Source organism: Diadema antillarum, unplaced genomic scaffold (genome assembly GCF_040938485.1).
Source record: "Diadema antillarum isolate AM-2024a unplaced genomic scaffold, OU_Dant_1.0 scf00000001, whole genome shotgun sequence".
Lineage (NCBI taxonomy): Eukaryota > Metazoa > Echinodermata > Echinoidea > Diadematoida > Diadematidae > Diadema > Diadema antillarum.
The window spans coordinates 4,220,372-4,364,550 of record NW_027270890.1 but is presented as its reverse complement, the minus strand read 5'-3'; the positions used below and the strand labels follow the sequence as shown (position 1 = coordinate 4,364,550).

The following is a 144,179-nucleotide window of genomic DNA, read 5'->3' as shown; positions in this document are numbered from 1 at the left end:
TTTTCGTGACCTTTGTACCCCAGTGTCGCAACTCTATCTATCAACCCGCTCTGCCACAAATTGTCGGCTGCCCTCAACGAACCCGAATCGGTCTGTAGATGACAAAACAATGAATTTGCTGCACGCATCGCGCGACACTGAAGACACTGAAGGGAAAGTGCGTTGCACTGTGTGCTATCAAGTGACCTAGTTCTTCTCAGGTGATGTGATGGACAAAACTACGCTTTATCACGTGATCAGCTCTTGACCAATCCTATAGCAAGATTCTTAGTATGTGGAATATAAATAGCTATATAGTATATTACACAAATCATTTTATTACACATATTTATATAGATAGCTAATTATAGTATATTGCATGTGCACATATAATTTTGGTTGCTACAGCTGTACTTCCCGCACTCTACCGGCTCCATTGGGCCTGTAAAATTATTTTTAACGGTGATATTGCTAAATGAGAGGCAATAATGTCGTTCATTTCAACTCTCCAAGTTAATAGACCAGACAGGAACGGAAATGGTTATCATCTCATTATGCTTCCACCCCACCCCCGTCTGTATGTTTGTCTGTCTGTATCTCTCTCTCTCTCTCTCTCCCTCTCTTTGTCATTATGAATAATAATCATAAAAGCATATATCTCTCCAATATTTTGTGAGCTTAAAGTGAGGCAGTCCTCACGAATTTCAAAAAAAAAAATGTGTTGTTGGTACCTCCAATGAACTACTTTCACCAAAAACAAACTTTCAAATCATCAAATAAGCTCGTAAATTTTGATTGAAAAAGTGTGAATCTGCATGGTGAATATGCTAATGAGCAAGTCTTGGCGGAGAGTCAGACGTCACCGAGGCACAACTCTTCTCAGCCGTGTTCTGCTCGTCATGCGTACGCTCCCTAATTATTTATAGATACATGTTTACTATTTATTTTTATATCAATTACATATATAAATAAGCTTGAAATATCTTGTTTGAAATAATAAAACCACATATTGTCACATTTTATGACAAAATCAGATATGATCATTTTGAACACTTCAATTGGTTTTCTGAGGCACGGCTGTCAACTTAGTGAGTTGGGTATCAATGACGTTGCACCTTTGTGCAGGCTCTTACACGAGCGCTTGCAGGAATTATTTTTTTTTTAATTGCGTACAGAGACAGTGTTTGCTTTCCGCGTGTATAAATTAGTGAAAGGTTATATCTTTTACTCTTCTTAATCATCATACAGTGAAAATTCTCAGGACTGCCTCCCTTTAATTGGCTGCCTGTGCAACGCAGAGTGCATTATAAGATCTTACTGCTTACTTATAAGGTTCTCCATAACTTGTCTCCCGGCTACTTGTCTGCACTTATCAGTGTACGACAGCGGCGACCAACAATACTCGCCAAAAATGTAAGGGGGTAGAGCCTTCTCTTCTGTTGCACCACGTCTGTGGAACTCTCCACCAGTCCAGCTTCGGAATTGCAACAGCCTCAATACCTTCAAGTCTGAACTGAAGACTTATATTTTCCAGCAACTTTGTGAATGATGTGTGACATTTTGTGGGAGCTGGGCGCCTTTGAATGTTTCTACAGATAAATGGCGCTATATAAATGCTGTTTCATCATCATCATCATCATCATCATCATTAATGCGTGTGGCGAGGGAGTGAAGAGTGATAGGGTTATTTTTTTTATGTTCTTGCCACAGCACATTGCACATTGCCGTCCCACCCCCACCCCCCCCCCCCCCCCCCCCGGCCAGCCATACATCGACCAGACCATTTATTGAAATTACCCGCTGATGCGCAAGTGATCAAGGCACTTACCTTTATGACTGTTAACAATTCTAGCAATATACCAAATTGATATTGCCTTGTGAGAACGAGAGCTCGTTGTAATTTACGAGACACAAATACTAGAAAAAAGAATAACTAACGAAGAAAACAAATATATTATCAGCACGATTGATGGGGAAATTACATTTTCATGGCCAACCACATTAACTTGAATAATATCATACTCTGTTCTTTTATGCCTTCGCTAATCATCCTTTAGCAATTATGTATGTAAACGGTCATCGGCCTGTATCCGGGAGTCCCACTCCAGTGGATCCAGTTCAGTGAGGACGGAGGACAACGCCATCTTCCGGGACCAGAACATCTAGGTCCCTACAAAATGATACGACAATGGCTCACTACAACACAATAAGGAGAAATTTCTCAACCATTTATGCGCACAACAAGATTACCTACTTGAATGTAAATAAAGAGACATTATCCCTAACCTGAGGAAATCATGCGCGCTCAAGGGCTCACACCTGTTAATAAAATGGAATGTCCCAGACCCCTTCACAAATTCGTACCAAAGATACCAAAATAAATGAAGAAAAAAATTCATTAAAAGTCATTAATGCAGTTTTGCATAAAACTGAATAGTTGCAGATATTGAGTATATACGAATTCCTCTACAAACTGCATTTTGGTTTGAAGATGAAAGCTTTTCTCATGGAATTTGGAGGGACTATATTTCATTGGGTACGTGTACGGAAAATATGTGATTTTTTGAGTGACAACAACTCGTAGTTTGGCTTTGCGGATCCTTGGACAGAGTTTGAGCCGAAGAACCTGCCTTGAAAATTTCATGGATGACAGGGTATAGCTCACTTATCCAGGTTAGTGAAGATGAAACACCTCATTTCTCCCAGCTATATTTTACGAATTTTGAATTTTAACACACGTCTCTATGGGGATTTATTTACCCGTGTGAGCCCTCAACTGCGATGATGACACAACCAGCGAATGGCGGACTACATAACACTTTGGCTAGCATCCCGCCAACTTCTAGACATCGTCTCCTCAGAAATCACGCGGAAAATAACAAGCACTCAATCGAACATAGAAACGGCCAAAGCTGAACTCTTTCAAAATACAACCCCGAGAGTTTACCATGAAACACTCAACACAATCAATGGGAAATTAAATTAGCAAAGCAAAAACTACGAAGAAAAGATACAGAAAGAACGTAAACTGAAACGTGATGAAAAATTATGTGAGGAAATCAAGGCGTCAATCAAACACGACCAGAACTGTGGTCCACTGGACAGTCTACCTGCCAGCTCCTCTAAGCCAACACAACCCCGGAACAAACAGAGAAATAGGCGATACAATAAGAGAGCATATACGAAAAGAAGAAGAATCAGCAATCTAAGCAACACGACTGACTCCAACAATAATGAAACGAGTAGAGAAGGAGAAGAGTTGGGAAATGTGCCAATAATTGTCAATCTTTCTGATCATGTACTAAGCCCTGCAGAGGTCAGTATCCTTTCAAAAGGTCTTACCTTCCGCCCAACCCCTCCCAATATTGATCATTTGCAAGTACACACAGATATTCTTAACTTTGAAATTGAAAGTATTTTTCAGTGAAAATGATCAACCTTAAGATGAATCGGCTCTTGACCCCACGCCCTAAGTAGCAGCCACCAATGAAAATGCTGACAATTCCATTGTGTTAGAAACACAACGACGCTTCCGCTCCAATAGCAAGTGGAACCCACCTGTTCACAATGCACATTTACAGGTCTTTTTGGAAAACGTCAAGTGTGACATCGACAATGTGGTGCAAAGATACAATAACCGCACTGACAATCTCTCCCACCCAGAAAGACAAGCACTACAAAGCTTTTTTATGCAAAAATAGGGACATTGTAATAAAACCAGCGGACAAAGGCTCATCAACTGTTATAATGTCAACCGCTGACTGCATCGCTGAAGGCGAACGACAACTTTTAGATTCCAAAACTTACACACTACTAGACAAAGACCCCACACAAACTTATCCAGAACAAGTAAAGGAAGCCATTGAACCACTAGATATTGATCCCGAGGTCAAGAGGGTATTGACCCCACCTCACCCAACCTGCCCTAACATTTATTTCCTACCCAAAATCCACAAAGAGAACAACCCTGGGAGACCGATTATATCCGGATGCGCATGTCCAAATGTAGAAATATTCAGACTCGTCGATTTACACCTAAGACCGCTTGTTCAAAAATTGCCCTCTTTCAGTCAAGACACGACACACTTCATAAGAACATACAGGAAACTAGAGAGGGGCCGTCAAAGGCGGCAGACCCACGCCTTGTACAAAGTCGGGGTAAACATAATGTGCATTCGGTCATCTACCAGAATTCGGTCACTTAATTGCCAGTGTGCTTTATCACCAGCCAGTGAGTTCTACCAAAGATCGTACACTGAAGTGTGCGATCTTTGGCTCTACAGTCACATCACACGCAAATCACATCATTTCACATACGGTAGCACTCATTCACAACAGGAAAGTCCTTTAGTCTCCTCCAAAAATCCATCGAAAATCCCAAATACCACCGTCAAAAGTGCAGAATCAGAACTTTTCCAAGCGCTCGCGAATTAAGTCCAGTTTTAAGAGTATTGTCTACGCGACGGGTCGCCGAAAAAGCGCTAAAAATCGAGAATTTATACGCCGTTTTGTTGCGGGATATTTTGCTCATAGCAAGCCGAGAGTGTGATGATATCAAAGGTCGTATGAGTGTACGATCTTTGATGGTATCCACAAAAGCGCAAAAGAAAAACAAAATTTACGTGCTCCCTAGGCAATTACCCCTATGATTAGTGTCTACGGAAATTATTCATTGCAAGGGTTGAATGCGAATGTCTACTGCACCAGTATTCGGTCACCAACGAGCGCCGCAACGTCCCCGATGCAATTTTGCACCAACAGTGTAGAGCGCGATGCATTTTCAGCGGCCTTGCACACGCATTGACATTGAGCGCGCATATCGTGCAGTGTGACTGACTGAGCAAATGCTCCGCCAACGAAAAAACAATCAATGTTAATTTGAAAAATCATCAAAATACGGGCCAGTTTGTGACGACGGAGAACGAACTTTCATAAATCTAGAAGGACATAGTCCCTCAAATAGGCCTAAACGTAAATTTCGGAATTCTTACGAACATTTGAGCAGCGAAGTCCGATCGTTTGGGAGTTTATGTGTTCGTATGGTAGCGGAAAATCGCAAAGTGAGAAACGGGAAATTTTCGGAGTGGTCACTATACCATGGGGTCAAAACTTCAAGGTCACACAGAATTTGCAAGGGTCAACCGATTATCACCAAAATCTAATCGATTCTTTCCTGTCATTATCCAAACATTCCCTGAACATTTCGTGCAAATCCGTTTACCCGTTCTCTTGTTATCTTGTACACAAACAAACAAACAAACAAACAAACATACAAACAAACAAACAAACAAACAAACAAACAAACAAACAAACTAACATACGGAACCCTTTACATAACCCCCTGCCGATTACATCGGCGTGGGTAAACATACGGAACCCTTTACATAACCCCCTGCCGATTTTCATCGGCGTGGGTAACTAGCCACTGCACTGGGCAGCCCTGCGTGACTTATCACCAGCCTGTGAGTTCTACCAAAGATCGTACACTTTTAGTGTACGATCTTTTGTTCTAAAGTCACATCACACGCAAATCACATCATTTCACATACTAGAAGCTACTAGAACACTCATTCACAACACGAAAGTCCTTTAGTCTATTCCAAAAATCCATCGAAAACCCCAAATTCCACTGTCAAAAGTGCAGAATCGGAACTTTTCCAAGCGCGCGTTTTAAGAGTAACATGTTAGGGTCTACGGGTCGCTGAAATAACGCTAAAAATCGAGAAATACGCCGTTTTCTTGCGGGTTATATAGCAAGCCGAGAGTGTGATGGTATCAAACGTCGTATGAGTGTACGATCTTTGATGGCATCCACAAAAGCGAAAAAGAAAAACAAAATTTACGTACCCCCTGGGCAATTACCCCCCTACGGCAATTATTCAATGCAAGGGTTGAATGCAAATATCTACTGCACCAGTATCCGGTCACCAACGAGCGCCGCAACGTCCGCGATGCAATTTTGCGCCAACAGGGTAGAGCGCGATGCATTTTCACCGGCCTTGAACACGCATTGACAATGAGTGCGCATATCGTGCAGTGTGACTGGGACCGAGCAAAATTATTTCATGATTGAGGAATGCTCCTCCAACAAACAAACAAAAAAAGAACTAGAGAGGGGCCGTCAAAGGCGGCAGACCCACGCCTAAGTACAAAGTCGGGGTAAACATAATGTGCATTCGGTCATCTACCAGAATTCGGCCACTTAATTGCCAGTGTGCTTTATCACCAGCCAGTGAGTTCTACCAAAGATCGTACACTGAAGTGTACGATCTTTGGTTCTACAGTCACATCACACGCAAATCACATAATTACACATACGGTATTAACACTCATTCACGTACAGGAAAGTCCTTAAGTCTCCTCCAAAAATCCATCGAAAATCCCAAATTCCACCGTCAAAAGTGCAGAATCGGAACTTTTCCAAGCGCGCGCGAATTAAGTCCAGTTTTAAGAGTATTGCCTACGCGACGGGTCGCGGAAAAAGCGCTAAAAATCGAGAAATACGCCGTTTTCTTGCGGGATATTTTGATTATAGCAAGCCGAGAGTGTGATGATATCAAATGTCGTATGAGTGTACGATCTTTGATGGTATCCACAAAAGCAAAAAAGAAAAACAAAATTTACGTACCCCCTAGGCAATTACCCCTATGATTAGTGTCTACGGGAATTATTCAATGCAAGGGTTGAATGCAAATGTCTACTGCACCAGTATTCGGCCACCAACGAGCGCCGCAACGTCCCCGGTGCAATTTTGCACCAACAGTGCAGAGCGCGATGCATTTTCAGCGGCCTTGCACACGCATTGACATTGAGCACGCATATCGTGCAGTGTGACTGCGACCGAGCAAAATGCTCCTCCAACGAAAAAAACAATCAATGTTAATTTGAAAAATCATCAAATATCAAAGGTCGTATGAGTGTACGATCTTTGATGGTATCCACAAAAGCAAAAAAGAAAAACAAAATTTACGTACCCCCTAGGCAATTACCCCTATGATTAGTGTCTACGGGAATTATTCAATGCAAGGGTTGAATGCAAATGTCTACTGCACCAGTATTCGGCCACCAACGAGCGCCGCAACGTCCCCGGTGCAATTTTGCACCAACAGTGTAGAGCGCGATGCATTTTCAGCGGCCTTGCACACGCATTGACATTGAGCACGCATATCGTGCAGTGTGACTGCGACCGAGCAAAATGCTCCTCCAACGAAAAAAACAATCAATGTTAATTTGAAAAATCATCAAAATACGGGCCAGTTTGTGATGACGGAGAACGAACTTTCATAAATCTAGAAGGACATAGTCCCTCAAATAGGCCTAAACGTAAATTTCGGAATTCTTACGAACATTTGAGCAGCGAAGTCGGATCGTCGGGGAGTTTATGTCTTCGTATGGTAGCGGAAAATCGCAAAGTGAGAAACGGGAAATTTTCGGAATGGTCACTATACCATGGGGTCAAAACTTCAAGGTCACACAGAATTTGCAAGGGTCAACCGATTATCACCAAAATCTAATCGATTCTTTCCTGTCATTATCCAAACATTCCCTGAACATTTCGTGCAAATCCGTTTACCCGTTCTCTTGTTATCTTGTACACAAACAAACAAACAAACAAACAAACAAAAAAACAAACAAACAAACAAACAAACAAACAAACAAACATACGGAACCCTTTACATAACCCCCTGCCGATTTTCATCGGCGTGGGTAATCAATGTTAATTTGAAAAATCACCAAATACGGGACAGTTTGTGACGACGGAGAGCGAACCCCGAACTTTCATAAATCAAGAAGGACATAGTTCCTCAAATAAACGTAAATTTCGAAATTCTTACGAATGGTGTTGAGCAGCGAAGTTGGATCGTCTTACGAACAGAGTTGCATGCAGCGAAGTCGGATCGTTTGGGAGATACGCTTTTGTATATGGCGCGCCGATCGACCAACAACACTGTTTATCGGCGATAAACACTGTTTATCGAGCGATAAACTCTGTTTATCGAGCGATAAACTCTGTTTATCAAGATGAAGCTCTGTTTATCACACCTTTATCAACTGATAAACAGAATTTTTCTCGATAAACACCGTTTATCGGCGGTCGATAAACAGTGTTTATCACAAAAAAACTCTGTTTATCGGTCGATCGATAAACATAGTTTTTCGTCGATAAACACTGTTTATCACTTGGTCGATAAACATAGTTTTTCTTGATAAACACTTTATCACTTGGTCGATAAACATAGTTTTTCTCGATAAACACTGTTTATCACTTGATAAACAGTATTTTTCGTTCGATAAACACTGTTTATCGCCGATAAACAGTGTTTTTTCAGTGTTTATCGCCGATAAACAGTGTTTTTCGGCGATGAACAGTTAATCGGCATTATTGATCAAATGGCGCGCCATACTTGTATGGTAGCGGAAAATCGCAAAGAAACGGAAAATGTTCGGAGTGGTCACTATACCATGGGGTCAAAACTTCAAGGTCACACAGAATTTGCAAGGGTCAACCGATTATCACCAAAATCTAATCGATTCTTTCCTGTCATTATCCAAACATTCCCTGAACATTTCGTGCAAATCCGTTTACCCGTTCTCTTGTTATCTTGTACACAAACAAACAAACAAACAAACAAACAAACAAACAAATACGGAACCCTTTACATAACCCCCTGCCGATTACATCGGCGTGGGTAATAAACACCAAGCATGCCCCATTTTCTACGTAGCATTCTAGTGTCAGCCGACGTATGTAGTTTGTACACCAACATCCCTCACAATGAGGGTATCCTAGCAACAAAACGCGCCCTGGACAACCGCATCTACCCACATCCCCCAGCTGACCAACTCTTGCGCCTATTAGAGCTTGTACTTACTTTAACGTCCGCCGAGAGATTTGCGTGCGTGTGTGTGTGTGTGTGTATGTGTTACTCGCTTTTTGGCCACTACGGGCGTGCCTCATTTCGAAGGTGCTGAATCGGAATCTTGATGATGTAATACTTGAATATGATACTTTATGATTCTGACATATTGAAGATGGCTACAAAAATCTGAATTTCCATCTATGTCCGTTAAGACGGTATTCTCGCATCCTTAGGCCTTTTGAGAAGTCCAAAGATTGCCCTCTAATATCTCTACCTTAAACTGAAATCCAATCTATTTTTTTTTTCTTACAAATGATGAAGTTTTGAACATGAAGTATTCATGGTTTTACCCAACACCAATCTGTAGCAGCCTCGGAACATCGCACCACCTTTAAAGGAACAGTATAGTATTGGCTTTCATGAGAATTCAGCTTTACATAGACTTACTTAGACCCCACTTTATATGAAATGTAAAAAAGCATACAATTCTAAGAGGACGTAAAAGTTTATTTGATGAAAATCGGATTCAGTGAAACAACTGATATATAAAGTGAACAGTGAAACAGTGAAACAAGTGTGAAACAACTGATATGTATCTGTATATATCGTAAATGATTTTATATAACATTTGTATCTCAGGACCTTGATGAAAATCAGTACATTTGCTGATCATGTAATCCTGAATAAAGATGTTTTAATAAATAAATAAATAAACTAAAAAGAAATCAAACAAAACAATCCTAATAAAACGTGGGTGCCACCGTTTATTAGGATTGGTTTATATTGCACATCTCAGCCATTTCAACACCAGCTTACATCAAATAAACCTTGAATTCCTTTTAAAATTGTATATGCATTTTCAAATTTCATAAGAGATTTCTCATTGCTAAAAAAAAAATCACAAAAAAAAACGTTGGAAAAGCCAAGCCCCTTATCAACAGAAACTGTACTTTATCTTCGATGTCACACCCTGCATTATGTCATTGATAAAATAATCCTTTGGAATTTTCTTTTCTTTTCTCTTCTTTCGTGATCCATTCCAAGTAATCCAAAGATGTAGCGGGAAATTAGTATACAATATACATGATATATAGCACATACTACGATATTCTTCTCGCCACATAAGTGACGTTTAGGGTATCAAGCAAAAATGTATTTAGTCAAAGAGGCCCTGTCCAGTGGCGGATCCAGAGGGGGCGCATCGGGCGTCCCCCCCCCCCTCTTTATTTTTTATTAAAACAAAAGAAATAAAAACAAAACCAAAAATGGGGGCGCGTGCGTCCCCCTTTAAATTTTGAAAAGCCCCCCTCCCCCCTTTCCGGAATTCCTGGATCCGTCCCTGTTGTCGGTATTATTTTCTGAGTACCATGGAAGCAGATTTATTACATTGAAGAAAAAAAAATTGCTTTGAATAGCAAACTTACCGCAAAAAATGAACATCACTGTAAGTTTGTATACAAATCCTGTCATAGCTACTGATGAAATCCACGTATCTGGCGCAAAGTGAAGTTGTTTTCTCACACTCTGATAGAATTGTACAAGAAAAAAAAATAGGTGCATGAAACGAGTATCACACCTAGGGAGCAAACGAAGGAGGTTTGGTTCTGCTGCCGAGAGTTACCAAAATTATGACCAACAAGCGTAATGGAAAATTCCCACTATGATCTTAACTGTCATGTAACAATGAAAAGCTGTAAACCGCTCGCTTTACGACTGCGGGAACCTCTGTGTGAGTTGAGGACTATTATATGGATTTTTTTTTTTCATGTGTTCATGATGCGCGCGGGCGCGCGCGTGTGTGTGTGTGTGTGTGTCTACACGCCTTTGTTGAGGTACTGACGTGAAATAATAAATTGTACTTAAGTCAAGCCCGGTGTTAAATGTACACAAAAATCTCAATTAACATTCAAAAGTTGTGCCCCAAATCCCCTCTTTTTTCCTTCTTTTTTGTTTGGGATATTAGATTTTCTTACAATTCGACCATTATATCAGAAGGTCAATCAACATTTTAGATTTTATGGTTGTTGTTTTTTTTTTCTTCTATTTGCTAATTACTCCTAAATGTCTAGTTATCTTGTTGGGAGATTGCACAAAATATTATCGTGATATTATTTGGTAACCACTCCACTCACTGCCCTTTATTTTGTTATAGCAGGTGAGCAACATCAATGTTATAATAGGACCTAGTCTTTAATTAGTAATGTATATGTATGATACGAACAGATGAACAGACAGACGAACAGACAGACTGGTGGAAGAACGGAAAGATGGACGGATAGACAACCCCAAAACAGAACCGCTTCCATCCAGGCGTCGCTTTGTGGCGAAGGCTATGATACATAGTTTCATATAAGGTCTCAATTTAATGCTAAACCACTATTTTTCATACATAGTAAAATGCCCAAATGAGCATGTAGAAATATGTTAACCCGTGAAGTAAAACGAGTCAAGATAACTTATCATGTGAGAAAATTCGAAGATGCTGCAGGTAATATAGTAATATAGTAATCGATTGGTAATTCATGAATAAAAATACGTGATTCTTTAAATTTCTTTTTTTTTGGTAAATATCGGTTAATCTGTCTCATTAATATGAGGATGGTTTTGCTGAAAGAACAAATGAACATGAAACACATATGAAAGAAAATTATACCTAGTGTCGGTCTCGTGAACCTTCTTTGCCTAGTGTCGGTCTCGTAGGCTTTCTTTGCCTAGTGTCGGTCTCGTAAGCCTCTTTTGCGTACTGTCGGTCTTGTGACGAGCTTTCTTTGCCTAGTGTCGGTCTCGTAGGCTTTCTTTGCCTAGTGTCGGTCTTGTAGGCTTTCTTTGCTAGTGTCGGCCTCGTGGGCTTTCTTTAATTGCCTAGTGTCGGTCTCGTGAGCCTTCTTTGCCTAGTGTCGGCCTCGTGGGCTTTCTTTGCCTAGTGTCGGTCTCGTGAGCCTTCTTTGCCTAGTGTCGGTCTCGTGGGCTTTCTTTGCCTAGTGTCGGTCTCATGAGCCTTCTTTGCCTAGTGTCGGTCTCGCGAGTCTCTTTTGCGTACTGTCGGTCTCGTGAGCCTTTATTGCGTAGTGTCGGTCTCGTGGGCTTTCTTTACTTAGTGTTGGTCTCATGAGCCTTTTGTGCGTAATGTCGAACTCATGGGTTGTATGACTCGTGAGCCGTATAACTCGTGGGCTGTATGACTCTTGCAGAAGCGGATCTAGAGAGGGAGGTGGGGGGGTTGCAACCCCCCCCCCCCCACACACACACACACACACACGCACACACACCACCACCAAAAAAAAATCCGGGGACCATTTTTTTAATCTTATCTTTTTTTTAATAGTGGTGTTTTAGATGCAAGAAAACGCCATTTTCACACACAGATTTTCAAAAATTCTCCCTACTGTGGGAGGGGGGACACCCCCCTCCCACACCCTCCCCCCCCCCCCCCCACCCTCGCTCGCTACGCTCCCTTGCATACCGGCCCAACCCCCCCCCCCCCCTTTATAAAAAGCTAGATCCGTCCCTGTCTTGGACCTAATATTGATGTCGGTCTCGTTGACCGTATGACTTGTGGGTGTCGGTCTCGTGGGATGACCTCTCCTAATTGAAGTTTGTGAAGCTTTGAGTGTGGAGATGCTATAAATATCTTGATGCGGACTTGTCATATATTTCGAGCAGGGTCATGCTTTGCGATGCCTGAATACGTTGTCTCCTAAAGGGTAATCTTTTTTATTTTGTGTGTATGTATGCCCATGATTTCTTTTTTAACATGCTTCAACTATAAAACACTCATCAATCAATGCTTATTTACGTCGATGCGGGCAATATGTCATTCAGTTGCGACATCACTAGGCCTACTATTAGAATTTTCCTGAAGTACATGAATTAATGGCACACACACACACACACACACACACCTGTGGTATTATCACTTTATTCTTCCATATAGTCATTGCCTTGTACCATTGGGTGCATATGTGATATATTATTTCTAACACGATTAATTTGGATTCATGTTCCCCAGTTTATGGGACAGGCGATCTATAGTGAACAATAGCCTTGGGCATTCTTCTCACTTCCTACATGGCGACGTCCAATCAGAAATCTTGTCAGACAAAATAGTCACAAAGTAAGTGATGAATCAGCGCTCTATGCCAATGCTGATCGGGTGATGATTGTCAAATGTAAAGTCGATATGTGTGTGTTTGGTTTGGGGTGCGGGGGAGGTGTTTTGCATGCTTATTTCGTGGAGTTAGTTAAAGTAGTTCCATGCTTTTTCGTAGGCAGGTAGTATCAGTTACGAGAAAAAGGATTGTCAACGGCACACTTAAAAGTCACAGTGTATTAATAAATCAATTCACTGCCAAAAACAACCATAGCCATCTCTCTCATGTCTCGCAGCTCACGAGACTCTCACGTCTCGCAGCTCACGAGACAGTCAGAAGTGAAAGAACGAGAAAAGAAAACAATAACGAGCACTTGAAGGAGAAACGTTTATTTCATAAAAACCATTAGTTAATTCAAATTTCCATCTTAACGGAAGAAGCATAGACCTATTTGGTGACCACATTGTTATATTAGGTTAAATTTCAGTGATTAGTGTTAGTGCTATTCTGGCCATGCTCTGCGCATTAAACACATGGGACAAGTTCAAGACCAAAATTAGTACTGTGTGGAAATTCGACCACTAGATCATGTAGATGGCGATGTTATTATTTTTTCCGACACTACATTCGGGCCCCTTCGACACTGCTAGACTGTCGGGGTAGGTATCTCCGTCATAGTGGCTTGCTGAGTGGTGCCCTCTGTTATGGGTTCCTGTGTTGTTGCTATTACTGGATATATAGTGGTAGCTAGAGTAGCTTCCATGACGGTATCTGTTGTAGGACTGAAGGCGGTATATGTTGCAGGATTGGTAATGGTAGCTGTAGCAGGTTCGTTGGTGGTATCTGTTGTAGGGTTGATGGTGGTTGTAGTTGTTGCATTGGTGGTGGTATACGTGGTAGGATTGTTGATGGTAGCCGTAGCATGATAAATTGTGGTCTCTGTTGTAGGATTGGAGATCGTAGCTGATGTAGGATTCGTGGTGGTATCTCTTGTTGGTTCCATGGTGGTAGCCACAGTAGATGGTTTGGTGACAGTGGATTGACGTGTTGTTGTAGTTGATGCAGTAGTAACCACAGGACAGGGCGGTAGAGGGCGTGTTTCCTCGGACGAGCTGCTACTCGAGATACTTCCATCCCACTGACTTCGCCACTCAATCAGGAGCCGGAAATGGTCGGCGAGTCTACTGCTCCTTCCTGGAATATAAGACAGATCAGAGTTAAGTAATATTACTAAGTATTACATTCATTTTCATCGCAATATATTATACCGTATATTATGTTTTTGTGTTTACTTTTAGCCGTAAAGCGCAGATTTTGTATTTCAAAGACACATTTTCTTGAATTGCCCTCTTGCCGTCATCTTTCTTAAATTTCCAATCCTAGGCGATCGTTGTCGGGTTTTTGCTTTCTTTTTCGATCATTTAATATTATTTTCACCAAGAAAATATTACATGCACTTCTTATAGAAGGAAAAGAATAGCCTATGCGAAATCATGCTCAAAATACATGGGTAAAGGCTTTACAATTTGTGACGACCGAATCTCACGGATGATGTTAGATGGTTAGAACAAAATACATAATATTACTGTGGAATCATAAAAGTTTGCAAATAAAGTTGACAGACACTTACCCTCGACCATCGTTACAGCATGGAGGACACAAAGACCCAGGAGGACAAGAAATGGCACGACGGACAGCTTCATCTGAAGGAATGAATATGGACATACGTATACTCTTTAAACTCACATATCAATGTAGTTAAAACATATATGTTTAGCATCACTTATCATTTGAATCATTTGACTAGAAAACACAAGACAGCCGGAGATTGAATCCTTAATTGTTACATTACTTCTTAACAAATTTATTTGAGCGACGTTCACAGGCGTCTCTTTGCATCTGTGCGACGCTAGCTGTACGTCATTCAGTAAAGAGTCACATGTTCGATTCTAATTTAGGCAAAAGAAACCAGTCTTTGAGTGAATATCTACTAATAGGAAACATCTTGTTTTTAATACAGGGCTAAATGGATAAAGCGGATAACATGTTATGTTAAGGATAGAACGTGCTCATGAAAACAGTTCATTACGACCAAACAAAAATCGAAAGAAATAGTGTTGAATTAAGATGAATGATTTTCTGACTTTGGCACAGTAACAGCAGTCTCAATATAACTATGGAAATGGAATCGAGTTTACCAAGTACTATATATATATTACCGGAAAGGTTTCTGCACATAATCTGTCTATATTTCGTTTCGCAGAATGATGGGTTTATGCATTTTTGAAGTATCTGTGCAATATGTATTAATTTATATCTAAACTACTGAATAGTCAATCTCAAGAAGTATGCTATCGAATGTTGCGAAGGCTACAACAATACTTATCAATTTTAGGTATCAACCGTCCCCATCATAAGCACGTACCTTTGTTCTGAGGATAGCTTTCTCGATAGTAAGGAGATGCTTGGTGATTATGGAGCTGTGATATTTCACGAAATGACTCGATCAAGAGGATCGTGGCAATTTATGTACGTTGAAAACAAACGAAGCAATTCAATTTTCTGCTTTTCCCATCAAATTTTCGACAATGCAGTGAGTTACAGACAAACCCCTTAATACCTGGAGCCGTTCTGCATGTGGTGAACTACCAATGAAGTCCTCAATAGAGATTTGTCTTGCACGGACAAAAGAAAAAAAAAAACTTCCTTGTGGTGACGACGACACACTTTTTTTTTCCTTACCTTCTATATCATCATGGAATTCTTGATTCGGCAAGAAACTGACATAATTCGTATATTTCATAGCAATAATGACTTCCCCTTCAACAGGAAACGGAAGCAAGGAGTTTTCCACCATTCCGTCGCGTCGCAAGTAGTCTTCAGGGGCGGATCCAGGAATTCCGTAAAAAGGGGGCACCTTTACAACATTAAAGGGGCGCACGCACCCCTCCCCCATTTTTTTCTTTTTATTTCTTTTAACAAAAGAAAATAAAGGGGCGCGCGCCCGGTGCGCTCCCCCTGGATCCACCACTGGTCTTGAATTTACCCCCGTTTAACTCCACCTTGGCTGATCCACCGGGGACGCTTCGCTCTCTCGCTGAGCGCCATGAACACCGACCGTACCCCATGATAAGCAAAACCAGACACCTCTACTATCTGACTGTTGTCCCCACGAGATATGAAAATCATTTTATCCCATCAAGTTTAATTAAAAAAAAAGCACACAATCCTTTGTTCTGTTTTGTGACTAAATCTACAAACTCTTAAGACGCCACGTTCAATAACCTTTGTCCGAACCCGCCTTCCGAAATTGCAGGGCCCTGATGGGTATCGGCATTGCACCAACATCGCTCAGGATATGCTCACATTATGCTATGTGAAAGATTTAAGGGACACAAACCTCTTTAGGCGCTTCAAGTCTATTTCAACTCTTCCATACAACAGCCTGTGCTATTATTAAACATGACATACAGTAGTGTACTCTGACTGAAATAAGGACAGTGTTGAGATCATCATCACACGCACAACTAATGATTCATTCATCAGAATAAGAAACTGTGGAAGAGTGCTATGTAGACCACTTCGCAGATGGCAGTTTATTGTTCAGATAATTCCCAATTTAAACCACTGAAACAAACAAAAACATATAAAGCTATAGGTATCGCCACTTGCGTGTACAACTTGCTTCTATGTTGACAATGTCCCTCGAATGTTTACAATGTTCTCTCATTGCAAAGTATTGAGAAATATTTTAGGCGCTGTCCATGACTGCATGGTATGTGAATGTCCCATTATGCTGTTTTTCTCAATTGACTTTTGAATGCTCATGCGCAGAAAAATAACCCTTCGAATATTGGTCTATTGACATGTTCTCATTTGCATACATCGAAATTTATTCAGGAAAGCAAATATACATTTACTAAAAGCTGGTTCACGTTTGATACCGTAAAGGTGTCCTCTGATTATTCTCTTTCTTCTCTTTTATCTCCCACGTATTGTAGCTCCCAGAACTCACTCGATATCTTTTTGACGCTCTCTGCAGTACACACACACACACACACACATATATATATATATATATATATATATATATATATGAAGGGTTTGTTTGCAAAAACCGATAAGTCCATTTTTGAAGATTTTGAAGTACGATTTCTGTCATAAAGTACAAAATAATACCTTTTAAATGATATATTGGTCACTACATATAAAGGCATATTTTTGAAGTTATGGTCAAAAGAAGGAAAAATTTTCTTATCATTCTCTTTATTTTTCCTGACCTTTAATCGCAAATATCTCCATTTGGCAAATATGGACTTATCGGTTTTTGCAAACAAACTCTTCATATATATACATATATATATATACACTCACACTCACACTCACACTCACACACACACGCACACGTACACACACACACACACACACACACACACACACACACGCACGCACAGACACACACACCTGTCATGAGAGGGCAAACTGCATGCCGTTTCCTGTGTAGGCCTATATCACTCCCTCTCCATACATTCATGTGAACAAAAACAGTAAAAAAACACGACTGCAACAGTTAGTGATAAATTAGTGTAGAAAAACCGTGTTGATAAGTATAGTAAAGAGCATAACATATACACCAACGCTATTTCTACCGTTAGACGGAAATACCCAATAAGAGGCAGTTTGGGAAAATTTACATTTTAAAAAGATAAATAGTTTTATCTGACTGTCCAACAGCAACTCCTTTACGTTTTTCAGATGTATCTTTTAATGTTTGTGTGTGATTGTTTTTATTACATTTTTTCTTAAACTATGACAACATTACGTATCATTATTTCATTAAGTTTCATTCATTCATTAAGTTTACTATTTACAAAGAAAAAAGTTTTGTCACTAGTTTCTAAATTGTCATGAGACATATATTTGAAAGGCAGAAAACCTCCATTATCTGTGTTCCATTATTGAGCACACCAAAATAAACACATCATTGTTTAATTGCTTGTTTGTTTGTTTGTGGCATCGTAGTTAATATCCCCGTAATCATTGTTAATAGGGAGCTTTAGATTATAGACGCGCGGACGTTCAGAGGGAAAAAAACATGGTCTGAGCGTGCGCAGTAACTTGACGTGCGCTACTGCGCACGCTCAGACCATGTTTTTTTCTGTTTGAACGTCCGCGCGTCTAAAATCTAAAGCTCCCTATTGTTAATTGGGTGAATGGTACAATCCAAACACTGAGGGCATAGATACTACTCCCTCTACTGTCTACTTTGGAATAGTCTCAAGGCGTCAGGACCAGTGATGTTTAAGGTGTCATGATATTTGCTCCTGCAACAATTTTAGCTCCCAAATATCTGCACGCTGAGCAAAACATAAATTCTACTTATGAACATCACCCTAACCATAATCCTAATTCTCACACCAAGCTGAAAACCCTATCACAATACTAATCCTAAATCCTTGGAGAAAATAAGACCGGAGCAGGATTGTCGCAGGAGCAGAAATGTCGTCAGCACATAGAGATCAGTGGTCAGGATGATCATAATCAATTTGAAACAAAACTGTCGAAAATTTATAAGGCAAATCAATTACTTCCCCTTTCAGAAAGAAATAAACAACAACAAATTTTTAGATACCGGTACATTGTGATACCAATGCTGACTCACAACCACCTGCCAATGCGATCCGGACTACCACACCTGTATAATCACTAGTAGGTTTTCACATTCACAAGTCATTGCAGTAGATACAACACAATCTGCACACTACCGGACCCTATTAAAGACCACAGCACAAAGTGATTATGTTCACACGAAATGTATTAGTTTCTTATCACATGGAATAGTAACGGTTAGTACAAACTTACAAATCTTCGCACATCTACTCGTTCACATCAAAAGGACAGAAAAAGGCAGAGAGAATGAGACAGACAGATTTAGCGAAAACCTACATTGTTCTTTTGTATTGATCCGTGGTATTAAATAAAGGTATCCATGGGTAACGCATATCTTGATGGATATGACTTAATTTAGACAGCAGAGACACGTGTTGTTTCATGAATTTATCAGTCAATGTGTCCAATAAATATCAAGATATCCTGGCAACATTCACAGTGACAAGGGCTCTGCAAATGTTCAATGATAATTATTCATGCCAGGTAAAGAATACTCGTGACGTAGTACTGATGACTTGAAAACCGGCCACTGGAGGGCGCTGTTACGATTTCACGGGCACATATTGAGATCTCCGCCAGGCCGGCAGGTTGTGGTAGTGATAACCTGTTCGGTGGTAACCTCTGTTGTAGGATTAGTGGTAGTATCTGTTGTAGGTCCCATGGTGGTAGAATCTGTTGTAGGTCCCATGGTGGTAGCTGTTGTAGGATTAGTGGTGGTATCTGTTGTACTCTCCACGGTGGTAGCATCTGTTGTTGATTCCATGGTGGTAGCCACGGTAGTAGCTCTGGTTGTGGTGGCTGTGGTCTGACGTGTTGTTGTTGCTCTTATGGTAACCACAGGACGAGGTGGTACTACAGGCCGTGTTTCCTCGGACGAGCTGCTATCCGAGCTACTTTCATCCGAGTTACTTCGCCTCTCCCTAAGGAGTCGGAAATGTTCGGCGAGTCTACTTCTCCTTCCTGGAATATAAGACAGATCAGAGGAAAATTATTATGTTTTAATTTTGAAGAAAGGAATTATGCATAACCTACTTTGGGGATTAATTGCAAGTACTTCAAATCGTGTGTGGCACACCATGCTTTTATCATTGGCATCATAAAATTGCGAACTGTCACAATCTTCATATATCAAACATACACATTTCCGGTACTGTCTTTGCCGTCCTCACTCCTCTTGATTTGCCATTAAAGGACGAAGTTATAGTTTCTTTGATCATTTTTTTTTTCACCGTGAAGTTTAGATAGACAAACGGAAGGACTACGATAATAATTATTTCAAAATGATAAACATGCCTAAACAAAGCATACAGTGCACAGACTACAACATTGGAATTTCTGATCACTAATTTTCATAGACGGATTCTAATGGCCAAAATTGTTTGGCACTGCTGATGTTAATTGCTGGTAAACATTTCCTAATAAAGTTGACAGCGACTTACCCTCGACCATCGTGACGGTCTGGAGGACACAAAGACCCAGGAGGACAAGAAATGACATGACGGACAGCTTCATCTAAACAAACGAACAATTATAGATATTTTTTTTTACATTTGCAGTCACATATGGACGGAAGTATAGCAAGTATTAAAACCTTGCACAGCTGCATCTATTTGAAATGTTAGATCAAGAAATGCTGATTTGGATATAAACAAAATCATCAACAAACCGAATAAAATCAAAGCAGAAAACGGGGAAAATGTCAGACAAAACAAAACTGAAAGTTTCATATTTGCATCTGGGCGCAAGTCGGTGCCCCTAGAAGTCTTTCTAGTTGTATATAAGTTATGACGACACGGCAATTTCATTGTGCAACAGAACATGTTTTTCTATAATGCTTTCAATCAAAAGAACTCGATTTAGTAAAGATCTGTGTTCAGGTTAAAGGAACAGTTATTGTCGAATAACATCACTGCATCGAATTTTCATGAGTGATTGCAACACAAATTATTTCTTTGTATAAAATCACGAGAAAATAAAAATCAATTAAGCGGATTATCTTATTGGATGAAACTTGTATTACCGCTGGTTTTATCACTAGTGTTCTGTATTCATCAAAGCCCACGTGAAAAGAAGTTAAATTAAACTTTGAAAGGATCAGGCATAATTCATCATGTATGTTCGTCTTTTTAATGGAATGACACAATTTACTTGAATAGAATGATTAGTTCATAACTTCGTAAGACATTATGTAGACCGACAATAGATAATAAATTAATGATGACTAGATTACTTTCAGTACCAAAGAACATCATTTCACATCTGCTCTTCATTACACGGTTTAATTAAAGACCCCCCCCCCCCAAAAAAAAAAAAACAACAACAACAACAACAACAACAACAACAAACAAACAAACAAATAAATAAACAAACAAACAAACAAACGTCCGTACGCATTATATAATTGATACATACCTTCAATTGATGAATGATTCTCGAGTTTGTTAGCAAATGACTGAATGATTCCTTCCTCAGTAGATCTGGCACGGCTTGATGATCCGAACTACAATGCTTCATGAACTGACTCGATCAGGAGAAATCACTGATATTTAAGGGCGATCAAAATGAAACATCAATCAATTTTAGTCCACCGGAATTTGAACAATGCGGTCACCTAAAACCAAGGAAAACCCCTAATGGAGAGTCTATGGCACTGAAAGAGACAACTTCCGGTGTTATAGAGAGGAAATAGAAGCGTGAAATCAATGATGTACCCTCTGACTCGGCATAAAAGTTGATCTTATTTTGATCTAGTCTCAAGGTCTGTGTGATTATCTTTTCCACTGGTGACGGACAGGTGACGAAAGCAGGTGACTGTTTCCAAGATTCTATCCTGTCGCAGCAGAAGTCAGTTTCCGCAGACATCAGATTTATTTCCTTTTTTATTATTTGCGTTTGATATTTGTTTTAACGACAACTATGTGACTACTGGATGGTAACCTAAGCAGGCAAATTAAAGTGCAAGAAATATTCACCTCTGAACAAGTTAGGGTGGAATTCATAGATTCTTTAAAAGCAGTATGGTATAAACACTTCAGCTACCAATTGTACATTGTCCTTTTGCTTCCAGTCGTCCCTTATAACGTACCCCTGTTGCTCAGGTGGGTCCGGCTATCAGGTTGTCCCAAAATACTGCTAGGTTTAAAGTATTTTGCCTCGTTGAGTTCTCGGATGCATGTTTAAAAGTTTGTGTAGTGATTATTGTGACACTGCTATTGAGTCATCGTTTAAAATAATTTTGTTACTTTGTTTGGTGGGTGCAGTTAATGTGGTTAGCTGAATGATGTTGTGATTTGCTTGTGCATCCAATTCATGACGGAAACCAGGACTATTGGTGTTGTACACTGTAAAAACATCGGTGTTAGATTTAACACCACGGGTGTTAAATCGAACACCGATCAAACTTCAATAAAGGACCACACCCACAGGTGTTAAAAATGCACTGTGATGGTGTTGAAAAGTGTTCACCTGACACTTCGTGGTGTTAATTTGACACTGTACCTGGTGTTATTTTGACACTATACTGGTGTTAATTAAAAAATGACACCACATGGTGTTAATTTGATATTTGCTGGTGTTAATATCAATGGTTTAACACCCGTCCAGCTTCAATAAGGGACCACACCAGCTGGTGTTACTTTGGTGTAAATTTATTTTCACATTTTTTCAAAAATCTAGTATTTTAATGTAAAATTCTTGATCGTCTTGTTTGAATTAAAAATCAACAAGAAGTGCAGTTACTAAGAAACTCTTCAAAAAACAGTTTAAAATTTGGAAATGACACCCGTAGGTGTTAATGTAACACCATAAATGAGCACCGAAAATTTAACACCAGCTCGGTGTTCACTATTTAACACCGGACTTTTTGCAGTGTAGAGTTTAAGGGTTTAGAGTGACGATAATTCTCAAGAGGATACGATTTACATTTAACTTGATTAACTTACACATGTCTTGATATTTCTCCTTTGAATTGGAAACTGCGTCACACTAAAGGAGACCAGAGACACGCCCTGTCTATTATACGCCGAACATGATATATATATATATATATATATATATATATATATATATACATACATGTATATATATTATATATATACTTATATATATACATATATATGTACATATATACACATATATATGTATATATATAATATATATATGTATATATATATATAAATATGTATTCTATTTCGCTCAACGACATTTAAAAACGTTCTGACTTCATTGTTAATAAATTGAAAATAAAAAAGATGAGATTAAGATACGACCAGATAAAGACATCGTTTCACTTGATCTATGAATAATATGTTGCTGTGATTATTACTTCATTCATTGTTTGTTTGTTTGTTTGACTACAAAATTTCATTTCTACCTGCTTTACAGTTTGACTGTTATAGAATGTCCAAATTAAAAGTCAGTTAGTGTAATACCCCTTACAACACGTTTATCTTCCCGACTACTCTCTCCTAAGCATGAAAACAAATCAACACATGCATTCCCTCCCGCCGGCATCCTGCTTGCGAGAAACCCAAAGAAACAAATAAATACTCTTTAAGAGAAGAACAAGGGGTTTTGTTCTTGTGCATTTTTTTTTTAATATTCAATGCTGAATATGCTGAATGCAAAGGTGCAAACATGTAAACGCAAAGTTTTTCGAAATGGCTCACATCATTACAATATATTGACTTGCAGAGAATATATGTTTTAAGACTAGATCAGAAAAAGATATAGGATAAATACAAATATTAGCGTTTGTTTGTTTAATAGATACTTTATTTTCTGCAAATCAACAAATCAATCAGCAAATCAATATACATAAGGCACATGATCATGAACATGTGGGAAATATACAAAATAGATTCAAAACAGAGTCGTTTGACTTGCGTAAACAAAGATATAAAAGGTAATTAATGATTCAATATACAGTATGCATGTCTATGCAGCGGGGATTACAACAATTATAATTATGGAGCGATAATGCAGAGGGCCGCCATTGTAAGCATAGCTTGAAAAGATGGCCGGCCAGAGGAAAAGGTAGGGACGTATACTAGTTTCGTAATACTACAATACAATACAAATTCTGCTGCGAAGATAGCAGGGGAAAAACGTGATGGTGGTGGATGTGCGTGCAAGTGCTAGAAAGTGCAGAAGGGCAGATATGCTGGAATGTAGAATAATCGAATTGGTTTGCTGAAAGAGGGAACGGTATGCGATGTTGCTATTTAGGAGACCAACATTAATCATATGAATTATTTGTTTTTAATTTGTATTTGAAGTATACTGTAATAAAATGTGCTTCTTTAAGTTTGCTTTAAATGAAATCAAGGAGGCACACTGTTTCAACTCCTCGTTGTGATATAACCTCAGTAACAGATGAAAGAATCAAAATGCGAGTAACATCTAAGGTGAGCCGTGACGTGGGTGATTGTTGTGTGGTAGTACGCCAATAGAGGGCGCAGCCTGCGAATGTTCATGGTATCAACACGTTGTCGGATCCCCACGACACGGAGTACCGGTGGATATTTCAGTTGTCATGGCCATCGTTGCAGTGGTCTGCTGAGTGGTACCCTCTGTTGTGGGTTCTTGAGTGGTAGCTACAGTTGTAGGATTAGTGGTGGTATCTGTCGTTTGTTCCATTGTGGTAGCCATTGTGGTAGAAGCGGTTGTGACTGCAGTTGTTTGACGTGTTGTTGGTAGTGTAGTGATAACCACAGGTACAGGCTGTGCTTCCTCGGACGAGCTGCTATCCGAGCTACTTTCATCCGAGTTACTTCGCCTCTCTCTGAAGAGCCGGAAATGTTCGGCGAGTCTACTTCTCCTTCCTGGAATATATGACAGATCAGAGGAAGATTGTTGAATGTCCGCGTGAAGATTGAAAACCGACGAAAGCCCTTTACACCATGGCCAAGATTCTAATCACCTAATTGAACATTTTCAGTTTGTCTTTTGTGTAGACCTATAGGACCCTCACAGTACATAAAATCGTATGTGTTTCCACTTGCCACAATCAACTTTAGAAACAACTGCTAGTCACGCCTTTCTGTTGTTTTTATTTCTAAAATCTAGATTTTTTTTCCATTTTCATTTCAATCATTTATTGTCCATCAAGTGTAGTATCACGGATATTTGTTTTGTTCATATACTTTTTACAAAACAAAATATACAATACACAATTTCATAAACAACATTTAAATTAGGGCCTACAATATAAGACTTAAGAGAGGCGTATTTTTGCCAACATTAAAGAACATAAAAATATTTTATAACATATCTTATATCAATACTGATATTCAAACATTCAACATACTAATAGGCCTATACAAATATACAATATGGATGATGATAGAAATACAAACAAGCAAATATAGAGGAAAAGGTATAGCTTAGTAAATAAAAAATGGCTATCATCAGCACACAACACAGGCAAAAACAAAATCTTATTGACGACGTCAAAATGAACAAATTCTTTCAAATTTCTGATGTCCGAGGGATCGTATAGTTTTGGTTGAGACCTAATTTCAGGTTTCTAACATTTTTTGGGGGTGATATAATGAGAAACCTCTTGTGAAATATAAAAGAGCGTGTAGTTCCACGAGGAATCCAACGTTTATTTGATAAAAATTGGTTTTGAAATGGCTGAGATATCCAAAACAGAGCGATTCTAGTAAAGTGTGGGACCCACACTTACGATCGCTTTGTTTTACTTTGTTTTTGGATGTTTCAGTCATTCCAAACCCGATTTTCATCGAACAAACTTTGAATTCCTCCTAAAATGGTATGCACTGTACTATTTCGTAAGTGTTTTCTTGGTATCTTGCAAAAAGTTAAAAGCCCAATTTTCATCTCCGCCAATACTGTACCATCCCTTTAATGGGAAGAATTTCCAAATAAAGTTGAGGAAGACTTACCCTCGACCATCGTTACAGCATGGAGGACACAAAGACCCAGGAGGACAAGAAATGGCACGACGGACAGCTTCATCTGAACGGAGGAACATAAACACAGATATCTTACTTGTTTGCAGTAACTTATCCATGTTTACAGGTAACATACATGAAGATTGTTGATCACAAGGTATACAGGTATACATTAAAATAGTTTGTTAATAGGAAACATAAAATGAACTCAACCACCACCCCCCCCCCCCCACACACACACACAAACAAATAATGGAAACTAGGCAAAAAAAGAAAACTGCATGTAAAGCAATCAAAATTCTTGAAGTATCATAATTATGGCAAGCATAGACCTACATGTGTCATATCTCGAAGATTAAAGCTACTATGCAGTGTAGGCCTATAATGAACCTAAACATTTACATACTTATTTGCACGTATTTATACAAGCAATTAAAAGAGATGCCAAGGTTATCACGCACAGGTACATGTCGGAATTGGAAATAGGAGTTAAAGGGACATTCCAGACGATTTTCATTATTTCACCTCATGTAGTACAAAAATCGACAACTCCATGTATAGATTTGTTGAATTTATTGTGGTTCTTGAACAGAGAAGAAATACTTTGAAAAACCATATATACAAATTACACTGAACAAGGATGATGACATAGGAGGTTCACATATTTCAGAAATGTAGCAGTGTAATTCCATTACAATACCGCTTGCTTGCGAGTACACCTGTGTATAATCTATGCATGCCTTCTTCTTGTGTTCTGCTTCCTTGAGCCCCAACTCATGCATTCTTATGGTGACTCTGCATGCATGTCATCATCCTTGTTCATTGCAATTTGTTCTAAATTTTGAAAATATTCTCATTCCTCATCCCAATCAGAATAAATTCTGAAACTATGTACTCAGTAAAACTAATTTATGGTTGTTCAAATGTAGAAATCTGAAAATCATCCGGAGGTCTCCTTTAAGTAAGAAGAAGAAAGCTCAAGATACGAGTCAGTGCAAAGGAATTGTACTGTGTTTCCTGTCAATTAAAAAAATAATAATAAAAACTATAACCACGAGGACAAGAGTGAACATTTTTAAGACAAATCACACAACCTGCTCTTGAAAGTGAAAACGAATACAAAAACAATTTTTAAAGGAATAAGTCAGGTTAACAAACGTGACAAAAAAAAAACAAATTTCAAATCAGCTTGTTTCAATCAGCTATCCAGCAAGTAGCCTTAATAGAAAGGATGAATGCATAGGCTGTTTTCAAATTTATAAACTAAAACAAAAAAGCAAACAGCGATATACTCATTTGGAATAAAAAATACTTTTGTAAAGATTCAGTAATTCTTTGATGTGAGCAAACAGTACTGGGGAAATCTCCGAAGAGAAGAACAAATCTGGTTTATTGCCAATATTTTCTATTTTTTTTTAAATTCAAAATCACTATAATAGTTCTTTGAATCGCGTATTTTACTTGTGATTTGGTAAAGTATTTGCAAGAGTATTAGCATAAGTATTAGTATCAGTATCAGTGATACCAGATTCCTATTGATAACTTTCAGTAACCATTTCAATCAGCGTGCTATCAAAACCGTTGCCCTTTTCAGCTATGTTCCCATCAACAAAGAAGAAAACTGTGCAGTAAAGCGAATAACATACCTCCGCTATCTACAGATGTTTCGTCCTCTGTATGCTGTTAGCAGACGACTAAAACAATCAATGGATCTGGAACAACTTTGTGATATCCGAGCTGAAATGTGACTTTGACTAGAAGCAATTTATGAATAATGTTTATCTCAACGCTCGAAATAAATACCATCATTCATTTTTTTTTTGACCGGAATTTGGACAATGCGGTCAGCAAACGCAGAAAACCCAGATACGAGAATAGAGTGACCATGAGAAAGGACATTACTGATGAAATGATTACGATAGTTTCTTCTTTCTCTTTGTTTTTAAACCTCAGAACTACTAGTTTCATATAACTCGTTAGGCAATAAAACAAATAGATAACTTTGCTTTTATTCCAATGCCAGTGTAATTTCCTTTTCGATCGAAAACGGAAGCAAGACCGCTTTTCGAAATTCTCTTGGAATTGATCAAAACTAAAACACTATAAAACTATTTCGAAACAAATGAAGAGATATATTTCGCAATTAAGAAAAAAGAGATCATTTTTGTAAGATAAGTGATGTCATTAATTGGCTTCTTAGTGAGTTTACTGCACAAGATTTGGCTTTAATAGGTGTCATATTTAGTATCGTTGCCATGGTAATCGTTCTCGTCAAATTTCAGGGATGCTTCTTATCGTGTCTTATCATCGCTTTCTTTTTGTTTTGTTTTGCTAGTATGCTTGTTTTTTGGGGTGTTTTTTTTTTGGAAACTAGGTTATATGGTCAGGAAATGTGATGCTAATAATCTCCCAAGGATTGAAAATTGTATCATGCCTGCGTATTGTGTAAAGAGCGTGACAATGACATGTGCGTCATTTATTAATGATATACGTGGCAAGATAATCCATATTAAGTGTGAACATTCTATATATCTTATGATAATCACTTCGCCTCCTTCCTCTCCCGCACACACGCACAAACACATACACACACGCGCAAACACACATACACACACACACACACACACACACATGCCCTACACACAAAAAGGGCAAAGTGGAAACGCCTCCAGCTAAAGTATTTTACACGATAAGACTACAATAACACACACACACACACACACACACACACAGTATTACATAACATGATATAGCAGTCTTTAACCTTTAAATAATCTTTCGTTGATATGATCTCATGCAATTTAATTTTACGAATCATAACCGTTCATTTGGATGTATATAAAACAGATGATTCATCTGAAAACAAAATTTAGATATGTACATGTTTCCACCTATTGCTTGCAAAAAGAACAAAGATTACCTGTAACAAAGCCACCCTTCAAGAGATGCTCCTTAAAGGTCCTGTTTACCTTTGGGAATAGTGATTTTAAAGATGTTCAAGATATCACATTTGATGCATATGTGTAGGTCTGTTGTATTGCAAAAGATCCTACCATATACAACATTTTTACAAAAGAGCCTAAAATATGAGAAGATATCAGTATTTTTCTCATTAAACCATAACTGTAGACGGTTTAGTCTGGAAACATCTTTATTATAACTATTGTTCACATTTTGTGTATTTAACAATACTTAACATGAATATATGGATTCCAATTTATACAGTGGTTGTTTCTATCCCTAACTCACATTTTAGAACTATTTAAATGCACATATGCTGGGTTTTTGTTTCTTCTGCAAAAGGTAAATTATGCCTTTAATATAAAAAAGTAAAAACAAGAAATGGTAACTTATACTGAAGCTTTTAGGTTTCTTACTCAGACTTGAACTTTTTAGCCTTTTCAATATTTTCTTGAAGCATTTTACAACGAATTGGAAATGCTGTTGACCCTCATTCTCATAGGCTACTTGTAAAGTGCGTGATTTCTGTGAACATAATCATATCACAAAATTCTGCTAATGTTCATAAATTGTTCTCGATGGAATATTACAGATTCTAACCATTTCTCAAGAATATACATAATCATCATCAGAGGGAGATGTGTTAATTGACCAACTCCCAACTATATTTCCTACTTTTCAAAACAGTCTAGAAAATACGCCACACATTGACATTATCACTATATATTCTCCACAAAACAACCCCCTGAAAATAAGCAATGAATCGAATGCCTTCGTTATTAAAGCAATGACTATTATGACTTGTGTAAAACTTTCATCATATTAATCATCTTACCTTTCATATGATTGAAAATATTAATTATAAAAGATTATCTGGTTCTCCAAAATTAATCATTCCAGTGTTCCACGTCCATCAAGCTTGACTTTTTAGTGGAACACTCTTTTCCGTCGTTATGATTACTTACTTTTTTGTTACCATGACAAAGTGTGCATTGTTTCTTTTTTTAAATAAAATCATTCGTGCATATACTTTATATGCATTCGACGAACTGTATTATCAGATGAATGAAAGTCAAATTGACAATTTGTACCGCTTTGAATCATGTTTTCTTTTTCTTCTTTAATGAAAATAACTAAACTATTGAATGAATTGAATTGAATGATTTTTTTCAAATCTTACCATAAGTGTAACATATGTATTCTCCAGTTGAACCCCCCCCCCCATTAAAAACACACACATACACACACACACACACACACACACACACACACACACAGCAAATATTGGAACCACACTACGTCTCGCACTCAGACACGCACACTTTTATTGTTTTTCAATGATATTTTATTGATTTCATTCAAATTATTCATAAATCAAACCATTCTGGGTGTACCATGAACATAAAACGGTACGAATGCCATTCAAAACACAAATCCATTTATCAACTTATACTGCCAATCATCTCTCTTCAACATGACAACTCGATTATAAATCAATCCTACCGACCATTTCTTCACGAGAAAGTATTAACATGTACAAAAATATATATATATATTCTCTGACTATACTGAATCATGTTACTCACACTCACAAGGGTATATACATAAAAAAGCAACAAAAATACGTTATACAAAGCTAGAATGAAATCATCTCATTGAAAATCAAATCCCCATCCCCACCAACCCCGATTCACTGAAACCTACCCCACACCCACACCCACAACCACCAAACACATACACCCACAACCTCCACACACATACACACCAAACACCAACACACATACACACCAAACACCAACACACATACACACATACACCCCACGCACAAACACACCCGAAGCGATACCACCTTCTTTCCTAATGAAAACGACTTCCAAATGTTGATTGATACGTAAAACATACAAGCGTGTAATGGACCGTATGCAGAAAAGCATCGTCCGCCCGCACCCAAATACCGCTCCAAATTCACATTCAAATTCATCAAACAAAACTCATCAAACTCCTAACTGCTGATAAAATCCTATAACCTTTATGCCAAACAAGAATTTACCCCTCCCCGCACGCGGCCAATAACACATTATATTGCCTTCACCACTGATAACTACACTGTATTAAAAAAAGAAAAGAAAAACAAAACAATACTTAAGCTCTTGTTTCAGAAACATTTTCCCATTTCAGCAAATGTAATCCCAACTTATTTCTTTTTCAAGCAATTTCTTTTTCTTCATCCCGAAAATTTATTATTCTTTTACAAATTTCCTCAAAAGTAGGAATATTTCCCTCCGACCTAGATCTAAAAATAACATTTCGATTATTTCAAAATGAAAATTATTGTATTATAAAATTTTACTTTTGGATCCCTTCCCATAACGCCAAAATGAACATCTCTCCACTCTATATTTCGAAGATCTGCCATCTCAAAATCACTACTCGCTCTCGCACACACACACACACACACACATCTCTTATGATACATGACATTCAGTATCCTCCCCTCCCTCTCCTTGTATTGGCTGATAATGTTCCCATCCACACCAGTATCATTTAGCTAAGGTCAATACAGGGTATGATTTATATATCGCACGTCTGCCTCAAATACAATGAAAAGTTCAAGTCCAGAATGTTTGTGCACCATTATAAAGGAATACATAAGGTGTCATCACTTTGGGCCCCAACCCACTTTTTTTTTAAACCCGGAAGTACGTATGTGGCACTAAAAAGAAATAGATAGCGATCTTAAAGTGTGAGCGCGGTAAGGTTATGTTTTTCGGCTGAAGACCCCCCCCCCCCCCCCTTTTTTTTTTTTTGGGGGGGGGGGGGGGCTTGTCAAGTGGAGATGAGCTGAGGACCTTTTTTTCCTTTACTTGTTAGCTCATGAAACCCAGAAGTGGCCCCCTCACCCCCCCCCCCACCCCACTGTTGAAAACGCTCCACCGGCCCTGATTAGTACTGATGAGTAGAAATGGGCCAGTTGACGTTCACGGGCACTCCTGGCCCAAATCTCCCCTACACTGAATAGCAGATGGTATGATTGGTGGCTCCATGGTAGCTGTGGTAGGAATTGTCGTTGTAGCGGCAGTGGTCTGACGTGTTGTTGCAGTTATAGCCGCAGGTTGAGATACTGCTTCCCCAGACGAGCTGCCACTCGAACTCTCCGAGCTACTTCGCCTCACCCTCAGGAGCCGGAAATGGTCGGCGAGTCGACTGCTCCTTCCTGGTCCGCATATTACAGATCAGAGAGAAATTATTCAATCTCTATTCTCGTAAAGAAATTAAACCAAAACTTTACTCGTTACTAGTCAGCCTGTTATACTGCTCATCGACGAAAAAGTGTGTTACTTTCTGTATGACATGCATACGATTTTCATTTGTTTAAATTTGGTGCGTCATCACATTAACCATGTAAACTCGAAGACTGTATAAGGAGAAAAATGTACGTAAAGCCCATTTTGGAAATATACCCCTTTACTGTTTTCTAACTTTTCATTCTTTTTTTAAAATTTTCCATGCAAATCATAAAAGATAAATTTAAATCTTAGCATCTAACAAATTCAAATCTGTCTAAAACTACAAAATTATTTTCCCGACACTGTATGACTTTCCTGATGACTCATCACAAATACAGTAAGACCAGAAATAAATCGCATTTTTCTTTTTGCCGTCATCATTTCCTCTTTGTTTGTCATTCACAGACGATCGTGGGTTTACTTAAATTAAACAAACAGTGATAACATGAAGAATGACCTTAAGAAAACCATGTAGGCCCTATACATGAACTATGATTTAATCATGAAGCAGAAATAAACGGCAACGACATTTAAATATGTGATAACTAAATTTCATGAGCAATGTTTAGAGTGTAAAGTCCGTTTAGACATCTGGTATTTCCTGTGGAAAGTTTTTAATTATAGCTGACAAAGACTTACCCTCGACCAACATGACGTCGTGTAGGACACAAAGACCCAGGAGGACAAGAAATGACGCGACGGACAGCTTCATCTGTGTAGGGAATAAGCGTTAACGCACATAATAAAATTATCATACTCGTTTGCAGTCACATATCAATGTGGGAAACATTCATAACGATTTGTAACCATGGATATAAAAGTATTCATTTTAATCGTTTAGTTAACGATTATCTTCTGGCTTTATGAAAGAGCAAATAGTTTACCTCTCTTAGAAAGCAGGGCAATGGTACTATCCTTAAGATTATGTCCCAAACAAGGTTGAAGGAACGTGTACTTTTCGTTTTCAAAAAAGGGAATTCTCTTTATGTTTTGTTATCGTTGTCCTTTTGTGACATCGTCTTTATTTTGTAGTATCAAGAAAAACAGTGATGTACGTTTAATCACTCATTTACATGTTTCTATTTTCCCCTGTTCAAGCATCACTCAATATAACTTTGCTCAATTGACTTTGTATCATGTCTTGTATGGAAGGAACCAAATCACATCAAGATTATTGGAGTCTTGTTAATCAGAGATAGGGGCACCGAACTCTAAAAATGCATGATCTTTAAACAAACTGTCCGATTTTCCTCAAACTCCACTGACGTGTGTTACTAATGTTTCTGTATTCACTTGATTCACACGACATATATCATATTTGGGTTTCATTCTCCCATTGAAGATCAACTGGGTAATGCAAACCAGAAATCTATCGAATCATTAATTAATACCTTGGTCTCTTACGTCACCAAGATTATTTATAATTATCGTGCGATCGTGGCGATGTGCAAAAAAAAAACAGTAACGATATCTCGATGTAAAAGATATAATTGGAATGATAAGAAGTATTTCAAAAACAAAGAACACAAACTATACTTGCCAATAGTATAGCACGCATTGTGAGAATGGTTGAGATATTGCAAGGTCCCGTTTTATCAAAAGATATCATCGATTATAAATTTCTTTTCCACGCAGGCTGCCATAGACTTATAATCGAAATCAATATATAATCAATTATAACTCGTCATAAAACAGGGCTCAGGTCGGCAAACGAAATTACATAAACTTCAATTAAGTTTGCAGGTGACACACACACACACACACACACACACACACACACACAAAACTGAGGTTGATGCCTAAACTGTTCATTGACTTTATTACGGTTCTCATTATTGCTTTTTTTTTAATCCCAGTCAGAACACATTCAAACATATTCTCATTTATGTAAATTAGTGATTCTAGACTATTAGCAAGGGCACGATTACTAAGGAAGTTACTAAAGTTCGGTCCGAACTCATCTTGAAACATTAAGGTAACAAAAGAGAGAGTCTGTGTTAAATTGGGAACGGTTTTCCAGAAACACCGAGTGTGTTATCTTCTTTTTCCGATGTTATTTGAGATATGACCTTCAGAACTTTTTTGTGCAGTAAACTATAATTATGAAAATGGTGACTTTAAGGGCCATCTTATAGGAAGCATGCTATCAAATTTAACAAGGGAAACAACAGTCGTTATTGATTTTAATTATCAACCTTTCATTGGAAAGCAGTACGTACCTTTGTTAAGGAGGTAGCTTTCTCGATCGTACAGAGACAAGAGAAGACTTGATGGTTATAGTAGATCTGACACGACCTGTATCTCCTAGCTAGCTGTGATGTTGATCTTGGAGCTGAGATTTTTCACGTAATGACTCGATCAGAATTAATCATCGCATTTTAAGGTCACTGAAAATCAAATAACATTCACCCAGCATTCACCCAGAGGAATTTTGACATGACGATGAACTATCGAGGAAATTCCAAGCACGAGTCATCTGGAAATGACAAAGAAAGCTTCCGTCATAAAGGTGATGGCAGAACTTTTCCTTGTTGTCGTTGCCGTTGTGGTTATTAATGGTTTAGTGTCATGGATTGAATGTAATTCGTGATTCAGCTCAAAACTTATGTAACTATTTTTTTTTCGATGCCATGTGGGTTTCCTCTTCTACAACGGAAACTAGCGTCGGTTACCAAATTTCCCTCGCAGTGAGTTTGTTTGATTTTTGTTGCTGTGTTTTCCGAGATACCACCATCTGGTATTGCTATTGATTGCAATTTTGTTATTGTAAAAAGTTGACAAAATGACGTCAAATTTCCGAAAAGTTTGATGTGGCATCCACTTTTGGTCATTCCTCTTTAGGCCTACGTTGTAGTAAGTGATTAAATTTACTTTCAATATAAACAAGGAAGGTTGCCGTTGGTTGTGAAATGAGTGTTGTAAGCGATACTTTGATGAAATTAATCATTTGCTGAATAGAAAGTACACTGGGAACAATCTAGCCTGACTGAACAATCATCAATGTAAAGTTTGAAAAAGGTGTTTACTCTATACTGATAATTAAGTTATATTTTGGAGATTAAATGACACAAAACATTTACTCTTTTGACCCGTTTCTTACAAGATTCTAATCCTCCATAGACTTTGCACCAGTCACTTCCTTGTGTAGTTGGCTTTGAGGTGTAATGATAACACTAATACAATTGCATATCATGAGAAAAAAAAAGTCATAAAAGATAGTTTTAACGCTTCTTTACAAAAAAATAAAAAAATTCTATGTGAAAATACAGGATTCCAACTCTTCTATCTCTCCCTCCCTCCTCACACACACACACACACACACCCTCTACTATACTCGCCATGTTCCTTATATTCTTGCTGTCTTCTGTATGTTGGTTTGTATAGGTGTGTGTGTGTGTGTGTGTGTTTGTTTGTGTGTGTGTGTGTGTGTGTGTGTGTTTAGGGGGGATTGTGCCAATTGTCTTCTGATGATAGAGGTAAACCTGACATTTTCTGTTTATTTCTATTCGTTGTTAGTGAAAGTTTCAAACTGCTGTCATAATGATAACGAAATCCATCAAGATAACAACTGAAAAATAAATGAAATGACTTCCAAACAACAGTGGTATATAGAAAACATGGCTTTGGATACACTCACTTTCACCTGACCATTAACAAGAGTTGACACACATTGTCGACACAATATAGACACAACACCGACATACCAACAACACATTGTCGACACCATACCACATTGTCGACACCACATCATACCATTGACACATTGTCGACACCAGGCACATTGTCGACACCACACCATACCATTGACACATTGTCGACACCATACCATACCATTGACACATTGTCGACACCACACCATACCATTGACACATTGTCGACACCACACCATACCATTGACACATTGTCGACACCACACCATACCATTGACACATTGTCGACACCACACCATATCATTGACACATTGTCGACACCACACCATATCATTGACACATTGTCGACACCACACCATATCATTGACACATTGTCGACACCACACCATATCATTGACACATTGTCGACACCATATCACATCGTCGACACCGCACCATATCATTGACACATTGTCGACACAGTATAGACAATTTGACATACCATCAACACGGATTGACTTGTTGTCTACACAATAATTATGGACGGGGTATGGACAGCTTACAGCGTTTATTGTCGTTAACACTAAGATACTGACACTGCTATTGCCTAAGTCTGTGCCTGCGAGAGAGAATCCCATTATCAGCCCTATGTCTACGGGAACCTGGTGCCCCCTGTTTTAAAGCAATTTGAATTCGAGTAATCTCGGAAGCAACAGGTTAGATCGAGCACATCACGACAGTCGTGTGTGCGTTTGTGTAGAGATTGATTAACATGCTCCTTGCATACGCACTTAATGTGTCGTCCGTATCATGATATATCTGCAAGGACGTACTTCGATAAATCTAATTCATGATTTATATTTCCTCGACATAATTTTTTCTATCGTAAATGTATCAATCTACAATATTATCTTTGAGTCCAACTCCGAGGACTAACTTTAGTATGAAACATCGTCCTCCTAATCCGCCATTTTTACCATCCATCAGGTGTATAGTAGAGATCTCGACCCCCCCCCCCACTCTCTCTGTGTCTCTCCCTTCTTATAGATATACACTGTAGTAATTATAGATTGAAGAGTGTGGTTGGAATGACGTAAGTTTAAGCCTAATCCACTGACATTGACTGGATTGTCTTTTTTTTTCACACAGTGCAGTCAATGAAAGAGCATTAGAATATTTTCGTCGTTGATGGTGTGGTAGGAATCCGAGCATAGAAATTCTGGAGGAAGCGGTTTGTCGACTCGGACGCAATGCGTGGACTGTTGCAATTAACACTTTCTATGCCAATGCACACAACTCTCATACACAAGTTTATAGGCAGGTAATGTAATGTGGCAAGCAGAGGGTTAAAAAGGCGTCGCGTTACCGGACGATGAGGGCGCAAATCGGCGGGAAAAAAAAACAAAGAGAAAAGATAAAATTCCAGAATCGGGATGAGTCTAAGCCTGGAGCTGCTCTCGCTCCATGGTCCAAGGTTTTGTCAGAGATGGAGGCGTGTGACTCAGGCTACCATGGTCTATGGTGCTGTCTAACACGGCGGGATGTCGCCTCGACCACACCCTGTCACCACTGGTATCGTCGGAATTTCAGTAGCAGACGACAAGACCTCGGTTCGTGTCTCGGTTTGAAACTCGGTGGTATTTACAGAGGGTTCGGTCGAGGGTGAGGGAGCGGGAGAAGTTGAGCATGGTCTGCCTGGCTTTCCTCGTCTTCCCGGCCACACTGGTCTCCATGGCCTGCCTACACCATGTCCCCTGCCGGGACGCCACGCTCTCCCTCTACGACGATAGCCCCTCTTCATATGACCTGTTCAGACAAGCAAGACCAGTGGAGAAGTTCAAAGAGCTTTTGCAATATACTAAAGCATTTCACTTGATTTGATGTTGCAGCCTCTTTTTTTTTTTTTTTTTTTTACAATGCAAATATAAAATTACACAAAAAAAAATAGACTGGATAGAAACAAATCTATGAGAGAATTTTTTAACAAAAACGGTGTGAAAGACACTTTAGTGAAAAGGCTGCAAAGTTCAATAGACAATGAAGTAAACGTAGATTTCCGTCAAACAAATGTCAGCAATGGCAGTCAAATTGACAAGGAGACAAATACGGACAACGGTGATCTTTACGAGCTTTTTAGCCAAGTACTATCAGCCGTTAGCGAACTCTCCATAAGACTCAACAAACTTGAAGCTATCGCAAGAGTTAATAATGAGGAGCTGGTAGAGGAGAAATTAAATCTCCACGGAATAGTGGGAACCGTTTCCAAAGTGCGTCTCCCTGGCCATGATGAGGGACACAAAACGGACAAAACTACCTACACCATCCCGACACAGAATCCATTCGATGTCCTCGCGGATGAGCACGGCGATCTACCTGGGCCTTCTCCCGTGATGTCAACAAGCGACCAAATCAAAGAGTATCGTGAAAGGCACCATCTCCGCTATGTATCTAAGCGACCTGAAGTCATCCTTGGAAGCACGAATGCTAGTAAGTCTTCTAACGAATTGTCGACAAGCGAACAACTAAAGCAGTACCGAGAAAGTCATCGCCAAAGACGCTTGGATGTCTCTGTGCTTCCTGAGGCTGCTACCTCGGCGTCAATACCAAATAGCGGCCAGGTAAGTGAGTGCCCGGAAGACAATAGAGAACGCCATGTCACTGAGTTACCAGATGTTGTCATCGTAGGGGACTCTATGATAAAGCACATCGACGGCCGTCTTCTGAGCCGAAGACGCAAAGTGTTCTGCCATCCACACCCGGGTGCGAAGGTGGCAGATATCTCCGCTAAGAAGGTAACCGAGGGTGTAAAGGCGAAAGGAGACGTCATTCTACATATCGGGTCAAACAACGTTTCGCATGGCAATGGAAGTACATCCACCGCAGACGACATCATAGCCTTAGCAGACGGGATTTCAAATGAAGGATGTGAAGTTGCCTTATCTAGTATCGTGCATCGTAGATGGGAATCAGCTCATCAGAGGCGCCTCGTCGATGGGGTGAATGAGCGTCTGCATACCGCTGCCCGTGAACGGAGCTGGGGTTTCATTGACAACAGCAGCATCGGTGATAGGCATCTTGGGCGAGATGGGGTTCACATCAACAAGGCTGGGCAAGCTGTTCTTGCTTCGAATATGCGAAATTTCATCAGGCGACCCAGAGAGCAACCCACTGCATCTTCTCAACAGAGATCGTATGCTGAAGTGGTGGGATCCTCAACACCGAATTTCAGGATGATTCCACCTCGAGGGCGGCTGAAATCGACCCCCACCCACCCGTGGCTTCCATTGACAAAAGCTCAACAGGGGTGGCACGAGCATCTACGTCTCGTGACGGCAACATGTTGTTAACCTCCCGCTCTAACTTTGGTGAACACTGTGCGGGTTCTCGTTTATTGAAGTCAAAATCACAACCAATTTCTAACAGTGCTTTGAAAGTTTGTACCGAAAATTTGAATTGCAATGATAATGTTAACACTGGCGAAGCACAAAATGCTCTTCAGGAGCGACCACATGAACTAATCAGAAGTAAAATTAAAAATTTGATGAATGGTTCAATTCCTCCGCTCAGAAAGAGGGGTCTAAAATTTGCCCATTTGAATATTCGTAGTTTAATTTCTAAAATTGATGAACTTAGACTACTTCTGAGACATACATCACTTGATGTCATTGGTTTGAATGAGACATTTTGTGATTCCATGATTGATGATTCTGAATTGCATATCGATGATTATGTCCTATTACGTAGAGACCGTACAAGACATGGTGGCGGTGTGGCTGTATATATTTCCAAAAGATTCAACTATAAAATAAGAGACGATTTGAATTCATCTACTTTAGAATGCCTTTGGTTTGAATTGCATTATCCAAATAAGCCATCCATCCTTGTAGGGGAATTTTACAGACCTCCGAATTCTCACGTCGATTTCTTTGACGAATTAGACAGGACTTTGGATTCTGCTCTCTCGGAACATATGAGTTGTATTATATTAGGTGATTTCAATTGTAATTATATGCCACACCAATATGATGTGAATGCCGAAAAAGTTATGTTTTATACAAATATGTACGGACTAAGTCAGTTAATTGATACTGCCACAAGAGTTACAAATACTGCTTCTACTTTAATTGATTTGATATTTGTATCAGACAAAGAACTTTACAGTGAATGGGGAATATTTGAGACTAGCATTAGCGATCATTATTTGGTATATGCTATTCGGGACTTCAGTGCAAAGATCCATCAAAAATCTGAATGTGCGGAATTTCGCTCATTCAAAAATCTTAATGAGGAGGAATTTTATAGTGATTTGAGAAGTGCTCCGTGGCAGGTCATAAAAGATATAGACGACGTTGATGATGCGTGGGATATGTGGTTGACTCTTTTCAATGATATTATCAACAAGCACATACCTTTGCGCAAAAAGCGGATAAGAAAACATGCATGTCCATGGATATCTGATGAGATTGTTAAGCTCATGACGGAACGTGATAAAGTTCTCAAAGCTGCTAAATCTAACAATAGTGATGATCTTTGGAATACCTATAAATATCTAAAAAACAAAGTTACTCATCTCATGAGAATAAGAAAAAAACAGTATAACACTGACCAAATTTTACAAAATCGTAACAACAGTAAGAAAATGTGGAAGAGCTTGAGGGAACTTACTCCTAAATCATCACCCATTTCTCCCAATACCATAAAGGTTGATGATGCAGAAGTATCGGACGACGCAAGTATTGCTGAAGCATTCAACAATTTTTTCATATCTAATGCTACTAAAATTACAAAAGACCTGCAGAGGAATACTTCGCAAATGATATTTGATGAGGACAAAGGCTTTGTTCCATCTCATTCTCAATTTAATTTAAGTATGATAACGAGAGATTTTGTATTGAGACAGATCGAGCTTCTTGGCATAGATAAAGCAACCGGAGAAGATCACATCGGCTGCAAACTTTTAAAGATGACAAAGAATGTTATTGCAGAATCTCTTTGCGATATTATCAACAAATCCCTGTCTACGGGAGTTGTTCCACGTGAATGGAAAAAGGCTCGGGTAGTACCGATATTTAAAGCAGGAGATATTTCTTCGTTGAATAACTACCGCCCCATCTCAATCTTACCAACAGTGAGTAAAATTATCGAAAGGGCCGTACATCAACAACTGAGCGAATTCATGAATGCGAATGATTTACTACACCCTAATCAATCTGGTTTTAGACCATTTCATTCCACATCAACTGCTCTTGCAAAACTTGTGAATCAGTGGTCTTTGAATATAGATAATAATCAAATTTCTGGAGTTGCCTTCATAGATCTTCGGAAGGCATTCGACACTGTAGATCATGACCTACTTTTACATAAATTAAAGTGTATAGGGTGTAGTAAGACGACTGTAGATTGGTTTAAATCCTACTTAAGTGACAGACAGCAAGTGACGCAATTCAAAGGAGCCAAGTCCCACCCTTCAACTATTAAATTGGGTGTACCTCAAGGGTCAATTCTTGGTCCCCTTTTATTTTCAATATATGTCAACAGTCTACCCGAGTGTACTTCAGAAGGTGTTATAGATATGTACGCTGACGATACGACCCTCACTGTCAGTGCTAATGACGCAACAGTTTTAGAAGAAAAGATAACTGTTGCACTAAATAAAGTAATGGGGTGGATTAAGAAAAATCGGCTCGTCCTTAACACTGACAAAACTTCTGTCATGATTATCGGCTCCCGTGCTAATCTCGGGAAAATTGAAAATTTCAGTATTTCATTAGATGGTAGTCGGATTAAAAGAGTTCAGTTCACTAAATGTTTAGGTGTTTTAATAGATGAAGAACTGAAATGGTCTAAACAAATCGAAAATGTATGTAAACGTACCCAAAAAAGTGTCTGCATGATAAAGAGAGCGAAGGCCTTTTTGCCCCAACAATCCCTAAAATTACTTTATAATAGTCTAGTGTTACCACAATTTGATTACTGTTCTGTTGTTTGGTCAAACAGATTTCAATACCATACAACTAAGCTAGAAAAAATTCAAAAGAGAGCAGCAAGAATAATTTTGGACAAAACATATGACACACCGTCGGCTGATTTATTCAAAAGTCTTAAATGGATGACACTAGACAAACGTTTTGATTTCAGCCGCGTTATGATGATATATAAATGCGTCCATAACTTAGCACCTTCGTACCTTCAGGTGCACTTAGTTAAGCCTAGTGATGTACATGAACATCATACAAGGCTAATAGACAGTGGAAATCTATGTGTGCCAAGATTTCGCTCTGATTGTCACAAGTGTAGCCCAATCGTATCCTCTGTACTTGAATGGAACAGGCTAGATCATTCAATTAGATCAGCTTCTTCCATATATTCATTTAAGAGATTGTTTAAGCAAAGTTGCTATTTGTAAGTAACACACGAAATTCATTCTGGGCTTTATCATTCCTGTATAATAGCGTTTTTAATTGTTATTTCGGCATTCTGGTGAACTCGTGCTGTGGCATGTACTTTTTATGTTACTTTGCAATGTACAGTATGCTGGTATGTATCTACACTGTATTATGTCATCTTCTGTATATACGTTTTGCTATCTAATGTACATATGTTCATCAATATTATTCAGGGCTCCATGGAAGACCACTATTTATTGGTGAATGGACTACCCTGACAAAAGATTAGAAATAAATAAATAAATAAATAAAAGAGAGGGGGTGGTAGAAGCGCCAGTTCAAGGGTTACCTTTGGTGGGTGTTTGGATGTGTAGCTTTTCAAGGGAGGAGCTTGTGTGGATTTGTGGGCATACTTGTGTTTGTGTGTATGAGTGCGTATTGTGTTTGTAAGTGTAGCTCGATGTGCATGTGTGAATGGTGTTTGTGTATCTATTGAATGAGTACATAATGCGTGTATACGCGCATAAGTGTTGTTGTGGTGAAGAAATAAGTCTTTGAAAATAGTGGGGTTTTTTTAAGTTCCTTGTGTTTCTATTGAGAACGAGGCCCTTATGGGGAAGAATTGAGATTATGTTTTGAAATGCTTCATATATGAATCTATATAGTTCGCACATTAAATGCAAATTCATCTTCTGATATGAAACATTGATCAGAAATAATGATAACCCAATAAAGATGAAGAAGCAAAGTACTTAAATACTTGCTTTAAATGAGCATTGACTAGAATTTGATTTGATAACATTATAATGGACACCACTTCACAAATCGGGACCATAATCATGTCACATAAATTTGAGTCCTGTTAGCAATTTTGGATTTATGAGGTATACATTGGCAGCATTACGTGTTAGATGTGAGTGAATAGGCCTACCTATATTGAAAGCAAAAAAAAAAAGTTGTCAAAAGAGGAGGTAAGTTGTTTGGTTACATAATATTATCTAAACATAAAAACGGCAACTTGGAGAGTATTATTATCGGTCACTATTAGCGTTTTCAACTTATAAAATGATAGATCCGAATAAATGAAATAGCAAGACCCTGTATAAATGCGAACTGCTCGTCATTGTGCTATATGATAATAGAATAGGATTGACTTTTTTTCTTACTGCAGATAGCCCAGATAATTGATGCATGGACTCCTCAATTATTAGTGGACTCCTCATTTTTCCCCTTGGAGCATGGATAATGCAACAAGTTTGGTCTGAAACTATTCATAAGTGCTTTTAATACGTACTTACTTCATGTTTACATCGTGAAGTTAGCAATAGTGTATTCTAAATCATTCGTGATTTTCAGATATTATAAGTTATGTTATGTGGAAGAGGAAAATGAAAAAAATTCAATGGAATTGTGTAATAAACTATGAAAATACCATAGAATTATATAAGAGAAATATGGTGGTTGGAGGTGAAATCAATTTCAGCTTAAAATGATTACCACGCCTTTTGATATAGAGCTAGAAATAACGTACATGATATGAGCATTCCAGCCTAGATTTTCATCAATAGATACTCCAAGACATTTTGACTTTTGTTTCTGTTCAAGAAAATATCATCAATCTTACTGTGTAAAGGAGCAGTAACCAATTGAACATTATGATGTTTGAAATGTATAAAATGAGTTTCATTAATGTTAAGGGATACATTAATAAACTTTCGGTAATTCCGTGTTAAGAGTGGTGACTAGTGTTTCGCAGTTATGGTGTGAATAAAAAATGTTAGTGTCATCAGTAAAAAAAAAAACAAATAAAACGATTGAAAATAAAGGTGACGCATTAGATATATCATTAACTCATGAAATAAAAAGAAGAGGGACCAAACTTCAGCTTTATGGAACTCTGCTACTAATTGAAAGAAGACGCAGTTCTGTGCCGTTTAAAGAAATGTTACGTATATATCGTGTCCTATTAGAGAGTTAATATCGAAACCATGAAAACGGTTTGCCGCGTATACCATGGAGTTTATCAATTAAGATTGCATGATTAAACATGTCAAACGCTTTGCTCAGATTTAGAAATATTGCAATCGAATTGCAAACATTGCATTATAAATTTTGTCGAAATTTGTGATAAAACTAAAACTATAGAATGATTTTCCTGAAACCGTATAGTTTAAAATTCTATAAGTTGTGTGTACAAAAAAATATATAATCTCTTAATTTTTTCTCAAGTATTTTCGATGAACGATGTAGTAGGAAGTATAGAAATCAGTATTTACTGATATTATCATGATTATCTTTCACCGGGTGTATACCTGAAACAGATGCAGTGACTGAGGGAGTATAATGGGTAAACGCTGGAATTAAGGATGCCGTGGTAACCATGGTAACATCAATGTTTAACCCATACAGGAGTAAGACAAAGGCTCTTTTAGTTTGTGTATGCAATCTTACACACAATGTGATATAAATCATCACTGCATGCTGATGAGAAAGACGCTAGTAAATCACCATCAGTGATGATGACGTACCATTGATTCATTATTGATTACTTTGTGTGTATCATTTATTTTATCAAGTTACTAATCAGTTTTATTACTAATTATATATATCATATATTCTGTACCTAATCGAATAAATAATGATAATAATAATAATAATAACAATAACAATTATAATAATAACAATAAGGGCGGACCCACGAATTCCGTCAAGAGGGGGCGCCTTTACAAAATAAAAGGGGGCCCACGCACCCCCTTTTTTATTTTTATTTATACTATTTAGTTTTAACAAAAAAAATAAAGGGGGCGCGCGCCCTGTGCTCTCCACTGAATCCGCCACTGAACCATTATTGATATAAGTATGCTTATATTGTTGCTATCATTTGTCACTTTTGTTTCATAATTCTTACAATCCTATCATCACTTATACTCTCAAATAAAAAAAAATGTCATCAACGAACCTTCAGCTGAGGTTAGACTCATCAGAATGATGACGACACAGACGACGAGAAGAAATAATGTGGTTGATTTCATCTAGATGATAAAGATAAAGAGGGGAGAGAGAGTATTACAATGTCATACATATCACTTGTAACCAATGGTAGTTTTTATACCAGTCACAAAGGGAGAGAACTAAGTTTCTTCCAGCCATCATGCGATGTAGCAATGATCAATAACTACAAAGCCACACACCAATGACAACAATTATTGGCTGCCACATTTTGTGAAGCATATTCCCAAGAAAGTTTTACAACAAATCATTCCTCCTTGCAAAAAAAAAAAAACAGAAAAGAAAAGAGAAATAGTTCGAAGAGCAAATAAAAACCCTGAAGTTCCTGAACTTTATAGAATGTTTACATCCCGCGTTTACTTTTTGAAGCTTAATACCAAAATGGGAAAAAAAAAAAAAACAAATCAGAAAATTCCCAATTGAGATTGGACCGGTTTTCTCTACACCATAGAGAACATGCACGGACTTACGGCACAAACGGGACTTCCGAGTAATGCTATGCAGCCACTTACCTCGACTGATAACTGGACCTTGCGTTGAAAATAAGTAAGAGAATGAGAAGAGAAACATCCAGTCTATAACCAGCGCAGAATTAACAGATGACTGGAAGCTTGGGGCAGATTGGTTTATTTCATTCCCGGTTTATGTCCAACATCCGGATCCAAACATGGATTATATAAACAGTTTAAATGACCTTAAAAATTAAAACAAAATAGATAAAAAATATTAGAAACTGTGCTACATGAAGGACATGGCTGTTCCACTGTCATTGAGAAGAAGGCCATTTATAAACAATGCTATGACCAGAGAGGAAGTATGTCCGACATATTGAAATTTGTGTGGTATGCTTTGTAACCCATATTGGCAACACCATTCCATGAATATAGTCTATAGTTTAAAGGCACATATAATGAAAGAGAGTGCTTAATAAATCCGTGACACTTATTAAACTTTATGACAAGGTTTATCTTCCTTGAAAATTCCTAAGATTATTTCGTCAAGATTTCACTTAAATCTTTTTCGTTAAAAAGTTGCGACATTTTGATTGAGGGACTTACTTTTGTAGGTGCTTGTGTGTATGTTATATATGTATATATATATATATATATATATATATATATGATATATATATGTATGTTGATAAGGTAGTCCACGTGTTGGCAAGATAAAAAGATAAGTAACACAACTGCAACAAAGTTCATGCTGTATTCACCAACCATTTATTTCTTCACACAAATTTTCGAGCGTCTCGCCGCTCTTTCTGAAGAGTATCAACACTTGAGAAAGGGCGGCGAGACGCTCGAAAATTTGTATGTATATACATGATATATACACACATATGATACATACATTATATATAGATATATTGATAAACATATGCACATATATAGATTATGACGAAAACATATACATTACGAGGTTCTACATGGAAATGACATATTATATCAAGTATTTTTTTGAGACAAAAGACAACGCAGGTTACTATTTATTTGTTTAAACAGGGAGTAATTGGTAAATTCCAAGTTTCATGTTGTACCGTACGGATAATGCCATGCCACCTCCTTCTTTATCCAAACAAAGTTTAGCAAATTTTATCATTCCATACGGGACTGAAAAATAGGGAACCTGCATCAGAAGTATAAGGAAATATCCGAATCAGCACTCACAATGTCTTAATTCTCTTTCTCTTTCAAATCATCGTTGGCGGTGATGATGATGATGATACCCCCCGAAACCACGGTAATCAGACAATTATTGTATTACCTTGCTCTTATTTCGATTGAAGAAAAAAAATATGTGGGCCACTGAATATCCGTGTAAAGGAAGTTGCACTCATGTTTTGCCATGTGTCTTTTTTTTTTAATTGTATAAGCACTTAATGATATATATATATATATATATATATATATATATATACATATATACATATATACATATACATATATATATATATATATATATATATATATATATATATATAATGGTATTATTATCCGCGTGTTGGAATAAGAGCATGAAGACAATGAAGACAAACAAGTTGACATAATGCATTAGAATCCAACTTCACTGTTACCCTGAGGAAGATCCGTGCAAGGGTCGAAAATTTGATTTACAAATAAATGAAGTTGGATTCTAATGCATTATGTCAACTTGTTTGTCTTCATCGTATATATATATATATATATATATATATATATATACATACATACAGAGTGTATTCGGTATCTATATCTGTCCAATTTACATAGTAATAAATTTTGTGTAAATATTACTTGTCTTTTTACAAGTTATTATAACAATGAGATAAAAGCCTTTTATGGGCGTGACATCAATCGGAAATTGGTCATCTCCATTCTCTCCAAATAGTCACCTACAGTCAGATTATATCAAACATCTCCCCAAAGAGATTTATACTTGCCCCCAACCACGCAAACTCTGCATCAAATACAAGATAAGTGTGTTTTATCCATAGAGAAATCTCGTATCTTATTGTGTGTGTCACTTAATGTCGGGGTGGCGAGTTTGATCCACTGTGACGTCATCAAAGACCACACCCGCCTCAACTGAGAGGTGCGTCTCACACACCCGCTTCAACCCATCATGTCCATAGCACCATCGCCCTTATGGGAAGGAAAGATAGAAAAAAAGAAAGAAAGAAAGACACCCCTCGACTCCTACACATACACACAGACACACACACACACGCACACACATACACACAACCACACACGCAACACACACACACACACGCACACACATAATATATATGACCTTACATAGTACATGCAGAAATGTTCACTCTCTTCAACACACACAACTTCCACCGGTCTCAGTAACAGGTGAATTTAAACCTTATACCACGTTACTGCCTCACTATCATGATTCCTTAAAGCCCAATTAAATGCAACAATGAAACACATGACACATTCCTCTACATTGGCCGCATCTCCAATATTTATTGAGTTGGTGATAAGACGTCAATCCTTTTCTAAATGCAACAAGATGGAAACAAAAAAAGAAGAAAAATAACCAGAACATTTCCCTTGAGGTGTTATCATGTACTGTACAAGGCACTGCAATTGGCCATTGATACACACACACTACCTATTCCCTCATAATACTCCCCACCCCCGTTGATGTCCCGTTAATGATGAAATGTCAATCTGTTTACTCTTTGTGTACCACATTAATCTTCGGTCCAAAGGTCTGTGTGTGAAATTTGACCAAATTTGCGTCATTGGCAATGAAAGGGTTACTCAAGATGGTAGTCCCCATGATACGGCGTGTTCTAGAGCTCTAGCGCCGGTCTGAGCTATCGTCAGTATCGGGTGCCTCGGTGGATTCAACAGACGCGGCGCTGCTGTCACTCTCCTCGCTGCTGCTTCGCTTGGCTCGATTCAGGCTGCGCTCGGCCCGGTGAAGACCATGGCGACCAGACTTACGGAGGCCGTGATGTTCAGAACCTGAAGAAGAACGATCACACAGTAAAAGGGTTAGCAGTGGGAACGAACACCTTTTCTTTAGAAACACACAATATACCAAGTCAATCTCTTTCACTTACCTCATTCCAGCCTACACAATTGACTAAAAATAAAGAACGCTTTACGCAAGAAAGTGAGGATCATTTTCAAACAACGATTTTCTTTCAAATGTAGAGAAGTCAGAGAGAAAGGCAGTTTAGCAAGTTCAAATATTTCTTGATTTGCCGCATCTCTACAATTTCGCTCTTTACATGGTTCTTTGACATTTTTTTTTCAAAAATTGTGGAAATAAATCTTTTGGGACCCATGTTGTACTCTGGCTCGCAGACAAGTTGTTCAAGAAGTTTAAAGAAACATATAAATAAGATACTCCTGATGCCATGGAATCTTCAAAACAATCTTCAAAACAAATTGATAGCATGTTATTAAATCCACGATGACAAAGAAGATTTGTTTTTCATGGTATCATTGAGTGATAAAGCAAATTTACATCTAAAACAAAGAACTTATTGCTTTAGGTTTCAGTATAATGAGGGGTCAAAGTGTAGACGAAATACATACTATAACTTGGAGGCATTTATGGAGAGCATGCATGTTTTTACGTAGGTGGAGGATACAAAACAAGCTGAACCGCTCAGTGTGAGGGCGGGTTATAGTTTAAACAGAGTGAAAACAGGAAAGGGAGGCTTGGGGTATATGACGGACAATACCCCTAAAATAGGAAATTTTAGCTTCGAAGTTCTCCTGCAGATGTCCGCGTATATCTTCGACAAGATATACAACTACTAGACGAGGTCCCTCTATTTAGCCCAGGGCCTTAACTTGGTACCTCGACTTCTTTTGTGGTCGAAATATAGTGACGAGACTCTCTGACCGTGTGTGTGTGTGTGGGGGGGAATAGTGCATATCCTGAAAAAGACTATCACAGGTATAAAAGAAGACTACATTGTTCTTATGATAATCCATCATAAGTATTGTTGTTATCATTATCATCTTCATCTGTATTATCATTATCATTATCATTATAGTTATCGCTATCATTGTTATCATTATTGTCATTATTATAGTTGTTATTTTCGTTATATTATTATTATTTTATTATTTTTATTATTATTACTATTATTATCATTATCATTATCATCATCATTATCATTATTATTGTTACTACCATCATCATCATCATTATCAGTAATGATATCATCAGCACTGATGTCATCATCTGAATTATTATCATCTAGGGCCTACTATCACAAGTATTTCTCATAATCATCAAAGTCAGGTTAATAGCCTTCTGTCATGCTGTCAGCTGATAGACTAAACTCACCCTGGGCCTGGTCCATAGTCAGGAGAAGACAGAGGGAAACCAGGAGGATGGCAGACAGCTTCAGGGAGTTCATCTACAGGGGTAACAGGAAGGCGATTCAATCACTTAGCACTGCTTAGAGATCGTGGCTGCACATATTACTGTACTACAGTGGCGGATCCAGAGGGGGGGGGGGGGCGCACCGGGCGCCCGCCCCTTCTTTATTTTTTGTCAAAACAAAAGAAATAAAAAGAAAAAACTTTAAGTCTGTAAAAGTGCCTCCCCTATACGGAATTCCTGGATCCGCCCCTGACGAATGATCATGAAATCAGTCTTCAGATCTTTCTTGAGTGTTAACTAAAGGGATGGTGTAGTTTTGCTTGAGATGGAGATTCAGATTTTAACTTTTGGGTAGGTAATTAGAAACCACTTAAGAAGTATTAAGAGCATACAATTCTAAGATAAACTCAATTTTTGATTGATGAAAATCCGTTTTGAAATAGCTAAGAAATTAAAAAAAAAGAGTAAAACAAAGTGGTCCTTATAAAAAGTGGATTCCATCTTTGATTAGGGCTTCTTTGTTTTGGACATCTTAGCAATTTCAAAAAAAATCATCGTATAAACTTTGAATTCCTGGTTAGAATTACGTGCGCTTTCATATTTTATAAGAGATTTCTGATTATTCACAGTAAAAAAAAAAAAAGATAAAAAAACCTGAAACCCCAACTCAACCAAAGCTACACCATCCCTTTAATAGCACCTAAGTTTACTATTCTTGTTGTAGTGACGATAATCTCAGATTGTTCGAACTCTCTTTTTTTCGCTCATCACGATAACTCTAAAAGTAAAAGTGATAAATAAATTAAAGGTAATAATACGAAAAGTGGTAGGCTATATAATCTTGCAAAGATACCATCACCATTATCATAGCCCTGACACAGGTGCAATACTCATGGTATGATACGATATACAACAACAACCTGTATTGTTTTTGATTGATATAGGCCCTGTAGTATCGATTGCAGAAGCAGAAGTATAAGTGCATTAACATTAAGAATCAACCTTTGTAGGGAAAGTGATGAATTCAATATGTAACAAAGTAAACAAGGTACACAAGCGTGATAAATGAAAGGGAAAATCAAGACAAGTAGAAGTCAATTCACATAGAGACTTTTGGGCGTCCATTACAATAATCATGAAAATGAACCAAAGCCTGTCACACAAGGGAAAGAAATTCGCCTATCTTTGATTTTCTTTACTTACTTCTAAACGTGATTTCCCAGTTTGGCTAATCATTGATTTTCGTCGACTGCATTTGATTTAAGAAACCTTGTGTTGGAGATGCATTGTATAATCGGTTTCAAAGAGGAACTTGGATATCACAGGAATATGAGCATTTGATGTGACTGATAACAAACAGAGATGTGATAATTTTCGACAGTCCAGTGATGCAGGAAAAGAAAGATAATCAACTTACTTTGGATGAGATTGTCTGATGTCTCACAGATTGGTTAGAAGAAAACGTCAAAACAAGACAGGTTGCACGATATCTTGAAACCAATTTCAATGTTGGTAGACTAAGCCGACTCTCATATTTATAGGCTCCTGCATTATACAAGTGTTCTAATTATCACTTGATGCGAGGAAAATTCAATAAAAGGAAACAATGAATTTTATTTGCGACAAATATATTAGGTATCTTTGTCTAATATCTTGTCATCTCCGAGTAAATACTTGGTTAACACCAAGCAAACTGCGGTGGAAGTATACTTGAAAATCTCTCAAACAGTGACCACGAGAAAGACAAAGAGGGAGCTCTTTCAGTGACCATGAAAAATATTTCTTTTGATATCTATACGCTAAATTCAATATTTGCCTGTAAATTTTGATATGAAATCGAATCAAGTGAATTCATTTTTATCTTCGAAGGTTATTCCGACTTCCACCAATTCTGCAAAGGCCGAAGGACAGAAGAAATTCTCTGACCGTGAATGGTGAAGACCAAGCCCTTTGTTACTATAGCTTTGACCTTAATAATTTGAAGTGACCACAGGAGTTGGAGAGAGATGGAAAGAGAGTTACCGACTGCCAGTCCCTCCTTGTCACCATTGACCACTTGGCCTTCCACAACGCAAATTTGTTATATTTACCCAATCTATATTTTCTCATTTATATTGCTGTTATATTTTCGTTAATAGGACCTACTTGAGAGGAAATAACTCCACTATGCTGCTGTTTATATACTTGTCCAATGTTTGTTTAAATCTTAAATATTATAGATGTCTTGTGTGTGAGTTTTCTAGATATCTAAAAACATGATATTTTACACACTAAACACACCTGAGTGATAAGAAGGCTATCCAGTGGCGGATCCAGCGCCCCCTCCCTCTAGACTTTTTCTTTGCTCTCAACTGATGTTTTTCCTCTGAGGGACCCACATCCTACAAACTTTGTCTTTTCAGTGGGTCCCTCCATTTTTTCGAATTTTGCATACTGTTTACTTACTTCTAATCACTTGAGTTCTATGATAATGTATATAATTATCATAAGGTGCTACAATCATTGTACATTCTTTACATTATTTTATACATAGTTTTACGCACCTTAATTTTCTGTTACCCAAAAAAGTGATGTCTATATGTTCTTGTCGAAAAATGAAATAAAACATTGAATTGAATTGAACAGAGAAATAAAAGAAAAAAGGGGGAGGGCTAGCATGCGCCCCCTTTTCACTTTGTAAAGGCGCCCCCTCTTTACGGAATTCCTGGATCCGTCCCTGCTTTTTTTTTTTTTTTTGTATGTGTGAAGCATCCTGCCTCATGCTGCAAGCACTTTGTGGGATTCGAACCTAAACTCCAAAGCCTTTTCCATGCACTATACCACACCGGTGTTGAAGGGTCGCACCTGAGATGAGCTCTAAGACCATTTTGGACCATTGAAGACAATTCAGTATCACATCGACGAATGGTTCCCATAGAAACATCCAGCAGCTCTCTACACACCCGATGAATCATGGAGTACACCAACATTTTCTCCTGATGCAGCCAATTCCACATTTCAGTGTTTTCTTCGCTAACAATTTTCCGTCTTTAACATCTGTAATGAGGAAAAAGCTAAAAAAAAATTTAGGAAAAGTTAAGTGGCTACATTATAAGTGCATTCACCACTGCGGTAACAAAAATGTATTTTGTGTCTTACGGGATGCAACATTCTATGTTCTATATAGTTGTTGCTTATCTGTTTGACTCACCTATGGCACTTCGTCATACGAAAATCAGAAAAGCAGACAAAAGAAAAACAAATGAAACATACAACTTGCCATGGTACAACAATTACACTAAAATTCCATCTTTTAAAGTTTGCGTATTAGTACTTTGTTTGTTTGTTATGCAATGTTCCCTGTTTGTATTGTTTGTTTGTTTGTTTGTTTTGTTCATTTTCACTTGCATAAATTTTGTGGACATAGCGCTATAAGCACAAACAATGTGTTTCACTTCTTTTCAATGTATGTCAAAATTATTCAACAACCTACACAGCGCAAGATTAGCAGTTGATTAGGTTTTCTCTATTTGGTCTCCCTACAAAAATATCTTGAAGATGCTTTGGAACATGGCGTTTTTGACAGGGTATAACCAGGCCCTACTTGGTGTATACCTCCTATTCAACGACCATGCGAATCCCAGGTAGAATTTAACTGCAGCGGCATTACAGAGTGTACTACTGATTTACATGGTAATCTTGGAAGTAGTGTATCACTATCGTAAAGTATAGTGTATAGGAACAGAGGTCGGAATATCGCAATAGCAGTTTGCTGCAGTAGTAATGGTAGTGGTACCCACATGACATTGCAGTATTTCTATGACAAAGTGTGATATTACTTGGATAAGCGAAGTGTGTTTGATTTGCTTTTATACCGAAAAGTGATTATTCACTCATTGTCGCTCCAGTGAAGGTCACACGTAATGGTCAATATTTTGATTACGCTTTCAAAGAGCATTGAGGTTAAGTGACCATGGGACGCCTACACTTGTATGACGTCATACTTTGAAAGGGATATTTTCACACAAGGTGTGCCATGGGTTTGGATACCACAAGCCACAGTTCGTGTTGATTATTTACAATTGTTTTTGTCCTATCGTACATCACGGGGAACAATGCGTGTCAGTCAACGGAGAAACCTGGGATAGAACTGCAAATAAATAAGAATCGTTTTTAATGTGAGGTTTTTGAAAGCAGCTGAAGATTTTTTTTTTTTCATGGGGGATGCTCTCTCAGTCACGTAGCCTACAGTTGAAATTACCACATGATGTCCTTGCTTAATCTAGTTCTGCTGAGGTAATTATTATTTTCTTTTCAATACTATCTTGACTATAACACATAGTAATGTTCACGCACGTATCCGTTTCCAGCTAGGGACAAGAAAAAGAAGCACTTCCTTTTCTCGCTACCTGTTTTTGATTTGTCTTGTGTTTAATCATGTGAGCGCTTTCCGTTTTGTGTTTTTTCTTCTCCTGTGAATTTATAATTCTGCTGACGTAACAATACTTACCGAACTCCGATCTTATCTTTCGTTCGTTCGTCTGTTCCTAATCTCATTTAGGGCATATATTTATTCTGTTTCTTTTCGGGAAGTTAAGTGGTGACAAGATATTTTATTCAAATACACATGTGGATCAAGTGTGTGGGCCTTACACTGAGCCTTTAAAACACTTGGATTGCAGAAGTGCCGAGACAATCCATTCATGACATGAGCTCATGTTATGAATGTCAAACATTAGTTTTAAAAAAAGTAATATATGAAGAGTTTATTTGCATAAGGGGCTAGATCCACTTTTAGTACTTTAGAGAAAAATTGGTTTGTTTGAGAGAATTTGTACAGAAGTGTATGGAATATCAAATTCTAATTTTGCGATAATTTCTATTCAAATGGTTGTCTGATGGTGAAATTTTCATTGTAACTAACTCAAATGGAATTCTGTGCAGTGATGCTAATAACTCAATTTTCATCAAAAATGGATCTAGCCCCTTTTGCAAATGAGCTCTTCATATATGGAAAACAGCTGTAAATTGCAAAGCAAACAAGGAGTAGCCACAGTGACAAAAATTCATTAATTCATTATTTCCGTAATCATATCCATGAAATATTGTCAAATAAATGATTGTAAATAATTCAATTGACCTGTTAAATATCAAGGAGTAGGCTCCACACATTTGAAATTCTGTGCCTGAAATGAAGTTGATGTATGCCACTTCATTTCTTTTTTAAGTGCGAATATAAAATACGTTATTGTGATGAATATTTACGTGTAATATGCACACTGCAAAAAGTCCGTTGTTAAATATGAAACACCGAGCTGGTGTAAATTTTCGGTGCTCATTCATGGTGTTAGATTAACACCTCCTGGTGTCATTTCAAAATATAAAATTGTTTTTTGAAGAGTTTCTTAGTAACTGCACTTCTTGTTGATTTTGAACTTCAATAAGACGATCAAGAATTTTCCGATAAAGTACTTGATTTTTGAAGAAAAAAAAATGTAAACACATTTATACCACAGTAACACCGGTTGGTGTGGTCTCCTATTGAAGCTGGACGGGTGTTATACCATTGACATTGACACTAGCAATATCAAATCAACACCATGCGGTGTCATTATTGAATTAACACCAGCGCAGTGTCAAAATATCACCAGATACAGTGTCAAATTAACACCACGAAGTGCCAGGTGAACACTTTTCAACACCATCACAATACATTTTCTACACCTGTGGGTGTGGTCCTCTATTAAAACTTGATCGGTGTTAAATTTAACACCCATGGTGTGAAATCTAACACCGATGTGTTCACAGTGTGTATAAAGATAAACCGAACTATAATGCATGTCCATGTATACACTGTCGGCATGCGGTTCATTTTCCCGTCATGTTTTTTTTTTTTCAATTTCAATTCAATTCAATTTATTCATTTCATGAAATCACATAAAATATTTACATAGATTTGTGAGTCAAAGGAGGAAATCACGCAAAAGCCCAGGGCTTGGAAATGGAGATTTCCTCTACAATATGGTTAAAAATCATAGTTTTGATAGGCCTATACATATCAAAATGTACTTAAAACAGAACTTGAATTAGAGGCCGTTACAAAATCAACAATACATTATGATAGAAACAGGAAACAGGAAAAAGGAAACAAAACAAGGACTGAACTAATACAATATGATACAATGCAATCAAAACAAAACAAACAAGCAGGATAATTGTCAAAGGTTTGTATGGGAATTGCACAATTTTCATAATTTATATGATACAGATTAAGAAAAAGCTGCTTATATTGAGTCATAAAAAGATTCAATGTGTTAACAGTTTTCAGTTTCGTGTTTAACAAATTCCACAATTAGCCCCTTTGTACTTTATTGAGCTAGACTGACTGATTTTCAGACGATAAAATGGTAAAACATAACATTGTTTATTTCTAGTATTGAAAGAGAGAGTATTCTCTCTCTTTTTTCTTTTAAGTGTATAATTTAATGTAAGAGGGCACCCCCTCTCTACTTTATCTATTTTTTCCATAATACATAGGAATACATCTAGGGTCTAACCACTTGAAAATGTGGCTAAGCTTTTTGGTTTTTGTTTATGTTTTTGTTTTTGCTTATGCTGTATAGTATTGATTCCCCCTCCATCATGATGAGGCTTCCAGTTATATTTCAACTTGTATTCTGAGGATCAAATGTCTGAATTAGGCCTACCTACCTCTTCAATATACCAGCTTATGAAATGAAATCAATTTTCAGGATTGCAACAATTAAGGACGACACAAATGTCATAATATTTATGTAGCCTGACCAGACGCCGTGCGATATGTAGGCCCTACAGCAACAGGGCTGTATTCGAGTTACCGTCATAGCAATTAGCAATCTGGAATGTTATGAACTCATTCATTTCTAGTGAAATAAACTAGTTTTGTGCAATATGCCTACTTGACCACTGTATTGAAAGCAGTTCCCTTTTACACTCTTATAATTAGGCCTATCAGTTTACTTTGTTTTGCTAATGAAACCGTTTTCTCTGTTACCAAAGAAAGTTAAATGTCTATGTTCTTTTCGAAAAATGAAATAAAACTTGAATTGAATTGAATTATATTGAATAGAATTGAATCGAAATGAATTAAATTGAATTGAATAAAATTGAATAGAACTGAATTGAATTGAATTGAGTTGAATTGAATTGAATTGAATTGAATTTAATTTAATTTAATTTAATTTAATTTAAATGAATTAAATTGAAATGAACTGAATTATGATTCTCAACGTTTTTTCATAGTTGTCTCTCGATCGGCTTATATTCATTTTTATTTGAGATTTCACAGTCAAAACACCATGTCCATGATTCTGGTTCCGTTGTTTGCATTATCTGTGTTTTTCAAATGTAACATAATTTGTAAGCCTAATAAGTACCGGAGTTTTGCTCAGAGAATAGAGATCATTTAAGCTAAAGGGCTTCTTGTGGTACAGCTAGCTGTATTAATCTCAAACAAGGTCAACGACCCGTTTCTCAAATCCCTTGTCAGATCCCAATCGCATGTGATGTAGGAGCTCACGTTGAAGATTGGAAAGAAAGTACCGCCGCGACGGAGGCCCTACTGCTGCAGTTGATAGTATTGAACTCTATGTTCAGTCGACATGAATCTTGAGCTCTTAGGTATGATTATTCGTGAATTCGTGTGTGTGTTTAAACATACTGGTGAATGATAGTTTATTTTAAGGGATATTTAAGCTATGTAGCTCACGACTTTGGCAACATATCGGTTCTATCTAATGTAAAATGTTTATCGTTGTCCCACTCGTATACTTTCGTGTTAGTTGAAATTACAGTGCCTGCGAATTGTATGATTGGATATGAACTGTGGCGGGAAATTTACATACAAATCAAAATGTCGTCAGTTATTGCTTTTAAACTGAGGAAAAGACGAAGAGTCACATTTTACGTGTTCAATAATAATATTCGAGCAAAATTGTGTTTCCAAACATAATTATGACCTAGAGTAGTAGGATCTAGCACAACAGCTTGTTTTGCTCTTGTGCATGGCTGGGTGTCATCCAACTCACAACCAAGATCAGATTATGATGATCTGAGCTAAAGTTTTAGTTCTTACTTCTGGTACAGTGGTAACCGCACCAGCGACCCCAACCCGTACTAAGTTACAGCGCCCCGCGCCGGGGTTACAGCTACCCCTGAGCCCGCCCCGCGCCAGGGTTAGTACAGTGGTAGTGCCTATTTACATAAACATCATGATAATATTCTAATGCCCTGGGCCCATCGCACCGTAGGCTAAAGTAATTTACTCAGTTGAGCTTTACAGCTAGAGAGCCGCTGGACCCCCTACTGCAATTTAATGTAGCTGCTCTTTCCCAAGGCAGTACTACCCTCATCAAGTGATATACTGTTTTATAAGTTAGCTGCCAAGTCTGGCCAACTTACAATTACTTTTTGTTTAATTGTGTTTTTTTTTTTCTTTCTACAGAATCCTTTGGGCAAAACTTCCCAGAGGTAAGAATTAGTAATTTTCTTCTTCTTCTTCTTCTTCTTCTTCTTCTTCTTCTTCTTCTTCTTCTTCTTCTCCTCCTTCTTCTTCTTCTTCTTCTTCTTCTTCTCCTTCTTCTTCTTGATAAGTACAGTCCGCCATCAAGTGTATAAATAGTCCTACTATTTGGCAGGTCTTGTGTGGTGTACATGTACAGATACTTAGAAAAAGAAATTACATAAATAAGATGTGTATTGGCTCTCTCAGACTCACTCTTCCTTTCTCTCCGTCTCTCACTCTCCTCCTGTCGTGGTTAATTTCTTTTTCTTTTCATTTTTCTATTTTTGTTTTCTGTCACCAACATGTCATTAATGTTTCCTGGCTGAATGGATAAAAATGATTTAAACACAAGACAACGTAAATGGTTTTGTTTGCCATTTATCGCCTAAAATGTACACACTGGACATTCAGGAATGTTTAACTGTTTCATGAACACTCTGATTATACATTTTCAAGACTGTTGTAACTGTTCCATTAAGTCTGGTCAGCTCACAATTGCATTGTATTTGATGATGTGGGCTTTTTTTAAATGGAGTGGCTTTTTAATGGATTTGGTTGCTTTTCAAGGCTGCATGTGTGTAAGGAAGCACCAATGGGCATGTGAATGAAGTCTTACCATGAATTTGTCACAAATTGATGCATTATTACTCAGCTATTGATATGCATCTACCCATCACAGTCTTTGAAAACTTTAGCACATATAAATTCAAACACGTGAGTACTAACGGCCTGTCATTGAACACAAAGTACACTTTACCAATTGATGTGAGTTAGGTGGATAATGACTGATGCATGAGACAGTGCATAACCTAATGATGATCTTTTTGTGACCAGGAGAGCGATGGGACCTTGGATTCCATCAGCATGGCACTGACCTGTGCCTTTAACAAGCGAGGCACTCTCCTGGCCGTAGGGTGCAATGATGGACGTGTGGTGGTCTGGGATTTCTTGACCAGGGGTATTGCTAAGATCATCAGTGCCCACGTTCACCCTGTCTGCTCATTGAGGTATGTCAATATCTCTCTGCATTAACCCGTCTCCTACAGGAACCTGGTGGCCTGTGTATTAAGTCTATGGGGATTTCAGAATTCAGTTTGGGACAGGTTAAAAGATGGGTGTTAATGCTAAATGGGAAGTTGTGTATTCATCACATTTTTGTTCATCACATAATTTGTTCTTGTGCTATTTTCATAATAATTTTCCCTGTAACTCCCTCAATGTAAGCTTGATATCATTTTGTAAAGCACTATGATACATGTCCATTCGTAAGAGCACTACTTAAGTATGGGTACCTATATTGTATTGTATTTTCTCTCCTATTTGACCACTATGCTTGTTTTAACTATAGACCAAAATAATGAACTTGTAACACAACATTTGTAACTATTCAAACAAGAGGTTGCATGCAAATTATTAGCGATCATATAACGCTTAAATAGATCCTTGTCATTTGATTGGTTGTTTGATATTGATCATTTGTCCCACTTCACCATGACGTCATCATTCGTGCAATTATGGCTCCATTTACTGTGCAATTTTGGATCCATACGCTTTGCCTCATTGCACGCTTGCTGAGAGCAGTATGCATGCAGCGTGATGGCGTAAAGTGCTCAGTGAGCATTCTACACATTCTGTTTTTTTTCCAAATTCATAAAACATCAAATGACAAGGATCTATTTTAAGGTGTTATATAAAACAAATGATAAATGTTTTTCATTTGTGCTTAGGACAGAGTATTTCATATGATGAAATGTTTCATCTTTCACCTCATGAAATACTCTGTCCATTGCACTCATAAACATTCATTATCTGTATATCAATATACCCAAAGCTTTAATTGTTTATCACGTGTTGGTAGTACCAAGTTGGTCACAGTAACCCATGTCCTACCCATCTGGTCTGTCTCTGCAGCTGGAGTAGAAATGGACACAAGTTACTGAGTGCGTCTACAGACAACATGGTATCAGTCTGGGATGTCTCCACAGGGGACTGTGAACAGAGACATCGCTTTCCTTCACCGGTCCTGAGAGTGCAATTCCACCCAAGAAATCAGTAAGTTTGGGCCTTGTATCACTAGGAGTTTCAGGTATCCGTACATTTGCACAAATTATAGAATGGGTAGCGGGAATCCTGCGATCTGATTGGTTGAGAGCTATGTGTTGATTTTTACTGGCCGCATGCTGAGTCACAGTGGTAAACATGTTATCGCGCACTTTAGCAAGAGTACGCATACTTGTAACAAAGGTTCGCGCACTAAAGCAAGCGTTCGCGCAGTCAGGTTGGCCATGCGTCCAGTAAAAACTGATGCATGCTCGTTTACGGCAAGCCAAAAGGAAATGCATCCAGTAATTTTGTCATCGGGTAACGCGATAGAAAAATGGGTTTTTGACAAGAAAATTACCCATTCTATAAATCAGATTACGCACATGTCTTTTCTTGCGTCAGTCGGAATATAGTGTGCATGCGGTCACTATGGAATTTAGCCTAAACCCACTCGGCTTCCCCTCGTGGGTTAAGCATTCCATAGTTACCTTATGCACACAATTGTGACTGACGCACTCAGACCTGTGCGTCATTTGTATACTGTCCACTCACACATGATTGGTATTTAGTGTGATCCGTGTCTACTCTCTGTAATACTACCAGACCTCCCAACCATACTGAATTTGGAGGAAAGAATCTGAATTTTGACCATTCCCAGCTCTTGTTTTAACAGGATGTTTATATTTTTCTGGATAATTTTACTACACACTCATGTGGGAACTGCTCTTTCTCTCCTACTTTTGAGCCAAATCATCCCTATTTCTCAGTCAGAGAGGTTGGGTGGTCTGTACTACTGTATGCTTGGTCCCAGGGATAGTTGGAGGTAATAAGTATTGTCTGCTAATATGTGATACCTTGTACACAAGCTGTGTAGTTTCCCTGTGAGAAGAAAAGAAACATTAGCTCACCTACTTACAGTTCACTATACATTTTATTGCTAAGGTATTCAATGTTTGTGCTAAATGTATTTTTTTTTTTCCTTTGAAGGTGATATCTATTGACCGATTTTGTGACGCGCTATGTGTATTTTTGGCATGGGCAGCGCCATTACGCGGTGTCTTAGCCGACCCCCCCTCTCCTCTCCCCCACCCCCTTCCGAGCACGGAATGAAAAAATGATGCATGGTTGTTTTAACCAATAGGCGTGTCGTACTGAGTGCGCGAATGCTTGCTTAGTGCGCGAACCTTTGTTACAAGTGCGCAATAAACATGTTGCCCGTAGGGTGGGGGAAAGCAGGGGGGGGTCGGCTAAGACACCTCATGGCTGCGCCCAGTGCCACAAAATGTCTGCTGCCCTCAATGAACCCGAATCGGTCAATAGGAGACTGAGATTGTTTTCAAACTTTAACACAGCATGAGGCACCCATAAGTTGTGTGTGTACCTAAAACTATTACACACAAGTCTGTCTATCCTAGACTTTGTGTATGTCCATGGTATGAAGCAAAGACTCAGTGTTTGTGTTGGTGTTGGTTTACAGGAGCAAGGCCCTGGTGTGTCCTCTCAAGTACGCCCCTGTGCTGCTGGATCTTGACGGATCCTACAACGTGGTACCTCTGGATGATGATGTGAGTTTCCCCATTCCTGTCGCGTGACTGACGCACTCAGGGTCTCATGTTTCACAGTCAAGATATAGATCTGAGTAGAGGTGGTGTGGAGACAGTTTGTAAACACAAAAATGTTGCTTTGTATACAGAGCATGATGTTAAGTTTGCTATAAAGGAAGATTGTATTGTCTCATGGTGCATACATTAAAGGGATCGTATAGTTTTGGTAGAGGCATAACTTCAGGTTTCTAACATTTTTTGGTGAGATAGTGAGAAACCTCTTGTGAAATATGAAAGAGCATGTAATTCGAAGAGGAATTCAGTGTTTATTTGATGCACATTGGTTATGAAATAATAATAATAATAATAATAGCTGGTTTTTATATAGCGCATTTCACACTTAAGTGTCTCAATGCGCTTTACAGACTATTATTACCCCGGTCACTGGATACATGATTTCCAACCAGCACTAAACAGTGCTCATTCTCCACTCCCTGGGGAGCATTCCAGCCAGTCGCAGCCATTTTACAGGCGCGCACATGCTGATCAACCAACATAAGCTTTCTCATCCTACCGGGTACCCATTTATACTCCTGGGTGGAGAGCAGCAATGTGGATAAAGTGCCTTGCTGAAGGGCAAACGTGTCGGGCTTGGCATGGGCTCGAACCCACCATACCACGCTCATGTCGTTCACAGACGAGCGCTCTTATCCACTCAGCCACGACACCTCCACATGGCTTAGATATCCAAAACAGGCAATCCTAATAAACGATGGAACCCAACTTTTATTATGATCGCTTTGTTTTACTTTGTTTTGGATGTCTCAGCCATTCCAAAACAAATTTTCACCAAATAAACTTTGAACTCCTCTTAGAAAGGTATTTAACCCATTGAGGACGGTTTGATTTTGCTACAACACGCATTTCCCATAGACACCTGCCCGAGTGTACTCGGGACTCGTCCTCAATGGGTTAAAGAAGGACAGTGCTGACAGTCAATGATATATCATGCTAACAAGTCCATGTGGAAGACTGATTTTAATGTATCATTTTTCTGACTCAATTTCTTTTTTCACTTTGAATGACTTTCAAACAAATGTTTTATTCTGAATGACCCTAGATATACCTGTACTGATAACCTAGTGGGCTATGCTTATTCCTAAGATATGAGATATTTTCGTTCATTATGACATTTTATTTCTCTCTGTCATTACTCTTTCCAGTTTGACACCACCATAGTTGCATCATTTGATCGGAAAGGAGAGCATGTCTACGCTGGAAATGCCAAAGGAAAGGTGGGTGTGTTTCTCTGTAATCTTCTTGTCAGATTGAGATTTTTCCTTCTCTGTCACTCATGCAGGATGCAAGCTTTCCTTTCTCTTGTTGTTGTTGTTTAAAAGTACATTTTTTTTCAGAAGTTTTCTTCCGTATATTTGCAAATGATGATAAATCAGGAGTTTTGCATATCAGGATACAACAATGGAAATTGTAAAATATCCTCTGAACATGCATCAGAATCTTTACAGACTCTTCACTGTTTTGTTTTTTTTTTTCATTTGTATTATGTTTAAATGCCTTGGTATTACAGCTTTCTATCTGTCGGCCAAGATGTGCTCTTGATTACAGAAACACATACATTAAAACAAGGTTTGATGGGCATATACTCCATTAGTGAAAAGATTCTATTCTGTCATTATTTCAATGTTTGTGATATATTGTTCTTTATTTAACCCGTTGAGGACGAGTCCCGAGTATACTCAGGCAGGTGTCTGTGGGAAATGCGCCTTGTAGCAATATCAAACCGTCCTCAACGGGTTAAAGTCTTTTTGTTATTGTCCCAATATTTGTCTTTTTCTGCAGGTGATTGTGATTCACTCTGAAACTCGTAAGCTGGTTGCTTCCTTCAAGGTTACTACAGGAACCAGTAACACTACAGCTATCAAGTCCATTGAGTTTGCCCGTAGAGGAAAGTGAGTAAAGAGTTGATCTGATTATGACTATCTCCTTTAATATCCTCCCTGTGATGAAATGAGGCACACTCAACTGCTCATAACTAGCGGTGAGTTGGCTCAGTCTGTAGCGTGTCTGCCTGCGACCTTATAAACTGACCCGGGTTCGAACCCGAGTCTGGACTGAGCAATGTTGTGTGTAATCAGACCATCCCCTCTAGCAAGAGGCAAAACACCCTGGTCCTTGGATAGGACATAAAATGGAGGTCCCGTGTGTGAGAGAGTCACAACTCGTGCCCGTAAAAGATCCTCCTTCATTCATTCATCGCAAAGAGTGGTGTTTAACCCGGTGAAGTGGTCCCGCCTCACATCCAACTGGACCCCATGGAAGACCAGCTTAGTGTAGCTGAATATGGGCTATCCAGCCATCTTCTCAGATGGAAAATGACAAACAAACAACATAACTTGTCTGAATGTTGTAGATAATTCAGTGACACCATTTGCTACCAGTATTGCTATTCATGTCTGCCCTCAGGATACTTCTATGCTGTGGGCAAAATGTCCCAGTTACCATAATTGCAGCATGGATTTGAGGTCATCAAACTTTGAATATGAAGATATAATGTGTAGCTGTAATAAATCCTAATACAGTACATGTACTCCCTTTCAACCTTATTTTCATTGTAAGGTTTGAAATGTTCTTGAGCAGCATTATGGAAACTCATTTCCCTCCGCTGTACCCACAGTTGTTTCCTAGTGAACTCAGCAGATCGTATCATCAGGGTGTATGAGAGTGGGGAGGTGTTGGCCTGTGGTAAGAATGGTGAACCAGAACCGATCCAAAAGCTGCAGGATTTGGTGAACAGAACACCATGGAAGAAATGCTGCTTCTCTGGGGATGGCGAGTACATCGTTGGAGGTGAGATTCGGGAGACCCACTGCTCTGTATCTTCAGTGCCAGACATAACAACAACATTACAAAACAGTCACACACTTCTTTCTGTCGTGATAAAATGGCCAATTTTCAAGTGTTGTATACATCACATGCATGCCTATGGACATCACACAGTGCTGAGTCAGTGTTCACTGGCAGAATAAAGTATGCAGTATGAAAAATAAAATGAATGAAAAAGATAAACTGCACATTACTTGAGATTTATTGCACCAGTAATCTATTTTCATGTCAAGCTCCAATCAATATTCTTGCACACTTGTGAATTGTGTCTGGCATTGTTCTGTTGATTATATGATTAAACTCCTAAAGAGTAATTTCATTGTTTGATATTGAAAGAATTTGTTTTGTATATAAGCAGCAAGACTGAAGACATTTATTGATCCAGTGTTCTTTCTTTCTTTCTTTACCTCAAACAATAGGTTCGGCCAAACAGCATGCTCTATATCTGTGGGAAAAGAAATTTGGTTCCCTGGTCAAAATCCTGCATGGGACAAGAGGAGAGCTCCTATTGGACGTTGTCTGGCATCCTGTTCGACCAATCATAGCCTCCGTCTCAAGTGGTGTAGTTTCAGTGTGGGCTCAGAATCAAGTTGTGAGTAATGTTGCTTCATTATCAAGTATCATATTATTAAAAAATATGTAATGAAATTTGTGTGATATTAAAAACGACCTCTGAATTGAATTGAATTGAATGGTGAATTCCTGCAGTCACCCCTATGTGAAAGATCCATGTGTAATGACATATATTACAAAGATTTACAACTTTCCTTTATACAATGTCCAGTGTACTAGACTGAATCTGAGTAGACTTAACATCATTTGTGAGGTCAGATGTATCGAGTCTGAAGATACCTTACTGTTAATTCTTAATTAAAGGACAAGTTTACCTAATATATGTTTTGATTGGGGAAGTTTGTGATGTCATGTAAGGGTAATATTATGCAATTTGCCTTCTGAAACAGGCATGTTTCTTTTATTGTGCAAGAAAAGTGAAAATATGTTGAATTTCTTTTGCCATATTGTTCTACACATGTGACATCACAAATTCTAGTAGTGTTCTCATCAAATGATAGCAACACTGAAACTTCAAAAAGTTTTGAACGGATTGTCCTATTTTCGCAAACTTTAAACTGATGTGTTTTATTAATATTGTTCTTTCACTCAATCAACACGCATATAGGTGAACTTGTCCTTTAAGAAATGATTTTCAATGCTCTATGTGTCAGCACTGTTCTCTCACTGATGTTTTCTCCATGACACATCTCAGGAAAACTGGAGCGCCTACGCACCAGACTTCAAGGAGCTCGATGAGAATGTGGAGTATGAGGAGAGGGAGAGCGAGTTCGACGTCGAGGATGAGGACAAGTCGGTGGAGGATCCGACAGGTGAGGGGATGACGTCAGTTTTTACTTCATGTAGACTACCATCTGAGGTTGCATTTCATCAAGTGTTTCGTCAGTGATTTACACTGACAAAATTGCTCTCAGCCAATCAGATGCGAGAATTTTGGTAACGTAACCCATTGAGGATGGACCGATTTTGCTACAACACGCATTTCCCATAGACACTTTCCTGGGTCTACTCGGGACTTGTCCTCAAAGGGTAAAAACAGTCATCGGTGACTGGCAAGTTTCATAAAATGCTGCCCAGAGCAGTGGTGGATCCAGAGGGGGGCGCACCAGGCTTGCACCCCCTCTTTGTTTTTATTTTTTTGTTGAAACAAAAGAAATAAAAAGAAAAAATGGGGTGCGCATCCACTCTCCTTTAATTTTGTAAAGGTGCCTCCCCTTTATGGAATTCCTGGATCTGCCTCTGCAGAAGAGATCTGAGTCCCTCTTGACATCATAACCCTTAGAGTGCCCACAGAGCTGAAAGGCTGGGGTCAGTTTCTCTACCAAGTTTAACTGTTAACCCGTTGAAGGCTAGTCCCAAGTATACTTGGGCAGGTGTCTATCAGAGACATGTGTTATCACAAAATCAGGTCATCCTCAAGAGGTTAACTAATATGTATACCATTCTATTGCTGGTTGTAAGAATCTCTTCCAGGATGATTCCATGGGAGAAAGAGAAACATGAACTCTACAGTGGACATATTCCATCATATTCATTTCAGCATTTATGGAAATATTTGATGAAATTTACCTTTGACTATGAAATGGATAACATGCCTTTCCCCCCATGCAGATGATATTTCAAGATGATGCAAAGCTTGTTTCATGTTGAGAATATATGATACTAGTGTAGATGAAGACTTAAAAGTACTTGAGACTTCACCGTGGCATCTCAGTGGTTTAGAGGCTAGTGAAGGCAAATGCTAGGATTTTAAGATTATACATTTGTATCTTACCAACCATGAAACATCAGTGTATTCCTACTTAAAAGGCAAAATATATAAGTAGGTACTAGAATGCTTACTGGCTGTACACCCTGTTCAATTGTTTTCTGAGTGCACAGAGAGAAGTCTGCCATTATGAAGTCGTGACTCCAACCTTTCTTGTGATCACAGACATAATTACATAGTCTGCCCTCTATTGGCAGTGTATGTGTAACCTCTGTGCTTCCTACCCACTGTCTGCCACAGAAATCAACAATGTAGAAGACGAGGAGGTTGATGTGACATCCGTTGAACCCATAGCAGCATTCATCAGCAGGTATAAAGAGAATATTATCACCTTGAAAGATTGATTGAATGATTAATCTGTATTTTTTAATAGTGAAAAGACTGTCAGTCCATCCTGCTTCAATGTTTCCCAGCATCCTGAAAAATAAGTTTAATCACTCTAATTTGTGAATGATTAAAAAAGTTTTTACCATGGAGAACAAAATATACTCAATTTAGACATTATGTTTTCTTTTCCTAGTTAAGTGTATCATCTCTTTCACTGCTTTAGCATCCTTCATTAATCCATTAAGGACGCACTGATTTTGCTACAACACACATTTCCCACAGACATTTGCCCAAGCATACTTGGGACTCGTCATCAGGGGGTTAAAAAAGTAGTTCAAGAAAATAGTTCCACGCAAAGGACAGTGCAAGAAAATAGTTCCACACAGAGCAAAAGTAAACCTACTGTGAGATTAGACTTATCCAGTTGAATTTTGGTTTGTTTTTAATGTTTTTATGTCAGTGATGAGGAGGAAGAACCCAAGGATGTTCTCCTCTACCTACCAACGGCACCGGATGTTGAGGACACTGAGGATACCTGGGGCCCTAACACTGACCCAGTAAGTTAGCTAGACTTTGCAGGGGTGGATCCAGGAATTCCGTAAAGAGGGGGCGCATTTACAAAATTAAAGGGGGGGGGGGGGTGCACGCACCCCTACCCCCATTCTTTCCTTTTTATTTCTTTTGTTTCAACAAAAAATAAAGGGGGGGGGGGGGAGCGTGCGCCTGTTGCGGTCCTCCCTGGATCCACCACTGCTTTGGACCAAATTGATGAGATGCTGTAAATTTAATGATCATTGACAAAGAGGGCAGTAGACAGTTTTAACTAATGACCATGTGCATGTAAGAGAGCATTGGTTCATTGTTGTATATTGGTAAAAGCTTTTTTATTTTTCTGAAAATGGTATTATTCAGCATTTTGCCCATTAGTCAACATGTCAGGATAGCTGGTCACTACCAGGACACATTCCATCTTATGTTCACAAATCATTTTGCAGCATTTAAAAGTTCCGTTTATTTTATACTTTTCCACTGAACATATATTATAACTGTTGCATTGTAGCAGTTACAGTAAATGCTTCTTTTTGCTCGTTAGGGAGCCTCAGTGGAATTCATATTCTGGAATGCGGGAGAAATACATCTTTCTTTCTTTTTTTTGTTGTAAACAATCTTTATGTTCTTGGAAGTGACAAAAGAAAAAATAAGGATTTTGCTTAATTAAGTAGTGCCTTATAGTAATATTAATGCATGGTTTTTGTGTGTTTTTATTTTATAAGGATTGTTGGTGTTTATGTAAACTCATTGGCCTAAAGTAAAATCTAGTTCATTTTTTATAGTTTATTCCATTGACTAGAACGATTGCAAAACATGCAACCTTATACAAGTATGTGTCGGCACGCATTCATTGTTGATCGTCTGTTTGACGTATACCATATGTTATTAGAATTGATAATGCAGTCAAAATTTATATATTCCTGTACTACCTTTGAAATACTGTTGTATATTCTGCCAGTTTTCAGTTGTTATGATACTTTTCATATTGAATACCTGCATTCCTTGTAGACTCACTGTAGTCAGATATGACTTCTACATTGTAGTTTTCTTCTAACTCTGTCCATTCAGACTGACGAGCCTCCCCCAACAGAAGCTCCAAAACGCCCCGCCCCCCAGGAACCATCTCTGGTGTCTCCAAGGAAACGCAAGTTGAAAACTCATGACATCAGCTTGAAGGGAGCTCCAACAGATGGTAAGAAACTTTGACCCTATAAACTTTGACCCCATGAACTTTGACCCCATAAACTCTGATCCTCTAAACTTTGACCATCTCTTCATGTGTTACATTTCTTGTCATGCAAGGAGCAGGCTTCCAAAGCTTTGGTGCAAATAGAAGAAATACCCAGAGGTATACAGTGGAAACTCGATATAACGAGATGGTCGGGACCGAGTCATTTTCCTCGTTATAGCCGATATCTCGTTATATCAGTAGGCATAAAAGAAGGCATAAAATAAAGACATTAATTTGCACATGTGGGACTACCCATCATATTTCAATCAATACTGATAACTTGATATTGTGTGTGAGGGAATTACTCACCTTTATGGGTAGGAAGATATTTTTCGCCAAGGAAATCCAATATCAAGAATGTGCTTTTTATTAATTGTAGATGTTTGAATTTGTAAATTTATATAGCTTGCGATTGTATCAAGATCGTCTGTGGATTGGTATGTGGTTATCGTATGGGTGTGTGTTGTGTGGAAAGCTTGAATTATGGTCTGCACAATGCTGTGTGTGTATGTGACACTTTCTGTAGGTACATTATGACTGCGTGTGTGTGTGAAGACGGGGAATTCCCTAAGTAGAAGGCCAATCACAGTATCAGATTGCCCGGCACACCTGCTAAACGTCATGATGATGTCATGTATACATATGGCCGTCCCACCACATTTTCTGCATGTATCAGTGTGCGTGCACACACACACTTCACACGTACAACATGCAGTGCTAGCTGGATTGCACTGAAGAAAATGATTATGTGTGTACAAGACAGTTTTTGGCGCATCAAGCTGTACAATCTCGGAAGATGATAGCACAGGCGAAGTAAAGCTTTACCGAAGGCATTTTGCTTTACCTCGCTATAGCAGGTTTGATTTACTATGTTTTCCTTTGTTTGGAAGTCACAAAATTTATCTCGTTATAGCAGTTATTTCGTTATAGCCGATCTCGCTATAAGAGTAGCATTTTACATAGACTTGTGTGGAAGGAAATTTGGGACCGACAAAATTTCCTCGTTATAACCGATATCTCGTTATAGCAGTGTTCGTTATACCGAGTTTCCCCTGTACTCCACGTTTCTCTTACAAAGTCTTGTATATAAGGAAACCTTGTGTAGAATTATGTAATACAAATATTCTGTGTAATTGTGTATGTAATATAGTATATTATGTGTAATTAGAAACGAAAAGTGTGTTAGGATCTGAAGACTTGCAATTTACGTTAATACCATTATGATAGTGCAAAGAAAAATAATGTCATGATCATGTCAGTCGATCAAACCAATATATGTGCTGGTATACTGCAGCTGACATAACCTTCTGTACATCTGAGTGTCATTTTGTTTGTTGACATGATCTAGAGTGTCTTGCCTCCCATTTTAGACTACTGTAGTTGATTTCTCATCATGAAAAGTAGACATAGACTTTTATGGAAGATGTAACCATTGTATTTTGTTGTTTTGTTTTTATGTATGCCAGAAACCCATCCCTTGTTAGGCGGTTCCAGAAATGAAGGCAAGTCACGCAAGAAGACGAATAGTACAGGCAAGGCCAAGGAAGGACGCAGCACAAAACACCGACGGTCACGATACAGGGATGACTCGGATTAGAATCGGCTCTCTCTCTGATTGGCTGAGAATGAGGTGGGATAGGTCCATGAAACAGCTCCTGTCTATCAATGGCTGTAGTCTTCAGGATCAGACTCTGTTCTGGTGAAACATGCTCCTGAAACATGAAAAGCCCGCTGAATAGAAACCATCACTGAAACCAGAAAACAAACTGAGTCTGGACGTGGACACCAGTCACAGCTATCAAGACCTGAGCTCCTGGAAAATGTTATGTCTCCCTCGTCAACAGCAGTGCTGGCATGTATTCTGTCGAGACTTTAAAAACGTAGATGGCTGCAAACTATCGTTGATGCTGTAAATGTCCATGCCCAGTATGGCAAGACTGGTGTCAGTGTCTATGTGTATAGCTATGTAGGGGTGCTGGTCACTGCATGAGGAGTCAAGCTCAGCATGGTGCTGTATTTATATGACATTGATTAGAAGTCATTATTACAGACCACTACAGAAGAGATGCCTGAATCTTGGCTCCTACCAGTGAGAACTTCCAACTCCTTTTGTACAGAGTAAATAGTTTCTGTAAATATGTACAGTATGCACTTACATGTCTGAGCAATTTGTACATAGGCTTATTTGGTTTGTATGGCAAAAAACAAAACAAAACAAAACTAGGTTTCATGTGATCTAGATGAGTGACAGATCATTTTCCCTTCAAACATTCCACGCAGATTGTAAATAGTTCAAACAACAGCTTAATAAATGGGAAAGGCAACATTGTAGCCCTGTGGTTCTACATGGCTAATATTCCAGGCAAGATGAAAGCATATTTATTCATGTTTCACTCAACTACTACTGAATTACATTATAGGGGCCATAGAATTTAGAGTTTTGTGATTAATCTCATTCAAGTGATTTGCTGAAGCTGACTGGTCATTGTGGAAGAGCTATTCAAGTTTAGTTTGATGTCACAGAGTCCAATGTCCTTTGTGTGTTATCAATAATTATTCTTTGTTAATTCATGGAAGCTCTTCTTACCTCTGAGTGTACAGAAAAGCCCATTGTATTCATCATGGAATTACTTTTACCAATATCTTCATACTCACCCCTGGCTAGTGTACAGAAGCATCATTTAATTCATGTCATTCGGGTATGGATAAAAATGTTATACCTTAAATGATATTCCATGAAGTTAGGCTATTTCATTTGCTTAATATTTGTTAAATGTTTATCGTTGAAGTAGTGAAATGTTCTCACCTCAAAATTCTGATGCTGAATAAACTAAAATCCTAGAAACCTGAAGACATTGCCCCCATAGACTCTTCACTGTCGTAATCACTATCTGGTTGTCATAACTCTTGTTAACTATACCAGTGTTTCTGGCTCATGAATAGATACAGGATATATGACCTTGTTATTTCAAAATCACAAATTGTCCCAGGCTCTCTCAGTAGTCATAATAAATGTCCATTCCATCATACACGTTTCATGTCACTATGTGAGTTTGTCCTTGAAGGCAATTTGAAGCCATTTAGTCAAGTGTGGGGAAAATTTTAAAGCACCAATGTTACAAGAGCTGTAAGTTGTTTGTGAAATTTGATTCATCTTGCTTGAATCAACACACATAGCTTGAAAACAATTCAATCATTTTTACAGAGGAAAAAAAAAGAAAAGATTGACAGGACTAATACATACTCGCTGTAAAATGAGCTAGCCTTTTTGTGTTTGACACAAAAAAGCAATCAAATAATAAAGTCTATGGGACTGGTTCATTGTAACATGATAATGAGAGTGCCCTCTACAGGCCATGTTTACAGGCAAACATTTATGCTCTCAGACAAAGCATGACATGTTGTATTGTGTATAAGGGAGTTCACGGTTAGCGCGTGTCTCATTTGACCCTTACGCCACAGACTCTCAAACAACATGGACATGTGTTGTGATCAAGAATTCCTTGTTGAAGCATGGCATCTTGTATTCAATCAATGCTCTTGAAATTCATGGAGAGATTTCGCTAATCAGTGTTGATGAATGAATTACTTACACCTGAACGTTCCAATTCAGTCTAAAACACATACATTGTAATGACATAATTCAGATTCCCAGTTGCCCAAGGATTCTATTCATTTTAAAGTGGGTGGCAAATACACAGACAGTCTCATTTGACCTTTGTTTTGCACATGCGCAAATTACAACCGTGAACTCCCATATTTGTCATCTCTAGTCATAGAGTCTACACTCCTGACTGGAGGACAAGGCTGAATGTCTGGTGCTTTAGTACACTTGTGTTAAGTGCAAGTTGTATCAAACAATCAGGAATGGCATAGGCTAACTGTTTGACCACATATCTCAGAGTGTTTTCCCCTAGATGTGATGTCTGTGAATTAACAGTGGAGGAGGGATTATCGCTTTGTGTAATGTAGTGGATATTATCCTGGAATGACTCATGATAGTCGGGCAGTATTACAATTGTATAAAGAAAACATCTTTCTTGTGCATATATTCCCAACAATGTGATCCTCTATATTTTTGTCATAAATGAATTAAAGTTTGAAGGTCCTGTAAATGATGGTGACATGTCAACCTTTTGTTTTGATTCAAGATGAAAATGATGAAAGACAGTAAAAGTTGATTCATTTGACTGTGATTTTTATCTATAATACATAGTACTGAATGTCGCCTGCTCCAATTTCTGTGGTTCCGTTTCATTCTTGTGGCTTCTGTGTTCATACTTACAATGGAGTACTGTGTAGATGTGGTTTATCATTTATCTGCAGATAGCTAAGAACCCTTCAGTGCTGGTAGCCTTCTATTTGAAGTCCTAATATCAGCCATGATTCAACTGAATTATGGCATTCGACATCATTGGAACATGTATCAAAGTACAGCACACTTCCTTAGGCTTGGTGGTGAGAGGCAATCATGTACATTCCTTGAATGTCTTTTATAGTTTTCTCAAGTCGCCATATGACAGAAGATCTTTAAAACTCGAGTGAACAAAATTTCACTCCCACATTCAGTCCTGCAAATATCACTCGTTACTATCACTACTACATAATGATGGTAAAAATAATACTAGTATACAAATATCGACTGCTGCAGAGGGAGATGGTAAAACTATTTGCACCGAGGTGATGTCTCAACAGTGCTATGTCCCGAGACGAAGTCGAGGGACATGGCACTGTTGAGACATCACCGAGGTCAAATAGTTTTACCATGGCCCGAAAGAAAGCAGTCGATATTTGTTTTATATCCCTCTCGAGCATTTTACTAGAGTAATGACGGTTCCCTTATGGAAAAGTGTGCAGGTTTCGTGAACGATAAATCTAACGTTAGGCCGTAAGTGCAGCAGCAGTGCGTGCAGCGCGTAGCGAACGACACCGCTGCGCTGTTGTTGATTCCACACGAGCTACACTACAGCGTGCAAAACTCCGAAAGATCGAGGAGGTCCAGGACTACGTTAGTAGGCCTAAAGCGGCTTCGTTACCCAGATCATATTCAAAATCGGTTTTAGTTTATTCCTAATTCGTACCTGATATGGTATCCTCCTGCGATCATTCTTCCGTTACTTGATAAGCAGTCACTTTGTCAATTGAGCTGAATGCATTGATCACACGTCCACTAACGTCGCACACACCCACGCCATATCGCACCACAGATTTCTGTAATGCTGGAGCTGTGTCGCATCGCACAACGCGCGCTCCGCGCTCTCTTAGCGCTAGCTAGCTACAAGCCACAGGACTGTCGCTCAAAAGTATCGCTACTACGCGCACTGCGTACATTCTTAAGTGAGAAATGTAGATATCGATCACACGATCACGATTGGGTGCAAATCGTGGATTCCCAAAAGTACTATATCACGCTGGCTAGTAACCAATTGCACCGCATCCAGCTGCTCGTGCTAGCTAGTAAAACTACACCATGTTCGTGCTCTGTACAATCCTATGGCAAGAAGCTTTACATGAGGGATATAATAATATCTATATTATTAGTATTATTGTTACTATCCTTATTACGATTGTTAGTGATATTATTAGAATTTTTTCTTCGACGAGATGTATTTACAAATCTCTACAAATCAATTCAATCACCTGGGCAATCAACATTTTCAAGGAAAAGGTAGTTACAACAATATTACTTTTAAAGATGTCTATTTGTCATACAAATGCTGACATGCTACACTCAGCCTAATAAGTAACAAGCACATTCCTTTTAAAGGAGAAATTAGCACACAGATCAACAGTCCACTCTGCATACCACAAAGTCAGGTACCAGTCAATTATAGAAGTGTTTCAAGGTCTATGGAATTCTAAGACCAGAATGTGTCATGCATACCCTAGACAGAAGATGGCCTACCCTAGTCATGTTGTGCAGGGTTTACTGTACAAATGTAGTTTGAATGATGCTGTCTGATATCTTATCGGTATGCATGTACATGTACTTATTTTTAAAAAGTGGCAAGTACATCAAGAAAAAGAAAAGTCTTCATGAGTGCAAAACCTTCATGAGCTGTTTATTGATAGTATTCTGTAGTTATCCACTTTTTGTACAGACGGGTTATGATTTGATGTAACCATGTCCAAGCCATGGTTAACAAAACCTTTCATTTATACATACCTGACAAAAACCCTTACAATTGTAGGTTTACAATACACTTGTATGGTCCTTCACTTCACATGGCTAATAAATATACAAAAATATTTTCTGCACACATATTACACAAAGTTAGGTGATCCTCATAACAACACTATTCAAGTATATATTACATTTCAAACTTATATCAACCAAACCAATTGGTGTAGAGCTTGTAACAGCCATACTGTAAAAATGTTCTCGTCCACAACTCTGACCTGACTCAACTTCAGAGCTAACTTGGTTCAAAATCTTCCTGATCATACTGAGCTGAACATAAAGTCTTGAGAACATTCAAAGATCTCAAACGATGTTCACAGTAATTTTGACAATTGAGAGGCTGTGTAGCATTGGCAAGTAGTTTCATTTCACTCAGGTACATGTGATTTATAATGTATCAAATTTGACAAACAGGGCCAAGTACATTAGGATTTGACATGTTCTGTACCATTTTCTATGATTGAACAATTCACTATACTGTAAAAGTGGAAATTTTTACGCCACTAATTTTTTGTGATCAGCCGAGTAAAATGAATTTCATGTGCTTTTAATTCTGTGGAATGAAAGAGATGAAATATTACATATGAGAAGCAAAAACATTTGTGTGCTTTTTTTCACACTAGTTTCATGTTGCGTGAAATGTGCCAAAATTTCGACACTGCAAAAATTCCCACTTTTACAGTACTGCTAGCAGTAGATATCAGGGTGAAATTCGAGCCCTAAAAGGACTTAAACTTGATGACTTTTAAAACATACATTTGTATGACATAATCAAGGTAACCTGGAACTTTACCAATGAAATCTCAACACACTTATAGGGTTGTCATTGTGCAATGGCAGCCACTTTTCAGTTCAAAATTTTGAAGCTGTATTCCTCTGCCAGCTGCACAAGGAATTACATTATTCATACAAAAGTATAAAATCTTTTTTGAACACATTTTTATTTTCTCATGCCGTGTCATCTTTAGGATGAAGAACATGGTTGAAAAGTTTGCTTCAGCAATAATTTTTTATCACTGGAAAATCAATTATGTCCTAATCTACGGAAAGAAATAAAATCTCATGCATACTCATAATAAGAAGCAATCATTCTTACAAGCCTCTTATAAACAGATGTGTCTGAAACAAGGTGCAAAGAAAAATTCATTCTACTCCGTCCTCCAGTAATGGTCATTCAATCTATAAAATTAACACAAGATTTCACTTGCACCACGCTGGCAACAATGCAAGTGTGAAGTATCTTCCCTCTTCAATCGCAACTGATTTCAAACATCGATACAGTGGACTCCCGTTATAACAAAGTCCTCGGGACCAGCAGTTTTCTTTTGTTTTATCGAAATTTTGTTATAACCTAACGAATAAACAATAAAAAACAAAGAGCCGGTAATGTTGCAGCGTGCATTTTGATTTCATTGTAACCAGAATTTTGTTATAACCGTGTTTGTTATAATGGGAGTGCACTGTACACGTAAGCTCCTTGTCAAATTTTGTCCATGTCACTTGCTGTGCTGTGAAGTAAGTTATACCAGTGCAGATATCACTAGCACAACCCTGTCTTTGATAGCAACCAAGGCACTTTCCAATTCTCTGCAGATCACCCATTCAACTCCAAAGTAGAAGCTTACAGTCCAAGTCTAGTAGTCTTTCTCTTCATCACTGTATGATAATGTTTATAGCTATGTACACCGCCAATATAGCACCTTTATACACAGCTCTGCTCCATATCAAGCAAGATGTCACTCTAGATGTAGCAGGGGTACCTCCTTGTATGCACAAGTCAACCTAAAAACAAGAACAAACATTAATAAGTTTCAATTGTGACAAAGCCTTTTAAGACTGGCATCAGAGTGATCTGAACATCTCTAAAATGACCTTCACTACTGAAAAACGAGGAATGTTCGCGTGAATTTTAATTTCGCGAACTTTGCGAGAGCCAAGATTCACGAAATTAAAATGCACGCAAAAGTTCTTGTTTACACTATATGCATTGAATGTTAGAGGCAATTCGCAAAAATTTCATGCTGCGAGAATATCATGTTTTACGGTACTAACTTCCAGATTGTAGCTCTCAAAGCAACTAGCAGGAAGAAGGCACAAATTGAGCTCTAGGTAGACTGACATTGAATTCTGATTCTAAACAATTACTATCATACACTACTGAATGAACTAAGTCCAACTGAGGATACCCCTTTCCTCTACTAAGTAACACATAAATTTAGTATTTTTTACATCGTAAAAGCCCTCAGAAAACAGACAGCAGGCACCTCAGAGATTCCTGAATTGTAAGGTACAATTCACATCAAAAACTGCAAACTACATGTCATGAAACAAAACACAGTGTAGGGATTAGGACTGTACTTGGTGAGGGACATCTTACCAAAAATGCAATATGGCTCATTCTGTCTCCCAGGCTAGGGCTCATCCCACAGACAGTGTTGTTTCTGCTCAGCGTGGTAGTCAAAAGAGTGGCAACGTTTGCAGGTCTTGATACCACACCGGTAGCTGACAACATTCCCCGCCGAGTCCCTACCACGGCAGTACTTGAGACCACACGGGTACCAGCCGATGCAGACCTCCAGGCGGCAGGTACAGGGGAGCCGAACGTCTTGGATGGTGCTACAGCTGGGCCTGGAACTAGAGCTAGGTAGGGCCTGGACTGCATTCATGAGAGATGTGTAGGTCAGGTTGGAACCTGTAGGAATCAGACACCACACAAAGTTATCAATACAGTTTGATTATTAGCTTCACAAATCAAAAGCAGTATTTGATACAAATAGTATGTACAAATCTACGACCTCTTGGTATCAACAGCACCGTGGCAGGCTTCTACAGCAATGCTGGTCTTGAGCAAAATTGCAAAAATTAGCATTTGGTGACAAATGATTACCCTTTCACAGCAAAATATAAAATGATTGGAACATCAAAAATGATAGAATGCACAGAAAAAAAAAGTATGAACCAAGGAATGTCTGCACATTGAGTACATACATGCAACTTAAGGCATGCATGTTTATGTTCCACAGTTATACCAATGAGCAAGCTGCTCATTGACACACTTGAATGTTAACATGCACAGTTCCAATTTTGGAGAAAAAAATGATAATAAAATAAACAATTACACCAAAAAAAGACTTACAATTTTACACCAAACAATTATTAAAATACAGACAAATCATTCCTCTCTTCATCTCCTGCTAACTCTCCTTGCACGGACAATAAAACAGCCTGACTGGTGTGCTGACATAGAGTAGGTTTGAAATCTTGAATAAAATGCATTGTACACAAAAGCAGTGGAGACTGGACCCAAGACTAGGACAGGTGTCAACGTCCCAGATCAGAGGCTTTTGAAAGAAGAGACAGGAAAAGGAGCAGCAGTAGTCAGTGCAGGGCACACATTAACTACACATGGCTCTGAGTTACCATGTACTCTGTAGGCTTGTTTGACAGGCTTTTGACATAATGTTCTCTGAAGTATATACAGTGTAATTCTACACAGTAGCAAGAGTTTTACATATCTTTCCATCTCAGTCAAAGGTTTGTAATAATTTAGAAAGACTTTCACAGATAACAAAGATATACAACATTGGGATGGAGATAATGATGGAACAATGTATTCAGTATGTGTTACGGTGTTACGGTGTACAAAGAGATGTGTAAACTAACAAACCTCTGATTAATTATAGTGAAAATAGGCTTACAACTGTTACAATGATTCAGTCAAAATCATGTAACTTGCAATAAAAAAAAAGATCAAATAAAAACTTGCAATCAAGTGGCTAAGTTGGATGTTCTTACAGTAATAAAGAAACATGAACACTAAAAATAAATAATAAACAAAGAAATTGTAATTGCAACTGATTGACAAATTGCCGAACATCGACGTAAATAAGCACTGAATTGATCAGTGTTTTAGTAGTAGCCATGATAAAAAATCATGGGCGTACATACAATACTCGAGAAGGATTCGAACCTACGACCTCCTGAATTCCACTAATTTGAATAAGAAATTGTAAGATGACAAAGCCAAGTAAAGTAGACTTTAAATTCAGATCATATTCATATACTAATTACACTATCACATAATTCGCATGCAATTTTGACAGGCATGGATCAGTTGTTTTATAAGTTCTGGAGGGGAACATATTGCAGATAGGAAAGAGCTTTTTTTTTATGTCAGTCAGAGGTGTGCAACGGATAGAGGTTACAAGTATGAAATGGGATAGATGACAATTTGACTAGACAGGAGGGATTGTGCAAGATGGGTATAGCTTGCAAGGCTTTTCTTCATATAGGAAATGCAAATTTGAGTACATGATAGATGTTGTATCATTCCCATGCTTAGCTGAAGATACAATGGAGGAAAAGTTGAAAATATGAATGTAAAGAGCAAGTGCATGTTTGGGATATAGTAACATCTTTTATCAGCAGAAAAACGATAGAGCATGTTCAATTCAGCAATTAAGAATAAAAGAGTTCTTTGGCTGCGAATGAAATCATACATTGACAGAGACAAGATAATGCCATTCATTTCTGCAGTGTTAGGAGTAGTCAGCTTAGACACATCACAATATACAATTGAGATGTACTGCAATACTGGCATCCTTTTCTTTTTTAACCTGTTGAGGACGAGCTGATTTTGCTACAAAACACATTTCCCACTGATACTTGCCCGAGTACTGTAAAAGTGGATATTTTTGCTCGACTTATTTTTCGCGATCGGCGGGTAAGAAGAGTTTCGCGTGTTTTTAATTCCGCGGAATCAAGACATCAACTACTGGAACATATGGCAAGCAAAAATATTCGCGTGCTTTTATTTTCGCGCTAGTTTCGGGTTGCGCGAAATGCGTGAAAATTTCCACTTTTTCGGTATACTCTGGACCCATCCTCAGCGGGTTAAACAGAAATGGGCAATAAATATAATTGGTTGGAAGTAAACTTCACTACACATTGTACTCCTGTTTCATTTTTAAAAGAAAAACATGAAAAGCCTTCCAGTATTTCTCTTGTAATGCACATACATTGTACGGTGTAGATCATAACATCAAAGGCTGAATATCACCACCTGAATTATTTTGTCTTTATCTGAACTATTTTTTCCCCGTTAAGAAAAAAAAAGAAAAGAAAAGAGTACTTTTCTGAATAAAAACAAGAAGCAAATGTGTGCAGACTATGGTACAAACTTTTGTTTCTGAAACTGAATCAGGTATTCACCTTATAGATCCAGGCCAAGGTTCAACAAACTTTCTCACATATCATAAGTAAGGTACATTGTACACTGTAGACACACACACATGACCACCAAATCGCCATGGATCACAATGCTGTTTCATACCTGGCACACACAATTCAGAGTTATGGATGGATAAACAAAGAAAGAATGACACAAGACCATAACGTCTGCAATTCAACTAACAGCTCCCGGAGATAAAAGTGCCTCTGAGTGCTGGAGTGCAATGACAATGATTGCAGTGATGAAACATGAACTTCATTCCTCACAAAATGGTTTGAAGCAATGAACAAGAGACCCAGTGGGTCTCGCGCTCACCCAGTATCACAAATTCACCTTCTATGCATTTTTGCAGACTATTACCAAAGAAGAAGTAGGAAACTTGGGGAGGGGCCTCCAGGAGGGACATGGTGGCCATTTGTACATTCTATCACACTGGCAATAATACTGTACCTGCCAAGTTTGTAGCAAATTTGACCATGCACTTTCAAAGAGCAGATCGAAATGGGAATACTGGCCAAAATTTTGATCCTAGCCCTAAGGGGGCATCTAGTAACTGCCTAGTCTAATACATTTAGACATTTCCTCATGATAAAGACTGATGAAGTAATGAAACAAACTTTACTGGTTGCAACTTTCACTGATGTTTTTTAGCACAGATAGTTTGCATCATATTAAGAACACAGTCATCATACAAAATGGTACTAACCACAAGTACAAATTAATTTACAAAAAAAAAACATGGGTATGTTTACTCAGAATGAAAACGGCAACTCAAAAGGTATTATAATTCACAGTTTTTTAGTCTATTAAAATTAAAGAAACAAAGCAAACATGACATCATTACAAAGGCAACCAATATGCAGTGGAAGCAAACTTCAGCAAAGATACTGTAAATGTTGACTGTTCAACAATTCATTGTGGAGATCAAAGAAAGTTATGGTTTTCTCCACTTAATTTCCTTTTTTTAACAGATCAATATTTAAGGCTTTTTTTTTTAAAAGGGAGGAAATTGGATTAAACTGAAAGGGGGAAAAGTCAAAAGGATTATATAACACATGATGAATAAACCCCTATCGCCACTTTCATCTAGTGCTGTTATCCTTGTTTTCAATCAAGCCATGTCAATCTTGCTTTCAGCTGTTGTTTCGACTCATCTCGTTTGTATTAGAAATCCAGTCTTGAGAAAGACTAAGTACTCCCTACATGTACGTCCATGCTTTATGCATGTGGCAACAGTGTCACTATGGACTGATATCAGCAGTGTATTATCAAAGCTACTGTAGCTTGTTACATGTAAATCAGTCTCTTTTCAGACTGATTTACATGTATGTATGATCAACGGCAAACGGAGTACAAAATGCAATACAGTGCAATGCAACATTACAGGACATTTTACTGCATGGTTGGGTGTAGGCAGCGATGAAAATCCATGGACACACATAAAATACAAATGTATGGCATGAGAAATGATGAACACTGAGAACATTGCATCAAATTACTAACAGTAAAATCAGCAAAGCCAGTGGGTACTGGAAGCATTTTAGGCAGAAGTGGGCGCAGGTTGCTCTCGATACATACACAGAGCCAGCATTTGGGAAATCAAGAAAGTTATACCAGTACCCTTGACAGTATGGGCCCACTTTGGGTAGAGAAGAGCAGCTCTGTTGCCTGTTTATCAATATTTTGAGTAGGAAAGAGTGGAATATAAAATCTTTATAATGGATTTTTACAGAACTTTAATAAAAATATTTCACAGAGGTACAAAAGAGGATGCTGACCACTTGCACATGGCCCTTTCAGAGACCATGTTTTCATGGCCCTCAAGCAATTTTTGCTATTTCTTTTCTTTTTTATCTTTAGCTGGCTTATGTTTTTACAGAACAGAAACTACTTTGTTTTCTTAAAATATTACAACTTGATATGGATACTACAAACACAAGCAGTTCACATGAAGGTGACTACTTGAAGGAAAATACATTCATATAATATCACTCAAAAGGGGTCACAGATTTCAAGGAATTTTGAAGTAAATCTTATCATACAACCACCATCAATGTATTTACGTCTGCAACAGTTTGCTTTCATGTACGATCTGAATAAAACATCATTTTCAGTGTATTTAGGAGTTATGATTCAATCAGAATATGTTAGCATTTTTGTCTCCCTACCATTCTACATACCTCTCCTTACACACACACAAAAAAGGAAAGGTATTGGAAAGAGACTAACCCATAGCTACAAACAAACCCTCTCAAGTCTACCTGATCTCATGGAGATCAAATCAGCTCCTTATAAAATTCTGATGGTAGATCCAACAATATGCCAAAGAGAAAGCAGACACTCCTCTTGAATATTTAGATCTTAAAACAGTCTTCAGCACCATTTTAACTCAGTCATTGTCTATCAGGGCACAAGACTACAGCACTAGAATCCTATTCCATGGGACCTCTGTGTTAACTCACACAATGTAAGCTATTCCTTGTATTGTTTACCTTTAGACCAGGCCTTGATGTCCGCCTCCCTGGTGTAAATGTTCCCCTTTGCCTCCTTGCAAGTCTCCTGGATGTGAGGACTGATTCTCCCAGCATTGTCCAAGTTTATGCTAAGGTCAAAGGTTAGAAGCTCACTTCCTTTGTCTTCTTCTGGGTTGCGAATGGTGCCTGGGTTTTTCTACTCAAGTAAAAAACAACACAAGAATACAAATGGCATTAATAATGTAGAGGAAGATCAGACTTAGGTAAACTGAATATGTTTTGCTGGTTATCATGACATCACAATGAATGATTGCCCCAAATTAATGTTTAGGTGTCCAAAAGCATCAGGGAGAAATACACTTTCTGTAAGCATGTACAGTTTATGGTGGTTTGCCTCAGGTGGGACATTCTTGCTGGTCTGCGAGTATCTAATAAATCAGGGGCAATCCTGCAGGGGCCACAAACAGGGGATTGGGGGGGGGGGGGGGGGGGCCTGTCTTGGGTAGTCAAATATTTCAAGTTCATGGGAGTCAAATGGTGTTTAGTTGCATAAGGTCACAACACACCTATTTCTCTCAAGCTCTGCATGAATTAACTAGAAATTTCATAATGAGAAAGATAAAATATCCTCTGAAAATGTTATGCTTCGTTTTGGGGTGTCTCAATAAAGCACAATGAAGATATAAAATCAATCTCACCTACCAAACAAAAAAAAAAAAAAAAAAATCCCCTTTGTTCAAGGGCTTAGTTGAGATCAAAATCAAATTGAATATTGACAGTTTACAGACACTAACCAAACAAATCCTCATACTGCAAAATTGTTCAGATGTACAGTAACTGTATTTCACACTGCTAGCATACAACAAAATTATGTAGACCATGCAATTCAAATCTTTTCTGAGTCTTTCACTTTCTACCTGTAAGGAAAACCATAATTACTCAGCAGTTTGTGCTTGCCAGTTGGCAGTTCACAGGTCTTTTCTGCAAGACAATCACACGCATACTGCCACACTTGTACGTCATCAAACTGTCATGAATTTGAATCATCTTCATTGTGAGGGATGTCTTCTTTGTATCCGAGTGAAATATTAACAAGATTTGAGCATGCATGCTAATAGCATTGCAGTAATTTCTCTTGCACACAACAGTCCATAAGATTCTAATTAGTAATCATGTAATCCTGAAAGTCCAACTTACCTGTCGAAGTTTTGACATTGCATCCGATGAGATGAATTCTGTCTTGCTAAATTTGGTCACGAAACACATAATGCGGACTTGGCTTTCTAACCGCTCCTCTTCTCCCAGGACAATTGTCTTGAAGATACGCACCTCCTGCACAGGAAGATAAATGACAAGATTATCTTCACAGCGAGTATAAAAGAAACCTTTACCAGGGAATAATTTTTCCAGTATCGCATTGAAATTTGCTATGCATCTTTACACCATGGCTACATGATCCATCTTTTTTTTTTTTCTTTTCCTTTTCTTTTTTTTTTTGCCATAGAAGAGAAGTGTGCAGGATACCATTTAAAATATATTGTTCATCAGCTGAAATTGCTAATCAAATTTGAGTTGGAAAATCATTCCCTGTTTACACCTGGTTATTTAGTTACAAGTTCTTACTGCATGTCCCTTTCCTCAAACTTTCTGTATTTGATGTACAATGTACATAATATCTACAACTGAGTGTTATGCCTCATAAAAACCAGGTAATACCAATAGGTGATCTACAATAATAGCATTCACATAATACATGACTAGGTCTTATCTAACTACGACCAGCCCCAACGCGACCACAGTATAACTGTGTACAAGGAGCGCCCTGGGGTTAGGTCTTAGCATGATTTGGCAAGACCCACACCAATCTATTTACCAGAGCCCTATAGAGGTGTAAAAACATTAAACCATGGGCATTCCCACCAGCTTCAAGTAATCTAATTTACCCTTTGTGAGAACCTCAAACACAGCCCGAATGCCGAACGCAAAGCGTTCCACAGTATAACTGTGTACTGGACTACAAGGAGCGCCCCGAGGTTAGTGAGAACCCTGCTGTACCACCATTAACGTCATTCTTCCCCGACTCCATAGGCCATGAAACTGGCTGCAAGGTCTCATCAAAGATTTTGTACCTCTGCTACTAGTACATGTAGCATTCAGTTTCAGGCAGGAGGTATTTAGTCTGGTAGGAATGGGGGTCCCCATGCACCCCCCGAACACATTTTTTTAACTTACTTTTTTGTAACCCTTAGGGTGTCTAGTTAATGAATTTTTATGTTCCCAAGAAAAAATCGTGTCCCATGGGGGTCATTGGCGGCCATCTTGGCAGCCATCTTGGATTTTCAGGGAAAATCATTATCTTCCATAACTTTTGAACTACACAGCATAAAATTATAAATAAAGCATTTCTTCAGGGTAAACGTTAAACGAGGAATCGATTGCAATGGTTATTTATGTGATTAAAGCAAGTCTGAAACAAGAAAAGCCTAAAAATATGCAAATTTCGGTGTCATTTTCAAAGAAAAATACCTAAATAGTTTAACTTTTGAATTACACAACATACAGGGACAAATAAAACAGTAATTCAGAGTTAATATGGCATGAGGAATCGTTTTAGAGTTATTTACATGATTAAAGCAAGTTACATACAAGAAAAGTCCAAACATGTGAGGAAAACCAGTGTCGTTTACTCTAGAAATATTCCCAAGTAGTCTACATGACAATCTCATATCTCCTAAGAGTAAACTAACCTCTTTTTCTTAACAGTCTGGTAGGAATGGGGGGTGGGGGTCCCATGCACTCTCCTTTTTGTATCCCTTAGGGTGTCTATTTGATTCTTTTTGTCTCCAAGTGAAAATCGTGTCACATGGGGGTAATTGGCAGCCATCTTGGATTTGCGAGGAAAATCATTAATTTCTATAACTTTTGAACTTTCCAACATATACAAGGACAAATAAATAATTTCTCCAGGGTAAATTTGGCATGAGGAATCGATTGGCATTGTTATTTATATGATTAAAACAATTATGATACATGAAAAATCCAAACATGCGAATAAAAAACCAGTGTTGTTTGCTCTGCCCAAATAGTCCATATACATACTGTACATGACAATTATACCTCATAATATGATTGACTAACCACTAAAGTCTAGGAATGGGGGATCCTCATGCACCCTAAATTTTTGTATCCCTTATGGTGTCTATTTGATGATTTTTCTTTTTTTTTTTGTTTCCAAGTAAAAATCGTGTCGGGGGGGGGGGGGGGGGGGAGTCATTGGCGGCCATTTTTGATTTGAGAGGAAAATCAGTAAATTCTGTAACTTTTGAATTTCACAACATACAGGGATAAATATATCATTTCCTTCAGGGTAACTGTGTCATGAGGAATCGATTGAGATGGTTATTTATATGATTAAAGCAAGTTTGATACAAAAAGTCCAAAATACGAAAAATTTGGTGTCATTTACACCGTAGAGTACCCAAAATCCGTATACATACATGACAAACTACTTCACAAAAGTGACTTGGCACTTTGTCTTTAGATCATAGCTCAAATATGGTGTTTTGTATATCCAAAAAAAAATATGCAACATGCAACTCCAAGCATTTTGACGCCTCACTTGTTGAAATCAAATGAAAAATGTAAGCACGATGGCAATTCATATGCAGATACCCCTAAAAAAGCAGATCGAAAGAGGTGAACATACAAATTTTGATAACATGTGAAAGTGACTAATCGACAAAATTCAAACCTAAAATGTAATTGAACACTTTTTGTATGCATCTTCTATTTCATATAATTTTGTATTTGAAGAGTTTGAGTAAGTGTATTTTCATAAAGGAAATCACTGTACCAAAATGCTCTGTCGGTTTCACCAATTTAGGTGTCAGATTGTTATCATTAAACTTATTTAAGATTAAGTTAAAAATGGTTCATTCAAACTTATTTGTTTAAAGCCTTCCTGTCTGAAAATAAACATATGCAAATCACTTGACAGTCAGAAATCCACTCTCTCTCTATGACTTTAATTTGTCTAACATATTCTTAATTCTCATCCTATGCAATTATACAAACCACAGATTCGGTAAGCGATAATATGTTATCGATAACATAATTATGTTAGCTTTTGGTTTTACACTTCTTGTAATTTCCAGTCATCATCAAAACGATCATTGTAATCAATGTCTGGCTCCTCCTCTTCATCCTCCTCCGTCTACGGAGTAACTTTCTGAAGCAAGTCAATGAGGGAAGTGGGAAGGATAGGGCCACTTGACCACACCGGATCCATGATACCGAATGCTGTCTTATGCCACCTTTGTCCAGGATTAAAGAGGTAGCGCACCAGAAGATTGGCTAGTCAGATCGCTTGAAGACGGCAAGGTGGTACCCATGGTTCACACATTGAAAGTGTGAAATAAGGTTGCCTCTGCCAGGTGGGAGCAAGGAGAAATTCACCTTGGATTTGGTCATCAGTTGCTCGCCCTCTCCCACCATCTGTTTCAGCATGATGCTGCGAACGCCATTATGATAGACTTCTCCCGGGCCTCGCTATACATTTTAGGCATGTGAATGCTTCAATGTCATCTGTCACCTCTGGCTCCACAGACCACCCATCACCAAGATTTGTGAGGAAAAAACACTCAACTTGGCATATTGTAAAGTCATATTCTAAGATTTTAGTAGTGTTTATTATGATATAATACTGAGCAACTTATTAGATTTCAGTAAAATACTTCTGAAATCATGAAATCAAACAACTTTCACCTGAATGCTATGTGGTATATGGGGTGACTTTTGTAGATTCTTTAGGGGTCCAACTTTTCCCAACCCATTAAGGCACTTTAATTGTTACATCTTCCCCGGTAAACACATACAGTCCAGGTATTTTGGTATACAGTATATGAGCTCCCGATGATTCTATATAAATGCAAGTTAATTGACATTGACAACCTGGCAATACGTGACAGTCCGTTTATTAAGAAAGATACTACATTGTAGAATGGATTAAGCAAGGACCAAGGGGATCAAGAAAATGTGTGTCTGGATTCCTCACCAAAGCTACCTTGTACCCAAGTTTAGCAGCGCACTTGAGGTAGAGCACGACCCTGGTGTCCGTCTCCTTATACTGGTTAGACAGTCACTCATGGATATCGCGCCATTGTCTCTTGGAACATATCATTGTGTAAACAAAAGGAATGTAACAGAAATCACATTCTCTGAAGCTTAAGTGATTCCTGTTACATTCTTTTTGTTCACCTAATTATTCATCCCAGGAGACAATAAGCTCTATCCATGAGCTGCCGTCTAACCAGGAGAAGGACACTAGGGTAGCGCTCTACCTCGAGTATGCCACTATTAAGCTTGGGTACAAAGCAGCTGTGGTAAGGACACCAGACACAGACATTTTCTTGATCTTCTTGCACCGTGCTTACTCCGTCACCCTCACTATCCTCCTTGATAAATGGACTGTCGAGCATTGCCAGATTGTGAATGTCGTTGAACTGGCATACAGAATCAAAGGGAGCTGGCTACTGTACCACAATACTTGGACGACATGTGTTTACAGGGGAAGATGTAACAAGTGCCTTCAAGAGCAGGGGCAAAGTCGGACCCCTAAAGAATCTACAAAGCCACCCCATGTACCATACAGCATTCAGGAGAGAGTAGTATGACATTATAATCTCTGCAATATTTTACTGAAATGTGGTAAATTGTTCAATATTACATTATAATGAACACTGCTGAAATCTTACAACATGACTTTGAAATGTGCCAATGTTTTTTGTCCCCCACTTAAACCTTGGAGATGGGTGGTCTGTAGAGCCAATAAGAGGTGACAGAAGACATTGGAGCATTCACATGCCTAATGTATGACCATAAGAGGTGGAGAAGTCTACTTACAGCAGCATCATCCAAAGCAGATGATGGAAGGGGGCGAACAAATGACGACAAACTACAATGTAGATTTCTTCATGCTCCCACCTTGCAGAGACAACCTTATCCCACACATTAAATGTGTGACCCATCGCCTTGCCATCTTAAAGAGAGCTGACCAACCAATCTTCTGGTGCTCTGTATATGACTCCTTTGATTCTGGACAAGGATGGCAGAAGGTAGCCTTTGTTATGATGGAGCCAGTGTGGTCAAGTGGCCCTATCTTTCCGACTTCCCTCATTGACTTGCTTCAGAAAATTACTGAGGAAATGAAGGAGGATGAAGAAGAGGAGCCAGACATTGATTACAATGATCGTTTTGATGATGACTACCGGTATAGAAATTAAAGAAGTGTGAAATGAAAACCTGACATATCGCATAACCACTTCTGTGGTTTGTACAGTTACACAGGATGAGCATTCAGAATACTTTTTAAGAAAAGTGAAGTCATATTGTGTTACTTTATATTTTTTCAATATACGTTAATTCCATACTTCATGAAAAGCATATACACATGTCACAAACGTTGAAATATATAGATGATGACTGGCGGCGGAGGGAACATACCCAATGTTCCACCCGAAGGGTTTGAAATGCTATTGAGGGAGGTTATAAGTGCGGTGCGGTCCTAGGCCTTAATTCTGTCATTTGTCACGTGGAAATGTTTTCCCATGGGAGAACATTACAAGAATGTTCGCCCATGGGCGAACATAACGAATGTACTTCCATCACGTGACTGTGTTCAGCCAATCACTAATCGGTATGTGACTAACCCTTTCAAAATATCATTATGTCTTTTGATAATAGCTTGAATATTGCGTCTTATATCAGACAACTTTTAACAGAATTCGAAAGGAAACTTAATTCCAATCAATGTGAACTTGAATTGAATGCATACAGGATGTAAGCACAAGAGCGATTCATATGCAAATATTTCTAAATCAAAGTAGCAGCAATCCACATTGATATACAGTCCCTATTCACAGGCTAGATTTCCGCCTGTCAAATGAAATGTTTCTCTTTTTGTTTTCGGACAATAAACTTTAAACAAATACATTTGAATGAACTGCTTTTTTAACCTGAGAATAAATGAAACCATTTTGGCATCTAAATTTTTTGAATCGGCTCGACATTTTGACACAGTGATTGTTTCCTTGAATATATCCCAACTCAAACTCGTTTCAAATATAAAATGAAACGAAATTGAATGCGCCCGAAGAGTGTTAAATTTCAGTTCAAGTTCTATCTTTGTCCATTAGTCACTTTTAAGTGTTGTGATCAGCATTATTATCATGCAATGTGTCACCTCTTTTTAAGGGTATTTGCATATGAATTACAATTTGTACCACAGTGCTTACATTCTTATTCTATTTCACCAAGTGAGGGGTGACAATGCTTGAAATTAATTTTCTCTTCAGATTCTATTTAATGTTTTTGATACAAAACAAACAAGGAAAAGTAGAAATTACGCGGTGCGTAAAATATGTCCCCGCCGGAAGTAGCATTTTGTAGCAAAATGTACAATACAGGTCAAAAGATCAAGGTCAAAGGTCAAAGAAGTCAAAGGTCAACATTCTGTGTAGAAGTTTTGAAGCCCTCACCTAGTGCCATCACATAAAGCAAACGGAATCGAAATCGGGTTAGAAATGGCGAAGGAGTAGCATTTTGTAGCAAAATGTACAATACAGGTCAAAAATCAAGGTCAAAGGTCAAAGAAGTCAAAGGTCAAAATTCTGTGTAGAAGTTTTGAAGCCCTCACCTAGCGCCATCACATAAAGCAAACGGAATCGAAATCGGGTTAGAAATGGCGAAGGAGTAGCATTTTGTAGCAAAATGTACAATATAGGTCAAAGGTCAAGGTCAAAGGTCACGACTGAAATTCTGTGTAGAAGTTTCAAAGCTCCCATGTAGTGCTATCATATAAAGCAAACAGAATCAAAATTTGCTCATAAATGACAGAGAAGTAGCAAATTGAAGATTTTGATCACACACGGACGCACACACGGACGGACGGACGGACGGACGGACACACGGACACACACACGTACGGAGCCCGTTTCATAGTCCCCTGCTCGAACTCGTTCGGCGGGGACAAAAAGGCCCATTTGGGCAATGATCTAAAGACAGAGTTGTTAGTCACTTTTGTGAGGTATGCAATTTGTCATGTATGTAGCATGAAATATTTGGGCCATTTCCAGAGTAACAGCACTTAATTTTTCATTTTTGAGACATTTCTTGTATCAAATTTGCTTTCATCATGTAAATGACGATCTCAATTGATTCCTCATGCTGTGTTTCGTCTGAAGAAATGTTTTATTTGTCCCCTGTATGTTGTGTATAGTTCAAAAGTTGAACTATTTGGGTACTTTTCAGTGTAACCGATACAGAATTTTTCATATTTTGGACTTTTCTTGTATCAATCATTTTTTAATCATGTAAATAACCATCTCAATCGATTCCTCATGTCACATTTACCCTGAAAAATGTTTCATTTTTCCTTGTATGTTGGAAACTTCAAAAGTTATAGAAACTAATGATTTTCCTCGCAAATCCAAGATGGCTGCCAATGACCCCCATGTGACACGATTTTCACTTGGAGACAAAAAAAAAAAAATCAAATAGACACCCTAAGGGATACAAAAAGGAGGGTGCACGGGACCCCCCCCCCCCCCCACCCCCCATTCCTACCAGACTGTTAAGAAAAAGAGGTTAGTTTACTCTTAGGAGATATGAGATTGTCAATGTATATGTATATATATAGACTACTTGGGAATATTTCTAGAGTAAACGACACTGGTTTTCCTCGCATGTTTGGACTTTTCTTGTATGTAACTTGCTTTAATCATGTAAATAACTCTCTCAAACGATTCCTCATGCCGTATTAACTCTGAATTACTGTTTTATTTGTCCCTGTATGTTATGTAATTCAAAAGTTAAACTATTTGGGTAGTTTTCGGTGAAAATGACACCGAAATTTGCATGTTTTAGGCTTTTAATTGTTTCAGACTTGCTTTAATCATGTAAATAGCCATTGCAATCGATTCCTCTTGTCATGTTTACCCTGCAGAAATGCTTTATTTATAATTTTATGCTGTGCAGTTCAAAAGTTATGGAAGATAATGATTTTCCCTGAAAATCCAAGATGGCTGCCAAGATAGCCGCCAATGACCCCCATGGGACACGATTTTTTCTTGGGAACAAAAAAAATTCATTAACTAGACACCCCAAGGGTTACAAAAAAGTAAGTTAAAAAAATGTGTTCGGGGGGTGCATGGGGACCCCCCATTCCTACCAGACTAATTGTACACAAACTCCAGCTCCAATGCCAATGGTAAGGCTGAAGGGGAATGATGAAATTTTGTTCAGATTTTGTTTGTTTGTTTTGTTTTTGGGGGTCGGGGGTTTGTATTTTGTTTTGTTTTGTTTTGTTTTGTTGTTGTTGGTTTTTTTGCTGACACGCTCACAAGGGTAGGAGAGTATACTGTAAAGTCTGTAGAATGCAAGTGGTACATGGACGGACAATGCTTCAGGGTATCCACAACTTGAATTGAATTTATGAAATTAAAATTTAGTATGTTTGCAAGCTCTGACTGCGAGTCTGAGAATATTGTGAAATTTGACATTTGTGCGCAGAGCACACATCACAAGCAAGCACAAGTTCACAATAATAAATTCGCAGCTCAATTCCATTAAAGTTATTCTATTTCTAGATACGTTTAATCGTAATACCAATTCAATTGAATACCACTGCGGCACTGTGGCACTGTCAACCATGATAACTAGAGAGTCAAGAACAGCAGAAGCGTAGGTAAATTTATATAGAGAGTAGTGACTTTGTTTTTGTAGAAATTTTATCTAATCTTCAGATCTTCATTTCATTTTTACAGGTTTCTACTCATAATTTACTCGATATTCGATGAAACATATCATTCATTACCATCCTGCAGATTATTTCTTACCGATTTGAAGTCTATAACCATCTTAACCAGCGTGCCATCAAGCTTTTGAAACTGTAAATAAATGACATCCTGTTTGACGTCTGCGTTGATGGCTTCTTGGACCAAGTCCCCTCCATCGTTCTTCACATTGATGACGAGTTGTGAGGTGGCGATGTGCAGGAGCAAAACAAGGGCTGTCAAAAGGCTTTGAGAATTACGAATTAAACGAGCACAGTTAGCTGACACGTCCACTCCCACATATGGCGTACTTCTCCACCTCCAAACTTCCATGATGGAGACTCTTCAGCAATCACATAGTTGGTAGAAACTTGACTTATTGTGGAAAACTAATGTCTCCTTTTCACCTAGTATCCCACAGACATGGACAAGGGTCAAGGCTCTCGCATATTGAATGAGAGTACATGTACATACGTAGTTAACTAGTTCTCTGTATCCGTATAGCAGTATGCGTACACATAGCGAGAGTACGTGTGGTGATTATGCGTACTAAGTACTCCTAAAGATGGTGATATTCAACGCACGCACATAATGACACGATGACCCGGTCAACGCGCGCGTGTAAAGCCGCTGAAATTCTACCGAAGCCAACTCCGAAGCGTACCCTACTCCACCGGCCCAGAGATCAGCGACTGAATCCCAGCATGCATGCGGCTGTACGACGACCTTACCAAATGGGATAAAGGTGATGTCTTGCAGAACAAAGAATCAGCTATCAATTTAAAAATATATAATATATTATTAAATGTATAATTTTACATAAAACACTGAATCAAGGTTTGAATTTAGATAACTTTGTATCTGTAATAATCAGTGTGCAAAATAATGCACTTAATCTGAGTTTTATTCCATGAATTTTCCCTCTGCGAATGTGTAACCCCCAAGATTATTGGAATCGTCCCCTTCTTCGTTCTTTCGCAAGACGGACCGAAATAAGGTGCACCGTTCTCTGTTCGAGCTAAGGCCAAATCCGGCGACGTGTACCACTTTTCTAGGCCATCAAGCCTCAATTCACTGGAAATCAGTAGTCAAAAAACAAAAGAAACAATGGGTGAAAACACATCTGAACTAGCCTGCGTTTACAGCGCCCTGATCCTTCACGACGATGATGTTGCTATCACGGTAGGTATTCGTGTATTAAGGAAGGCATGTAATGCACAGTCGTTCACTGATTTGCCGTATTGGAATGAATGGTAGATACCTACAGTACAGATACCACTCGATAAACATCTGCATGTGGTGTGATGAGTTGGTTTTATGCCATCATGGAATAATAATTATTCCACTAATTATTTTGAGTGTATTTCACCCCCACATTAATTATGCGGGGGTTTTACCTCATAATTATCTCATTTTATACAACACCTAAAAAGGAAAATCGACAATAAATATTAATGTAAATTTAGGTAGACACCAACAGTTAGACCCCTGTCCGATGCGGGTCGATTGCCCATCACGTGACATTTAGTTAATAAGTTCCATTGCACGCTGTGACTGTCAGCAGTGCAATTTTGTTTGAGAAAGAATGGATAGTGCATGGTATGGCTGATGTCGCCCATTTCCATTGACTCCCATGTTAAAACTCACGATTGACTTGAACTTAGCTGCTGTTCCATCGCATACTATAGTTCTGATGTCACAAACAAACATTTGCCATGTGCTCCCAACAATTACAAGTGGGCTTACAAGGCTTCGTTATGTACCCCTCACTAAAATTGAAAAAAAAAAATATCTGAGCACTTGTAGTCCTATAGTATACTATAATACTCGAAGTTGTTGTTGTTGTCGCGGCCTTATGTATTTCCTGTTTTATTTCGGCGTTGCTGGTTTCTCTATCTCCTCCCGAGCCGTCGGCTCCGGGCAGTTGCGACCGGTGCCGTCGGCCGCAGGAGAGTATCCTACATCGAATGGCGCGGGTTTCGTCCCCTCTCCGCCTCCGTGTCGACGTCGAGGACGAAAAAGAAAAATTAATTAGCTACATGCATAATGCATTTTTGTGCGTGACGAAAGAGCCGAGCGTTTCAATATTCACGGAACCTGCGCTGGCCTCCTGCTTTCTCGATCTTCCATCTTTTAGCTTGCAGAGACACTGGGGGATACTAAAGATGATGGTGCAGCGAAATCTCTGACATCTTCCGGCGGACGCGCACGCACACACACAATGTACCTCGCAGAACTCTATACACACTCTACACTGTGTGTATAGTTCTGTGATGTACCTTTGCCTCCGCCTGTTACATGTACTGAATGTATTGACGATGGTTACACGAATCTGTGTGTGCGTGATATGGACTACAAGGGCATTTACGTACAGTTCGCCATTATTGGCGTCCCCAAATGAAAACAACGAACGTTGGTTATGTAATTGTATTTTGCACAACTGCAGAATACTGTTATGCAGCTCAGGTACGTCATTTAGTTTGCTCGCCGTTTGCTCTCAAGTCCGGTGTCATTGTACGCAGACTGTTTAGGACGCGGCTAAATATATTTGCCGACGTACCCTTACATATCAGATTACACGCGCAGCTGTGTCCATTCGTTTACTGCAGAGCTGCTGTAGTCATACATATTCATAAGATGAGCGGACGTAGAGGAAAACCTCGCTTTGCCGACCGCCTATTTTTAAAATTGCAAGTGGAAATAGAATGTGTGGTTCTATGGTCTATCAAACCAAGTTTTGGTGACAAAAAAAAAAAAGAGGGAGCAAATGAGGACGAATGCAGTGATGTATATGGCCTTTTTTACGATCAGTGGTGTAACTTTTGTACTCAGAGGGTCAAAATTTCAAACAAAATATTTTTTTATTATTCTGTTTGATTCCTGTTGGAAAGTATTCAAATTTTTGAAAAAATAACATTTCAGACCTTAAAGCTGAAGAGTTATTGGTGTAATTTAAGGAAAACCCTGGCACCTGAAGTAAATTTAAGCAAAATTTTGTTTTCATGAATTGCACCATAATGACAAAACTCTGTAGTCAAACTTCACCATGCAAAGTTTATATGGTTAACAACAATATATAGTTTGTGAATCAAAACTATTTGGGGGTTGAATATAAAGTGAATTAAAAAAAAAAATACATGAGATTTATAAATTTTTGGTAAAAATACCAATTGACATGCAATTTTTAAGATTTTAACTATTTATTGGAGGGCAAGCCAGGTCAAACTCTATACAATAACAAGTCTTTAAGAAGGGCTACCTTCCTATGTAGGTCAAATGAAATTCTAATCATTTCTTTAAATCTTGGATTTTTCACACATGGATGTTTCGGAGGTGACAGTTAACATAATAGAATGTTTCGGAGGTGACATTAATATTAACACTCAGTTTTTTTGAGAATAAGTGACAATAACCCAAAACTTCTTCTTTTTATCAATGTTTTTAATAATTATAACTCGAGAACAAGAAATTAACTCCTGTTTCAAGCAGATAAACCACACAGAACAAGTGTTTTTTTACACTTCATTAATTAGCATGGGCACCGGTAGTTTGCCTTCCATTTGGACGAAGGTTGTAAGCTAAATATTGTAATCTGAAGAAACATGGCATTCCATTTTCTACCTTAAATTGAGATGAGGGTGTGAGATCATTTTAGTAATGTTTCTTTGCTCTCAGAACATTTTATTCCACAACACCAGGAAAGAATCACTTCGTTTCGGAGGTGACATTCAATGTTAACATTGTGTTGAAATATTCATTTACAGTAAGAATATGACGGACATAAGCTAGATATTGTAACCTGAAGAAACATGGCATTCCATTTTCTACCTTAAATTGAAATGAGGGTGTAAGATCATTTTAGTAATGTTTCTTTGCTCTCAGAACATTTTATTCCACAACACCAGGGAAGAATAACTTTGTTTCGGAGGTGACATTCAATGTTAACATTGTGTTCAAGTATTCATATAGTATGTCCCCCCCCCCCCCCCAAAAAAAAAAAAAAAAAAATACAAGTAGACTTTTGCATTGATAGCACCCAATATGATTAAATCAGCTAAAATCTACTTTGGGGTCTTAAATTACATAACATCTTAGCTCTATTTTGCAGAAAGCCCCAGTCAATTTGGTTATTGAAAGTGGTCTCAAAGAAATGTGGATTGTTATAAAGGATGTCAGGAGTCTGATTCTTCCAAGTTTAGCACTTGGATGCTCTTGGAACTGCATATCAATGTGTAAACACAATATACAGAACTTGGAGGGAAGGGATTCCTGACATGCTCTACAAAAATCCTCATTTCTCTTTGACCTCTGAAGCAAATTGAATGGGGTTTTCTGTAAGGTGTGGGCAATGAGTTATAGTTTCAATCCCTCAAATTGTATTTTAGATTGATTCACTATCTTTAAAGTTATTGTTGCGGAGGGTACCATTGTAATTTTTTGGTGGGGACATAGGTTATGAATGCCAAAAGCAAAAATTCTTATTTGACTTGTATTATATTTTTGTTTGCACATAGTATTATAAATAGATTAATTCAAGGATGTTCATGAATTCTTCATCATTCTTGATAGCCACCATACAAATGTTATAATACTGGTGAAAGGTGTTTGGTTCATCTGGGATAAATTTTCTATATATACCAGATTCATTTAAACTGTTGACATTACTAAAATATATTTTATGTATCTTTCTGAATTGCTTGAAAATTACCAGCAAATCCCATATTAGTCACTTTTGAGAGTAAAAAGTATAAGATAAGAAAAAGTCATTTTATTGTTTTGGAGGTGACACAACACAGAGACAGCCCAACTTCTCAGGTGTTAACTAATATATTGTGAACATTTGTGTCTTTCCTCATGGCTTTAATTTTCAAATATAAGCTCTTTCTTTCAGTTCTTACTTGTTATTTTGTTTAGTTATTCTCTTTCATGATAGAGGATACCAGCTCATATTTTGTTTTAGATTGTAATTCATACTATTAAATCTTTAGCAAGTTTTTACATAGTTTGGTTAAGACAACAGTTTGTGTTTCCCAGCTGAAGAGAGCAGCATAATGCTTTTGTGTGAACTTATGGGGAAAATTTTTTTTTGTTCAGTAATTTTACCCATCAACTTCACAGAAGGTCCCGGACACAAACTGGTCTCAAATAACCCTATAAGGGACGGAAAAAGGACAAGTTCACCTCAATAGACACGAGGGTTGAGTAAATACAGCAATATTAGTAAAACACATCAGTGAGAGTTTGAGGAAAATAAGGTAATCTGTTCCAGAGTTATGAATTTTTGAAGTTTCTGCTCAGTCAAAGCTGAATGAGAAGACTCCTAGAGCTTGTGATGTCACATGTGTACAAGGATATAGAGAAAGTATCAAGAAAATTCAACATATTTTCACTTTTCTTGGTTGAAGAAATGTGCACTTTTTTCAAAAAGTAAAGTTTTGTGAAATTCACTTATATTTTCTTTATATCGTTGTATGCATGTGACATCACACACTGTCGTAGTCGTCTCATCCAGCAGTGATTGCATAGATACTTTTAAAAACCCATAACTTTTGAATGGATTGTCCAATTTCCCAAACTTTCAATGATGTGTTCTACTAATGTTGTTGCATTCACTCAATCCACATGTATATGAAGGTGGACTTGTCCTTTAAGAAACCATTTTCTTTTCCTTGAAATTCCAGTACTTAAAGCCAAATTCTAAGATAAAACATAAGAACAAAACAAGGTAAACATGTCATCAAAATTATATTGAGATAGAACTACAAATCTTGTTTTTGGATCTTTCCCTTTCCAGTCCTGGGGACTTGTTCCTCTGTTCACTTTAGTTGTCAGATAACTTCAATAATCTTAAAAAATACAATGTCATAAACAGTTGGTTCAACTTGGAAAATGTAATAATTATTGTCATATTTAAAAAAAAAAAATTACAAATTTTGTTTATGATTACCACGTTGTACATGGAAAAACAACAACTAAGAATTCAAGAACAAGTTGTGCACCAGCTATAGGCATGTGGCCTTTTTGTGGAGTTTGATTATTTTATGATTTTTTTAAGATTGTGGACTAGGGCATGCATGAACTGCCACATCATGTATCACTTTGGTATCAAGGGAATTCTGGTGAGCTAGGTATACAAAAGTCACTTCTATTGTGATGATTTTGTAGATATTAAATGTATTTGAAAATGTTAATAGATAGTGAAAAGGAACTGAAGTCTTGCCTTTCACTATCACATAACAATATGGTGTTAACAAACAATGTCACCTCCGAAACACAAGAAAAAGCAACCTACATGGAAAGCTGTGATTGGTAAATCTTCACAACTAAATTGCTTAAATTGGAAATCAAGCTTCTAAGATGAAAGCATTTATATGTTTACTTAACTAAAGCAGGAGAATTGATCTTGATTACAATATTATATGTACAACAGATGGGTGTATTTTGTGCATTCTCTTTGTTAAAAAAGTGAAAAAATGTAAATTTGCCCTAACATGTACAGTATAGTAATAAAAATAAGAGTAAGAGTGTGTTAGTTGATTTCTCCACTTTGAGACTTATGTTACTAAAATAAATGAAACCATTGGTGTACATGATATGGTTTCTCTTCAATAGAAATGAGCAAAAACTCTTGTTAACAGTGTTTTGTCACCTCCGAAACAGTAATTCTTAGTTTTTATTAGATCTTTTATTAATCTCTAGAAAATTCTCACTTCCTGTTGCCATATTACTATTTTCATCCAAAAGAGATTCCTGTCAATTGGACAGAATCAAACAAAATTGCTTTGTCTTCGAGAAATTATCAAATATAATACGCTTGTTGTTTCGGAGGTGACGATTGTTTCGGAGGTGACAAGTGTTAACGGAAAATTGTAAATTGCTCCGAAATGAAAACAACAGGCTATATTTCTACTACCTTCCTTCAGAGATAATGTGAGGGGATATGTTACATTTTTGCAAATGTAATGTATAACTGATGTCAAGAATAAAAAAATCAAATGCATAAATCTGTTGTCTCGGAGGTGACAGAAAAGTTAACGGAAAAGTTGCATAAATTTATAAACACTCACCAAAAAATGATAAGCTATTTGAATCAAATAATCTTTGGATCGAAGTTAAGTCAGATTGATTACTATTCTGTTTTGATGGAAATTAGCAAAGTTGAATTTTACAATTGTGAGCAAGAGCTAACTCAAAAGAGGGGTTAATTGTTAACGGAAAATGTCACCTCCGAAACATAAAGTTTGGACAATTTCAGTCTTTAAAGAAGACAAAGCAGAACCTGGTAAACATAATAGTTCTTAATGTTGGATACCTGTCTATCACCACAACAACAAAAATAATGAAAAGGAATGAACAATTTAATATGCTAGGTCTGACAAAAAAACCATGTCAGAGTGCATACACCAAAAGTGTTGGATTTCAAGCATGTAAATGCATGCCACATATGAAAGAAAAAGAGAGGAAAGTTCATTAAGGTACCCAAGGTAGACACTGTGGGTGGTAAGTTTATGAGAAAAAATAATGCATATCTGTCAGTGTATAAGAAAGTTATACACCAATTAGTGCCAAAACCGTGTTTTACACCACTGATTGTAAAAATGGCCATATATTCTTCTTTCTTCCATAACATGGGACAAATATTAAAGAAAAAAAATACGAGGTCGTGAGAACCTACTCCCACGGGTGCCTATTAAACCTGTTGACTATGATCTCCCCCTCCCCAAATAATAACAATGATGATGATAATAATAATAATAATAATAATAATAATAATAATAATAATGATAAGGATAATGATAATAATGATATAATAATAACAATAATAGGAGCAATAATTGTAGGCCTAATATTAATTATGATAATGTACAATCTGAAGCAGATGTAGTTCTATATTAATATGATATATCAAGCCAAGTTTTGGTGATTAAAAACAAAAAGGAGGGAGCAAAATTATGAAGACGAAAATATCTTATTTTTCTCTCATAACGTGGGGAAAAGAAACATGAAAAAAAAAACACAAAACAAACCGAGGCCTTGAGACCAGCCGTGGATTCCCGCGGGTGCCCGCGTGGATGCAAGAGCAGGGGGTAATCAAATTCATAGTGTTAATATCTTCCCGTTTCGACGGGAACAACCTGTGGGCAGAACTTTCGAGGAATCTCATTTGCGTTTTTGGTAATTTTTCCCTGAATGTTTTTGTTTTTTGCCCTGCGGAGGTGGAAATGTGTGTGTGCGTGAGGGTGGGGGGAGGGGTGAGGGGCAACAAGACAACTGTTGGACTTCAACGGGTGCAAATAACCCCACGAAACTCAAGTTCTATAATAAAAGCAAGTAGTGGCGGGAATGATCCCTACCAATGGACCGGATCGCCTGGCATATACTACAAAAATGTATTACAAAATTTCTGGGAAGGGTGGTCATTTAGAAGACAGCACAATTAACGAAAGAATGAGAAGACTTTTCTTTTTATTTCTTCAATAAAAATGTGCAAAATCGTATTATGAGAAAAAAAAATAAAACCCCTCAGACCCGTGGATTTCCACGGGTGCTGCTAGTTACATATAATATAACTAAATTTGGTTGAGAGAAATACAATATAAATGGACTTGCCAAATTCGGTCGTCTACTCCTCGGGAGGGTACAGTTCAGCTGCATCGGCAAGAAAGGTGAATTGTCATATTGGTAAAATTTTGATATAGGAGTATGCAGAATATGATGTTTGGAAGTTATGAAAGACCTTTGCTTTGTCATTTATCTGAGGTGAGTTTATGGCCGTTGTCTTCCCCTTAGGCTGACAAGCTGCAGACCCTGATGAAGGCAGCCAATGTGTCTGTGGAGCCCTACTGGCCTGGACTCTTCGCCAAGGCTCTTGGCAGCACTGACATCGGCTCCCTCATCTCCAACGTTGGAGCAGGCGGTGGAGCGGCTGCAGCAGCCCCAGCGGCTGGAGGAGCAGCAGATGCACCAGCTGAGGGTAAGTCAGGGTCTAGAGAGAGAGTCCTGGGCTTACCGGAGAGAGTAAGGCCAGGACTTACCAGCAAGGAAACGGTCCTGGGTTTTAGAAACTTGGTCACAGCAACAGATTAAAACAAAAAAATATTGTGCCATTTTATTTTACAAACAAAGCATTTTGCGATTTGAGACTTTGTAAGATGATTTCATGAGGTAGGTTTGTGTTGAAAATCTCAGCTATGGACTAAGAAGGAAGTGCTATTCCTTTTCAAAAAGCAAAGAACATGTGATTCCCCAGTTTGGATACAGTATACATTGTATTGTGTTATAGGAGTATATAATATCCCTGTTACCTTTTGTGAATATCGGTCAACTTGTGAAATTTATTTGGAAGAGCAAAAATGAAACACTTTGTAATGTATGTCATTTACAGTTACCCGGAGTACCTGTTAAACTGCCCCTTTTCGTCATTCATTCCACTTAGTCATAATCTAGCTATTGTTTAGAGTGTGTGAAGATGGGACATTAAGACAAATTCACTATAATCCATTGTGGGCCAAGACTGCAAAAATTTTGCAAGCATCAAAAGAAAAATGGTGAGGAAGTAAACAGCACAAGTCAATAGATTACAGAAAGAATGTTCTCACTGTGAGAGATAAGCATTTCTGCATTATATTATATCGCCCCATTGTGAATGTAGGGGAGATCATTTGATGGTTCAACTAGGCGAATTAGAGAGCAGCATAGGCAAGTCTTCCCATGCATTTCATTCACTCATGAGCTTTCCCCTGTAACACCTGTTAGCATACAGCTTGGGTGTCGTTTGTCTTATGAAGTGAATTGAAGTGAATCAAAATGTGTTATTGAGTCATTACCGTTTGTTTCTTTCTGTTTTGTTCCCGTTACAGAGAAGAAGGAGGAAGTGAAGGAGGAGTCAGAGGAGTCGGATGATGACATGGGATTCGGTGAGTTTTTCTTATAGAACACCATTCTAAGTACTCCATGGTGTGAGCTCTATATCTAACATACTGAATCTCACCTATGGCATAAGGAGGGAAGAGGCATATTACTTTGGTTGACCATAACAACATAGTTAAAACTTTGTTGGAAAAAATCACCCTTCATGATTGATGATGTAAATCAGCCACACTTAATTGAATTTGTATGTTCGAAATGATGTAATAACACTACTCCATATGGCCATCTCCCCCCCCCCCCCCAAAAAAAGAAAGAAATAGTAACAACAAATAAAAATCAGATGGGGGGGGGGGGACATTTAAATGTAAAGTGGCCATAGAAGCGTGATAAGAAATGAGCCTTGTACTGACAAATCCTATTACTATGGAGCATAGATTTGATACACCAATGATATGAACAAGCGAATTTGTAGCAGCATACAAACCAAATGCCTTAATGAGAAACAGTGTTACAGTGGAATGTCAGTATTAAGAGGTTGGATATAACAAAACCGTCTTAAAACATTGGGATTTTACAGGCCCAAATTCTTTGCGATTTGTTTTTGTGCCCTGATGATGTGAGAAGCCAGAAAAATTATTAAGGTAATTGTCATGGTTTTTAGGTCCTCATTTTAACAAGTACTCCTGTACAAAGTCAAAGACCAACCAGCATCGGGTTTTCTTAAAGATGGATTTCAGTTATACTACAAAGATCATACTACAAATCTTGTGGACATGTGTGACCATTTTATAATGTTTTGCTGCACTGACGGGGAGGTACAGACAAATCAGAAACGTAATATTTTTAATTTTCAGGGAAGCAGGAATTTAGGTACAGTAAGTTACTCTGACTAGCTTGGAAACCGCTGAAATAGTCCAGTTGAGATACAAAATACTACAATAGCTGCCTTGCAAAAGCATTGAATAGAATAGATTAGCCAGGAATCAACATTGTATATCATGCTTCCAGTACCCGTAACTTGTATTACTAGTTAACTTCAAGGGATTCCATCTCTGATCTTGACACTGTGAAATTGAAGTAATTGATCATGGATATCTGTTTTCTTGTTCTCTCTTCTCTCTAGGTCTGTTTGACTAGTTCTGATGCTGTTCCTGCTGCTGAGAAAACCAAAGGCTGTCAGTTTCTCACCAGGATCTGTTCGTCCCACTCAACATTCAATGGGAACACACCTTAGTCGCTATTTCAAGTCTTCAGTTACATTCTTGAAACTTTTCTTGACTCGCTAATAAAGAGCCGTGTTGAAATGGACGGTGTTTGATTTTTTTGGCAATCAAGATCAGCATTTATTTGTGAGCTTTTGTCCGAACAGCCTTCAATTGTGCTTTTATGAATTAGATGTTGTGAATGAGAGAATAAGTGAATGAGTGGATTGGAACACATACTGGGTATCAAAAATTGGAAAGCAATAGAAATGAATACCACTCCAGGGGGATACAATATTTCTCATTAAAATGATGTATAATTTTATGCGAATGTTTTGAAGCCACTTCATGGTAGGATTGGAGTCCATAGTATAGTATAAAAGTAACAGAGATGTGTTTAGTTCATATGTAGAGGTGTATCAGTGCATGTATGTGTGTGTGTGTGTGTGTGTGTGTGCGTACGTGTGTGTGTGTGTATCTAATCATGTGGTATTTCGGTAGAGTGTGGTATGTGAATGATGAGTTAGGTTGTATTAACTTAGTGCACTTTTTGCTTTCAGATTGAAGTCATGAACCACACTACAACACTAATATGGTTGTTCCTTTGGATTGACAACAACCACACTACAACACTTGATTAACAATTCGGTAATGTACATACATTTCATATCTGCAAAACTACTATGGAGAGAAACAAAATCTGATTTTTATTTTTTTTTAAATAAGCTGCATGTGTGTATATTTATAGGAGGGTTGAACATAACCACTAGAATTGTGTTTGCCTGACTGAAATAACAGAACTCATGAAAAGAGTCAGGATAGGTGTATGGGGGGGGGGGGGGGGGTCAAAAGATGGGTGATAAAACAATGACATACACCAGATACAAATTATTTCACAGGCACCCCTGAATGATGTGTGACTTTTTTTCTTTAATGTGTACTTACCCATGCATAACAGATTAGTTTCATTTTTGCACAGATGTAGTTCAATAAGCAGAGAAATAGCCTTTGCCAAATCATTTTGCTCCAAACATTTTTGTTGAAAATTAATTTCATTTTGGTTAGGAGTCACTGTTTTGTATAAAATCATTTTACCTTAACATCTGTAAAGTCAGACACACACAAAGGGAAAATTTTCATCACAATATGTCACCAAATAGTGACATTGGTTTCAACCATGCAAATACATTCACAGTATTGCACACAGAAATACTGCCATAATAAATGAAAAGTTTTGCTGGAGGATAAACAATGCCCCACCCCTCCCTCCTAAAACACACACACGCACATGTCCACACACACACAATGTTAAGCTTTTGGAATTACAGAGACATTTTATAAAAGGATACAATATTTTCTAGTAAGCTGATAAAAAAAAACAAAAAACTACCCCAACACAGTGCAGATATTAAGTTACACCAATGGCAAATTATAACTTGTTATACATGGAAATTAGCACGTGAAAATGAATGAAATAAACGATATTATCAATTTTTCCATAGCAGGATACCATTATTAGTCATTTACATAACTCGAGGGCACCTCACAGAGGGAGGTTGGACCAAGTTCAATAAACATATTTTGAAGCTCGGACTGCATCAAGCCATTATGCTTATTTTTGTTGCTTTTGTATTAAGAGACGCAAGCACGAAAGTAAAATGATTTCTTTGGGGTCAGTGTTTTTGCCACAGAAGTCTATCAGTTCTGTGGTTTTTGCGTCCAGACTCCTGGACCAGTTGTAGCAGTATTTTCTATAGAGGGCGCTCTATGTAATAAAGGGCTCAGAGGTGTAAATTGCAATGTCGAAACTTCGAAAAACTCATAACTTTTGAATCGATTTCGACTTTCCGATTTTCCTCAAACTTCACTGTCCTGACGTGTTCTAGTAATGATTAATTGCTGCATTCACTCAATCCACGTAATTATTGGGGTTTCTTTGTTTGGCCTATGAAGTTTTACGGCCTGCCATGGCTCTGTATGCTTGGGGAGTGTGCCATTGCCATTAAAACATTGACACAATTTCATATTAAATTTCTATGGTGGACTTTCTCTCTGGGCAATTTTAAGACCAAGTTTTGTACCCCTTCAGAATCAGATCTCGGCCGCTAATGACGCGATCGCTACAATTTTTTTTTTCCTGAACATAGAGCCGGATAGCAACTACAAGATCATACGGTTATGCAGTAGTAGAAAAATAAAAAGAATATCGTATTCTAATTTCAGTGAAATACATAATTTATACAAATTTCAACGTGCATGAGATCATATTTCCGCCTGTAACTCCATTTAAAAGGCTGAAGGATTGCTAATTTTTGCATTAGAATTCCTCAAGATTCATTAAACAATTTTCTAGCCAAAAAAAAAGGAAAAATAGCACGACCAGAAATGATTTCTTTTGTTGTTTGTTTTGTTGATTTCTTTGGTATTTTGTTGCTCTTCGAACTTTTGTATTTCATCTTTTTTCAATCTCTTTATCCAAGATTTTTTGCAAACGTTGATTAAAAGCTTATCTACATTGGATGAATTATGCAATGACTAAAAGTTGAAATAATCTAATCGATGTTCATTTAACAAGAAAACACAATTTGTATTGAATTTGCCCATAATATCACAAATTTGAGCTGTTTTCGTAATGACATGCATGTATAAAACATTATAACTTCATAACGGTGTACCCCGGACGTCACAATTTTTTATTTGGTCTCATGAGAATCATGCAATGGAGACTTCAAAGTAAAAAGTCGATGTGGCGCCGCAAAATCTTTGTGCGTTATACGGAATCAGCAAATAAAATGTCGGGAGGGGGTCAATTTGACCCCCCCCCCCCCCCCCCCCCAGTTAAGTAAGATAGGGGTAATAGTAATACAGAAAGTGACACATGATGATGTATGCATGGTTTTATACACTGAAACAAGTTGAAACCTAGAAATTGCCGATCACGTTGTAAACCATGCAGTCAGTGGCGTATCTGGGGGGGGGGGGGGGGGCAAGGGGGGCACGTGCCCCGGGCGCCACTCCTTGGGGGCGCCAAAAACGAAAAAAAAAAACCGAAAAAAAAAACGAAAAAAAAAAACGAAGAAGAAGAAGAAAAAAGAAAAAATCGGGAAGAAAAGGAAGAAGAAGAAGAACGGAAGAAGAAGAAGAAGAAGAAGAAGAGAAAACCCTCGCCCGGACGGGGGGGGGGGGGAGGGGGGGGGGCAGAAAACCAAATCAAACAAGATGAAAACAAAACATGATGATGATGCGGACAAAATGACAATGTATATTGAGTTCACACATGTCATTTTATATTTAGCAGGCAAAATGTTACACGGAGCAGCGGCTGCAATTTTTTTTTTTTTCGTTCTGAAGCGATCGCCGATTGGATCAAAAGAGGGGCGCCAACGGTTTCGAACATGGGGGGGGGGGGGGCGTGAAAAAATATCAAACAAGATAAGAACAAAACGTAATGATGACGCGCAAAAATTTCGGCTCACTCGCTCGTACTAATTTAGAGTATTTTTCAAGTCCTCTGTTTGTTGGTATAAATCGTTATCTATACAAGGCCGTCACTATATCATGATTATAATTGTAAGATTTAATAAGCAAAAAATGACAAGAATTCCATGTTTTGTAAGCTGAAATACAAAAATTTTTCGGCTCGCTCGCTGCGCTCACTCGCCCAAATTTATCACAAAAATAAAAGAGAAGAAGATGAGAACAAGACGTGATGATGACGCGGAAATAAACAAATTTCGCCTCACTCACGCGTAGTAATTTAGAGTATTTTTCAAGACCTCAGTTTGTTGGTATAAATCAATAGGGTTATCTATTAGGCCGTCACTATATCTTGATTAGAATTGTAAGATTTAATAAGCAAAAAATGACAAGAATTCCATGATTTGTAAGCTGCGCTCGCTCGCCCAAAATTTGTCACAAAAAAAAGAGATAAGAACAAAACGTGATGATGACGCGGAAATATACAAATTTCGGCTCACTCGCGCGTACTAAGTTGGAGTATTTTAGTTTGTTGGTATAAATCGTTATCTATAAAGCCGTCACTAATCGTTATCTATAAGGCCGTCACTATATAATAATTATCTTGATTAGAATTGTCAGATTTAGTAAGCAAAAAATGACAAGAATTCCATGTTTTGTAAGCTGAAATACAACCATTTTTGGCTGGCTCGCTACGCTCGCTCGCCCAAATTTTTCACACTTCATTACATTTAAATCACCCTCAAAAGACCCCTTTTAAGCTTGAAAAAGCATATATTATGAAAAAGCATGAAGTCCCTACTGGGATGGGGTTGGGGGTTTAATACTTTTTCAGAAATTAGGGGCGTAGATTTCCGCGCTTGCCCCGGGCGCCGTTTTCCCTATACGCCACTGTATGCAGTCATGGTTATCATGCATCGCGTATAGGCCTATACGATGCAATAGAACGATGTAATCGCTGCCGACAATCACCACCGAGGCATCCTCTGTCCATATTTTTGTTTCTCTCTTTCTGAAAATAAACAATGTAATATAGTATTGAGCATGAGATCAAGCACAAATTTCCCCTACTTGATAGATGATGACTAATGTGTCGAATCAATGAGATTTAAAAAGGTCCATGAATTCTGTTTCAAATTCATGTAAGATTTTCTTCCTTGCATCATCATGAGCATCAAAATATTCAAAAGCTCATTTCTTGCTTTGTGGCGTGGATAAGCTGTCAACAAAAGAACGATGTCTTTTTTTCCTTAATATGTATAATTTAAAGTAAATGAATCAAAAAGAGTATATATAACATAATGTTGGAGATCCCAAACAGTTCTTAAATAGATATACGAAATAGCAGACTGGTGATATAGACTTACAAAAGTACCGGTAATGTCAAAATAACACTAACAATACAAATTTACAAACAAACCAAAAATCAAACAAACGAAACACTCATTTGTACAGGTCAATTTGCGAATTTAAGACTTGGCGAAAACTGTGAATTTATACCCGGCAGCCGGAACAATAAGAAAGAGCATGTGTCTGGGGGAAAGTCAGAAGGAAAATAGGAAAGAAACCGATTGAAAGTTTAAAACATGGGGAAGTTTTAAGTCACACGTCTGAAGGATTAGACGTAAAATGACTGAAAATGTACGTTAGGAGTACAAGCTAAATGACAATACCAAACATGGATTTACGTTAATGAGGTTTCCATGGCCGGCGCCACGTCTTCATGAGTGTGTGTGTGTGTGGGGGGGGGGGGGGGGGTGGGGGGGGGGTGGTGGAGACTTCCGGGTTTCACAAAGGCCTAACCGCGCTGAAAGGTTTCATTTTCTATTTTTTTTTTTGGTGTCACTTCCGGGGTTAAAAAAAGTGTGGGGAGGGGGCAAGTTGTGACATCCTATGCATTCCTATATACGGATGCAAAAAAAATAAAAAAGAAATGAAAAAAAAAAGGTGGGGGGGGGGGGCGAGGGGCATCAAAGGAAGATATCTTAGTCATAGTGAACATGTGTGGGGATAAGACTTGGCAAAAACTTTGAATTTATAAACGGCAGGGAACAATAAAGCGATTGAAAAGCGTTCAGCGCTAAAAAAACATTGTGATAAGTGCTTTATGAATTATATATATTATCATTATTGGAACATGTTCCTTCGGTAATGTATATGCAACACAAAACAGCAACAACAAACTGAAATTTGTTATCAATGGATGAACAACAACCCATGGGCGTCACCAGGGGGGGGGGGGGGGGGGGGGTGCGTTGGGTGGCGAACGCACCCCCCTTCAGATCAAAAAATAAAAAATAAAAAATCAGTCAGCGAGCGACCTCAACGCCGGACTCAAAATAATTATTCTTTCTATTTTTTTTTTAATATTTTGCACCAGGGACACACACACACACTCACACAAACGCACACACACAAAAAAAATCGTCGGCAAAAACAATTCGCACCCCTGTTTCTGCAGCACTGATTTATACATATCTATTAGTATTCTACAGTGTTTACTATTTATCGGCCGTACTGTACATCCGTACGATACGGAGCACTTATACACGTTTGCATGTACGTGTGCTACTTACAAGTATGTAGGGTCCCCTTGTACGTTACTTCTGACCAATCCATATTGCCAGCCAAGAGCGAGCCTTAGCCTCATTAAAAATATCTAGTTTTTGCCCCCCCCCATAATTAATAATTCTCGAAATGAGAAGATTTTCTTGCTTTTGAAAGAAAACAAACATGTTGCCCCCCAAAAAATATTGGAAGGCAAGCGCACCATTTGCCCCACCCCCACATAATCATAATTCCCGCGATGAAAAGATTTTCTTGCTTTTTTGTTAGAATTCGAGAAATCCGTCCAAATTATTTCACCCAAAAGCAGTGGCGTAACCACGGGGGGGGGGGGGGGGGGGGAGTGTGCGCCACCCCCCCTCCCAATCCGCTGGTAAAAAAAAAAAAAAAAAAAGATTTACCGAAATAGTAGTTCAAGTGTTAGTAAACTGCTTTTGTATGAAAGGGGTGATCCAAAAATAAGATATTTTTCTATGATTTCTTTTAACCATAATTAGATAGGTATATAGTGTGAAACATTGTTCAAAAAGCCCGGACCCGACAATAAGGTTGTGATTCCTGGTTGGCATTCTGCATATAAGCAGGATGTGCGCAGTGACTCAGTCCATCCGAACGAAGAGTCGCTACAATGTTGCGCAATGTGATGTAGAATGTACACCTTTGTACCTTATGCTTCGTTATATCAAAGCTAGATCATTGATTTTGCAGTGTTGCTTTACATACTAGTCTATATAAAATGTCTTGCATTGCCAATAAAAAGACTTTTCCATACACACACACAAACAAACACGCACAATTAGTTTAGGGGATGCTCTAAAGTGCAGATTTTGGACATCCTTTCCCGCTTGGTCACTTCGACGCCACCTCGCTGGATATATACCTCCCCCAGTTATGAACATAAACCCACACCCTTGACTACCAGTGGCGGATCCAAGGGGAGGGGCGCACCGGGCGTCCCCCCTCCCCCCTTATTTTCCAAAGCGAAAAAAAAATAATAAATAGCTGCAAACGGCAGTTTTGGGACAGTAAAATGTCAAAATTTTCAAGCTCGCTCGCTCCTCTCGCTCGCATTTAGTCGCAATGCCATTCTCCTGAAGTTGCTGCCAGTAATTGCCGGCAGTTTGCGCCTGTGCGCCTCCCCCCCTTAATTTCCAAAGCGAAAAAATATAGCTACAAACGGCAGTTTTGGGACTGTAAAATGTCAAAATTTTCAAGCTCGCTCGCTCCATTCGCTCGCATTTAATCTTTATGCCATTCTTCTGATGTTGCTGCCAGTAATTGCCTGCATTTGCGCCCGGTGCCCCTCCCCTTAATTTCCAAAGCGAAAAAATATGGCTAAGAACGGCAGTTTTTGGACTGTACAATGTAAAATTTTCAAGCTCGCTCGTTCCGCTTGCTCGAATGTAATCATTATGCTCTCCTGATATTGCTGGCAGTATTTGCCAGCAGTTGCGCCCGATGCGCCCCCTTAAATTCTAAAGCGAAGAAATATAGCTGTACAAACGGCAGTTTGTTTGTTTTTTACTGTAAAATGTCAAAATTTTCAAGCTCGCTCGCTCGCTCGCCCGCATTTAATTGTTATGCCATTCACCTGATGTTGCTGCCAGTAATTGCCAGCAGTTGCGCCCGGTGCGCCCCCCCCCCCCTTAATTTCCAAAGCAAAAAAATATGGCTACAAATGGCAGTTTTTGGACTGTAAAATGTCAAATTTTTCAAGCTCGCTCGCTCGTTCGCTCGCATTTAATTGTTATGCAATTCTCCTGATGTTGCTGCCAGTAATTAATGGCAGTTGCGCCGTTGCGCCCCCACCCCTCTTTATTTCCAAAGCGAAAAAATATGGCTCCAAATGGCAGTTTTTGACTGTAAAATGTCAAAATTTTCAAGCTCGCTCTCTTCGCTCGCTCGCATTTAATTGCTATGCCATTCACCTGATGTTGCTGCCAGTAATTGCCAGCAGTTGCGCCCGGTGTTCCCCCCTTAATTTCCAAAGCATATAAATATGGCTACAAACGGCAGTTTTTGGACTGTGAAATGTCAAAATTTTCAAGCTCGCTCGCTCGCTCGCTCGCATTTCATTGTTATGCAATTTGATGTTGCTACCAGTAATTATCGGCAGTTGCGCCCGTTGCGCCCCCACCCCTCCTTTATTTCCAAAGCGAAAAGTATGGCTCCAAATGGCAGTTTTTGGACTGTAAAATGTCAAATTTTTCAAGCTCGCTCTCTCGCTCGCTCGCATTTAATTATTATGCCATTCTCCTGATGTTGCTGCCAGTAACTGCCAGCAGTTGCGCCCGCTGGCGCCCCCTTAATTTACAAAGCAATGAAATGTGGCTACAAACGGCAGTTTTTGGACTGTAAAATGTCAAAATTTTCAAGCTCGCTCGCTCCCTCGCTCGCATGTAGTCGTGATGCCATTCTCCTGATATCGCTGCCAGTAATTTGTCGTTTCACACGTCATTCCATAATCCATTTATAGGGGGTACAACCCCTCCGGCACTTCCGCACCCTCCCCCCACCCTTGCTCGCTCCCTCGCATACTAACCCCCCCGCCCGAAGATGAAATCCTAGCTACGCCGGTGCCCTTTCCCCGCTTGGTTTCCCTCAAAACACAGTAAAAGTCTAGGGATTGAGAGCTTCCTATATTCCAAATGTCTGTCCAAAAAATTTCGTAAACATTTAGTGTCAAAACGCACCCCCCTTGAAAAAAAGCTGGTGACGCCCCTGCAACCAGATAAAAAAGGTCAAGAATCACGACGTACAAATTATGACCCTATCATTGAAATAGTCGTACAGTAATATATTTCTAAATTTCATTGAATGAATCGCTAAAATCATGGAAAGTTCAATTGTCACTTCATCACAGTTTTCCTTTATATTTCCCGTCACGCTTGAAGTGCAGCTTGTAAAACTCAAGTTTCAAACTGATTGTGATAATGGAAAACAAGCAAAGCAATTAACAGACTGATAAAACTTGAAAAGCAAGGTGCAATAAAAAGATGTATTTAAATGTCTTTCTCCTCTTGACCTTCCCAATATCATGAGAAAAACAGAAGAAGAAAAAAGAAAAAAGGAAAACATTAATTTCCCTTGCCACCCCGAGTATACTCGCCATTCGTATGGCAGCTGGCTTCTGGATCACGAACTCCGAGGCTGTATGATGCCCAGTGGGCGTGGTCATATAAATTATTATAATCTTAACTAAAACGAACCACACACAAAATTACATGTTTTAGTGATCATGTATGCAAATAAATGACCTCATGGTCTGTAATTCTACTCCTGCTGAACATTGTTCTGTAAATTTACTGAATGCTAAAAGGCAAAGCTCATGATATTAAAAGAGCTGGAGGTTGTATTTTCTTGATGTTCTCCGCTCAGTCTCAACGAAAGTGGGAAGGCTGAGGGGAAGACAAGCGAAACTAGCAGCATCGCTCGTAATAAAGTACCTGTACGTGTGTATTGCGTATCTCTCGCTCGCTGGTTTTGTGGCCTAGCCTACCTAGGCATGCATGGCCAGCTAGCTAGTTACACACTTCAGTAAACGCATGCGCTGTAAACTCACAGTACTAAACAACCCAGAACATGGCGAAGGATGGGAGCAAAGTCATCACATTTAGCTCAGTTTTACTGGCTCTAAATTTCATGATCGGGCCAGTGAAGCTAAGCCAAGCAAAGGTATGTTCATCTAGATTTACTTGATTTCATCTGAATTGTAGCAGCTCGTATTAAGTGTGAAAGAACATTGTTAAAAAGTTGTCTCGTACTGTACAAGTTGTGAGCTGTAGCCTGTAGGTGTAGCTATACCCTCGTCAAGCTCGGAACCCATCAGCTCATAAGCTACGATACGGTAATTCATGCACTTGTTGATACGTGTACTTCGATGGATGGCGCGGCAGGCGCAGGCTCTTGCCGTATAAGATGCACTACAGTATCGTGTAGCTCCGTTGTCGACGTTGACTGAGCAGCGGAGTTGTTTTGACGGGGTTAGCCATATCCGCTGGCCTAGTGAAGTGTGAAGCCAGTGTAGGCCTACGTTGAATCGTTTGCATACCTCTGACTTTGTTACTAACGATAGTCATGGAAAGGCTGAATTTTGAATTTGAAGACAAGGGATGCCAATGGCAATAACCAGGAAGTTACTCTAACAACATCAACAACACTAACACTACACTCCAGTAAAAACACTAACGGTTAGATCTACAACAGACCTTTCATTACTGAACTTTGTATGTGTGTGTCTGTCTGTGTGTGCATGTGACATGAAAATGATTCAGTCAGTTTTATCTGTGGTAAAGAAGAATGTTGGTCGAAGGGTGAATAAAAATGAAAGTGCAGAAATTAAATAAGCAAACAAATACAGCAGAGTCAGAGAGAGAAAGAGAGAGAGAGAGAGCTACTGACTACTGTAGTCAGAGTGGAATAGTGCTCATTTATGGGATCAGTTGAGTTAATGGCGGTTTGGGGGGGGGGGATATTATGATATTCCGTATCAGATGTGATGTGATGTGATGTGATATGAGTGTGAGAAATTGTCCAATGCAGGCCTACCGTACCAACAAGTCTTCCACCAGCAACGCGAGTCTCGCTCCCCAGCAACCCATCTCATACTCACTTCTACTTCTACTTCTATGGTGCTTCTCATCAAAGCCTGTTCAGCAACTGGACTCGCCCACCCTGCAATCATTTTCTCATGCCTCCCAGGAAAAAAAGCAAAAACAAAACAACAATTGTGGCAGTTTTAGGTGCTAATACATCAATAATAATATAATCATTGGATGGATAATTTGGCTATGATACCAAGGCTTGCCCAACATGCACTGTATCTTACAACTATTCTTTCTAAATAAATAATCCAAAGAGGTCTCTAAAAATTCTGCTTAGTCATGTCAGTCATACATCCATTTCTAATCTAGACTCATTCACCCTTGACCAAGATACGGGCAAAAAAAAAAAAAAAAAATGCTCAAAATATCATGATGTCTTGTAGACCATCTTCCATAACAAATCTAGATTTATATTATGCAAGTAAAAAGTGTCCACCAAATTACACAATTTTGAATTCCAAAATGAACAGCTCAAAACAGGGGATGGGCACATCTGCACCCCCCCCCCCCCCCCCCCCCCTCTTTCCGGTTGTTTCGCTGAATTGCAGTTTCTCACCCTCACTCTCAGCCAGTTTGGAAACTTGCCATCTCTGCAAATGACAGTTTGGTGTCTTAGGTCTCGGAATCTAGGCACGAGTGAAAATTCATAAGCCGCTGCACTGAACTGCCCCCAAAGTGCACACAATAAGTTATAGGATCTTGTCGCGAGTAAGATAATACATCATCACACTATCTATTTAAAGGCATATTGTTTAAAAATGGTGGCAATCCCGCCTGTTTAGGACAAGTTCCGAGTATACTCGGGCAGGTGTCTATGGGAAATGCATAGTAAAAGCAAAATTAGTCTCTCCTCAATGGGTTAAGTAATTTTAGAAGTGTTTGAAGCGCCACAAGGTACAGCCAAGATTTGACTGCATGGTAGATTCAAAAATGAAATGTCTGTCCATAATGATCACAGTTCCACTAATAAAACCAGGCACATCATATCTTCACACTATGGAAAACTTGTGAGATAATTGACTTGGTCATGTGACTGTACATTTAGAACGAGTATTGCTACAAAAAAAAAAAGAAGTCTGCTACGACTGCTACTGTTACACAAGATTTTGGTGTTTGTTGTTTGTTTGGGGTTTTTTTTTTTGACAGAAATCAAAGTTTTACAATGATGATCAACTAGTTATTAATAGTTAGCGCAGAAGTCTATGGAAAATGTGTGCTGTAGCAAAATCAGCCTGTTCTCAATGGGTTAATAATATTGAATGTATTATCCAAGCAATAGCTGACAGTAGTGATGGTAACGAGTACATAATTATAGTAGGAGCAATAGCAGAATTACAATAGTTGTAGAAGTAGTGAGTAGTTTGTCATGGTAGTTATTAAGCATTAGAGGTTACTGTAAGAAATAGAATTTGTTGGGACATTGCAAGCATAACAGAGAGAGAAAGAATGAAGGATATGAGGGAACAGGTATTTTTGAATATTTTGTCACACCTACTGAAAAAGAGTTAGTTACACAGCAAGTGCATTTTATGTGATGCCACTCACTTCATAGCAAATATGTCTGCCATATGTACAAATTGTATGTGGATGTTAGTAACAAATGGAGTGACAATTGGTATGAAATAACATCAATATAAATTTTCTTAGTCATGATCATGTATGATACTGATTCAGATTTAGTGAGGTTTTTTTTTTTTTTGTCTTTTTTATTTGTCATGACATCATGCATTGCTTGTGTATGTTGTAAGATTGCGTGTGATTGCCCCCATATAATGTACTGAGATGAACGAAAGGATGATGCAAGTTAATTAGACCCGAGTGTCGCTAACACGAAGTGCTTCAAATGACTGGGTTATTGTTTACCTTGTCAATAACATCTGGCGTAGTGTGATTGATTTTGTGTGTGTGTGAAGACGGCATACTGTGATTTCTGGCAAACATCAGCCTAGGCCAGATGGCTGTAGACCACATGTTGCCCAGCCAAGCTTCCCACAGTAGCTTACACACGTCTCTCTATTGCCCTGTTTGTCTTCTGCTGTGTCTATACTCTGAGTCTGTAAACTCTTCTCACCATAGATCAAATCTGTCTGTCTGTATTTTTGTTTTTCACCAAACACTGTCTCTAGAAGAACTGGGCTGTTATCAATTATCAGCACCATTTTTGTCTGTCTCAAAACCTCATTGAATTGTTTTATTATTTGAAATATGAAATCATAATAATTTCAAGGTAGCATAACATGATGATGCAACCATGTGTTTTCATATTTGCTGGATAAGTGTTTTGGAACACCTGTACCTCAAAAATTTACTGTGTTCTAAATTTGGATGACATTGGTACTGTACTTTGGATGATTATAATTTCATGAATTCATTGTTATTGCATTAATAGTAAACATGATCCATGTGATTTTTTTGCACAATTATTATTATTATTATTTTTGGAGGGGGATGGTGGAGAGTTGATAGTTGACAATGCCTAATAGTAGGATATCGATCCTTTAAAACCAGTATTCTTAGAAAGTGAGATATTCCACAGAACACTTTCATATCTTCTCTGTCACCAATATCCAGTCAGTCTACAGTGTCATCATACTTGTGTCTCACTGAGGGAAAGCGACATTTGATTTACACTATACAGTGCAATATTGTCCTATCTTATTATTGTACCAGGTATGCGTAGAACATAAACCTATTAATCTACATGGAAATATAATATAGGAGGAAGTGAAAGTGGATAGATCAGTTCAGAGAGGCATCAACCATTTAAAGAGAGAGGGGTGGTCAGCATATGTAGGTGAGTGTACATTGTAGCATTGTTAATTACAGAATGATGTGAATCTGTCCAGACTGATAATTGTGCGGTTTTATTCTTTCACAGTATTTGCAATTAAGATGAAAAAAAAAGAAAGAAAGAGCAAAACAATGCAGATGAATACTCAGATAGTTTTGCCTTTTGACTATTGGACTATAAAAGATCATTGTGTATCTTACGTACCAAATGTGCATTTAGCAAGAATACCCTTTCTTGTGTGATGGTCAGTTTTATCCTTCTTCAGTGGGGATGTGGGTTTGCACAGATACCAGTCAAGTGAAATTCATGGGAAAGGAATCTGCATGTGTTCTGTTGTAGGACAGGTGTCTTGGTTTGACTGAGGTTGGTATCATTTGGTCTTTCTATACAGGTGATTGACATTCACAACACAAAACACACCCAAAGAGACCCAGCAGACTCCTACAAACACCTCCACCACCACCACCACCACCACCAGACTGCCCCGCCCACACACCGTGTGCACCAGCTCCCTTCTCCCCATCATCCTATCGCTTCTCAGCATGAAACACTGTCTGTCGTCGTGGGAACAGACAGAAGACTTCAGCAACGTTTTATTCAAGTGCAATCAACCCCCTCCATCTATCCCCCAGACAACCTCTTGCAGCTGGAATATGATTGTGTACCAGGAGAAGTAGCAGGACTAGAAGTCCACGTCTGGACTACGGACAATCGTCGCTATAGAGCATTCAGGCATTACTGGACTTGTAGTGGTCACTCACGCCACTCTAGAAAAGTCTTTCAAAGATTAAAATTACCAGATGGAATCGTTTATCAACCTGATTTTATGAACCAGGGGGTCAGTCTTGCTACCCGAGCTGTAATTTCAGTTTGGATTCTTCCCTCCAATGTGTTTCATTCACGGAAGAAAGGTTACTATGGTTTCGCCAAAGCCAAGGCGCAGTACAACATCAAGGTCTTACCACCTTACTCCAGACCACGTAAAACTCACGCCAGCTTCGGATGTCTGACCTGGTACGCTGAGATGATGGTGAAACACAGCAGAGTCTGGAATGGAATACTACAATGTCCTTATGAAAAAGGTTTGAAATACCAGGGAATAATTTTCCTGGTATCGCATCGCAATTTGCTATGCACTTTTACACCACTGCTACACAAACTATCTTTTGTGTAGCAGTTTTCTTCATAGAAATGTACAGGATACCATGTGAAATATTGTTCATCAGCTGAAATTGCTAATCAAATTTGAGTTGGAAAATTATTCCCTGAATACCTACCAAATAAGAAAAATTTTACAAGTATTTCATGCTTGATTGAAGTACAAGTGTGCATAATATGAGATAAATGTAACATGATTCACACATAAATCAGTCAGTGCTGTGCAGTTTAATGCCTTGGATTGTAAAATTAGGTCTTCACGCCACTCCTGTCTACCAGTCAATATTACAATTGTATGTTTGACGATCAATTTTGATGCCACTTACTGAGAACAAGTTTTTAGGTTGCTTAAAATCAGAGGCTATCTGGCATTTTGACCATGATCTCCCAACTGTGTCAAAAGTTTACAGGTATTCATGCTGTTTTCTTATCAGTTGATTGTAAATTTATAAGTTTAGGTAAAAATTATTGACTTTTGATCTTGCTAAACAAAACTTATTCATTGATGGTTATTTTACAGGAAGTAAAAAAAGTATCTCTTTATATGTTAACCATTCAGTTCTAACCTTTCTTCCTCAAACAGAGGTTGTTGACCTCATGACCTTTCCGATGGCATTTCCCAGTGTGCATCACGGGCTGTCAAGAGACCTGCCTCCATTCAGACAGAAAGGCTTGAGACAGCGGGCTGAAGCAAATATCAACCAGCCTAGGTATGTGTGCATTGCTATCCTGGGTCCCTTTCTATGTATGCTACTGCACGTAATATACCCTGCCCAGTTCAGTGGACTCCTCTTGATTGTAAAAACCAATTCCTCGTCAGCTTTAACTTCCTTATCAACTTGTATGGCTGTGTTTTATTTTTAATGTTACATCAAACCCAATGTCATCAGTGTCTACCTAATCGATAATCTGTAATCTTATGACAGCAAGTGTAATACATATGTCTGACAAAGAGATGAATTATGTACAGTGTATAATGTACAAAGTCTAATTTGTAGCAAAACAAGAGATATCTTTTTATCCAGAATATAATGAATATGATATGAAAAAAGGAAGTTAAATCCAGTCTTTGATGAAATTAATTAAAAGAGGCATATCAACCCATTAGTTTCCACTGTTAGTCTTTCATTTTTTTCCTTCATCAAAAAGGGTTTAATCGATACGCAAAAAAAATTTGTGCAAAGTAGGTAGCAAACCAGAAATACAATTGTACCAGCAAAGTGATTTTATTTGATTTTATTTGATTTCTGCATTTTTCACAAAATATATACAATGTAACAAACAATTTTCCAATACTAATTACATTATATCCAACACAAAATGAATATAGATATAATCACATATAATGTATCAATAATGAAATATTGTTTTGATGAATCGTAACTCTACAAAAACAGCTGAAAAATTATTGATTATTCAATCGAATTAATGCATACAAAATGCAGGAGACCGTCATCTTAAGCTAAAGCTTGAGTTTGATGGTGGCCTCTGGAAAAGCATATGGCTTGTACTTCTTTACAAATCATTTAATTCATATTGAATTGTATAACCGAGTAGGGTAGCAACAAAATGCATCAGTGCAACGGTGAGTTAGGGTGCCAATCAAATGTAAGATGTGAAAACCATAAACATTGATGTGGGCTTATTAATTTTCTTTCCTCAACCCACAGATTCACTTTCTCAGCAGTGTTGTATGTGTTGGAGTACTGCAAGCATTATCTCTGTGGTATATTCCACCGTAAGACTCATTACACAAACAGATACACGACACCTCTCATCTTTATGAACAAGGAAGGTGAGTCTGGGGTCCTTGTCTCCTAGCAGTATCTCTGTGTGAGTGTGATAGATGGAGAGAGAGGGGGGGGGGGGGGGGGGAGAGAGAGAGAGAGAGAGGGGAAGATAAACAATCATTATGGAAGTGAGAGAATGTGCAAATATTTTTTTCCTGACACAATCATAAAAATGGTAAATGTTCTACTGAGCATGGTTAAAGTAATTGTTTCTTCTTTATTTCTTCTTCTTCTTTTTCTTCTTCTCCTCCTCCTTATCATTATCATCATTATCATCATCCTCGTCCTCTGTCTTTTCCTTCTCATTATTATTATCCTCAATACCATAATCATTGCTACTGTAACTACTTAGATAGGAGATCCAGAATGCTGAAAAAATATCACTATCACACCCAATAAAAGATATGTTTACCTTTGACATAGAAAGAACAAGAACCAACTCCAATCTAGAAACCAGACTTTTATTGGCAGTATAGTATAACTGATGAATGCCTTTCTGGAGTCGGCATTTGGTGATTTGTTTGTTTAATAAAACTAATGCATGTCATTCCTTTTTGTCACACTTTGCTTGTTAAGGTTGACTTTTGTTAAAATGTCGTTTGTTTCCTGCTCATGATCTGTTTACACATTTTGTGACAATGTAGAGTGATTGATTATGATTTGTTTTCACAGGGAAAACATTTCTTCAAATTGAGCAGGAGAATGGTCAGTACAGCAGTATGATAAACTCATTCAAGGTACCGCTGAAGCAGTGGATACAGCTGGTCTACACACAGGATGGCAGAAAGGTAGCTCAGCAAATTGGCAACCCCTCCCCCCAGTCTGTTCAGCTAAATGTTAGCAGTGTTTATTTATCGTGATCAGTAATGACTTTTTATGCATTGGTACATTTAGTATGATTTCCATTTTAGTGAAATTAATCTAGAATCATGGAAAACTGTCATCAAACTTTCAAGGAAAAATGGTGACAAATCAAATGAAACAATTTCAAATGACATTTATCACTTTGGTTACCAGTGATAACATTTTTTTTTGCCCTTGAATGGATGTAAACTTCAGAATGGCTCATAACAATTTCATATGATACGTGGACCCCTTGCTTGATTAACTTACTCCGATATGATCTTGGCTACTCCTGAGTATACTAGCTTGAAAGGATGATCGTAGATTTAGGCTTGTCAAGTTATTTGATGTCAAATTGTAGGACATCTCAGTTTAGATGCAGTGCTCTGAGGTAAATGGAAAATACAGTTGGAGGAAGTCAACAATGTTGCTTTTATTTCAGTGGTCACTGAGTTTCATCACCCAAGAAAAGAGCGAGACAACCATGGTGGGTGAGAGTTCCTATCAGGCCAACGTTCACTACAACGAGACAGACGCCCTCTATCATCTGGGTGGGAGCAGTGCCGTGGCTTCATTCAGTGGCTACATGTTAGAGGCCAAGCTATGGAGGGGCAGGGCTCTTGATCTGGATAAGGTGATGGGAAAACAGATGAATGAATGAATGAATGAATGAATGAAAGAATGAATGAATGAATGAATGAATGAATGAATGAATGAATGAATGAATGAATGAATGAATTAGCAAAACAAAACAATTGGATGAATAAATGAATGATTGAATGAATAATTGAATGAATTAATGAGTGAATGAATGAATTAACACACCAAAACTGGAGGAATGAATGAATGAATGAATTGATTAATGAATTAAGGGCTGAATTAATAAATAAACAAGCCAAAATATTCAGATGAATGAATGAATGAATGAATGAATGAATGAATGAATGAATGAATGAATGAATGAATGAATGAATGAATGAGTGGTTGAGTGAGTGAATAAATGAATGAATGAATTAATAAACCAAACTAATTGGACGAATATATTAATGAATAAATGAAAAACATACAAAAACGTAATTGGATGAATGTATGGCTGAATGCATGAAAGAAGGAATTATGGAATTACTTTAGGGCTGTTTCCTTGATTTTGTAGAGTTTTGTTGTGTTACCATGGCTAATCAGCCACATAAAATGGCCTTATAGACATTTGCTTTGGAGTGATTTCCATACTTTCTTTGACTTTGTTGTGTTGCCAGGGTATAGTGTCTTGTCAGAATCAGATGTATCAGTATTTGTAATCATTATTTGAGTTTGACATTAATTAGACATTAATTTCACTTTTGATTTACACTGATTTGACACTGATATGACATTGATTTCTGTCATTGATTTATCACTGATTTGACATTTATTTGTGTAGGTGCCATCACCACAGTTCTTAGAGCTGAACCATACGAAGGGGATCACAGATTATTACCATCAGTGTGACAATCTTCATTTAGACGTGGCCAGAGTCTTTGCTGCCTTCAGACTGAAACACAAAGACAAGAAGAAGCGCAGTGAGTTTCATTCTTTTTCTTTTTTCATTTCATTTCTTACCAATAGAATTGAAAAGAGCATCAGCCATGATGAAAGAAAGTCATTAATTGATTTTCTTCTCTCTTCTTTTTTTTTTTTTGATGCCTCCGCCACGAAATGTCGCCGGAGGCATTATGTTTTCGGGTTGTCCGTCCATCCGTCCGTCCGTCCATAATCAATTTTGTGGACAGCGTATCTAAAAAACTGTGAGAGGTATCCTAATGAAACTTGGCATGTATATGTACATAGATATGAGTGGGCGAAGCTGTGCCTATCAACTTTTGGGGGCACATGCTCAAAGTCAAAGGTCAAAAGGTCAAGGTCAAATGTTCAAAATTTCACTATTTCCTCTATATCTGTGCAATGCCTGGAGGTATTTTCGTGAAACTTTGTGTATACATGAACTACCAAACAAAGATTCCCCAGAGAGAGATTTGGGTCATGAGGTCAAGGGTCAAAGGTCAAGTGGAAATGTTAAAATTTCACTTTTTATGCCTCCACCAACGAAGTGGCCGGAGGCATTATGTTTTCGGGTCGTCCGTACGTCCGTCCATACGTCCGTCCCGTTTTGTTTTTGTCGATATCTCAAGAACCGTGTGGTGGCTTTACATCAAACTCGGTATGAGGGTTTATCCTGGGGGGATAATACTTTGTTTGTATTTTAGGGTCAGGGGGTCAAAGGTCAAAGGTCACAGGTTATTTTGTGAAAAAAAAGGTTGAAAATTCATGTTTTTCTCCATATCTCGCAAATGGTTCAAGGTATCTTCATGGAACTTAGTATATATGCTTGTTCCAATGGGCAGTGATTATCTAGGAAAGTTGGGGGTCATGGTTCAAAGGTCAGGGGTCAAAGGTCAAGGTCAACTCCTCAAAATATCACTACTTTCCTTATATTTATGCAATGCCTGGAGGGTTTTTTTAAAAACTTGATGTATGCATGTATTACCCGATATATATTCTGTGGGAAGTTTCTTGCCAAAAGGTCAAAGGTCAAAAGATCAAAGGTCAAATGAAAGTGTTGAATTTTTTCCTCCATATCTCAAAAGTAACTCAAGGTATCATCATGAAACTTACATATTCATGCATGTTCAACCTAACAGTGATTCTCTTTAGAACTGTGAGGTCAAAGGTCAAAGGCCAGGTTAGATAATGCTATTTTCCCATTTGATACTGAAATTATACTTTTTCTCAATACCTTGAAAATTACGGTGTACTCAATGCATAAACTTATAAAAGGGTCAAAAGTCAAGTAAAAATCATTAGTTCCCCAAATACCTGCACTCTGACATTTTAATCATTCATCCAATTGAACCTAGTTCTAGGAAAGTGAACATTCAGCACATTTGTGGCAAACCTGTCATTTTAATATTTTGCCAATTGTGTGAAACTGTCATCACACATTGTCAAGACATTGTACTATAGACCTATTAGGAGAACCATGCATTATGGCGGAGGCATATCAGTCGCCGTAGCGATATATCTAGTTTCTCCATATCTCACAAATCAAGGTATCTTCATGGAACTTAGTGTATATGCATGTACTGACTGGCAGTGATCATGTTGGGAATTTAGGGGTCATGGGTCAAAGGTCAGGGGGTGAAATGTCAAGGTCAACTCATCAAAATGTCATTATTTCTCTCTTATCTATGCAATGCCTGCAGGATTTTTTCTTGAAACTTAGTGTATGCATATATTACCCAATACAGATTCTCTTGGAAGTTTCTTGCCTAAAGGTCAAAGGTCAAGTGAAAGTGCTAGATTGCACTTCTTCTTTAACCCATATCAGGCTGGGGGGGGGGGCGGAATCCGCTCCCCCCCACGTTTCGCGCAATATCTTCGCAGCGCGATAAGCTCCCGCCGCGATGTTTCATGACTTTTTCTTTCAAGTATTGCGCAACTTTTGAGACCAATATTGTTGCGCCTGCGCGTACCGTTTTGACGCGACGCCCGTTCGAAAAAAATTTGTCAACCGCAAAATTGCTCCAAAACGTGATTTTGTGTACAAATCCAATGCAAATTGTGTTTTTTCAATTAATTCACATAAGAATTAATATCTTGACCTAGAATGGACAAAATTAATTTATTTTAGCATAATAAAGCTTCGAGAAATGTCTGTGACAAATTTTGGCCAAAAAACAAACAAAAACAAAAGATCAAAAAACAAGGAAATACATAAGAAATTCAAAAAACAATCAAATACATCAGAAATTAATTTCGATACAGATTTTTTTTTAACCTATGTCTCAGGAGAATGATACAAGAAACATTTTTAAAAAGAAATTAGCTTAATTAGAGCAATAATAAGTGATTTAGAGCCCAAAACTGATTTTATGCATAAATTACAATAATTAATTAATATAGAATATAAGAAAAATTTTTCGGAGAAAGCAACCATACATTTTGATAGTATACATGTACGTCATGGGCGTCACGTGTGCCGATTTTCGGCGCGATCACGTGTTCCATAGGCGAGATCTGAAGGGGGGGGGGGCGGAATCCCCCCCAGATATAGCATTTAAACCAAAAAAGCCCAGCCTGATTAGGGTTAAACTTATAAAAGGGTCAAAAGTTGGGTACAAATCCTCAAATCCCCAAATACCTACACTCTTAGATAGTATAGCCATTCATCTAAATAAACCTAGTTCAAGGGAAGTGAACACTCCATGCATTTGTGACAAACCTGTCATTTTAATATTTTGCCATTTATGTGAAGCTGTCATGACACATTGTCAAGACATTGTGCTATAGAACCATTCAGAGAACCATGCATTATGGCGGAGGCATACCAGTCGCCATAGCAACATTTCTAGTTTTTAGCTCACCTGAGCCAAAGGCTCAAGTGAGCTATTGCGATCGCCCTTCGTCCGTCGTCCGGCGTGCGTCGTCCGTCGTCCGTCGTGCGTAAACTTTTTACATTTTCATCTTCTTCTTGAAAACCCCAAGACCGATTTTCATCAAACTTGGCAGGTAGCATCCCTAGGGGGTTAGGAACTCAATTTGTTAAAATGGGCACCATGCCCCACCCAGGGGGCCCCCAGGGGGGCCCAAACCCCCCAAAATTAAGGAATCTGTAAAAATCTTCTTCTCTAGAACCAGAAGTGATAGAGCTAAGTTAATACTGTGAGTTAGTACATTGATGACTGTAGTTTCAAGTTTGTTCATGGCAGAATCAGGGGTGCCCCCCTTGGGACCCAGGGGGGGGGGGGGGGATGGTTGGGAAGGTCGAAATGGGGACCTGAATTGTACATTTTCATCTTCTTCCTGAAAACCTCATGATGGATTTTCGTCAAACTTGGCAGGTAGCATCCCTAGGGGGTCAGGATCTCAATTTATCAAAATGAGCACAATGCCCCACCCAGAGGGCCCCAGGGGCCCCCAATCCCCCCAAATTAAAAAATCTTCAAAAACTTGGGCCCTTATTGTACATTTTCATCTTCTACTTGAGAATGCCTGGTCAAATTTTGGTAGAGCTGTGAATGATTTAGATTAGTGACTGCGTGAAAGGTGAACTTGCGATACTCAGGTGAGCGCTAGACCCACAGGTCTCTTGTTTGTTGTTGGTATGATTGATTGACTGTCTGTCTTTTTCAATTTTTTTGGTACAATTAATTGAGTTCCTGTGGTGATGTCCTTAACCTATTGAGGACGTACTGATTTTGCTACAACACGCATTTCCCATAGAAACCTGCCCGAGTATACTTGGGATTCATCCTCAACGGGTTAATGTAATTCTTTCTTTTCCAAGAGCAGCACTTGTTCGTTTGTAGATATTTCACTTCCTTGAAGGAAAGAAGTCTCACTGAAGTAAGAATTTGTCTCGGCATCTATCCAGCTTCATTCACAAAAAGAAACATGAGCAAGGTAAATAATTTGGTCATCTTGCTTTGAGAAAACTCAAATTTTACATGTCCCCCTTTCTTATAATCAACCACTGTATTGTGATAGGTCTATGTTTGTATATTCTTCCCAGGGTCTTGCCAAAATACCAATCCATTCCTCAAATTTGTCAGCAAGCACAATCTGTTGGGACAACCGCACTGCAAGCTGTGGCAGCAACCTGCTCCCACGAACCAGTCGGTGTTGTGGAAGCTGCTGCAACACGCTGCTGCTGTTAATGACAGCTACCACTCAACCCATGAATTCTTGAGTCAACAGCTCTATAGCCATCACTGGGAAATTCTTGTAAGTAGGAGTACTGAAGTTAGTATTTGTTTAAATCTTGAATATTCTTATCTGTTAGTCATTTTACAATGATTTAAGCATTTGATCAGTTGTGATAATCAAAGAAAATAATTTTATGATCTGATGGTCTGATGCCTTCATCTGTAAACTAAGAATGGTTTTCTCCTCCTCCTCCTCCTCCTCCTCCTCCCCTCCCTCCTCCATTTCAAAATGACATCATAGGTGTGCTGACAACACTAGTTGGCAGGTAGCATCATGTGATTTACCAGCAGAATTAGGGGTTAAATACAATTTGTAACCTAGATATTTTACCACAGAACAATGTCAGATTTAATAAATAATGCTGTAAATGATGTGTGACGATTTTATTTCATGTTTTCCTTGGATGAACATGTTTTCCTTCTCACGCTGTAACTGTATTGTAGTCGTAGTTAACAATATGTTGATGCATAATGCCTTGTGGAGGTAAAGTCTCTTCATAGACAGATACCAGCAGTGTTAAGAAGCGACATGCCTTAATTGATTAAAATGTTGTTACCAAGGAAAATAATTTCCTATAATTTTGTTACATTTCTCGTGGTTCCATGTAGCAAAAAGAAGGCTTGGGAACAGTTAAAGAGATCGTCCCTGGGATAAAACAAGCAAGTTGCTATGGCAACCCAGATGCCACAGCCCTGCTAGGATGTGTCTATGGAAGTGGTCTTGGTGTAAAGATGAACCAATCGCAGGTGAGGCCACACTAGTGTGTGCATGATGGTAGTTATCGGAATACATGTTAAAAAAAAACTTTTGTAGGTGTTTTGTTTTGACAAATTTTTCGTGACATTAAGCCGTCAAATCTGTGAGCCTAACCTAGGGGTGTGATATGTTTTACCAGCAATGTTTGTTTTCATGTTCACAATTGTAAAAAGGATTTCAAGACAGTGAGGATGACGTAAGACTTTAAAGATGAGAATCATGTCATGCAAGAATCAAATGCTACTTCAAAGTAAGCAGACATAGAATCTCCATGTTCTTGAGGAAGTTAATGACTTATCAGTGATTCATGATACTTCATTTTTTCGGCCAATTAGGATTTATTTCTCTGCCTCATACATGTATTTTTAACCTGGTCCCTACCAGTCTAATCATGCTTACACATTTTGCTGATCCCCCTCTCCGTACTATCCCCACTCCTGCTTTACAGGCATTGGTGTACTGGTTGGTAGCAGCACAAGGTGGAAGTCGTCTAGCTTTGCTGGTTCTTGCCAACAAACATCACATGGGTGACGACAGTCACATCCCCTGGGACATGGACTATGCTTTCAGTGAGTGGTCATTCCTCGCTCTCTAGATATAAAATGTATAGTGAAGAGATGTCAACTGTTACTTTTTTGCTTTTTGCAATATGTTTACCTTTTTTGTGTCAATAAATACTGAAGGTTTCATAGAAAATGCTGTTTTTACCAAATTGTATTACTACATATGTGTATGGCAGGAAACATAAAAGTTTTTTTTTTTTTCAGCCAATATCCCTTCTCAACTCTCAAAATATTGCAGTGCTGTTTACAAGGTTGGCATCCTTGATAATGAGCCATTTATTTAATACTAGCGTGCAGCTACGTATATAAATTCAGAGCTTGCTATGGGAAGGCCACAAGCTCATATCCCTTTATATGAATACACATTCTAATTTGAAATGAACGTAGTAAAATCTTTTAAGAAAAAAGAATACTTTCATTTAGGGTTCAATTGCCTGACATTACAGTCTTTTATAGAAAAACCTTTGGCATTTTGTCATCACTTCTTACATTGGTCCCTCCAACAGCTGTACGATTCTTCACATGAAACTAGCTGGACTGCAACAAAAGTTGCAGTGCAATCTCCTTAAAACTAAAGCATGCATATATTTCTCAAGATGCTTTATTCATGGTGAAAGAAGATGTTGTGTACTGCCACTTTTGCCATGGATGTATGCATTTTAAACTGTATTGATGTCAAAATGTCAAAGTATGTATCATCAGTATATATTCATGTTCCACCTGTCTCTTCCAGGATATTTCTATCACGTTGCCCAGGAAACCATCATGGATAGAACCAGACATGATGCCAGTGATGTGAGTCTTTCTCCTGTATTATATCACTCATTCCTTTGTTCTAAACTCTCAAAATATTGAAGAAATATTGCTCTTTTTTTTTCAATCTTCTACCCTTTCTCTTTAGTCTCTGACTGACAACATCTTTGCCTTTTTCTTCAGCATGTCCTTTCTGTGGTCCTTTGATAATTTTCCACCTCATCTGTCATATTCAATACTTTGTTCTGTCTGTCTGTCTGTCTGTCTTATTCCACTATAGGTATCTCATAGTCATTCCTTGTTTCTCTACTGTGCTTGTCAAATTAGAATGGTACAAGTTACTTGTGATGTTTTTATTCTTCCGTATTTCGCAAGTCAACTGATATCCATGAAATTGATATCTAGTGAAAATATTGCCTCCCGTAACACAAATGTATTACATATCATCTCCAACGAGGAGAAATTGCTATTTTTCCTTTTGAAAAGTGATAAACCTTTTTCTCAATTTACCTTAGTTTTTCTTGTTATTTGATTCACCCACTCACAAGATTGTCTTACAAGTCTCAGTAAGCATGATATTCTTTCAAAATATATAGCATGTACAGTAACATATTTTTCCACAACCTCAGTTTTCCTTAATGTTGTCAGTTATTGCCGTCTAGCTGTACGCTGTAAAACATGATATATTCGTGGCATGAAATTTTTGCAAATTGGAGCCAATGGCCTTTTTTGCAGTACAAAATTTTTTTGTGAATTGCCATTGGCATTCAGTTGCATATGGTGCAGGGAAAAACCTTTGTGTGCATTTTAATTCTGCAAATCGTGGTTCTCGCAAAATTTACAAAATTAAACGCACGCAAACATTACTTGTTTTACAGTATCTGGCTGTATGTCTTTCTGTTTGTTGGTCCGTGTGTATGTGTGTGTCTATATCTGTCTGTGCATGTCCATTTGTCTCTCTTTGTCAGTCTTTCTGTCTGTCTGACTGTCTGTTTGTGTGTCTGTTTGTCTGTCCATCACAGGTGACCTACGAGGAAGTGAGACTCACTGATGCAGAGCAACTCAAGCTACAGACCGGTGAGACTGGTGACTACTTTAAATGGCTTAAACACCAAGCCAAGCAAGGCGTGGCTGATGCCCAGGTAGGGTTACCAGTCTCTCACACTCAAATCTACATTTCTTTTTCAGACAGACGTGGACCAATTATTGAAAGTCATTGATACTTTATACCATGTACATGACAAGTTAAACGTAATAAATTATGTCTTACTGGATGATATAGATTTAGAAAGGTAGACATTGCCTTACCTATTTAATACTTTTTCTTGTTACAACCAATCAAGAATATTACTACAATGTGTAATTCTAAATGATAATGTCAGCTAATATTAGGCAGTGAAATTACGTTAGGATATGATTTATCTGACAATTTTTTCATTGGCTATATGGCAGTGAAAAAAGGGCAAGAATTTATTGCATGCAATTTCAAAAGTTCGCAAATTTCACACAATACCAAAATTGTTGACAATAAATGTGTGTTGGTTTACCTGGATGTCTAGCTCAGCAATTTCGTTTCAATTTCAAATGGCTCAATGTTAGGATTGTTTGTCATTCTTTTTTTTTTTGTCATGTCAGATACAAAGTTATTATGTCATTTCACCTGAATATTAATTTTATGCATTTATCTGGTGATGAATTCAAAGTTTATGGAAGATGTCATCTCCTGGATGTCTGTTCTGCATGATTCTTTTTTTTCCTGCATGTTGTTGCAAAGCAACTTGAGATAATGTAAATAGATAGAAAATAGAGTCATTTTAAAGATGCGCTTGTTATATCTAATTTCTTTTTCATAATGTAAACAAGCAAGCATGCATGCAAATGTAATAATAAAGGCAGGTAAAGTGAACTTGTGATGTACAAACACTCTGCTAGTTTTTAATAGAGCACAAAATGTATAATATCATGCATGAATAATCCATTGTTTGCATTGCATCGTAGTGTTCAGCCATCAGTGATTTTCAGGACAGTATCTTCTGTCTATAGCAACTAGTTTAGTACATACCCAAATCACTATTATAGAGGTTCATTCAGTAACTTTTATATAATCGCTTTGAATGATGTCTAAAGCAACCCTCATCCTGGGATCTCCTTCCTAATCATGCCAACTCTTAGATATGAATTGTATGGCAAGAAAGATGAATACTTACTCCACATTGAAATCCTTTCGCAAAAAGAGAGAGAAAAAAAATGACTTCCCTGTGAAACTTCTTGTAGTATAAAAATCATTAGTAAATGCTGCATGAAAGACAAAATTATTCTTCTTGTAATACAGAAAAAGTCCCATCCTAGACTAGCACTGCTTTACTGTAGCAAAAGGAAGCAAATGATCAAAGTGTTATTTCTTGTAAATGACCAAATTTCATCAGTCATTTTACATGCCATTAGCATCATATCATAGACTCTTGACTTACAACCTTCATGCTGTATGAGTGTCTCTATTCTAAACGTAGCACTAAAGTAGAATGCAACAAGTCCATTCTGTAAACAGCAACCCAAATTAGGATATTTGTCACTTGCTTCCTTTTGCCACATTAGAGCACAGGTTGAGCATTCCTCAGTCTGTTCACCTGTTTCTCCTTCATTCATACCTCCTCTATCTCTCTCCATCCTTTCCCCTTCTCTCTCCTTCACTCTCTCCTACACATGGTAGATCAATCTAGCTCGCATGTATTACCATGGCGTTGCCGGTGTACAGCGTGATATCGAGGCTGCGGCTGAGTTCTATCGCTTGAATGCCATTCAGAACCTTGATGATCCGGTAGCTCAGTACGACTACGCCGTCATTCTCCTCAGGGTGAGTATCTTCCCCCCGCCCCTCCTTTCTATCCCTTCTCTCCCCCACCTCATTTTCATTTACAATCTTGTCTACACCTTGGCTAAACTTTGGCTATACCTTGACTACACCGTGACTGCACCTTGGCTACACTGTGGCGACACCATGGCTACACCATGACCACACTTTAGCTACACCATGACAAGTCTTTAAAGGACAAGTTCACCTTCATAAACATAAGGATTGAGAAAATGCAACAATATTAGTAGAACACATCAGTGAAAGTTTGAGGAAAATCGGACAATCGATGCAAAAGTTATGCATTTTTTAAATTTTTGTGTTGGAACCGCTGGATGAGGAGACTACTACAGCCTGTGAGTCATATGCGTACAACAGTATAAAGAAAATGTAAAAGAAAATTCAACATATTTTCACTTTTTTCGCATAATAATAGAGCACTTGACTTGCCTCTTTCTAAAGGCAGGGGGAATGATATTATCCATAACATTTGTCGGTAACGAGTCAGGGGAATGTGTACTTTTTTCAAAAGATGGAATTTTGTGAAATTCTCTTTATATTTTCCTTATATTGTTGTACGCATGTGAAATCTAAGTTATTCATACACTGCAGTAGTCTTCTCATCCAGCGGGTACTGCACAAAAACTTCAAAAATTCATAACTTTTGAACGGATTGTCTGATTTTCCTCAAACTTTAAATGATGTGTTCTACTAATATTGCTACATTCTCTCAATCCTTATGTTTATGAAGGTGAACTTGTCCTTTAATAGAGTATCCTCTGCTCCTCTGATTATGCAAACCTCTCATGATGTAGAAGAATAAAAAAACAGCAACACACATTGCGTAGATCAAAAGCTCGTCGTCATTGGTTCAGGACCAGTGCATGCTACATGAGAGACTTTTTAAAGAAGTTTCCAAGATATCAATCACCAATAGAAAGTAAGAAATAGCAATCTTAAAGCTGACTGGCCACTACCATAGTAGTACCAATCATTTCAGGTTGCTATACAACTGTCACAGTGTCTTCATAGGGTAGAGCCGATAGGATTAAAGGTCTTACCCACAATGCATCATGGGGAAAGGAGTCGTAGACAACCATTGCTCCATGCATGAGAAGCCTTGCTGCAAACACCAAGTGCTTTGAATGAAGGCTAGAGGGTGCATGATAGATACAGCATTTCACATGATCAGTGGCAGGTATAGTAGATTTTGGCCTTGAAGGATTTCTCTTCTTGCTAATAGTACCAGGCTGACCCCCAGAGAGACTGACCATCACAAAGAATCATCTTAATAGCAGACAGCTCATAGAGCTGAGAAGATGGAAGCTGACAGTGTATCACATATTAAAGCATTTAATGCTTTCAAAATACACTAATGTCAATGCTTGTAATACTTGGAGGCAATAGGCCTAATGCTTATTACCATCAGAGTTGTATGATCTCATCAAATTCTGAGCAAAGTATAGTGGACTCCCATTATAACAAAGTCCCCAGGACTGGCAGTTTTCTTTCGTTGTGTCAAAATTTAGTTATAACTGAACAAATAAACAATAAAAATACATAATAGCGGATAATGGTGCAGCCTGAATTTTTACTTCATTGTAACCGTTATAACCATGTTTGTTATAATGCGTTATAATGTGAATGCACTGTACAATCCAAAGATATCATGGCACAAAATGCCAGAATGAATAAATTGTAATGCTCGCCACCATGTATCTTTGATTGAAACATGAAATGATTTGGATAAAAGTTTTGTGATGAGTAAGCTGGACTCTGCAAACATGAGATGAAATGTGATGAGTTCTGTGGGGGCTGTGTGGTCAAAAATACCATCGTGTGGAGAGAGTCAATCCTTGCTGGGCCAGAAATAGGCATAACCTTTGACCTTTGCAGGCCAAAGTGGCCCAGCAGCTGTTTTGGGGGACACAGGGTGTGAAGCGTGACATGGAGCAGGCCGTTGTTTACTATGCCGACACGGCTAACACTCACCCCCTGAACCGTGTGGCACTCTACGACTATGGCATAGTCCTCATCAGGGTGAGATGTGACAGACTCTCTGTAATACCAGCAAAATCATTGGTTGATCTATTTTTTGCCAATTTTAAGAACACTGAAATAATTCTCATACAGGTGAGAATGATACTGTTAAAAATGTGAGTTGTACCATAATGTGCGAGAGTGCTTTCTTGACTGTAGCTCTCAATTTTGCAATGTAAGTCATGGAATTTTAAGAAGAAAAAGTAGAGTCTGACTTTGAATTGTGAGAACTCATGATGCTTACATTTTAAGCTAGTTGATATGCATTAATTACACAGGATGTCTATTTGTCTTGACTTGACCATTTCGCTTGTGATGCAAAAAAAAAAAAAAAAAAAAAAATATAGGTAAAATATTTCCCTGAAGATTCAAGTATTTCAGCACCACTTTCAATTCTTACCCCCTCTCAACCCGTAATTAAAGATCTACAGTTCTGTATATGATAAAAAGTTGTGAAAATGGGTAAGCATATCAAATGACTATTTGACATATTCATACAATGTATGTCAATCCATATTTTATCTGCATCTGAGGAAAGAATGAAGAACTTCTTTTTAAAAGAAAAAAATGGACATGAACATATAATGAACGTAACTAATTTCTTTTTTTCTCTTTCTTTACTTTTCAAACAAGAAGAACATATAAAGCTTTTGATGCAAGAATGAAAAATAATGTGTTTCCTGTTTGTATGGTGACCAACTGATATTCTTCTGTGTGCAGGTGAAATACTGGTAATTGCATATAAAGTACGATATAGTTCAAGAAACGTTTCTGAATTGTTAGTGGAAGACCCTTAGTATGGTCAATATATCCTGATGTTTCTACCCAAGGAGAAAAATGAATGAGATTGATGGTGATTTAGAGATAACTCTTTGGTTGTCATTCATTCTGTGTAGGGCCAAGGGACTGAGGTAGATACACAAAAGGGACTGGAGTATCTCAACAGATCGGCTGAACTGGTGAGAAAATATTCTGATTGCCTTGGGATCAATTTACCTTATTCGCCTGCGATAGTGCCGCACTATTTTTGGCAAAAATAAAGCAGTGAAGTCTACGTGAGGCCTATACGCCAGCACAAGCAAATTACTGTATTGTCTTTCCAACCCAGAGAATCACTTTCTTAACCGACGCACATAATCATGTATGGGATTATGCAATGTGCCGATTGTTATTGTTATTGTTAGGAAACGTGTGGAAACACATAGAAATGACATAGTTTCTTACAAAAAAAGATAACTTAGAAAAGTAATCATCTTTTGATCAGAACAAAATCCCTCTGATTTTTCTGTTTTTCATCACCAAAGTTAGGATGTGGCTTATCTAGCGTTGCAGCCTTATCACCGGCAAATACGGTACTTCCTATACCACTCATGTTAGAAGGAATGATTACAGGGCTGCCACCTCTACCTGAATCTGCAGAAGGATCCCTGAAAAATAAGAGTGTACAGTCAAACCTGTCTACAGAGACCACCTTCTATAGTGGCCACCTGCTGGATGCGACCAACTGCCATTTGCAACCACTAAACACAATTCCCCCTCAGAGAAAAATTATGTTACAACCCTGTTACAACCCCCCCCCCCCCCCCCCTCTTGGGTGGCCACCATTTACAGGTTTGACTGTGCACTCTTATGCTGTGGGAGAATATGAATACTTTACTGATTTGGGAATTACACTGTATCCTCACTCTTTGAGATGCAGTAACATTCCACTCAAGTATTTCTCTGATTACTCTTTGCAGTCTTCCTGATTTTGATGTTTGAGTGTTGGCAGTGTTAAAATATAATAGTCTCAGTCCTATGAATTTGATGAAACATTTTGATAACACTTTCTTTCTGCTTTGCTAGAATATGAAATCAGCTGTGTTTAAAACAATTTGAATTCTTAACCCGTTGATGACGGGTTCATTTTGCTGCAACATGCATTTCCCATTAACACTTGCCTGAGTATTCTCGGGACTCGTCCTCAGCGGGTAAATGAATTGTGTTTATAATTTCTACTAACACTCTTTGTTGTCAGCATGTGCTGTATCAGTTCTATTCAGCCAACATTTTTGTCTCTGTTCACTCACCCTTAGTCATATATCTCATTGATTCTAGGGCCATGGTCCAGCGTATACCGCCCTCGGCTGGTACAAGTTGAACATGGAGCATGAGGATGAGGCTGCAGCTCGTTACTTTGAGCAAGGAGACGCCCTGGGTCACAGGGACGCAGCCCACAACCTGGGCTTCATGTACCTGGTAGGACGCTACCCTGGGAAACCCATCGACCGGGTAAGTCAAATAAATTTCAGTTATCTAGGATAGAAACATTTCCAGTAACAGTACAACTTTCTATTCCAGGCTGTGCAGCAGTAATGTGCATTCTGCCCTGCACTGCAGCATTTTGCATTTTGGTCATATGTCATGAGGAATTTGATGTGTGCAGCTAGGACTCTTATCCGGTTGAGGAAGGACTGTGTTTGCTACAACACACATTTCCCATAGAAACCTGCCCGAGTATACTTGTGACTCGTCCTCAACAGGTTAAAATTGGACATTGTTCACTTCTTGTTCTGATCAGTGGTGCATATTGCCTTGTGTTCCGTACACATAATGGCTGATTGCAGGTGTTTTCTTTTTTATTTGTTGCTGTGAAGAAGCAGCAAAAAATGATTTGCTGTTGCCAAGAGGCATGAAGACGTGATGTATATCAACTTGCCATATAGGAGCCTTGTGTGTGTGTTACAAGCTACTTAAATGGACGTTTGTTTTTGTTTGGTCAGGAGTTTACACCATACTTTTTTAATCCGCTCCATATGGGGACCTGGTGGCCTATGCATTAAGTCTATGGGCATTTTAGAATTCAGTATGGAAAGGATTAATAGTGTCTGTCCATTGTTTTGTATCACTCCACCGTGCAGTTCAAAGCATTCAGCTACTACCTGAAAGCAGCCCAAATGGACCACTGGGATTCGGGGTTAAAGGTCGCCGAGTTCTACAACCATGGCTGCGAGTCACTACCACTTAACATTGACTTGGCCACAGCGTGAGACATGTTATATTTCCATTTGTATTACTGAATAGCAGCGAGAAGTTCACTGTCTTACCATGCTCTTCTTGCAACAGCTTTTTAAGATGCAGTTTCAAGGGAGATACAGTGCATAAGTATTAAATCTTGTAGGCAAGTGAGGAGCACAAGTAACAAACTGAAATGTAAAATTTTTGATAAGAAAATTACTCTATACGCCAAATATTTCACGAGGTGTTTATTTTCGTGAATTTTGCGTGTCAAGTGCTATTCGCGAAATTAAAGACACGCGAATATAAAGACTCTGATCCCGATATAAATGTGACGCACACTTATGTATTTCTCCATTCAATACAGGACTCCACGATTGTGAATTTAACCGCTTGTGAAATCGTTGGGAAGTCTCGATTCGCGAAAATTTAGACTCGCTAAATAAATAGCATATACAGTATTTGATTAGCTCTGATCACTCTTGATATTGTGGTGAAATATTGCTTAATTACCTCAAACTACAAAACAAGGAGAGTATTTAGCAATATGTTTCTGAAGGCACCTCTTAATTCCTTTCACTTTGTGACCAAACAGGTGGGCACGTTACATCGCTGAAAAGAACCGAGACATGGCGTGGGCCTTGAGGCGAGGACTGGATGCCTACCTGGCCCAGTCATGGTCTGAGAGTTTTGTCCACTATGCCATGGCAGCTGAGGCAGGGCTTGAGGTAGCACAGTACAATGGAGCCATACTGTGTGAGGAGAATCATGTGAGTGAGACACAAACCAGGCATGGTGCTGATTAGAAGCTGAAGGACCTTAATGCTAGACGCAATCCCATTGGAGTTACTTCCTTCTGCTCTGACTCATGATCATAAACAGATGAATTTCCCTTTAGTCTAATTAGAAGTTGTATGAAAAATAAATACAAATTGCTCATGTTTTGTGCAACTTGAAATCTTTTTAGTTCAGTTCAGTGAAATTTATTTCTAGCAAACACTATACATAAGTACAAATAACAATTCATTTAATTTGAAAATGCTTGGGGCACATCTCTAGAAGCTGAGTACCACAAGTACATGTAGATTAAACAAAAATGTGCCTATCAACTAGACGATTATAAGACTTTCTATGTTTTGCCAAATTGAAGTTTTTGTACTAGCATTCCATTCTGTAGCTTTAACACTCTATCAACAATTTCTCTTGACTCTTATTATCATGCAATCAAAAAAGAAATAAATAATTTTTACCAGTCTGATTCTCGTATTTGATTCATGTGTGATTATAGTTGTACATTGTATGTCTAAAATACAGTTATTCATTCACAGCCTATGAAATGATTATGGTTACCAGGACCTATCAAACTAGATTCCTTTTCTCTCTAATTGATGTGACCACACACAGGATGGTGTAGCTAAGGAGTTTGTTGATGGAGACTGTGCGTGGAGGTATTGGAATCAAGCTGTCCTAGGCTCCCAGCCACACATCACATGTAAGTAGGGAATTATCTCCTTAACCCATTGAGGACAGACTGATTTTGCTGCAACACACATTTCCCATAGAAGCTTGCTCAAGTATACGCGGGACTCGTCCTCAACGGGTTAAAAGATCAAATGAGGATAAAAATGCAATTGATAACACTGAAATATCAAGGGAATAGGAGATTCGAATGTGAGGTTGATTTCAAGGGTTTGATGGCTAAAAGAGTTAACAACATTCTTTTCAGTTTGAGGTATTTACGATAAAACCTGCTAGAAAACAATGAAAATGATAAGAAAACATAGGATATTTTGAATCATGATTTTAAGAATTTTCCTCGGTATACAGTTCAGGTATCATTTGAAAGGTTTTATTTTGCTCTATCTGATGGTAGACTTACTGTGAAATGTTCATGAATTGTCCTTAACCAACTTGCAATCTTACTGTTCATTTATTTATTCTATCTTTCTTTTTGGGGGGTGGGGTTCTTAGTCATATAGCAATTGCATCGGAAGTTAAATTGAGTCTTGATCTACATGCTAGAGAGATGATGTTGAGAGAGAAGTAAAGAAAACAAAGAAAGAGAAAAACTAAAACAGTTTGACTGAAAGCAGCAAGCCAGCAAGTTTACAGTGATCTCTTGCCTCATGAGCGTCTTATTGATCCTTACAAGAGCGTGAGATGTCTTCCTGATAGGAATCTGTTAGCCTCATTTGTTTTGTTGTTCATGTTGTTCGTGTTGAATAGCAAAATTTCAGTAGAGTGGACTCCCGTTATAACGAAGTCCTCGGGACCAGCAGTTTTCTTTCAAATTAACAATAAAAAACAAAGAGCGGATAATGTTGCGGCCTGAATGTTTACTTCGTTGTAACCAGGTTTTCTTTGTAATGGGAGTGCACTGTATTTATTTTATCCTTTGTTTTATTCAGCTATCCTAAAAGTGGCAGACTACCACTGGTATGGCCACAGCAATGAGAGTAACAGAGACACAGCTATACAGTACTACATACAGGGAGCCAAAACCAGGGAGCCACAGGTAATATGTTTAGTCCATCCTCTCTGTAATAGCTGGTGGTATCTTCTAGTCACTGGTATTCTTATCTTTGGTGGCAGTTGATTCCGGTCTGAAATCAGGAGTAGAATACTCAGTAGAGAGTTGCCAGATAAAAGTGTCCTGTTCTTTAATTCATTACATCATAATTTCTTGCCCACATGATAGTGATCAAGACATTTTGTTAACTTGTTTTAAATCCAGCCATACATAATAATTTCTTGTCACTGTCGTGATTTGATGATGATCAAAAATATCTAGATTGTTTTTTGCTGTTGTTATTATGTGTGTGATCGTTCTAAACGGAAATGACAAGATTTAGAATTGTAAAGTCAATGGTGAATGAGCATGGGTCCTAGAGTTACATTTTGTACAACTAGTTGATAATGATACACACATTCTGACTTCTGAGCCATGTTATATGTGACCCGCTGCAACAAAAGGATCCGAAAGTCAGGGAAGGACAATTTTCTGAAAATGACATGACATTATTCCCTTACTCTTCCACTTTAATGTCATATATAACATGACTTATAAAAGTACCCGGTTGCGGAGATATCGATGATTTTATTAGCGCATGTCGAGTGGTTTAAGAAATCAGTGTTTCAAGAAAACCACCTTCAAAGTTTTCCTTCCGACGTTATCATGATCAAGGGGAGGCATGACAGTTTTCACCGCCTGACAATAGAAGGTAGGCTCCTAGCAACCTCCGCAATGTTCATTCAAGCTTAGCGCCAGCGGTCTACGTACGACCAATCAGTAACCAGGATGCCACAAGCTGACCAATGAGATCACTCCCTCGTTGCTGGGGGCGGAGTCTAGCTGCGGCGCTATATCCAAATCTTCAGACACGTTTGTGTTCCATTGAAAGTCGGAAAATCATGGCCTAGAAAAATGCTATTTTCTTGCCTTTCCTTTGATCATTTAGCTTGGTAATTTCGGCAGATGATAAGAAGATACATTAGACTGCAAAATTATGTTGAAAAACAGAAATCCGAACGTTTTGACGGATTTTGATGATATGACTTCAAACTCAATTTTCTTGGCTCACCCGTCAGCGACTTTAGGATCCTTTTGTTGTAGCAGGTCACATATATTCTGTTGTAGGACAAGTGAATGAAGTATCTCGCAAATGAAAGTAGAATACAAATAATCATATTACCTTACAAAGAAGAGTATTACAATGAATCATGGAATCTGAATTAGTAGTTCCAAGTGATAAATCATTAGTTCTTGACTGATAGCCTTTCTTGTCCCTTTAGGCTCTATTCAACCTGGCATACCTTCTTGAGAATGGGGTCACCATTCCCACACATGTCTGGGGAAGTCTGGGTATGTCATACAAGGTTCTGAGCTCAGAAGACAACGTGACCAAGATTGCTGAACTCTACCGAATGTAAGTCACTAAATCTTTTCACCTGAATTCACTTTTATTCACTTGTCTTGTTGGGCCCCTGGAAAGACAAAAGTCTTATAATACAAAGAAGACAAAGAAGGGTTGAATCATGTAAAATCCTAGATCTGAGGACTAGACTCCACCGAACGTTAGTCTCTACATCTTTGTTAAATCACAAATCTCTTTATATGAATAAATGATTCTTGTGTTCAATTGTTTCTACCCACTAGAGTTAGTGTGCCGATAATTTTGTTATCATGGCTATTGCTTAAAATACTGAATTATCAATGCTTATTTACATTGATGAAGGGCAGTTTGTCAATCAGTTGAAACACAAGCTTCATGTTACATAGCACAGGGAGAAAGTAGATTCTGGAGGAAAATGGTTTTGTGTGAAAAGTAAGATCTCTGTGTCTTCTAGAAGATGTGAAGTTATATTCACAGTTGAAAAAGTGTTAAACAAGTTTAGATAATACTAGTGGAGAAGTGGTTGGCTGATCCTGATAATGTTTTTTTTCTGTACAAATTCAGTGGAAATAATGTCATGCATGTCCTTGTGGACAAGTTTCAGACTTGTCATAAATTAGGCTCTCTGCATTGTACAAAGTTTTACCTTGTTTGCATGCTGTGTCGTAGACCAGAGAGATCCCAAAGCACTGTTCTCACATTCAATACATGGAAACACTAACAAGGACTCACCCTTCTAAGGAGCTCAGCATTAGAGTGTAACTCTTTGAAAAGAGAAAATTGCACCATTAAGTAGTTTGATTGTACTGGTAATCAGAGTAAGGCCCCTGCTAATTGACATGATCAGTAACAAAGACCAAGCCCCATTATCTGGACATAATCTTGTTTGCACTAACCTCAACAATAATAGGTCTCATAGAGATTTGTCTTTTTGCTGTGAAAACTTCCCTCTGTCCTGATAGTAGGTCAGCCAGACAAAGAGTGTACCTTATGAAGAGTTTGGCTGGACAATACCTCTTGTCTGTAGTTCTTAGGGATTAATTACTAAACACAGCCCACTGCCTCCAGGTATAAGATATCCCTTTTGGTAATAAACTCTGTACATTTCCTCCCATTAGGATTTCTAGTTGGGTTTATGTAGTGAAGCTTTAACCCCAGAAAACCCTAGACTATAGAGAAGTAAAGTGTTTATTGTACTGGCTGATTAATCCTGTGTTTAGAAAACAGAAGATTTATCCAAGCTTGCTGCTGAGTGTAAACCATCAGGAGTCAGACTTCATCAGGGTGTTATTATGCAGAGTAGATAAACCAGCCGCGGTGATTAGGAAACATGTTATTAGTGGTTGAAAGAAATAAAGTAACTACTGTCACACAGTCCTTTTATACTGTCAGTGTGCCCAGGGTCTGAACAAGAGGTGTATGTATAGTGTGCCAAGATGCTAATCCTCCAGTACAATGGTAAACATTGAAGCAGGAGATGGGGGGGTGAATGTGTGATTATAGCTATGAGACTCCATACAATCTTAATCTGCCGAAATTTTAGAGAGTATTACAAGTGCTACAATGATACCTACATCAGCACATTTCAATAGACAATCAATTCTGTGATGACATCTTTCAGGTGTTGTGATGGTTCAATCAGTGTTCTTTCTGTGTATTTCAGGTGTCGTGATGGTTCAATCAGTGTTCTTTCTGTGTATTGCAGGTGTCGTGATGGTTCAGCCGATGGCTTTATTCCTTGTGGTCTAGCTCTCCTGAGATTCCAACTCAAACAGCTCTGGTTGGAACATGATGCTACAATAAAGGTAAGGAAAGATAACATCCCAACACCCCCTTCCCCCAGAAAAAGAAAGCAAAAAACAAAACAAAACAAAATATAACTGCCAGCAACCAGAGATAACTTGGTGTTAGGTCGCTGCCCAGAAAGTAGTAGACGACAGGTTCGAGTTTCCTTTTTCCGACATGTCTGTTCAATCAAAAATGTGGATCAGCAGTTGTGATCTTACAGACGCATTTGTACAGAGAGAGACAACTGATAAAAATCTACCTGTTTCCTTACCTTTCATGTAATCATTATAAAAAGTGAATATAAATAATAGACCACTACTTCCAATGTTTGATTATAAAAGGACTTACATAGAAGGGCTTCAGCACTTTTGTAGCTCAATGCCATGTGTAGAAGCTTTCTTCTTGGGGAAAAAAAAAATCCCTGACTTCTTCTTTCTCCTCATCCCCAACCCATTTTCCAGTTGGCCAGTGCAGTGGTGGTTGGCTTCCTGACGATACTGGCTTGTGTGTCAGTCTTCACAAACCACTTAGGAACTGGTACACATAGCAGCAATAGCAACAATAACAACAACAGTGACAACAATTCACCATTGTCCCCCGATGTCTCCACAACGAGTGACCAGTCAGAAGAAGAACCAAAAGAACAGCAACCTGCTACATGTGACACCACTTCAGAGACCAGTGGGGCATCTCCACCAGGGGCGGGGCCAGTTGTCGTGGCAACAACATCACCAAGTGAAACGTCTACCACTTCAGCAACATGATCACTATTTGAAGCTCATTAGTCATCTACCATCATCAGTATCATAATATTTCTGAGTAAACCATTAATACTCAAAACTTTAGAAAATGTCATTTATTAGATTTTGTTTGACGAGCTTTTATCTCTACCCACTCTCAATGGGCGAGACATTGTCAACATATCTTATTACTTCATTACTTGAATGGAGGAGACGTACATGTAGATCAGAGGTGTACAGTGTTAAAATGTTCCAGACTGTGCCATACTAGTACTTCTTTCCTTATTACTGTATATAGAAGAGATGGAACAAATAAACAAATAGTAAAATCTTTGTTGGAAATATCAGTAGAAAACAGCAAATTAGATAATCAAGGTACTTGAAAAAATTACATTAATGTGTGTGTGTGTGTGTTTTGTAGGAATATTTCTGAAAAACTTATTTCTGAGAAAGGGATACATGTAGGTAATATATTTCTTAGTTCCATTTACTGGTAGGACTACCAGGTGCATCCTGTTACAAGCATTTAACGGAGTATTATATTGAATAAAATAAAATGCAGAACATATAGAAGTTGGTAACAGTAACCAGTGGAGAGAATATATCCCACAATTGTTCGTAGATTGATATAGACATTATTTATGATTGATATAGACATTATTTACGTACTCAAGAGACAGAAGTAGTTTGTGCCATTTTAGCACCTCCCATCTCAAACCCCTCAAGTTATGACAGAAATAAAATAGTGCAATTTTGTTCAAATGTCAAATTTCTTTTGTGTTCATGATTCTAACTGTTATACATAGAGTGACAGAATTATGTGGGTATGCCATCTGTTATTGAGAGAAGTTAAGCTAATCTTAATAAGTCTATGTGCATAGAATCTTTCTCATAAGAATGTTAGTATCTCCAAGTCATTGCTCATGTTGGAGCAGATGTTATA

At 38.2% G+C, this 144,179-nt stretch overlaps 4 protein-coding genes across 4 annotated transcripts; 3 read left to right on the top strand and 1 right to left on the bottom strand.

The window, feature by feature from the left end:
- Positions 1-57,185: 57,185 nt before the first annotated feature.
- LOC139723382 (retinoblastoma-binding protein 5-like) lies at positions 57,186-67,332 on the top strand. The gene is made up of 11 exons (XM_071634663.1): positions 57,186-57,273; positions 58,097-58,122; positions 58,991-59,163; positions 60,068-60,208; positions 61,677-61,764; positions 62,967-63,038; positions 63,604-63,713; positions 64,439-64,611; positions 65,067-65,239; positions 65,915-66,032; positions 67,229-67,332. The coding sequence occupies exons 1-11, from the start codon at positions 57,255-57,257 to the stop codon at positions 67,330-67,332; spliced, it is 1,197 nt and encodes a 398-aa protein (XP_071490764.1). The 5' UTR covers positions 57,186-57,254.
- A 10,328-nt stretch (positions 67,333-77,660) lies between these two features.
- LOC139718340 (out at first protein-like) lies at positions 77,661-93,239 on the bottom strand. Its single transcript, XM_071629844.1, has 5 exons — positions 92,877-93,239; positions 84,181-84,315; positions 83,002-83,179; positions 82,130-82,177; positions 77,661-77,971 (listed from the first exon to the last, which is right to left on the bottom strand). The coding sequence occupies exons 1-5, from the start codon at positions 93,144-93,146 to the stop codon at positions 77,691-77,693; spliced, it is 912 nt and encodes a 303-aa protein (XP_071485945.1). The 5' UTR covers positions 93,147-93,239; the 3' UTR covers positions 77,661-77,690.
- A 525-nt stretch (positions 93,240-93,764) lies between these two features.
- LOC139728322 (uncharacterized) lies at positions 93,765-104,017 on the top strand. Its single transcript, XM_071639303.1, has 4 exons — positions 93,765-93,995; positions 101,604-101,787; positions 102,674-102,730; positions 103,807-104,017. Exons 1-4 carry the CDS (start codon positions 93,921-93,923, stop codon positions 103,818-103,820), a joined length of 330 nt encoding a protein of 109 aa, XP_071495404.1. The 5' UTR covers positions 93,765-93,920; the 3' UTR covers positions 103,821-104,017.
- Positions 104,018-113,478: 9,461 nt separating this feature from the next.
- Positions 113,479-143,260, top strand: LOC139723279 (protein sel-1 homolog 3-like). The gene is made up of 22 exons (XM_071634572.1): positions 113,479-113,602; positions 117,714-118,404; positions 119,064-119,190; positions 120,151-120,275; positions 120,943-121,058; positions 121,556-121,747; positions 122,534-122,672; positions 126,662-126,873; positions 127,464-127,601; positions 128,060-128,180; positions 128,908-128,969; positions 129,950-130,069; positions 131,638-131,781; positions 134,715-134,777; positions 135,916-136,089; positions 136,719-136,843; positions 137,411-137,585; positions 138,220-138,307; positions 139,224-139,330; positions 140,608-140,741; positions 142,414-142,513; positions 142,958-143,260. The coding sequence occupies exons 1-22, from the start codon at positions 113,510-113,512 to the stop codon at positions 143,258-143,260; spliced, it is 3,549 nt and encodes a 1,182-aa protein (XP_071490673.1). The 5' UTR covers positions 113,479-113,509.
- Positions 143,261-144,179: the final 919 nt, after the last annotated feature.

Excerpts from the sequence above, each read along its gene's own strand:
- LOC139723382 (XM_071634663.1), top strand. Across the intron at positions 63,714-64,438 it reads GAGTTTGCCCGTAGAGGAAA|TTGTTTCCTAGTGAACTCAG; the intron begins GTGAGTAAAGAG and ends CTGTACCCACAG. Across the intron at positions 65,240-65,914 it reads TGTGGGCTCAGAATCAAGTT|GAAAACTGGAGCGCCTACGC; the intron begins GTGAGTAATGTT and ends GACACATCTCAG.
- LOC139723279 (XM_071634572.1), top strand. The coding sequence starts at position 113,510 with ATGGCGAAGGATGGGAGCAAAGTCATCACATTTAGCTCAGTTTTACTG. Across the intron at positions 122,673-126,661 it reads CAAAGACAAGAAGAAGCGCA|GGTCTTGCCAAAATACCAAT; the intron begins GTGAGTTTCATT and ends TATTCTTCCCAG. Across the intron at positions 142,514-142,957 it reads AACATGATGCTACAATAAAG|TTGGCCAGTGCAGTGGTGGT; the intron begins GTAAGGAAAGAT and ends CCCATTTTCCAG.
- LOC139718340 (XM_071629844.1), bottom strand. The coding sequence starts at position 93,146 with ATGGAAGTTTGGAGGTGGAGAAGTACGCCATATGTGGGAGTGGACGTG. Across the intron at positions 83,180-84,180 it reads CAATGTCAAAACTTCGACAG|AAAAACCCAGGCACCATTCG; the intron begins GTAAGTTGGACT and ends TTACTTGAGTAG. Across the intron at positions 77,972-82,129 it reads GTGGGCCCATACTGTCAAGG|GTTCCAACCTGACCTACACA; the intron begins GTACTGGTATAA and ends TGATTCCTACAG.
- LOC139728322 (XM_071639303.1), top strand. The coding sequence starts at position 93,921 with ATGGGTGAAAACACATCTGAACTAGCCTGCGTTTACAGCGCCCTGATC. Across the intron at positions 93,996-101,603 it reads ACGATGATGTTGCTATCACG|GCTGACAAGCTGCAGACCCT; the intron begins GTAGGTATTCGT and ends TCTTCCCCTTAG. Across the intron at positions 101,788-102,673 it reads AGCAGATGCACCAGCTGAGG|AGAAGAAGGAGGAAGTGAAG; the intron begins GTAAGTCAGGGT and ends TTCCCGTTACAG.